At 40.4% G+C, this 106,687-nt stretch overlaps 5 protein-coding genes across 5 annotated transcripts; 4 read left to right on the forward strand and 1 right to left on the reverse strand.

Moving 5' to 3' along the window:
- The first annotated feature begins 3,282 nt into the window (after nt 1-3,282).
- On the forward strand, nt 3,283-10,703 carry LOC124114607 (kielin/chordin-like protein). Its single transcript, XM_046475275.2, has 4 exons — nt 3,283-3,847; nt 7,761-7,983; nt 9,015-9,151; nt 10,601-10,703. Exons 1-4 carry the CDS (start codon nt 3,581-3,583, stop codon nt 10,676-10,678), a joined length of 705 nt encoding a protein of 234 aa, XP_046331231.2. The 5' UTR covers nt 3,283-3,580; the 3' UTR covers nt 10,679-10,703.
- A 14,883-nt stretch (nt 10,704-25,586) lies between these two features.
- Nucleotides 25,587-49,774, forward strand: LOC124114591 (tetraspanin-8-like). The gene is made up of 8 exons (XM_046475232.2): nt 25,587-25,728; nt 43,004-43,092; nt 43,732-43,953; nt 44,429-44,503; nt 45,692-45,793; nt 46,093-46,275; nt 46,754-46,837; nt 47,162-49,774. The coding sequence occupies exons 2-8, from the start codon at nt 43,012-43,014 to the stop codon at nt 47,228-47,230; spliced, it is 816 nt and encodes a 271-aa protein (XP_046331188.1). The 5' UTR covers nt 25,587-25,728; nt 43,004-43,011; the 3' UTR covers nt 47,231-49,774.
- A 14,314-nt stretch (nt 49,775-64,088) lies between these two features.
- Nucleotides 64,089-66,719, forward strand: LOC125384479. The gene is made up of 3 exons (XM_048403889.1): nt 64,089-64,278; nt 65,584-66,171; nt 66,351-66,719. The coding sequence occupies exons 1-3, from the start codon at nt 64,089-64,091 to the stop codon at nt 66,644-66,646; spliced, it is 1,074 nt and encodes a 357-aa protein (XP_048259846.1). The 3' UTR covers nt 66,647-66,719.
- Nucleotides 66,720-74,580: 7,861 nt separating this feature from the next.
- Nucleotides 74,581-89,756, forward strand: LOC124114590 (endo-1,4-beta-xylanase 3-like). Its single transcript, XM_046475231.2, has 19 exons — nt 74,581-74,818; nt 75,165-75,382; nt 76,871-77,022; nt 77,389-77,484; nt 79,373-79,529; nt 80,039-80,084; nt 80,611-80,766; nt 80,938-80,993; nt 81,137-81,274; nt 81,436-81,607; nt 81,866-81,976; nt 82,515-82,730; nt 83,799-84,015; nt 85,122-85,351; nt 86,041-86,131; nt 87,227-87,355; nt 88,175-88,270; nt 88,576-88,755; nt 89,566-89,756. Exons 1-19 carry the CDS (start codon nt 74,804-74,806, stop codon nt 89,691-89,693), a joined length of 2,604 nt encoding a protein of 867 aa, XP_046331187.2. The 5' UTR covers nt 74,581-74,803; the 3' UTR covers nt 89,694-89,756.
- A 3,046-nt stretch (nt 89,757-92,802) lies between these two features.
- Nucleotides 92,803-103,092, reverse strand: LOC124114589 (myosin regulatory light chain 12A-like). Its single transcript, XM_046475230.2, has 4 exons — nt 102,947-103,092; nt 99,192-99,309; nt 97,128-97,368; nt 92,803-94,823 (listed from the first exon to the last, which is right to left on the reverse strand). Exons 2-4 carry the CDS (start codon nt 99,291-99,293, stop codon nt 94,600-94,602), a joined length of 567 nt encoding a protein of 188 aa, XP_046331186.1. The 5' UTR covers nt 99,294-99,309; nt 102,947-103,092; the 3' UTR covers nt 92,803-94,599.
- Between the last annotated feature and the right edge of the window lie 3,595 nt (nt 103,093-106,687).

Below are 106,687 nucleotides of genomic sequence, written 5' to 3' on the forward strand. Positions count from 1 at the left end.
ATACGACAGCGGATTTCCGGAGTTGTGCTGCAGGCAGCTGACTTATTGTACTCAATGACACAGCGCGTTAAACGCATTCCTTGAAAGTTATAGAAAAATGTTAAATGGGATTTAAATGTTAATGTGAGACAAAGGAGGTGTGGTTAACGGAACGAATAATAACAGACTGTACACGTTTCACAGACTTGTGAAAAACACCATGCCTACTGAACTATATATCATACCTCATATCCCATGACTGATATCCATGTACCCAGTATACCTGATATGGCTGTACCTCGTGTACCTGATATGGCTGTACTTAGCGTACCTGATATGGCTGTACTTAGTGTACCTGATATGGCTGTATGTAGTGGACTTGATATGGCTGTATGTAGTGGACGTGATATGGCTGTACTTAGTGTACCTGATATGGCTGTACCTCGTGTACCTGATATGGCTGTACTTAGCGTACCTGATATGGCTGTATGTAGTGAACGTGATATGGCTGTACTTAGTGTACCTGATATGGCTGTATGAAGTGGACGTGATATGGCTGTACTTAGCGTACCTGATATGGCTGTATGTAGTGAACGTGATATGGCTGTACTTAGTGTACCTGATATGGCTTTATGTAGTGAACGTGATATGGCTGTACTTGGTGTACCTGATATGGCTGTATGTAGTGAACGTGATATGGCTGTACTTAGTGTACCTGATATGGCTGTATGTAGTGGACGTGATATGGCTGTACTTAGCGTACCTGATATGGCTGTATGTAGTGAACGTGATATGGCTGTACTTAGTGTACCTGATATGGCTGCATGTAGTGAACGTGATATGGCTGTACTTAGTGTACCTGATATGGCTGTATGTAGTGGACGTGATATGGTTGTACTTAGCGTACCTGATATGGCTGTATGTAGTGAACGTGATATGGCTGTACTTAGTGTACCTGATATGGCTGTATGTAGTGGACGTGATATGGCTGTACTTAGCGTACCTGATATGGCTGTATGTAGTGGACGTGATATGGCTGTACTTAGTGTACCTGATATGGCTGTATGTAGTGGACGTGATATGGCTGTACTTAGCGTACCTGATATGGCTGTATGTAGTGGACGTGATATGGTTGTACCTAGAGTACCTGATATGGCTGTACCTCGTGTACCTGATATGGCTGTACTTAGCGTACCTGATATGGCTGTACTTACTGTACCTGATATGGCTGTACTTAGAGTACCTGATATGGCTGTACCTCGTGTACCTGATATGGCTGTACTTAGAGTACCTGATATGGTTGTACCTGATATGGCTGTACTTACTGTATCTGATATGGCTGTCCTTAGAGTACCTGATATGGCTGTACTTAGAGTACCTGATATGGCTGTACTTACTGTACCTGATATGGATGTACCCCGTGTACGTGATACGGCTGTACCTTGTGCATTATATGGCTGTACTTAGTGTGCCTGATATGGCTGTACTTAGTGTACCTGATATGGCTGTACTTACTGTACCTGATATGGCTGTACTTAGCGTACCTGATATGGCTGTATGTAGTGGACGTGATATGGCTGTACTTAGTGTACCTGATATGGCTGTACTTACTGTACCTGATATGGCTGTACTTAGCGTACCTGATATGGCTGTATGTAGTGGACGTGATATGGCTGTACTTAGCGTACCTGATATTGCTGTATGTAGTGGACTTGATATGGCTGTACTAAGTGTACCTGATATGGCTGTATGTAGTGGACGTGATATGGCTGTACTTAGCGTACCCCGTGTACGTGATACGGCTGTACCTTGTGCATTATATGGCTGTACTTAGTGTGCCTGATATGGCTGTACTTAGTGTACTTGATATGGCTGTACTTACTGTACCTGATATGGCTGTCGTTAGTGTACCTGATATGGCTGTACTTAGAGTACCTGATATGGCTGTACATACTGTACCTGATATGGCTGTCCTTAGAGTACCTGATATGGCTGTACTTAGAGTACCTGATATGGCTGTACTTACTGTACCTGATATGGATGTACCCCGTGTACGTGATACGGCTGTACCTTGTGCATTATATGGCTGTACTTAGTGTGCCTGATATGGCTGTACTTAGTGTACCTGATATGGCTGTACTTACTGTACCTGATATGGCTGTACTTAGCGTACCTGATATGGCTGTATGTAGTGGACGTGATATGGCTGTACTTAGTGTACCTGATATGGCTGTACTTACTGTACCTGATATGGCTGTACTTAGCGTACCTGATATGGCTGTATGTAGTGGACGTGATATGGCTGTACTTAGCGTACCTGATATGGCTGTATGTAGTGGACTTGATATGGCTGTACTAAGTGTACCTGATATGGCTGTATGTAGTGGACGTGATATGGCTGTACTTAGCGTACCCCGTGTACGTGATACGGCTGTACCTTGTGCATTATATGGCTGTACTTAGTGTGCCTGATATGGCTGTACTTAGTGTACTTGATATGGCTGTACTTACTGTACCTGATATGGCTGTCGTTAGTGTACCTGATATGGCTGTACTTAGAGTACCTGATATGGCTGTACATACTGTACCTGATATGGCTGTACTTAGTGTACCTGATATGGCTGTACTTAGTGTTCCTGATATGGCTGTACTTACTGTACCTGATATGGCTGTACTTACTGTACCTGATATGGATGTACCCCGTGTACATGATACGGCTGTACCTTGTGCATTATATGGCTGTACTTAAAGTACCTGAAATAATTGAATCAGAAAAAATCACAAATGTGTATAGACGGAAGAAATGTCTGAATGTTATTGGCTGCACAGCTCGCCTACATCACGTGACGTGTTCAGAGCTGATACACGACGAAATGTCGACAAGGTATATACTGGTACTAGCATGGCGTATACCGAGCGAGATAGATTCACACTGCTTGCACAAATGCATTAAAATCAAACCACACAAAAATCAACTGCTTATTGCAATCGTATATACTGATATTATTTTTGGCTTGTCAGTGGCTCATTGCAAAAATAGTGAAGGCCTACATAAAATATTTAAGAAATCAACATGGGTGAGAGGTGTGAATTTATTTTACGTCAGTGACAGACAGTGAACGAACAGCATGTGTAGGTCGGCGACATAAAGCTGATTCACATCAATCATCCCGTGACAGCTATCAACACCGCTTCCCACCACTACCGTAACTACAAGACGCGGCCTTACACCGACTGCAGGGCAAGTCACGTGGTTGCCGCGGGTGACGTCATTAAACTCGGTACTTTTATTTGAATCGAAACTGGATTTCAGATGCGTTTATGAATTTATGCGAATTGAGACTGCTACATTTCACGAGGTAATCGAAATTTCCGGATATCATGTGCAACGCGACTCGATTTAAGAAGAAAGAAAATTCATGGAGTATTGGATTTCAAGCTCCCTTTGGTGTGTTTGTTTGGGTGGTATTTAATTAGTTAAGCTGTGACTTGTGATGAAATAAAATGCATCCTGATTATTCAGATGCATGACCTAAAATACTACATGGTACCAGCAGGGGCTATTACATACAACTGATTTAAAAATATCATTTTCTTCATCATGAGAATTTGGTTAGATTCTTTCTCAAAGACATGTGTTCCGAGGAGTGGGATTTTACTGATGTCACTTGTGCACGTGGTGCTTTCCACTGTGTCCAACGAAACTGCAGTCACGTGCAAAAGATGGCCGAATGTTGAGGTGACTTCCGGGTCGACATGGACGGAGCGCTGTCGGCGATGTCGGTGCAAGAGTGATGGACAGACGGAGTGTGTGCAGCCAAAGTGTCCGCTTGCCTACCACCCTTACCAAGAAGACAGGTGTATAAAGGTGATGAAATACATTAGATATTTAAAAAAAATAATTATCTCTGGTTATTTCTCCGCGCGAATCCGTCGGCAATGAGCGGTAACCCGTCTGAGCCAGAAATGTGCACATGCTTTCAAAGTCAATTAATCCAGCAGCGTCCCAACTGATACTCTCGGATTAACTAATGTCCGGATTAACTAATGTCCGGATTAACGAGTTAAAGAGTAAACTGTGTGTAAACATGTAGCTGTTTGGAATTTGTCCGGACTAAAGCGGTCCGGATGGACGGCTTCACCATGAGAGATTTCGTTTGAGGTAAAAAATACCGATGTTTTTTTGTTTTTTTAAATTGATAGGATTATGAAGAGACCAAACGGTCTGCATAATCTGAAAAAATTACGTTCGGTGATAAAGCAATGCTGATTAGCCGTGTGCATTATCATATAATTGACAGTGTTGTCGATGCGAAAAACCTACATGTATCCGATGAACTTAGTATCGCAATCCGATTAATATGCAATGCCGCCACTTAGCAGGAACTACCTTTAGTGAGCTCTCGATATCGATACAATGCCTGCTTGGTCAACAAAGTTTTGTCTGATGTTCCCAATAACTTTATACATCATTTGGCACTACACTTATATTTTCGTTGAAATAACTGCTTCTTCTCAGAAAGACCGTACCATGTCAACCAATACGTATTTGTACGTCAAACTGTACTCTCATTGGAACACCTTAAATGGACAGACTGCCAGGTCAGCATTTTTTATGTGGCAAACTGGCCATAAAAAAACAACAACAATATCCAGCATTATTATACCTCTATAAAAATCTTGCAATTCCAGTGGTTAAGCCGTACCACTTGAAACAATGCCATACAAATAATTACTTTTGACGAGGTCAATATGCGAAAACAAGGACCAGAAGACCCGAGGACAGGATCCCTGAGGTGGTCGTACCGCCGAAGGGGTCGGGTCTGAGGGTATTGACCTGTCACGTGATCAATACTGACTCGTCTGCTAGAAAGCAAGATGGCGTCTGGTAGAAACATTTTACGGTTCGCATCTTGGTTACTGTAATAAAACAGAGGACGGTTTAAAGGTTTCAAAAACTTTAAAGTGAATTTCGGTAAAGGAAAAAGAATGATTAATCTTGACGAGGTCAATATGCGAAAACAATGACCCGAAGACTGGACCCCCTGGGGTTGTCTGAACGGACCGAAGGCCTCTGGCTGAGGTCTTGTCAGACTGCAGTACGTTCCTCGTTTTCGCATACTGACCTCGTCGCGAGTGATGATGTGTACATTATCAATGAAATCTTACCACCGTCCGGTTTTACGTACAATTCGTGAACGTGCAAGACAACTGGAAACGTTGACACGAGAAATTATAAATATGAATTCTACCAATTAAACCTGTTGGCCGTTCAGTTCTAATTTCAGTTTGTAGTCGCCAAGTTTAAAGGTAGCGAAACTCAACAGGGAAAGCATGGTGTGCTTCTCTACTAATAACTTATAAGAGGTATATTCCTGCCTACATGAGGATCCGTCTGTCATGGCAGAAACTATATTAAAATGATGTATTTCAAATAAGAGCAATACTATCGGAAATATTACACAATCACATCTACAGTCAGCAGTTCTCTGAATGAAACAGGGACCCGCGGTAGCCGAGTGGTTAAAGCCTTTGCCAATCATGCTGATCGATTCCCCACATGGGGTTAATGTGTAAATATTGCTGGAATAGTTACTAAAAGTGGCACTTAACGCCACTCATACTAAGTCAAACAAACCATGTTTGTCAGTTTATTTTCACTCGTTACTCAAGACAAGGGCCTAAATGAACAGGGGGATTGGCAGACGGATTCACTACAGTTACTTATAAATCAACCTATACAACAACGTCGTTTCAGTTCGTCATCAGTGTAGATGAACTGCCATGAAAAGACACATTTTAATTTTTTTGTTTTTTTGTTTTTTTAACGCCGCACTCGGATATATTCCAGCTATATGACGGTTGTCTGTAAATAATCGAGTATGGACCAGACAATCCAGTGATTGATGTCATAAGCATCGATCCACGCAATTGGGATAAGATAACATGCATGAACCAAGTCAGCGAGCCTGACCACCCCATCCCGTCAGTCGCCTCTGGGTTGCAGAAGACCTATTCTAACCCGGATCTTCACGGGTCTTTAAACATGAAGAAGATGTAGAATATACCTACGCAATTATGTATGTAACACACATTTTCTTGGCTTGAAAACATCGAGGCTCATGTTTTCATTTTTCATGTCCTGGAATGCGAACATCATGGTCCTATGATAGGGGTGTTATGTTAATAGTTCATACATATGTTATTCGCTCTGCAGGGATTCCGGGGGCATGGTAGGTCTTCACGACATCCATGCTTGCCGCATGACGAGACTATAACAAGCCAGGGGTGTCATGCTTACAACTTGTGGCCTGGGTAATTGTGTGTCATCTTGCCCCGACGGCATGGCTGGAATCTCTTGCTATCAGCCCCTGGCTTTCTTCGCCCAAATTCGACCGCCTCCGTGGTCTAGTGGTAGCGCGTCCGCCCAGAGAGCGGAAGGTCCGGGGTTCGATCCCCGGCCGCGTCATGCCAAAAGACGTTAAATGATGGTACTTGTTGTTACCCTGTCTGGCGCTCGGCATTAAGGGGCTAAAACAAGGACTGGTCGGCTCGGAGTCAGTATACTGTGTCTAAGTGGGGTATTCATGTTAAACTGCGGCATGGTATCTCAGTGAGCTAGCACTATAAATCGGCATCAGTCCGGACTAGTACAAGCAGCCACACACACACATACACGTGCATGCACGTCGCTATATAAGTGCAATAATCTTGGACGCGACGTTAAACCCCATTTCACCTCACCTCACCTCTTCGCCCAAATTCGATTGTTTGCAGTCCATCAAGACGTGTACTGCAATCGGATTGGTTGAAAAATATTTAATCCCGTACATTTTGCACTGTGAATGAAGACACCTTGCGAAGCTGGGACCCTTTTCAAATCACTAGTTGACGACGCACATAGAGAGCCAGGAACAAGCTTAACGTGGAGGGTTCAGATATTATGGAAGCATAGGACGACAGCAATTGCATCGTGACGTCATGCATGTGTCTCACCGTTGTTTGAGAACTCCTAGTGCTTCCGAATATTACCTAGAACTTTCTGTGTTGACGATGTCGAAACATTATGCGTTTTCAGGTTTGTTCAGTACTCGATGCCTGGAAATTTCACTTGGGACAAAAGCTAAATTGTAGTGTGTGTTATCAAAACCCACAAATCTTCTGCAAATCAGGCGATTCAGAGATCATGGGAACCGTGCTCTTATGAAGTTCAATCATTCCAGGGTGGCCTAACGCGTTCGTGTCTATACGTAGAAAGAGAATGCCACTAAAAAAGTACATCGATAACTATTTCATAATTAAAATATTATTTACAATGCCTGGTATCAAATACTCAATAAAATGCCGCAGATTTTGAAGACACGTAATATAGATAAAAACGATATTAACTTAACTCTAATGTCACGGACAAAAAGCTACCATTAAACTCTCATATTGATTGTTGCCGTAAAGGGGATTGATTGACATAAGAAAGTAGAAAGTTCGACTGACGCTCTTGAATCGATGCGCGGCTGAAGTTCCTTGCATAATTATATAACCTTGCCTGTCCCAACCACAGGCCCTTGTGTCGTTGCTTAAATATTTCTTGATCAATTAATATCACGAGTGTCAGAAATACACTGACACTCGTGTTATTAATTGATCTAGAAATATTTAGGCACGGACACAAAGGCCTGTGGTCCCAACCTGTGTAATCCATCTCACTGAGACAACTCAACTTCAAGTGAAACGTCTTGTTTAACCGTTCGGGAAAACATATTTTACGTACGCATCTTTTCCAGTGGTCACCCGATTCCTGTTGTTGTGAGAAGCTTGTTTGTCGACTTAACGGCCGAACGTACAACATTGGTGACAAGTTCCCGCTCAACGAGGATGACCCATGCATGTTGTGCACGTGCAAGGCAGACCCTGGAGTCACGAAGTGTGAGAAGATGGAGTGTTTCGCGGTTGGTTGCGTGAATCCGGCTTTTATGGCCGGGCGTTGCTGCCATCTGTGTCCAACTGGTACGACCCTTAACAACTACAGTAAACTACGGTTAATACGAACTTAAAGGGGCGGCTAATTTTAGTTCGTTATAACCGTAGTTCCCTACAAGCATAAATGCAGCAAATGGCCTGGACCAAAAAATAAATTCGTTATATCCGTCAGTTCGTTATAAGCGTGTTCGTAATAACCGTAGTTTACTGTATGTGCTTAATTGAGTGGTTCTCAAAACCATACTATAGATGGTGATTTTTGGTTGGAGTATATGTATATCAGGTTATATAAAGAAGGTGTTATTTAAATGGCAGTTTATTGTTACCGTGGCGTTGAGTTTGAAAGCATGAACGCGAAAAGAATGATTAAATGTGCCGTGTCTTACTTTTATAAGTTATGCCCCATAAGGTCCAATAGACCCACTTTTAATGATGTTTTCGTAGAAATACCGAAGGTGGTAAATATGTTCTAAAATATGTATAATCCATTTATTTACCCTTCTAAAAAGAGGGTGCACGGGCGGCCCAGGCGTCTAATTCGCTGTGCAGAGTTGCGTCCCTTAGACAGGCCAGATACCTGTGATTGTGGGTTCGATCACTGTTCGCCCCGATTATGTTTCTAGGTTTGTTAGCACCATACCCGTGCACGTGGGTTTCACCGAAGTGGTAAACGTCTGAGACCTGCATCACTTCGGGCTTTCCTCCCACATTAAACTCACGCGCCGTGATATAACTGGAATACTGTTCAAAGCGGCGTTAAACCCAACTCATTCACTCACTAACTAAACAGTCGGAATACACTCTCAAGCTGAAACATAGGTATGGTTTCATTCACGTTTACCTGGAAGTGCAGATATAGATGAGTGGTGTATTTACTTTTTCGTGTTCATGGTAACATTTGTCTTCAAAAGCGATCTCAAAATCCCTGCCGAAGATTACGTTACACAGTAATATTAATAAAACCCGTTTTCCCGTTGAATTGTTTTTTACAAAATTGCTTTTTATTTTTCCATTTATGCTCTTAATTCTAGTATGTCACATTGATTGTTTATCACCAGGGCTAAATTGCCGACTACCTCCCTTGGATTGGCCGGTGAATGGGAAGGTGGATACAACCGAGCCCGTCCCCTTCAATACAACTAGAATAATATTCAGTGAAGCAAACCCGCGATATGCTTGGAGCTGTACGTGTAAGGTATGTTTTGTGATACCATAAAAAACAATTCTTGTTGAAATATGTGGGGATGAGCATTGGAAACACTTATATCATAAACATCTATATCTGTTGGAAATTATTGTACAAATACAAATACGTTCACTTGTTATCCTCATCTGTATCGACTGCAGACATGTAGCCTAATAAGGTGATATAAACTGTGTCAATTATGTAAAGGGACAAGTGAGTGAATGCTGCTGTAAGCTGTATTCCGGCGGTCTGTACATCGTCGTGTGGGGAGCAGGCAGTATAGTTAATAGAAACATGAACATCGGGCACGATGACACGTAATCAATCACCGAATCTTACCAGCCAATCCTCGTTTGTCTGTTAGGGCGACAGTCAAGTGATATCTGGACCTGTTCTTCCCTGGAATCCCAACAGTATACTCCCCTTACAATCATGGGGTACTGGGGACCTGCTCTTTCTTGGAATCCCATTAGTATACTGCCCTTACAATCGTAGGGTACTGGGGACCTATTCTTCCCTGGAATCCCAACAGTATACTCCCCTTACAATCATGGGGTACTAGGGACCAATTCTTCCCTGGAATCCCAACAGTATACTCTCCTTACAATCATGGGGTACTGGGGACCTATTCTTCATATGTCCGGATTAACAAATATTTATTTGGGATAAATGTTCTTTGTATGTAAATGTGAGCGGCAAAATCTGCTAAAAGCAGAGTCCGTTGTGCGATCTCCGTTCCGAGTAATCAGTATGAACTTTCACTGTATACTAGTATTAGACTAAATGTATTGTTGCTAAACGTGAATCGTTGAACAAAGAGTTAAAATATCCCACCCACCGCCGCTCACCCAATCTGTTTTCAATATGAATTAAAACAGCCTCCCATGATTGTCTATAAATGGTGACCGCGTGGTCACGCTTGCTGTTTGTGTGTCGTCGTACCCTGATGCCCGCGCTTTCAGTTGCCGATCAACTGGTTCCGCCTTGATGCCTGCTACTCATGACTGACTGCGGAGTAAAAAATATTCACTTACTTCTGTTCGCTTGCACTCAACAAGTCAAACGGCCTCTGGTATATTGGCCAAGCCATGCGGGCGGATGTCCTAGTGTTAAATCGTCCAACCTCTAAGCAAGCACAGTGTTATGTACTCAGAATTCTGGCGAATAATAGAGACCACAAATATTTAAGATATACTATTTTAGTATATTACGCCAAACGCATGATAATTAGGTGCGGTAGGGTAGCCTTGTGGTTAAAGCGTTCGCTCGTCACGCCTAAGACCCTGGTTCAATTCCCAACATGGGTACAATATGTGAAGCCCATTTCTAGTGTCCCCCGCCGTGATATTGCTGGAATATTGCTAAAAGCGGCGTTAAGCCATACTCACTCACTCACTCATGAAAATTATAGATTGTTGCATACGTAATTAGCATCTAATAATCTTTCATGTTTTCCAGACGCCTGGTTCCGATGCGGAATGTTCCCGTCAAGCTAGATTGTCTCATATGAGGTTCTGGCACTACGGACACCCGTGAACTACTGCTGCAAAACTGAATTTAGTATTCCACATATTGTTGAGTACATACGACGACCTATCGTAAGAGGCGACTAACGGGATCAACAAACAAACAAACAGACAAACAAAGAAACATACGACGAATGGACGACAGTCCTGTGTACTGTGAACTGGTACCGTATTTGTTGGAGAAACATACTGAAGGCTAAAGATGACATTTACCGTTTAATCTCCTAAGTATCAGTTTGACTGGATTAAGCAGTGAACATGAAAATAAAACTCGTCTTCTATGTGTTTGACTGTACACTCTAGCGTCTAAGTCAACTATGCACGATTGACCGTGTATATATTTCCGGTATTTATGCTATTGATGTAATACTGACAGCCATCGTGTATCCTCTAAAACTGCCTTCCACAGGAGATATCACTTGGATGACCACTCATGACAACGTATACATATAGCAGAACAATGGATTGACAATTATTTCAGCATCACACTATACCCCAGCAGGTATAGCATAACACTGTTTAGGTATATCGTAACATTGTTAAGCAGCAGGTATAGTATAACACTGTTCAGGTATATCGTTACCTTGTTATCAGCAGGTATAGCATAACACTGTTCAGGTATATTATTATCTTGCTATCCAGCAGGTATATCACAACACTGTTCGGGTATATTGTTACCTTGTTACCCAGTAGGTATCACAACACTATTCGGGTATAGTGTTACCTTGTTACCCAGCAGGTTTATCATAACGCTGTTCCGGTATATCGTTACCTTTTTACCCTGCAGATAAGCATAACAGTGTTCAGGTATATCGTTACCTTGTCACCATGGAGGTATAGCATAACGCTGTTCAGGTAAATCGTTACCTTGTTACCCAGCAGGTATATCACAACACTGTTCAGGTATATCATTATCTTGTTACGCAGCAGGTATAGCATAACACTGTTCGGGTATATCGTTACCTTGTTACGCAGCAGGTATAGCATAACACTGTTCTGGTATACGGTTATCTTGTTACCAAGCAGGAATCACAACACTATTCGGATATAGTGTTACCTTGTTACCCAGCAGGTATAGCATAACACTGTCAAGTATATCGTTACCTTGATACCAAGCAGGTATATCACAACACTGTTCAGGTATATCGTGACCTTGTTACCCAGCAGGTATAGCATAACACTGTCCAGGTATATCGTTACCTTGTTACCCAGCAGGTACAGCATAACGCTACTCAGGTATATCGTTACCTTGTTTTACAGCAGGTATCTCACAACACTGTTCAGGTAAAGTGTTACCTTGTTACCAAGCAGGTTTATCATAACACTGTTCCGGTATATTTTTATCTTGTTACCCAGCAGGTATAGCATAACGCTGCTCGGGTATATCGTATCCTTGTTATCCAGCAGGTATATCACAACACTGTTCGGGTATAGTGTTACCTTGTTACCCAGCAGGTATAGCATAACACTGTCAGGTATATCGTCACCTTGTTACCAAGCAGGTATATCACAACACTGTTCAGGTATATCGTTACCTTGTTACCCAGCAGGTATAGCATAACACTGTTCAGGTATATCGTTACCTTGTTACCGCGCAGGTATATCACAACACCGTTCAGGTATATCGTTACCTTGTTACCAAGCAGGTATATCACAACGGTGTTCAGGTATATCGTTACCTTGTTACCATGGAGGTATAGCATAAAGCTGTTCAGGTATATCGTTACCTTGTTACCCAGCAGGTACAGCATAACGCTGCTCAGGTATATCGTTACCTTATTATCCAGCAGGTATCTTCCAACATTGTTCAGGTTACGTTACCTTGTTACCAAGCAGGTATCTCACAACAGTATTCGGGTATATCGTTACCTTGTTACCCTGTAGGTATATCACAACAGTATTCGGGTATATCGTTACCTTGTTACCCAGCAGGTACAGCATAACACTGTTCAGGTATATCGTTACCTTGTTACTCAGCAGGTATATCACAACACTGTTCAGGTATATCGTTACCTTGTTACCCAGCAGGTACAGCATAATACTGTTCAGGTATATCGTTACCTTGTTACCCAGCAGGTATATCACAACAGTGTTCAGGTATATCGTTACCTTATTACTAAGCAGGTATATCATAACACTGTTCAGGTATATCGTTACCTTGTTACCATGAAGGTATAGCTTAACTCTGTCCTGGAATATCGTTACTTTCTTACCCAGCAGGTATATCACAACACTGTTCAGGTATTAGTTACATGGAGGTATAGCATAAAGCTGTTCAGGTATATCGTTACATTGTTACCCAGCAGGTACACCATAACGCTGCTCAGATATATCGTTACCTTGTTACCCAGCAGGTTTATCATAACACTGATCAGGTATATTATTATCTTGTTACCCAACAGGTATAGCATAACGCTTCTTCGGGATATCGTAACCTTGTTATCCAGCAGGTATATCACTACACTGTTCGGGTATAGTGTAACCTTGTTACCCAGAAGGTATATCACAACACTGTTCAGGTATATCGTTACCTTGTTACCCAGCAGGTATATCACAACACTGTTCAGGTATATCGTTACCTTGTTACCCAGCAGGTATATCACAACACTGTTCAGGTATATCGTTACCTTGTACCCCGGCAGTTGAAGCATTACAATGGTCGCTAACAGTTGCATTATGACCTTGTTTACCAGCAAGTGTGGTATTTTATTACCTACGGGGAGAAGAACAGATGGTGAGATACTTAATTAAGCCGTAGGTCACAGATGCACGCGTGGTACATGGTTGACTTCGTCATTCGTTTCGATTGGACAACCGTGACCTCGTAAAGGTCATACTTAAGAGGTCAAGCAGGAGCTTTTCACACTTCTTCAACATTACGACCTCATTGAACCAAACAAGCACAGCACACGCTTCAAAATCGCATGGCATTATACACCAGTTATACATTGATCTGATATAGACATATTAACACCAGATTTGTCGGGATTTCTTGGTCATTGCGTGTGAGCGTGGTGCACCTGGCCGCTTCTGATTTCATGCAAAAACAGTTGATCGCGGCGAAATTAAGCCAGTATAAAATATTTGAAATTATATTGAATTAATTCAGTTTTTTATCTTATTTGTTCCGAAATCTCGTGACCTTTTGAATAACACTGTTCTCTAGCATGTATATTAATACACTGAGCTCAACCAGTTGTGTTCTCCCACTGGCCCCACGGCAAGTGATTTATCACAATTTCCCCCAAAATATGTTTTGTTACACTGTTCCCTGGAATATGTAAACTGTGTCCCAGCAGGCTGATTGACTGTCACACGAGTTTGCTCGCGTCTCCTTCGTATAGATGGTGTGCAAATATTAGCATTGGTGGATTCAAGTAGACTTTAACTGACATTTTGGTAAATAAATGCTGTGATTAAATGATTCAGATGGGTTTGTTTGTTGATCATATCAGTCGTGGTTTGTGTCTGCTATATATTTGAAGCTTACATGTTATTATAATTATAATAACATCTGTGCTTCGAATATTCGTATTCCATTAAATACGAAGGTGATTTGCATGTGCAACTCAGCAACACTTTTTGAGTATAATAGAATACCCGTGATGTGACAGATGCTACCGGTCATTGTAACTTCCCTTACCATATTATAATATTTAATAATTAGTTTACACTGCAATAAAAGGATCCCCAATGGCGGACACGGCACATTTCCGTTTGACAGCTTGATGGCAGTTGCTGACTGAAACATGCCATGTGAACGTCTAAAATCTCAATCATCAATTTGTTTGCACCTAGTAAAGTTTCAGCAGTGTGTGTGATTTCAGCTGATTGTACGGTAGCTGGCACAATGACAGTGCTAGAAGGTTTTATCACAATGGTAAACGTCTAAGATCGTCCCTGCCACACGAAGCTGAAACGCCGAAATATCTCATTGAAGTGTTCAAATCGGCGTTAAATCCAACTCACCCACTTGCCTAATACATTTAGTTTGAAATTGTATTTATAAACTTAAAAGGTGTTTGCGCCAAGTACATGTCTAATTGTGTCTTTGGGTATCGGCAGATAAGGATATGCAAGATACAAAATTAAAACCATCCCATTCAAATAAAGTGAGTGAATATGGTTTTACGCCGCATTTAGCAATATTCCAGCTATGTGACAGCGGGGAACACTAGGAATGGACTACACACATTGACGCCATGTAGGGAATCACAACCGGGCCTTTGAGGAGCAAACGCTTTAATCACTGGGCTACCCCACTGTCCGCAGTCAAATGAAAGAGTATAGACAGATGTGTGAGCCAAGGCCGTCAGGGATGTAGTTCACATTACCAGAGTATTGACAGTCAGATATGTCAAATAACAAGAATATCGACTCTTACAGATGAGTTAGCATGTATCTCTTCAAATAACAAGGGTATCACCACAGATAGATGTGTAAGTTAAAGTCCATATTACCAGCTCATAGCTAAAGACAATGGGTAATTAGAAAGCGCTCAAGTACGCAGAGTATCGACACAGACAGACGTATATGTTCCAGATGGAGTTCAAATAACTTGAATGTAGGCACACACATATATGCAACCTTTTAAATGTATAAGTTACAACTGAGATGAACACAATGTCAAGACATACACAGATGTGCCAGTTGCAGCAGAGATCAACACAATGCATGTCAAGAGAATACACAGATGTGCCAGTTACAGCAGAGATCAACACAATGTCAAGACATACACAGATGTGTTAGTTACAGCAGATATTTACACAGTGTCAAGACATAGACAAATGTGCCAGTTACAGCAGAGATCAACACAGTGTCAAGACATACACAGATGTGCCCGTTCAGGCAGAGATCAACACAATGTCAAGATAATACACAGATGTGCCAGTTGCAGCAGAGATCAACACAATGCATGTCAAGAGAATACACAGATGTGCCAGTTACAGCAGAGATCAACACAATGTCAAGACATACACAGATGTGTTAGTTACAGCAGATATTTACACAGTGTCAAGACATAGACAGATGTGTTAGTTACAGCAGAGATCAACACAATGTCAAGACATACACAGATGTGCCAGTTACAGCAGAGATCAACACAGTGTCAAGACATACACAGATGTACCAGTTACAGCAGAGATCAACACAATGTCAAGACATAGACAATTGTGCCAGTTACAGCAGAGATCAACACAATGTCAAGACATACACAGATGTGCCAGTTACAGCAGAGATCAACACAGTGTCAAGACATACACAGATGTGCCAGTTGCAGCAGAGATCAACACAATGTCAAGACATACACAGATGTGTTAGTTACAGCAGAGATCAACACAATGTCAAGACATACACAAATGTGCCAGTTACAGCAGAGATCAATACAATGTCAAGATAATACACAGATGTGCCAGTTACAGCAGAGATCAACACAATGTCAAGACATACACAGATGTGCCAGTTACAGCAGAGATCAACACAGTGTCAAGACATACACAGATGTGCCAGTTACAGCAGAGATCAACACAATGTCAAGATAATACACAGATGTGCCAGTTGCAGCAGAGATCAACACAATGCATGTCAAGAGATTACACAGATGTGCCAGTTACAGCAGAGATCAACACAATGTCAAGACATACACAGATGTGTTAGTTACAGCAGATATTTACACAGTGTCAAGACATAGACAAATGTGCCAGTTACAGCAGAGATCAACACAATGTCAAGACATACACAGATGTGTTAGTTACAGCAGATATTTACACAGTGTCAAGACATAGACAGATGTACCAGTTACAGCAGAGATCAACACAATGTCAAGACATACACAGATGTGCCAGTTACAGCAGAGATCAACACAGTGACAAGACATACACAGATGTGCCAGTTACAGCAGAGATCAACACAATGCATGTCAAGAGAATACACAGATGTGCCAGTTGCAGCAGAGATCAACACAATGTCAAGACATACACAGATGTGTTAGTTACAGCAGAGATCAACACAGTGTCAAGACATACACAGATGTACCAGTTACAGCAGAGATCAACACAATGTCAAGACATACACAGATGTGCCAGTTACAGCAGAGATCAACACAGTGTCAAGACATACACAGATGTACCAGTTACAGCAGAGATCAACACAATGTCAAGACATAGACAATTGTGCCAGTTACAGCAGATATTAACCCAGTGTCAAGACATACACAGATGTGCCAGTTACAGCAGAGATCAACACAGTGTCAAGACATACACAGATGTGCCAGTTACAGCAGAGATCAACACAGTGTCAAGACATACACAGATGTGCCAGTTACAGCAGAGATCAACACAGTGTCAAGACATAGACAATTGTGCCAGTTACAGCAGAGATCAACACAATGTCAAGACATACACAGATGTGTTAGTTACAGCAGATATTTACACAGTGTCAAGACATAGACAAATGTGCCAGTTACAGCAGAGATCAACACAATGTCAAGACATACACAGATGTGTTAGTTACAGCAGATATTTACACAGTGTCAAGACATAGACAGATGTACCAGTTACAGCAGAGATCAACACAATGTCAAGACATACACAGATGTGCCAGTTACAGCAGAGATCAACACAGTGACAAGACATACACAGATGTGCCAGTTACAGCAGAGATCAACACAATGCATGTCAAGAGAATACACAGATGTGCCAGTTGCAGCAGAGATCAACACAATGTCAAGACATACACAGATGTGTTAGTTACAGCAGAGATCAACACAGTGTCAAGACATACACAGATGTACCAGTTACAGCAGAGATCAACACAATGTCAAGACATACACAGATGTGCCAGTTACAGCAGAGATCAACACAGTGTCAAGACATACACAGATGTACCAGTTACAGCAGAGATCAACACAATGTCAAGACATAGACAATTGTGCCAGTTACAGCAGATATTAACCCAGTGTCAAGACATACACAGATGTGCCAGTTACAGCAGAGATCAACACAGTGTCAAGACATACACAGATGTGCCAGTTACAGCAGAGATCAACACAGTGTCAAGACATACACAGATGTGCCAGTTACAGCAGAGATCAACACAGTGTCAAGACATAGACAATTGTGCCAGTTACAGCAGAGATCAACACAATGTCAAGACATACACAGATGTGTTAGTTACAGCAGAGATCAACACAGTGTCAAGACATACACAGATGTGCCAGTTACAGCAGAGATCAACACAGTGTCAAGAGAATACACAGATGTGCCAGTTACAGCAGAGATCAACACAATGTCAAGACATACACAGATGTGTTAGTTACAGCAGAGATCAACACAGTGTCAAGACATACACAGATGTGCCAGTTACAGCAGAGATCAACACAGTGTCAAGAGAATACACAGATGTGCCAGTTACAGCAGAGATCAACACAGTGTCAAGACATACACAGATGTGCCAGTTACAGCAGAGATCAACACAATGTCAAGATAATACACAGATGTGCCAGTTGCAGCAGAGATCAACACAATGCATGTCAAGAGAATACACAGATGTGCCAGTTACAGCAGAGATCAACACAATGTCAAGACATACACAGATGTGCCAGTTACAGCAGAGATCAACACAGTGTCAAGACATACACAGATGTGCCAGTTACAGCAGAGATCAACACAATGTCAAGATAATACACAGATGTGCCAGTTGCAGCAGAGATCAACACAATGCATGTCAAGAGATTACACAGATGTGCCAGTTACAGCAGAGATCAACACAATGTCAAGACATACACAGATGTGTTAGTTACAGCAGATATTTACACAGTGTCAAGACATAGACAAATGTGCCAGTTACAGCAGAGATCAACACAATGTCAAGACATACACAGATGTGTTAGTTACAGCAGATATTTACACAGTGTCAAGACATAGACAGATGTACCAGTTACAGCAGAGATCAACACAATGTCAAGACATACACAGATGTGCCAGTTACAGCAGAGATCAACACAGTGTCAAGACATACACAGATGTGCCAGTTACAGCAGAGATCAACACAATGCATGTCAAGAGAATACACAGATGTGCCAGTTGCAGCAGAGATCAACACAATGTCAAGACATACACAGATGTGTTAGTTACAGCAGATATTTACACAGTGTCAAGACATAGACAGATGTACCAGTTACAGCAGAGATCAACACAATGTCAAGACATACACAGATGTGCCAGTTACAGCAGAGATCAACACAGTGTCAAGACATACACAGATGTGCCAGTTACAGCAGAGATCAACACAATGTCAAGACATAGACAATTGTGCCAGTTACAGCAGATATTAACCCAGTGTCAAGACATACACAGATGTGCCAGTTACAGCAGAGATCAACACAGTGTCAAGACATACACAGATGTGCCAGTTACAGCAGAGATCAACACAGTGTCAAGACATAGACAATTGTGCCAGTTACAGCAGAGATCAACACAATGTCAAGACATACACAGATGTGTTAGTTACAGCAGAGATCAACACAGTGTCAAGACATACACAGATGTGCCAGTTACAGCAGAGATCAACACAGTGTCAAGAGAATACACAGATGTGCCAGTTACAGCAGAGATCAACACAATGTCAAGACATACACAGATGTGTTAGTTACAGCAGAGATCAACACAGTGTCAAGACATACACAGATGTGCCAGTTACAGCAGAGATCAACACAGTGTCAAGAGAATACACAGATGTGCCAGTTACAGCAGAGATCAACACAATGTCAAGACATACACAGATGTGTTAGTTACAGCAGAGATCAACACAATGCATGTCAAGATAATACACAGATGTGCCAGTTGCAGCAGAGATCAACACAATGTCAAGACATACACAGATGTGTTAGTTACAGCAGATATTTACACAGTGTCAAGACATAGACAAATGTGCCAGTTACAGCAGAGATCAACACAGTGTCAAGACATACACAGATGTGCCAGTTACAGCAGAGATCAACACAGTGTCAAGACATACACAGATGTGCCAGTTACAGCAGAGATCAACACAATGTCAAGATAATACACAGATGTGCCAGTTGCAGCAGAGATCAACACAATGCATGTCAAGAGAATACACAGATGTGCCAGTTGCAGCAGAGATCAACACAATGCATGTCAAGAGAATACACAGATGTGCCAGTTACAGCAGAGATCAACACAATGTCAAGACATAGACAATTGTGCCAGTTACAACAGAGATTAACCCAGTGTCAAGACATACACAGATGTGTTAGTTACAGCAGATATTTACACAGTGTCAAGACATAGACAAATGTGCCAGTTACAGCAGAGATCAACACAGTGTCAAGACATACACAGATGTGCCAGTTACAGCAGAGATCAACACAGTGTCAAGACATACACAGATGTGCCAGTTACAGCAGAGATCAACACAATGTCAAGATAATACACAGATGTGCCAGTTGCAGCAGAGATCAACACAATGCATGTCAAGAGAATACACAGATGTGCCAGTTGCAGCAGAGATCAACACAATGCATGTCAAGAGAATACACAGATGTGCCAGTTGCAGCAGAGATCAACACAGTGTCAAGACATACACAGATGTGTTAGTTACAGCAGATATTTACACAGTGTCAAGACATAGACAAATGTGCCAGTTACAGCAGAGATCAACACAGTGTCAAGACATACACAGATGTGCCAGTTACAGCAGAGATCAACACAATGTCAAGACATACACAGATGTGCCAGTTACAGCAGAGATCAACACAGTGTGAAGACATACACAGATGTACCAGTTACAGCAGAGATCAACACAGTGTCAAGACATAGACAATTGTGCCAGTTACAGCAGATATTAACCCAGTGTCAAGACATACACAGATGTGCCAGTTACAGCAGAGATCAACACAATGTCAAGACATACACAGATGTGCCAGTTACAGCAGAGATCAACACAGTGTCAAGACATACACAGATGTGCCAGTTGCAGCAGAGATCAACACAATGTCAAGACATACACAGATGTGCCAGTTGCAGCAGGGATCAACACAATGTCAAGACATACACAGATGTGCAAGTTACAGCAGATATTAACCCAGTGTCAAGACATACACAGATGTGCCAGTTACAGCAGAGATCAACACAGTGTCAAGACATAGACAATTGTGCCAGTTACAGCAGAGATCAACACAATGTCAAGACATACACAGATGTGCCAGTTACAGCAGAGATCAACACAATGTCAAGACATAGACAATTGTGCCAGTTACAGCAGATATTAACCCAGTGTCAAGACATACACAGATGTGCCAGTTACAGCAGAGATCAACACAGTGTCAAGACATACACAGATGTGCCAGTTGCACCAGAGATCAACACAATGTCAAGACATACACAGATGTGCCAGTTACAGCAGAGATCAACACAATGTCAAGACATACACAGATGTACCAGTTACAGCAGAGATCAACACAATGTCAAGATAATACACAGATGTGCCAGTTGCAGCAGAGATCAACACAATGCATGTCAAGAGAATACACAGATGTGCCAGTTGCAGCAGAGATCAACACAATGTCAAGACATACACAGATGTGCCAGTTACAGCAGAGATCAACACAATGTCAAGAGAATACACAGATGTGCCAGTTACAGCAGAGATCAACACAGTGTCAAGACATACACAGATGTGCCAGTTGCAGCAGAGATCAACACAATGTCAAGACATACACAGATGTGCCAGTTGCAGCAGAGATCAACACAGTGTCAAGACATACACAGATGTACCAGTTACAGCAGAGATCAACACAATGTCAAGACATACACAGATGTGCCAGTTACAGCAGAGATCAACACAGTGTGAAGACATACACAGATGTACCAGTTACAGCAGAGATCAACACAATGTCAAGACATAGACAATTGTGCCAGTTACAGCAGATATTAACCCAGTGTCAAGACATACACAGATGTGCCAGTTACAGCAGAGATCAACACAGTGTCAAGACATACACAGATGTGCCAGTTGCAGCAGAGATCAACACAATGTCAAGACATACACAGATGTGCCAGTTGCAGCAGAGATCAACACAGTGTCAAGACATACACAGATGTACCAGTTACAGCAGAGATCAACACAATGTCAAGACATACACAGATGTGCCAGTTACAGCAGAGATCAACACAGTGTGAAGACATACACAGATGTACCAGTTACAGCAGAGATCAACACAATGTCAAGACATAGACAATTGTGCCAGTTACAGCAGATATTAACCCAGTGTCAAGACATACACAGATGTGCCAGTTACAGCAGAGATCAACACAGTGTCAAGACATACACAGATGTGCCAGTTGCAGCAGAGATCAACACAATGTCAAGACATACACAGATGTGCCAGTTGCAGCAGAGATCAACACAGTGTCAAGACATACACAGATGTACCAGTTACAGCAGAGATCAACACAATGTCAAGACATACACAGATGTGCCAGTTACAGCAGAGATCAACACAGTGTGAAGACATACACAGATGTACCAGTTACAGCAGAGATCAACACAATGTCAAGACATAGACAATTGTGCCAGTTACAGCAGATATTAACCCAGTGTCAAGACATACACAGATGTGCCAGTTACAGCAGAGATCAACACAGTGTCAAGACATACACAGATGTGCCAGTTGCAGCAGAGATCAACACAATGTCAAGACATACACAGATGTGCCAGTTGCAGCAGAGATCAACACAGTGTCAAGACATACACAGATGTACCAGTTACAGCAGAGATCAACACAATGTCAAGACATACACAGATGTGCCAGTTACAGCAGAGATCAACACAGTGTGAAGACATACACAGATGTACCAGTTACAGCAGAGATCAACACAATGTCAAGACATAGACAATTGTGCCAGTTACAGCAGATATTAACCCAGTGTCAAGACATACACAGATGTGCCAGTTACAGCAGAGATCAACACAGTGTCAAGACATACACAGATGTGTTAGTTACAGCAGAGATCAACACAATGTCAAGATAATACACAGATGTGCCAGTTGCAGCAGAGATCAACACAATGTCAAGACATACACAGATGTGCCAGTTACAGCAGAGATTAACCCAGTGTCAAGACATAGACAGATGTGCCAGTTACAACAGAGATCAACACAATGGCAAGATAATACACAGGTGTGCCAGTTACAGCAGAGATTAACCCAGGTTCAAGACATAGACAGATGTGCCAGTTACAACAGAGATCAACACAATGGCAAGACATACACAGATGTGCCAGTTACAGCAGAGATTAACCCAGTGTCAAGACATAGACAGATGTGCCAGTTACAACAGAGATCAACACAATGGCAAGATAATACACAGGTGTGCCAGTTACAGCAGAGATTAACCCAGTGTCAAGACATAGACAGATGTGCCAGTTACAACAGAGATCAACACAATGGCAAGACATACACAGATGTGCCAGTTACAGCAGAGATCAACACAATGTCAAGATAATACACAGATGTGCCAGTTAAAGCAGAGATCAACACAGTGTCAAGACATAGACAATTGTGCCAGTTACAGCAGAGATCAACACAGTGTCAAGACATACACAGATGTGCCAGTTACAGCAGAGATCAACACAGTGTCAAGACATACACAGATGTGCCAGTTACAGCAGATATTAACATTCATTCATTCCTTTAGTCATTTCTTTCTTCCTTCATTCAGTATCAAGACACAATGTCGAGTTTATAATATATGATGCCACCGACAAGTCAGGTGACAACTGAGAGATTGACAGTAGATATATGCAGTATCCATTGTCGCTGTTCATCCTGCCCACGCGACTCCTTTATCACAGCTGCTACAACAGGGAAGTATTTTGACTCCGGGACCATAGGTTGTAAACTGTAGACTGCGCAGAAACGTATGATACACTACCATAATTGTTGGAGTAAGTTAAAATAGAAAATTAATATTGGAAATCGAAACTGGGGATAGTGAGTGAGTATGGTTTTACGCCGCTTTTAGCAATATTCCAGCAATATTTCATGGCGGGGGACACCAGAAATGAGCTCCACACATTGTACCTATGTCGGGAATCGAACCCGGGTCTTCGGCGTGACGAACGAACGCTTTAACCACTAGGCTACCCTACCGCCCACGTAGGTATAGTGCTCCTTAAAGTTCAGTAAAAGAGAATATTATATTAACTATAAAGAATACAATACATGTTATTAACTGTGGACGCATTTTATTGCAATAAATAAAAGCGACAAAGCCATGTCAATAATCTTTGAGAAAAAGCAGTTTATTGTACGATTTCAACCGTATCATGAGCATGTGCCTGTGTTAATTACCTCTTATAAGAGGTTTTCGCGAAAAGGTTAGTGTATCCTGTCCCACCGGCGGCACCAGTCACAAACACATGCAAAACAAGCCAATTATTCACGTGAAAATACACGGAAACATATGGGAAATGAATGGGAAAATCGTCAAAATAGGTACTTGTCTCGGACACAGTTTTGATCACTGATGCGTCAAATTTGGAAAAGTCCGCCACATGTCTACCACAAAACGTTTTGAAAGCTTTACTGAGGCCTTGAATACTGTAACCTTCATCAAACGAAGCTCTGGAAAGGAGTTGCCATTGACCTTGATTTGAGAGTAATAGTTTTTGTAGACTAGGGTCAAAGTGCATTATCATTCCATGCCATATCAATTTGAAATCGGGGCGGTCGGGTAGCCTAGAGGTTAAAGCGTTAGCTCGTCACGCCGAAGACCCGGGTTCGATTCCCGCCATGGGTACAATGTGTGAAGCCCATTTCTGGTTTCCCCCGCCGTGATATTGCTGGAATATTGCTAAAAGCGGCGTAAAACCATAATCACTCACCCACTCACTCAATTTGAAATCCTATAACATATATTAACCCGTTTAGATACAATATGGACATTAAACCACGAAGAACATTTACAATGAAATCTAATTTCATCAAAGATTTGTCAAAACTGTCATACAGACGTTGAATAAACATCAATTACGAACATCAATGAGATGACAAACACAGCCTTCGCCTTATAGGACATTATAATTAGGTTTCCCATTGATATATATGCGTCAGCCTTGATTAAAACAAATTTGATCGTACAGTTCATCGTCAAAATGATGGTTGATTAATTGTGTGCTTCTTGATAAAGTCCCTGTTGTGAAAAAAAGATTGTTAACATTTCAGTGGTCAACAAAACAGTGATGAAAAACAGCAGGTTATTTGTCTTGCCCAAATGGAAGAGCTGGTGGCCTTATGTAATCCCGTCATTAAACCTTCACTATTGGATCTCAATACAAATAAATCTGTGTTGACCGCCCTGTCTATCCGCCGTGGGAAGGACAAAGGTATCTAACCAGTGTGAAAACAGCCGTGCTGGGTTTATTAACAGCAAACCAAATGCCCTGCATTTCGTATCCTCAACCTGGTGAGAAGCAATCAATAAACTGCCCGCCGCTACTCGGAAGCATGTACTGCGCAGCCGTAATAGTAGATGCTCAATTCGGTTGGATTGACGTTGACACTGACAAGAGGTTCATGTACATATCCGAAAATGAATTATAATCTGCGGTGTATAGTTTTCACTTGCTGTATACAAACTGTACTGGGGGTTAGTTTTGGCGTGGAAATGTCTGCAGTGGCAACCTAGGAACAGGTTGAATAATACCTGTTCTGGCCATAAGTCCAAGTAAATATTTCTCAGTTACGCGCAAATTGAACATTTTACAAAGACCAGCATTCCTTGGTACACTGTTTTGTCACATAAAATACACCTGTGAAAATTCATTAGCGCACGTAATACTTGATGTTGGTGTGAAACATGAATCACAAAGTTTTTTAACCGAGAGACCCTTCACTCTAATCGAAAGTGCGCGAGTAGCAGACGACATAATCTAAAAATAGCTCCACGAGCAGGTGTGTTTTAGCTGTGACTCCAGGTGAGGAGAGTGATTCACCATTGAGGGGAAGGATATACGGGGTTCAGGAGCTTTTGTGTTGAAGGTAAGATTGGCCATTTATTTGTTATAGTTACAATCTTTCAAAACCTGTATTAACATAAAACTAACATACATCAAGCCGCCGAATCCGATACGGTGTCTTACGTTTTCCAATTAGAACTTATATATAGAAAACTGTCTTGTAATTGTGTTTCGTTAGCCGTGTGTTCAGCGGAATACCGTTATAAGATTTACAATACTTACACCGGTTGCCAACGTAACTGACAAGAAACTATATTCATAACAGATGATTGAAACCATTCAGTTTTCTTGTTGTGTTTGCAGCCAGCAACAAAAGGCAATACTGGGCGCATCTATGTGATATTACTATTGTTTACGTTGCCTTTTTTGGATTTAGTTAGTTTCCAATTGTTAGAGAAATTCATATGACGTAAGAAAATAATAATATGATCAAGCTGTATGTACTGTCGTATCTGTGATGTTTCTTATTTGATAGCGGGAGAGACATATTCACGTTCACTGCACACAACACGTGTATGATTTATAAACCCAAATTGTTTCGGACCTTTAGAACGTGCGTAATATGATAAATAATCAGCGATACATTTGGTTGTATTTCTTTTCCGCGCATCAATAATATATTTCAACTATGCCAGATGTTCATCTATGACAAATATAAACACGAAAAGCACTTTGTGTTTTTGAACGTCAAACACAGAATCGTATTGCTATAAATACTCCAAACGCTTATTGCATATTATCACCTTAGAAAATGCACAAAGGCTCCAGTGACACTGTTACAGTTGCTCGTTACCCCACTGTGCATACATCCACGGTGGGTAAGGTTATTTGTAGTTTAAAGGCGTTATTAGATTCCTGTATGCAAATCTGGCCCTAATCTTCGGTAGCCAGTGTTGTAGAACAATGCAGAGGGGACTCGCCGGGATCACGTATCGATCTCAGAGCTGGCGATACATCGACAGGCCGCACTAATTTGTGGGTAACGAACTGTGGCACGCACACAACTGAATACTTAATTAGTGGCATTGTCTATATACCAATCCAACATAGTAGTTTTACAGGATACCGTAGTAACATTGATCTGGCCATATACCCACCGATGCATGGACATTTGCGGCACGTACTTTGTGTATATGTGTATCCACAAAGTGTGTTTTATGTACGTGACACGTGTGAAACTAATTGAAAAAACGGCTTGTATAGGTAAAACTGGAATATAGATGAATTATGTTTTTCTTCAGATGCTTGGGCATTAAAATTGGGTTCATTATGAATTATCTTTTATGTAAAAATAATATTTAATGTTTATATAATTTTCAGCTAGTTTGCCTTTTACGCCCAGTGAGAGTGCGGCGTTAAACAACAAACAAACAAACAAACAAAACGCCCAATGAAATCTGTTTCGGCGGATAATAGAGACTGTTTATTCTCTGGTGTTGACGTTAAATATTCATACGTATTATATATTTTGATTGCACAGTATTCTTCCGAGATATAAACTTATGCTCATGTGACCGTTTTATTTACAAATATAGGAATCAAATACGTTTATTTCAATGAATACTACATACAATTTAGTGACAACTTATTTTATTCTTTGTAACGGAATTTCAGGGCCACTCCTTTCCCCTTCATAACCTGTTCTTCCAACTCCAAAATGCCTATCAAACAGTCCGCTTATTTCCATCTTCAAATCAAGCAACATCAACATGTCTTGCACTGCTCATGGAGGTGTACTGCCTTGTGCAATCATGGTATCAGTGACGACCGTGGTGGGAGCTAATGTAAACAGGCAATAACCAACAGCACATGTATTTGTTTCCATGCAAAAGCTAAACTTCATAGCCGTAGTCAATCTTCATTCAAACTAATAGATGTGTTGAAGTTGCTGCTGCTGATTATATTGTTAACTGCATATATCGGGTGTTTCATTAACCGATCGACCTGATGGTGGCTTGGATGCACGGTCGTTATGGAAACGAAAATAGTTTTAATGTTAACAGTTGATAGGGCGTGGCAGTCACGTGCTATTTCACCTGACGGAGACTATTGAGCTGACGTGATATCACTGTTGTGACCACGCAATATCGGCCAATTGGCTGTCATATTGTGAAAGAGCGAGCAGTCAATCTGGCTTACGCAATTTTGGAGGACAATATCAGAAGGATATTAAGATGTATCAGATGTCACGTAGTTGTAAAGATGGCAATTTAAGTTTAGCCACTGTTTGTATTAAATAACTCCACTCATATAACCCTCTGCTGAAAATGAAGTCTTACCTCAACTGTTCACATAATAACCCCAACACCGAAAAAAATAGCATTTGCGCTGCACATTCTGATCACATAAATTGCCAATACTCATTGCGAAAGTGAACGATCATTTCAGACATATTTGTCCTCTATCTAAACCTCAAAATCTATGATCGTTTAAAACGATATGTTTAAAGTGCCAGCACATCTGAATAGCACATATTTGCACTGCTGTTAATAGCAATCGTAAAACGACGAATATTGTGAAATATGTATCCTAATACTTCTGTCTATTTATCTTAGTTCCGAAGAGAATGTTGTGTCAACACGTTAACGCTCACGAACTCCGCGAATGTTGCATAAACATACGACAATCCAATACCGCCTCAATCTTATTGAAATAACCTTTTCAAATTCGCAACTTAAGTATTGAAATGAGAGAATCAATCCTCTATGTTGCAGAACAGCTGGATGATGATAACTCATCATAAATGATGAACAATGTGTGAAGGATACTTCACAAAACCATTCCAAGAAGATGGGTGGGGTCCTTGATCAATTTATACGCAGAAGTCAATAAGAGTTATAGTTAGAATGCGAACAATGATCATCAACACAGACTGGCGGTTAGATGTTTCTTAAATTATAAAGTAAATTATGATAAATTTTCAGTTTTCGCTTCTGCATACATATTAACTGAGATTTGATGTATTTTCTAGTGTAAAAACGACCGGTAAATAATAATGTCAACCTATTGCAGCTGAATATTTCACGTGTTATGAATAAGTACACATACATGCCGTTTTAGTACTTATTTATTTTCTGCTTACAAATAAGGATAGAACGTTTGTAATGCCACTCATGATACTATGGTTTATGTATGTGTATCAAACGTCTATGCATAACGCACTCTCCCCTGGAATATTAACTGGTTATATACAAAACGTTTATGCACACGTAAAGCAATCTCCCCTGTGATATTAACTGGTTATATACCAAACGTTTATGCATAACGCACTCTCCCCTGGAATATTAACTGGTTATATACCAAACGTTTATGCATAACGCACTCTCCCCTGACATATTAACTGGTTATATACCAAACGTCTATGCATAACGCACTCTCCCCTGGAATATTAACTTGTTATTTAACGTCTATGCACAAGACACATACCCTTTGGATATTAACTGGTTATATACCAAACGTCTATGCATAACGCACTCTCCCCTGTGATATTAACTGGTTATATACAAAACGTATATGCATAACGCACTCTCTTTAGGATAATAACTGGTTATGTACCAAACGTTTATGCATAACGCAATCTCCTTTGGATAATAAATGGTCATATACAAAACGTTTATGCATAACGCATTGTCCCCTGGGATATTAACTGGTTATATACCAAACGTTAATGCATAACGCACTCTTCCCTGGAATATTAACTGGTTATATACAAAACGTTTATGCACACGTAAAGCAATCTCCCCTGTGATATTAACTGGTTATATACCAAACGTCTATGCATAATGCACTCTCCCCTTGAATATTAACTGGTAATATACCAAACGTTTATGCATAACGCACTCTCTTTAGGATAATAACTGGTTATGTACTAAACGTTAATGCATAACGCAATCTCCTTTGGATAATAACTGGTCATATACCAAACGTTTATGTATAACGCATTGTCCACTGGGATATTAACTGGTTATATACCAAACGTCTATGCACAACACACATACCCCTTGGATATTAACTGGTTATATACCAAACGTTTATGCATAACGCACTCTTCCCTGGGATATTAACTGGTTATATACAGAACATTTATGCACACATAACGCAATCTCCCCTGTGATATTAACTGGTTATATACCAAACGTCTATGATTAACGCATTGTCCCCTGGGATATTAACTGGTTATATACCAAACGTATATGCACAACACACATACCCCTTGGATATTAACTATTTATATACCAAACGTTTATGCATAACGCACTCTTCCCTTGGATATTAACTGGTTATATACAGAACGTTTATGCACACATAACGCAATCTCCCCTGTGATATTAACTGGTTATATACAAAACGTCTATGCATAACGCACTCTCCTCTGGAGTATTAACTGGTTATATACCAGACGTATATGCACAACACACATACCCCTTGGATATTAATTAGTTATATACCAAACGTTTATGCATAACGCACTCTTCCCTGGGATATTAACTGGTTATGTACAGAACGTCTATGCATAACGCAATCTCCCCTGGAATTTTAACTGGTTATATACCAAACGTTTATGCACACATAACGCAATCTCCCCTGTGATATTAACTGGTTATATACAAAACGTCTATGCATAATGCACTCTCCCCTGGAATTTTAACTGGTAATATACCAAACATTTATGTATAACACACATGCCCTTTGGATATTAACTGGTTATATACAAAACGTCTATGCATAACGCGCTCTCCCCTGTGATAACTGGTTATGTACCAAACGTTTATGCATAACACACATGCCCTTTGGATATTAATTAGTTATATACAAAACGTTAATGCATAACGCACTCTTCCCTGTGATATTAACTGGTTATATACAAAACGTGTGCATAATGCACTCTCCCCTTGAATATTAACTGGTAATATACCAAACGTTTATGCATAACGCACTCTCCTTCGGATAATAACTGGTTATGTACCAAATGTCTATGCATAACGCATTGTCCTCTGTGATATTAATTGGTTATATACCAAACGTCTATGCATAACGCACTCTCCCCTGGGGTTTTCACTGGTTATAGGCCATGCAATCAATACCAGTCGCTATTGCCTATGGTGCTGGCGCGTGTATAAAAGCAAAGCCATTAGTCGGTACAAATGGGAAGAAAGAACACTTCCAACGAGCAGCACTTTAGCGAACACTGAGCCTGTGTATTCATATTTATATTTTATTTGATTGCATTTGACAGATGTCATCAATTATTGGACTGTTGGATAACAAAGGTTGTTTTATTTGGGCTACTCAAAACATTTGTCAGAAAGATTGATTGGTGTTTGTCATGCTATTTTTGTCCCCGACATTTCAAAATTGTATCATATGACCATTCTTAGTTTAACAATACCAATGATAGAATGGCATGGATCATATATTTCTTTTTAATACTCACATCTTCGTTCACGAAAGCCAAGACAATCTCTTTCCTACGTTTTCATTACTTTCAAAACGACTTCTGAATGGTATTCACTTGAACAGCTATCAATCTATGTGCATACATGTATGTATATACCGCACTAACGTATGTATGTATGTATGCATTTATGTATGTGCGTGCGTGCGTGCTTGCGTGTGTGTGTGTGTGTGTGTGTGTGTGTGTGTGTGTGTGTGTGTGTGTGTGTGTGTGTGTGTGTGTGTGTGTGAAAGATATGATATGCACCATTATAACGTAAATGATAATACGTTTCTGCCATGTATCAACAAACAAGATATGATATGCACCATTATAACGTAAATGATAACATGTTTCTGCCATGTATCAACAAACAATATGAAATCTACGTTTAATTAAGGCATGCCAGTATCGACATGCTCACAAGAATATAAATTACAGCTTGCAGCTATATTGACGCATTTACATTCCAGCTCTGGCCTGCAAGGTTTACATCTGGGACATATGCTTACTTTGTGGTCTATTAATTAAATGAGATCTATTATATTAGCGGCCATGCGTAAAATTGATTAGTCAATGACACAATACTAACATTTGATAAAAATGATCAATACATTTTGTTAAATTAATAAATTAAGTGAAACATGTTATCAACGCCTTGCCATGTAGCTCTATAGTGGTGATACACATCTTTGATTTGCAAATATAAAGATATGAAATTATGAACAGATGTGTATGGCAACAAAGGCTTTGCCTTGATCTTAATAATAATATCCATGTCCTGTTCAGTAATATCCATGTCCTGTTCAGTAATATCCATGTCCTGTTCAGTATTATCCATGTCCTGTTCAGTAATATCCATGTCCTGTTCAGTAATATAATGCCCTGTTCAGTATTATCCATGGCGTGTTCAGTATTATACATGCCCTGTTCAGTAATATCCATGTCCTGATCAGTAATATCCAGGTCATGTTCAGTATTATACATGCCCCGTTTAGTCATATAATGTCCTATTCAGTAATATACAAGCCCTGTTCAGTAAATGCATAACAATTTTTCCAACATATCGACAATCAAAATCTGACGCATTGTTCATTGCTGAAACATCATTGGCTCAGAGTAAATCGGCGCAGTGTAACATGCACGTTATCATCACCAACAGCACGGCTTCGCTGTTGAATAAGGGGACACCTTAGTTTTGATCATGGGGAGTTACAGTAGCCCTGCTTCCTGCATCATTTCCCGGCAGGATGTACACCATTACTTCGGCCACCAGTGGTTGTTCGAAATGCTAACCAATATTTAAATCAAAGAACAATAGAAACAATAAAATACTATTGGATTATATTATATTCCTGGACAGAACTTTAACAAAATATTTCATATATTCAGAGTTCAGATAAGCCTCCGTCTCATTAAAAAACGAGCTATGTATACACTTAGCTAACCCTTAAAGGAGAGATGTTTTGGCTGCTTGGGGAACACTGTATAGAAGACACAAAACTAACTCCACAAACATTGAAGAAGTACTATCAGAACCTCTTTGGTGTAACCATCAGTTTTAAAAAACCGATTTCATTATAAGAAATTGGTTTTTAAACATTCCCTTTAAAGGGAATTTACACTATTAAAGATCTCTGTTATGAAGATGATATAATGCCCTTTAATGAACTTCAATGAACATATAAATAAGCATTGGCATTATTAAAAATCTCTTTTGAGATAGTAGAATGGTTGAATACTGAAAGTGCTTGATTAATTTTCTTGTCACAAAAATCATGTGCATTCAATATTTTTTATTGGTGTAACGACTGTAACCAATGCGACGTCGTCGCGAAACAAGCGGGTACAACCAAGACTTGGTTTTGTCTCATGACGTGTGTTTATCAAAGCTTGGGTGTTCCACTTTGTGTGCATTAAATGTCAGATATTATCCTTGATACAAGATTTATAATCAGAGTGGGGCCTCAGCAGCTAACGTTAAGCTATTGTCTCGGATTTTTGGAGATATATTGTGTATCCAATGACAGTGGCACTTGCAATTTTGCCACCGTCCTTGGATCGATCAGTGAAAATTAAACGATGGGAATAATATTTACTCTTAATTTAAATAATCCTGTTTTTAAATCATTTGTGTCAGATGGCAGAGGCAAGGGAGAGGACAACGTCTGGTCTGACTAATTGACAGGGAGGAGTAGACAGACAGACAAAAGCTGATGTGGAGAGATAATGTCTAAATTAATGATAGCAGCTGTATTATGAGGCTTGATCAGAATCTCAAGGGGCGGTACCAGCTTGGATTTGGTTTGAAACAAGTCTTGATAATGAGGATAAAACATACAATCTATTCCGGATTGGATGGATATGAATGCATTTTGTAAAGATGATTTAAACGACGTTGGTTGCAGATCATCAGCCTCCACATATAAGCTGTCTACTTGAAATGTTCTGAAGCCCGGGTAAATGTACAATATCTGAAATAAGAATTCGTGTGTTGTCTGGTTGTTGTTTAACGCCACAATCAGCTATATGTCGTCGGACTTGAATTCGTATAGGTAAAGGTTTCATCAATAGTTTACTAGTTTATATATACTAGTTTATATATATCGTTGAAAACGAAAACGATCGTTATGATCAATACTTTCTTGCGTACTTAGTAGATGTTGACGAACTGTATCACGATGTGACTCTGAGAGTATTCGACCGGTTCCGTGGTCAAGTGGTAGAGCGTCTTCCCGTAGAGCGAAAGGTCGATGGGTTGATACCCTGGCCGCGTCGTGTTAGAAGACGTTAGAAGATGGTACTTGTTGTTACCCTGCCTGACATTCGGCATTAAGGGGATAAAGCAAGGACTGGCGTAGTAGATGTTTATAGGTCTGATTATCAATGAAACGTGACACATTTTTATGAGGAAGATAATTTGTAATAAAAATGTGAATCAAAATACGCAAAATGAAATACCATTCTAAATGTAAATTTAACCTGGCACATATAAGTACTTGGAAGCCAGAGAAGGGTCCATCTTAGGCACAAAAATAAACAGCACTGCCCAAATCGAGGAATACGTTTACCTAGTGAAGCATAGCATGTAAGGGTGAAACGATACACCGATATTCCGATGCATCGCGATACTTGACCCAAGATACGATATACGATAAACGTGGGCCCAGTTATCGATTCGCCACGATACGGAACGCAAATCTCAAATACAGCGTTTCCTCGGTATTGTGCCTTTCAATAAACCGCTAACTTGGTTATAGCGCGCGCTAACGCATGGCTCCAAAAAACGTACTTACATTTTTAATGAGCTCAGGTTTTACACCGACAGATGTTTTTCCCCATCTCATAAAACATTATCAGCTGATCACCGCAAGCACGTAACACCGAACATACCAGTCAGCAAATCCGAACTGAAGTACGCAATTCAATACCATTATTATACTATCTTGTCATTAAAACGTGTTCATTGTATATCTGGATTTGTGTTTGTAATATATTTTATTAATTTTTTTTCAAAATTTCATTTAATATTGTTTTCATTAAGTTATGTGAAATCGTGTGTGAAGAGATACAGCAACCACGGTCAGATTACCGCTTTTGACGCATTGAAACGAACTTTAGTTGCTAGAGAATGGATAAATATATTAAAAATGACATACTTTGACTCGTTAAAAGTCATATTTTCTGGCAATTTGGCTAATATATGTCAACATAACGTTATCGCAATCGAAATACATGTAGCACGGGAAGTCCCGAGGGTGACTGGTCAAATTGTTCCATACGTATAAATATCCTGCAAAAGCGATCACCAGTACCAAAATGCTACACTTGTGGTTTTATAATTATAAATATATAATTATATAGTAAAAGCTGCAACTAAGGTAACACGATATTGGAATAAATTATTCCTGATAAAACAATAATTTCAGATACAATTTCTTCGACCATTGCATCAAAATTCTTTGAAGTTGGTTCACTGGTGGAGTACATTAATTTTTTTCTGGTGTATGAACTTTGAATTGTTTTGAAGGAAAGTTGAACAACTTCAGTAGTCTTGTTATTATAAAATAATTTTGACTGTTCCAAAATCATGAAAGGTTCAATCTTGACATGCTTCAAGTCTTGGTTTTTTTTTATCATTGCGTATCCAGATACGTATCGTATCGTGACCAGAATATCGAGATGCGTATCGTATCGTGACCTTCCTGTATCGTTGCAGCCCTAGCAACATGTCACACTGCAGCCGCCCTTGTTGACTCTGATGAGCAAGTCACACTATATGACAACGAGATATGTGGGCGTGGATTTGGGGCTGTGCAACAGATGTCACAGTTTACCAAGGGTGTGCTGCCTGGATGAAGCCACGCTGGCGGTCTGTGTACCGTGGCAGTGTGGTCTCACATGAATGATGGATGACATACGTGCATATAAACATTTCAAGGTAGATCGTAAATATCTTACACACATTCTCACCTTCTCGCCCCAGAGTGTAACATGGCTACATTGAGATAACTCTCATGAATATTTCAGTTATACACGCGACCAACTTGTGATTAGCTCTCAAGAAATAATTGACTTGATCACTTGATTTTTTATCAAATTAAAACATCAGCCACAATCGGTATTCATTCCTGTATCTCAGTCACGTGACCAGAAAGTCACACACTCAGGTAGATATACACTCGTGAATCATTATAACCTACAATGATAACACAAGGTGTTCGGGGACGAGGTAGAATCTCCAGGTCTACTTGTAACAGCTGTCTTGGTTGTAGACGAGACGATATTCATAATTTCTTGAAAGGTTAATTGTGTTTATCAAAACTGATACGTATATTTTCTCTTGGTATGTATAGATGAATACACACCTTTTAATAATACACTGTGTGTTGTAAGTATTTATATGTATCAGTATTCTGTTTGGAAGTTACGTACTTTTAGGTTTGGATAATTTTGTGTTGTCAACGTTTTCAATCGCAAATTATTTAATGTATTCGACTCTAACAATGATATCACAGATATTCGACACAAATACTGTATATTGGAGATTTGATCGACATAACCCAGAGTATGGGAGAAAATACGTATTGGGTATCAGAAACGACCAACGCAAACACTCAACAACTGTCATCTCAATTTACAAAAAGGGGAACGGGTGGCCCAGTCGTCTAAGGCGCCGTAATTCGCTGTGCAGAAATGCGTCACTTAGGTACACCAAAAACCTATGATTTTGAGTCCCAATCCGGGTGCGCCCCGATTATGGTTCTAGGTTAGACAGCACCATACCCGTGCTCTTAGGTTTCACCAATGTGGTGACCATCTGAAACCTGCATCACTTCAGACTTTTCTCTCAAATTACGCTGACACAGCTTGATATAACCAGAATACTGTTCAAAGCGGAGTTAAATCCAACCCACTCACTTTCAAGACATTTTCGATACAAGCGTGTGGAATAGAGATCTCTACATGTGTGGCACATCAAATGCATAATGATCGTTGTCTATGTTGCCGCCGCCGGATAGGAGACTATACGACCCGTGGTAGCATGGATTCAGGTGGAATCCGATCCGCGAAGACCCGGGTTAGAATTGATCTACAGCACCAAAGCTTGTTGTGCTAACGGGATCGGGTGGTCAGACTTGCAGACTTGGTTGATGATGTCATCGTATTCCATTTGGGTAGATCGATGCTCATGATGTCAATCATTGGATTGTCTGGCCCAGACTCGATTATTTACATACCGCATATAGCTGGTATATTTCTGAGTATGGCGTTAAACAACCACAAACATATATTTATAAACAATGCACATTCCACCGAGGTGAGAAGAAGTGCATTATATAATGATTGTTGTCCATGTTGCTTCAGCCTGACAGGGAACAATACGACCTGTGTAAATATGGGTTCAGATGGAATATAGGAACATTACACATTCCACCGAGTCGAGAACAACTACCGTTACACCCATCATGATTAGTATTCTCAGAGTGCGTAATGCCTAGGTCGAAGTTGAGCGTGGAATCCTACGGAGACGACATTCTAGGACCCTGTGTACATGAACATGCTGATTCGTTGGAGAGCAGTAGGTGGACAATGGCATGCCTCTGTATGTCACCATTAACTGTAAAGGTAACTATTACACACATGGAACAGACAATCGTCGGGCTACTGTAGATCCTATAATGCAGGTAATTGTTCCCCTGACGGATGTGATGACTGGTGGCGGGGTCGAGTTCACGCGAGGGTCGAGTTAATCACAGGTAACGATATTGCCATGTTATCATCAGCACGCCAGTCTACAAAGGCCTGACTGTTGAGGACAGGATATGAATGCCAGCACTAGACGGGAGTTACACTTTAAGTTGTACGTGCTTGTTGTCTGGTTATGTTATACTATACAATACGGAGCAGAGGTGTACGGGCTGAAATTTCTTATTTGACATTTCTTATTTGAAATTTCCATTTGACATTTCCAAATTTGACGCATCAGTGACAAAAATGATGTCCGATGCAATTCCCTATTTTGACTTGTACCATATGTTCCCGTGCTTTTTCAGGTGAACAATTGACATGCCTTTGCATGTGTTTCTGACGGTTGCCACCAGTGGGTCGGGATACACTCACCTTTTCGCGAACACCTGGTATCATTACTATTTGGTAGTGGTTCATAAACACATGCTCATGATAAAGTCGGAATTGTACATGCCGACAATTTATGATTTCTGCAGAGATTTCTATTGGATAAGGAAAGGATTTTGTCGCTTTATTATTATTATTATTTAGAAAAGGTACAATGTGTCATAGATTTGCATGCATGAGTAAAGATTTTTATACCTGGTATTGAAGTATATGTATCATGGATTTCATATGTATAGATGCTGGTACATGGGGGTTATTAAGTATCGGTTGAGACTGCTGTATATACCCCATATAGAGTCCCAGGAAATGTTGAAATATCATAATTGGGTAACTATTGTGTAAGGTTGGGTATGGCTATGTGTAGAATGATCAATACGTAGAATCCCACACATGTCACAAACACAAAGCCGGAAAGATTTATATTTACAAAACCGGTTAAATATTTAACAGTACCAAACAAGTGCATATCCTTGATAACACCGGTGGGGCAGGACATGCTAGCCTTTTCGCGAACCCTTGTTATCATCACATTATATGGAACATGTATATATACATTAAACATTACTCATCTCTTTAAAATGTAATGAAATTTCGAGAAACTAGATTAGATTTTCTTCGCAAAACGTTTTGTTGACAGAGCAGAACGAATATGTCTGTTATGTAAATTAAATGAAGTAGAGGATGACTGTCACTTTCTACTTGTGTGTCCAGCATGTGCATCAATAAGAAATTACTATGTACAATGTATCAGAATATTACTTTGTCCATCCCAACGTTGTTAAATGTGAATCTCTGTTAACTTCTTCTTGCAGTGTAACTTGTCAGCGTTTATTCATCATGCCTTTATGTACAGGACTCTTTTATAGGCTCCCTACGCTGAAGTTATATATATGTAGTGTAGGCCTGTGATATCTTCAGTGCAGAAACAAAGCTTAAAGATTGAATAATGTTCCATACTAATGGCACAAGGAGATTATGCACATTTTCTTTGATAACGAAGATACTGATTATGTGGTATTTGGTCATTTATTTCATAATGGAGAAAACGAGCATGTTACAACTAGGATATCATTTCAAAAATGTCTTGATTATCCGACGAAACAGATACTTTTCCCCCGTAAAGGCAAAACTAGCTGTAGTACCTATATGAATGGACCACTGAAAATCAGTGATGGCACGAGGTTTTCGCCAAAAGGGTCAGCATGTCCTGCCCTACCGGTAGCCTCCGCCATTCGCACAATGTGGATAAAATTAATATTTATTGCCTGACGGCGCACAGCAATAATCCTGCCACGCGACGGCGGACTGTGAAAAAACAGGCAATTAAATGATCTCTGGACCAGACAACCCATCGACATGATAGTGCATTTATTGATTTTGTTGAAGTTAATAACAACTATTAGTTAAGGTGGAAATGCGTCTGCTGTGTGCAAGTTTCGAGATTCTGCTGCTCATAAGTAAAGAAAAACGTTCAAGAACTACATTTGATTTGCAACACAGGGGGCAGTTTTAATGTCTCGGCCCCAAAAATTTTGATTGTAGTTGACTCAGACAGATAAATGTCATTGAGCCTGTTATGAAATGCTTATGTAGTATTGGGTCTTTTCTTTCATTATGGAGAAAATGATTATGTGGCAAATTCTATATTCTTTGATGAGGAATCGAATGATAACTATGTAGCATTTGGTATATTCTTTTATCAGGAAAATAGTTGTTTATGTTTCCATACTGGTTATATGTGGTATGTATAATAACACACACATATCTACAGCATTCAAACATTGTATGTATTTACTACACAGCAGATGCTGAACCGCAACTTAAACAGTCATCTATATGTAACTAACTATATGTAACTTATACATGACACAAATCAAACTAATACATAGTCAAGACAACACAGCGTCGTGAGATGCGCATCACTGTTGAAGGCGAACCGTGATGAGGCAGTCGCCCCTGAAATTAGATTACATGATAATTCTTCCACGCAAAGGAAAGTCATGCACAAACGATGAGACTCGACTTATTACGAGTGTGCCCCATATGTGAAGCAGAGATGCGTGATTCGTGGCGTATCAAAGTTGTATGTTGACAAGACAATGTTTGTGTTCCAAATGCAGAAATAGAGTTCAATATACCCCAACGAAAAGCTCTTGTAATCAAGTATCGCCCAGTCCTGCCGCATGTGCGAATCATGTCTCCGGTCTTCGGGTTAAGTGCGGCATTGTATAATTCGTCATCCTATTAGTGTGGCGAAAGATCCGGGGTAGTATAGATCTACAGCAACTCATGCTTGCCGTAAAAGGCGACTGTGCGACTAACGGGATCAGGTGGTCAGGGTCGCTGACTTGGTTTATGAATGTCATCTTATCCCAGTTGCGTGGATCAATGCTCATGATATCAATCACTGGATGGTCTGGTCCAGACTCGATTATTTACAGACCACAGTCATATACATGTAGCTGAAATATTGCTGAGTGCAGCGGTAAACAACAAACAAACAAACAAAAAATATTAGTGGTGCGAAATTCCGAAGTAAACACCACTTCCAACGCGCCCTAAAATACGCTTTATATCGTTTATAAATAGACTCCATGATATATTTTGCTTTAAACCCAAAAATAAAAACACACGTAAGATACAAACACTTTGTAAGATGACAACGCGCATTGTAAGATAAAAACACACTTTGAATAAATCGACAATGTATGTATTTCCCTTTCACATACCCACAAGCCCGGATGGACTTTTAAAAAAAGAATGCACAATGAATGAAATACATGTGTATGACTCAGCCCGAGGAAGCATAATTAATGATCGACACAGTCAGGTCACGATGACACATAATCAACCAGGTCACATTACGCACCCGTTCCTCCATGTCGGCACTTTACAAGAAGTATGGGTGTGGGGGGACCTATCCCACCCGGAATACATACAGGGGTGGCAATAATGTATTCGGGTATACACGATATTTGACACCCACTCTGATGGTCAATATACGAGAAACTTGCCTTGATTGAGGGGCGCGTCACGCCCACACACGAGCTACTTGAGTTGCCTGGCTGCCTCAAGTATTTCTTCTTTCATTCGTGATGTGCACCTTGAAAGATCAACTCATGGAACGTCAGTTATTTACCCCGACTGATCTCTGTCTGGGGAAGATGCTGGTAACTGAATTATGCTTGTACAATTAAGACAATCAGGAACATGTTCCTTCCCTGTACAGTGTGTGGTACATGACTGTGTGGGCACGACCTGGGAACAAATCACACCATGTGACAATCCTGTGTCTTGGACCCCGGCTTTAAATACATCTTCATGTCAATCAAAAGTGAAAATATAACTGACAAAACCACCACCACCACCACTTATACTACTACTACTACTACTACTACTACTACTACTACTACTACTACTACTAGATCCAAGCGAATGAGACCGCCTCCGTGGTCTAGTGGTAGAGCGTCCACCTGAGCAGTCGCCTTGCGGAAGATAGAAGTTACCGAGTGACACATATTGACTCCTACCCCTTTGTAACAGGAATCCCTTAGGTATAATTTGAACAGGTGGTCTGAAGTTTATGATCAACGGGTTGTGCATATTTTCGTTCAATGGTCTTGAATTAATCGCCATTTTCAAACTTATTTTCTAAGGATGTATTCAATTACATTTTCGTCATCTCCAGTTTGCAGACGTCGAAAACCATTCATATGTATACCATCTCTCTCTCTAGAGCTTCACAGTGTCGCAATGTGTGGAGTTTAATGCTGTCTCAGCAATCAATATGATTGTTGAGACATTAATTAACAGTCCAGTGTCCCTTCACAGATGATATGTACATATGGTCACATCGAAGGTCACGTTCGAGTTCCGAAGAGTACGTGACCTGATGCCTGCGCTGTTATTAAGATGGATTCAGTCAAAACCTATGTGAAGCAAATGGCAAAAAGCGCGATGGAATAGATCCCATTAACTCTACTGGAAGCACATGGGTCATCATTCTGCGCCTAGGATGTACCTGATGTGTATCAGCAGCCACTTGAAGCTTCTGCTTCCGCAACAGCTGTCATTACACAAAGATATAACGGCATTCGAATTCACACTTTACAATGAAATGACCCACAGTACACACTGCATAGATGATCAGTGGACTATCGCAATTAGAGAATTAGAGTCATTAAGTCATCTAACCAGCTAATGAATACGAACGCACCATGTAGCGGTTTAGGTGTGTGCAACCGTGCGTCCAATATATTTCACTCCAACACAGCTGGCTGTTCACTGATGCAGTGACAGCTTCAACTAGTTAAGCATGACCTGCTAAGCAAAACTGGTAATATAACATGAATGTTTTTCACATTTCAGTTTGTATAAAATTACTCTTTGTGAAAAGCGCGTGTCTGTAGAATACGGTAGTTGGTGATGATACATATATTCAGTGTATGGTAATGATGTATTTGTAGAGAATTCAGCTGGTAAGATGTCCTGGTATTTTATGTTCATAAAGTGTATAGTGCGTGTGATCTGTGTTTGTGGTGTGTGTACAGATGGAGTATATGAGCTGTAATATGTGAGCGTTTGTTTGCTGCAGTGGTGTACGAGAGTACGTGCATTTGTACGCGTGTGTTGTGTGATGTACATTGAAGATATTCGATGTTATGTAAAGTGTACGAGTGTTATGTGTGTTGTGTGATGTACATTGGAGATATTCGATGTTATGTAAAGTGTACGAGTGTTATGTGTGTTGTGTGATGTACATTGAAGATATTCGATGTATTGTAAAGTGTACGATTGTTATGTGTGTTGTGTGATGTACATTGAAGATATTCGATTTTATATAAAGTGTACGAGTGTTATGTGTGTTGTGTGATGTACATTGAAGATATTCGATGTTATGTAAAGTGTACGAGTGTTATGTGTGTTGTGTGATGTACATTAAAGATATTCGATGTAATGTAAAGTGTACGAGTGTTATGTGTGTTGTGTGATGTACATTGAAGATATTCGATGTAATGTAAAGTGTACGAGTGTTATGTGTGTTGTGTGATGTACATTGAAGATATTCGATGTTATTTAAAGTGTTCGAGTGGTGCGTGTGTTGTGTGATCTACAATTTGTATTGTGGAAAGCACGTTTGGAATGTGATGTGTGAGATATTGATTCTATGTGGGCGTCGTTCACATGCGCGTGTGTACTAACCACCTACACCATTTCTTTACAGGTTACCCAATGGTGGACACGACCAGCATGTGCAGCTCAATCAAATCTTGTCTCAAATTCTGCATCGTCTTCATCAACGTTATCATCCTTGTGAGTACCACCACCTTCAACTACCCGTGAAGGTGTCCGTACGGATCATGAGCGTAATAAAACCTTGTAGTCTACAACCTTCTGTCCACTATCAGATCGGTCAGATCATACCACCTTGTATGTTGACGTCACTATCGTAAAGTATTATTGCAAGAGTTACACCCACAGTACGCATTAACTATAGTACGTTTTAATCGTCAATGTATTACCTATGATCTAAAACAGGTGGTACTTGGATAAAATTGCTTCGAGCCTGTTTTTTCACACTGCGAGGGCGCGGGTAGCCTAGCCATTTATAAGGCCGCAATTCCCTGTACAGAGTTGCGTCCATTGGTCGCGCCAGGATGCTGTGATCACTTGGTTCGAATTAAGGATTCGCCCTGATCATGGTCCTTGGTTTGTTAGCTCCATGCACGAACTCGATGATAACCATCCAAGACCTGCATCACTTTGGGCTTTCAGTCCACATTAAGCTGACACGTTGTGATAATACTGGAGAATTGATCTTGGCTGGGTTAAACCCAACTCACTCGATTCATACCCTGCCAACCCCTGGCTTCATCACTGTTGTTGCCTGACACGATGTTGGTGACCTCTGGATATATCTGTAACATATGTAATGTCTCATCTTTTGACCAGTTGGCTGGCGGTGCAGCTCTAGGTGTTGGCATCTGGATTGTGATCGATGAAGACAGTTTCTTCAACACCCTGTACCCGCACCTCCTGGATGTGAGCACCATAGACAAGGAGTTCCTTCGCCATGCCGCCATCGTGCTTGCGACAGGTGGGGCTGGAACAGTCTTCTTTGCCTTGCTGGGAATAGCCGCGGCTGTGACATCAAGCACCTGCTTACTGGGTTTGGTACGTGTTATAAGAGACCATATGATCTGTTATATGGTCTCTGGTGTTATTAAGCTTTGGATTCTTGGCTTAAAGGATCCACAGATTACAGCCGTTCAGACAGATTTTATCAGTTCGTGATTGGAAAAAGTAGTGCGACTTAGATTAGGAAGTAAATTAATTTAGTTTTTGAGTAGAAAGCAATATTTTAGCTATTCCATTGTAGCTTGTGGTAGAGTAAGGCACGACCGGGTAAACGTGTGAATGCGATGTCACATATTGACTGTTATACCCGAGATTGTGTCTACCCGATGTGTCACTAAAAGCACCAGTCTTACTCAGCAGCCGCTTCGTCAACACGGCCCTCATCTTGATCAATGATATGACATGCACGAGGCACTCAGAACCTGCTCAGCTTACTCTTGGGTTTTGCCAACATGAATGAACATATTTTTAATGTTTAAATTGTTTTTATTGATATCTCTTCTCTTTGTAGTATATAACGGTTATCACTCTGGTTATTGCTGTGGAAGTAGCGGCTGTTATACTCGGGATCGTGTTCAAGAAAGCGGTGAGTTGTCGCCTTGTGGTGCGCTGATTTTACAAAACTGGCATAATGCAAGGGAGATAACTCCAGACGTATGTTTAATTATTGAAATTATAAATAGTTCATGATAATATGAATGCATAATTTATTTACTTAATATTTCAACCATTTCCTTTCGGCATACAAACTTGATACGACATCAACAACTATCATTATAATTCGGGTATCGGGTTTCGAACAAGTATGACAAGGAAGCGTACGTACAATATCTCATCTCCAAAGTGAAGCTGTGCCATTAATGTGGGTATTACATTTCACGAAGTGTGTCAATAATTAGAAGCCAGGACATCACTAATAACCTTTCTTTTGAAACACCAAACTGAAAGATCAATTTGGTATCAAGTCATGCATGTGAAGGTAAAGACTTAGCTGGTATACTGAGAACCAGTTGATCGCCTCTGCGGGTAAAGCGTGTAACGTCTTCAGCAACGCGTAACCCGTGAAGATCCGGGTTACGATAGGTCTTCAGCTACCCATGCTTGCCGTAAAAGACGACTATGCTTGTCGTAAGATTAACGGGATCAGGCTCACTGACTTGGTTTATGCATGTCATCGTATCCCAATTGCGTACATCGATGCTCGTGATGTCAATCACTGGCTTGTCTCGTCCAGACTCGATTATTTATAGACCGTTGCCACATAGCTGGAATATTGCTGAGTGCGGCGTTAAACAACGAAACAAAACAAAACAGCAACACGTGCTTGTCGTTAGAGGCGATTAACGGGATTACGTGGTCAGGCTTCCTGACTTGGTTGATGCATGTCATCGTATCCCAATTGCGTACATCGATGCTCTTGATGTCAATCACTGGCTTGTCTCGTCCAGACTCGATTATTTTTATGGACCGTTGCCATATAGCTGGAATATTGCTGAGTGCGGCGTTAAACAACGAAACAAAACAAAACAACAACACGTGCCTGTCGTTAGAGGCGATTAACGGGATTACGTGGTCAGGCTTCCTGACTTGGTGATGCATGTCATCGTATCCCATTTGCGTAGATCGATGCTCATGGTGTCAATCACTGGTTTGTTTACTCCAGACTGGAATATAGCTGAAATTTTTGTGCAGGGTTACACAACAAACAAACAAGCAACTACTCACTCAGAGATATACTTGATGTGATATTACACATTACCTGGATTTGTTACAGTGGGAAAGGGAACTGGAAAATGAGTTAAACAACAGCATGAAAATGAAATATGGTCCGCCTTCAGATGGGTTCACGACAGCCATGAACCTGCTCCAAGCTAAGGTTCGTATCCTCAAAGTCACCATTCCTCTATGTTTCTTGCCCAGATATTCAAGTGCGAAAGACATTTACAAATAACTTGCTTACTAAGTCAAAGACGCTACGTTTCATGACGCACATCACGAGGTCGAATTTCAGTTTCGCCCTGATTATGGTGCTTGGTTTTCAAGCACGATACCTGTGCTTGTTGGTTTCACCATAATGCATTAGGCCTGCACAACGTCAGGATGAAGCTGAAATGGTCTGATATAACTGGAATACTGTTAAAGCATTCTTAAACCCACTCACTCACTCTTTTGTAGAAAATGTGCTGCGGCTGGACAAATGGAAGTGACTACGTCATGACCGGAAGTCAGTGGAACAGAACCCTTGGGGACGGAAGTTCAGCAACTATCCCTGATTCTTGTTGTAAGATGGAGAATGCTACTCTCGTGATGGCGAACTGTACAACTGAACCCACCGCAGATAACTCGTACTTCAATCAGGTTAGTGATACAATCGACGGCGGTCTGTAAATAATCGAGTCTGGACCAGGCAATCCAGTGATTGATATCATGTGAATCGATCCACGCAATTGAGATACGATGACATGCGTGAACCAAGTCAGCAAGTCTGACCACCCGATCCCGTTAGTCGCCTCTTACGACAAGCATAGTCGCCTTTTACGGCAAGCATGGGTTGCTGAAAACCTATTTCACCCCGGATCTTCACGAGTCCAATTGTTAATAAGAGCGATTTAATGAGAATATACTAAGGGCGATTTAATGAGAATGGTACCCTCCGGATAAACGACATTTCACTTATAGGATAAATTTTTAAATAGTGAAAAGTCCATCACCCTAAATTCACCAGGGGCGCCATCCGTATTATTATTTAGATCGTGAGGGTGGAAATGTGCTTATATGTACCTGATAAAGCGATCCAATGCCATGATAATAAAATGTTTCCTTAAATTCATCGCAGGGCTGCAAGTCATCTTTATCTGACCTCTTTGTGAACTACCAAGCTTGTATCATTGGCTTCGGAGCAGGGATTGCAGGGTTGGAGGTAAGTTGAAACTACCGAGAGGCTTCAAAAATCTAAAACCACATCAGGACAATCCCGTCAAACCTGTAAATTGGGACAGAAATGAAACGGCATCATAGTATAAAAGAAAACAAATAACGGATTCCTTCACATATGGAAGATATTCCACAAAGTCACCCACTTATCATCAAATTGTATTTCATCCAAGATAGCTATTTACCAATCACTGATTCCTATAGCTACCAATCCCATAAAACGAGAAAAATTAATAATCTGTGATGAACACATATTCATGTTTTAGCTGTGAATGTGTTTTCTGACATTTTACGATTTCTTTTCTTTCAGTTTTTCATGTTGCTTTTAGCCATTGTTCTGATCGCAAACAACGATTCCAACAAATACAATATGAGCTGATAACAGTTGGATCCCGTGATTTGGTACCACCCGAGAAGAAGAGTGCAGCATCTGGCACTTACCTTGTACATTTATTACTGTCTGGCCAGGCTTGGCATGACGACATGCCAATAATACCCTTGCGTGCAAATATTGTATTCGCTTTTTCAATTACGCCTTGGTAAAGCAGTGGTTTATATTAGATCCTAACTTTCGATGTACATTGGTCTATTAAGAAGATTCAACGCTGACAATAATCCTGCAAAGGTCATCTAACGAATCAACCAAAACATGTCTACAAACTGGAGGTGGTATGTCTATTGATTACAAAAGTCATTATCAAGGCACAATGGAACATGTTCTACCTTTTGCTTCGCCTAACCATGCTTTTCCGGTAATAACAACTAAAACGATTTCTAAGATACTCTAATATGTGTAAGGTAAGATGTGATTAGTTTTGGAGCATATTTATTTGTATGTTCTTATACATTTATATGTATACGTTGGGTGTTATTTCTATGTAAAGATAGCACATGCATATACTGTGCGTATTGTGATATATGAAATGCTCATTTAGTTATGGCATTTTCTATTTACTGTTGTGTTGTTCACATCCTGCATTTGGAGATGGAGAATATATCGATGTCATCGACTAATGTATTCATATGGCAGTTACAGAATCAAAAATGAAGTCCATGATAGGCATTTAGAAGTTGGCCGAAGGTGAATACATGAATACATCAGGTCAATGCTGAAGGAGCAAGAAGTAGCTCTTAAACGTCGTGACAAAGATTAAAAGAAGCTGCTATCAATAAACAGTATCATGTATTCAGAATCAACATTCACTTGATAATACATTTTGTATGCTCACGTAAATTCTTTAACGGAACGCGTTGTCAAGTAATGGAAGATCCTAATGGAGGGAGTATTGTCATGGTGTTATTAAATCCAACTGTTTTATCGGCCAGTCATATTCTTGTTTTAACACTTAGTCTTCGGGGTGTTTGTATATTCAATTAGTGACACCCCGTATATCAAGATAATGTCACATGTAAGTCAGGGGCCTGTAGGTAACTTCATATTAGATCAATTAATGTTAAAATACTAAGGGACAATCCAGACAACGTTAAAACGTTGAGATAAACTGATACGAGTCTGAAGATTTCTCAAGTAAATATGTACTGATACCATTACTTGACTTTCTACATATGTCGTGATACTATGCAACCTCTTGTACATTTTTTTGCAACGTCCCTGGAGTGAGTTGAATTTACAAGGCCACTTTCAACAGTATGTTATTTACAAATGTAAGCCGAAGTGTGTCATCTTAATAAGGACAGAACTCTCAAGGCATTCATCGTATGGTGAGAAGATTCCCATCGTGATGGACGAGCACGGATTGGTCTTAAAATATTGAGGATCAGTTTGGAAGAATTCTTGCAACGGAATCCTGACTGCTTTGGTAACCTCTTTATGAACGCTCCCTGCAGCTGTCAAATCAAGGTTGGATTTGCAATTAAGGCGTATGTGGGAATGACATCGTGCTGGGGAAATGCAAAGCCGTGATGGAACCTGAATTCCCTTTTTGCTATAACTACCAACATGTTTTGCGTTGGGCCATCTAGGATCTACACATTGTTGCTCTCTTAACTATAGTTGAGGATGACACTACCCAAATTTGTTGATGTTTGTTTGTTCTCTAAAGCCACACGCATGCAATTTCACGGCGAAGCTGTACATGTTGAAACAAATTTGAATGTGTCGCAATCGGATTTTATAAAACACACACGATGAACATCCAGAAATCTTCAGGTAAACTCGTGTTTTATTCTAAATATCTAGTTTACAAAGTCGTAATATGGTAAAAAACTTGCCGTCATGTATATCATGCACACTTCTGTTTTATCAGTTACATTACTGTTTTAGGGATCGTCTTTACTAAAGTGATTTTATTTCATGCTTTGAACCCGCGTTTAAGCATTGATAGTTGCTTCGTATATTTCTGTATCTGTTGGAGTAGAGCTAAAAATAGTACTAAATAGTATCTAAAGCTAATGATTACTTTGTAATGAAAATGTAGATAAAAAAATGTGTGTTAACATGTTTAAGGTTTGGAAATCCTGTATGTTAAGGAATGTGTTTTCATTGCTTAACCAATTGTATGATAAGTATCATTTAGCATATATTTCACTCGGGTGTTCTTTTTTAAGCAATCCTACTTACATACATATAACATTTATTAACTTATTAAAAGCATAATACAGCTAATGACATCGTGTTTCATACGTCTATCATTATTAAGTTTTGCTTAATCATATTTATCAAAATGTTAAAGCTATACCTGGTTTTATACATATATGATTAATTCCATCACTACTATTTGCGGTTATTTTAGTATATATAAGGATTAATGGGTGTTGATGTATATACTGCTTATCGCGCAGAGCAGTCGTTTTACACCTGAACCCAAGAGGCAGAAACATTCAAAGTCTGCCACTTTAAAACTACATTTATATATCGCACTGGATGGCATGAATTTACTTGCAATAAATATTTCTGTATCGATCTTATGTTTTGTGGTGATATCCTAAGACGTTTTCACATGTAGACAAATAGCTTTGTGTACCAGGGCCCTTCAATCTGACCTTAGGTAGCAAAAAAACACAGCTATCACATGTAACCACCCATACCATAACAATCCTTTATTATCTTAGATAGCGAACCAACACATCTGTCATAATTATGTAGTACTCCATAGTATAACAATGTAATCTGACCTTAGAGAGACAACCAACACTGCTGTCACTGAGTACGGTGACATGTAATCACCCATACCATAACAATCCTTTATTATCTTAGATAGCGAACCAACACATCTGTCATAATTATGTAGTACCCCATAGTATAACAATGTAATCTGACCTTAGACAGACAACCAACACTGCTGTCACTGAGTACGGTGACATGTAATCACCCATACCATGACAATCCTTTATTATCTTAGATAGCGAACCAACACATCTGTCATAATTATGTAGTACTCCATAGTATAACAATGTAATCTGACCTTAGACAGACAACCAACACTGCTGTCACTGAGTGCGGTGACATGTAATCACCCATACCATGACAATCCTTTATTATCTTAGATAGCGAACCAACACATCTGTCATAATTATGTAGTACTCCATAGTATAACAATCCAATCTGACCTTAGACAGACAACCAACACTACTTTCACATGTAACCACCCATACCATAACAATCCTTTATTATCTTAGATAGCGAGCCAACACATCTGTCATAATTATGTAGTACTCCATAGTATAACAATCCAATCTGACCTTAGACAGACAATCAACACTGCTGTCACTGAGTACGGTGACATGTAATCACCCATACCATGACAATCCTTTATTATCTTAGATAGCGAACCAACACATCTGTCATAATTATGTAGTACTCCATAGTATAACAATGTAATCTGACCTTAGACAGACAACCAACACTGCTGTCACTGAGTGCGGTGACATGTAATCACCCATACCATGACAATCCTTTATTATCTTAGATTGTGAAGCAACACATCTGTCATAATTATGTAGTACTCCATAGTATTACAATCCAATCTGACCTTAGACAGACAACCAACACTACTTTCACATGTAACCACCCATACCATAACAATCCTTTATTATCTTAGATAGCGAGCCAACACATCTGTCATAATTATGTAGTACTCCATAGTATAACAATCCAATCTGACCTTAGACAGACAACCAACACAGCTCTCACATGCAACCACCCACAGCATAACAATCCAACATGATCTTAGATAATGAACCAACACAGCGGTCATATGTGACAATCCTAGCATAGCAAACCCCCCCAACATAGCGTCGTATATCACGCGGATCAATTCATAGAATTACAGTCTAATCTGATCTCTGACAACGCCGCTAAAACGTCCAAAGCTAATGATCCAAGTATCTTTCATACTCTTTTCTGACATGTGCATGATGTGATCACGAGTCCCTATGATCTGGTGCTTTTGACACAAGTGAGTTTGGGTAAACGCCGCATAGAGGTGATGTGGGTGGAAAGCCCGAAGTGACACAGGGTCTCAAGAATATCGATATGATGCTGAAAAAAACTGCCTGACGCAATATTCACATACGCGCCGACCACAAGTTTGTCTCATGTAGGCTTTTGAAATGATCTAAAACTTTAATATAAGGATATTTGTTTGTTCAGAATATAATCCACGCCAGGAAACATCAATTCATAGTCACCAGTGATATAGCTAAATCTCAGGGAGGAATATCAATCTGTGGTCAGCAGTGTTACAGCAGTATTAGCCATATAACAGCTAAAGATCATGATTTATCTGTGGTCAGCAGTGTAACAGCAGTATTACAGCAATATCAGCCATATAACAGCTAAAGCTCATGGTCAATCTGTGGTCAGCAGCGTTACAGCAGTATTTGCCATATAACAGCTAAAGCTCATGGTCAATCTTTGGTCAGCAGTGTTACAGCAGTATTAGCCATATAACAGCTAAAGCTCATGATCCATCTATGGGCAGCAGTGTTACAGCAGTATAAGCCATATAACAGTTGAAACTCATGATCAATCTGTGGTCAGCAGTGTTACAGCAGTATTAGCCATATAACAGCTAAAGCTCATGATCAATCTATGGCCAACAGTGTTACAGCAGTATTAGTCATATAACAGCTAAAGATCATGATCAATCTGTGGTCAGCAGTGTTACAGCAGTATTAGCCATATAACAGCTAAAGCTCATGATCAATCTATGGCCAACAGTGTTACAGCAGTATTAGCCATATAACAGCTAAAGCTCATGATCAATCTGTGGTTAGCAGTGTTACAGCAGTATTAGCCATATAACAGCTTAAGATCATGATCAATCTGTGGTTAGCAGTGTTACAGCAGTATTAGCCATATAACAGCTAAAGATCATGATCAATCTGTGGTTAGCAGTGTTACAGCAGTATTAGCCATATAACAGCTAAAGCTCATGATCAGTCTGTGGTTAGCAGTGTTACAGCAGTATTAGCCTTATAACAGCTAAAGCTCATGATCAATCTGTGGCCAGCAGTGTTACAGCAGTATTAGCCATATAACACCTAAAGCTCATGATCAATCTGTGGTCAGCAGTGTTACAGCAGTATTAGCCATATAACAGCTAAAGTTCATGATCAATCTGTGGTTAGCAGTGTTACAGCAGTATTAGCCTTATAACAGCTAAAGCTCATGATCAAATCTGTGGTTAGCAGTGTTACAGCTGTATTAGCAATATAACAGCTAAAGCTCATGATCAATCTGTGGCCAGCTGTGTTACAGCAGAATTAGCCATATAACAGCTAAAGCTCATGATCCATCTATGGGCAGCAGTGTTACAGCAGTATAAGCCATATAACAGCTGAAACTCATGGTCAATCTGTGGTCAGCAGTGTTACAGCAGTATTAGCTATATTACAGCTAAAGCTCATGATCAATTTGTGGGGAGCAGTGTTACGGCAGTATTAGCCATATAACAGGTAAAGATCATGGTCAATCTGTTGTCAGCAGTGTTACAGCAGTATTAGCCATATAACAGCTAAAGATCATGGTCAATCTGTGGTCAGCAGTGTTGCAGCAGTATTTGCCATATAACAGCTAAAGCTCATGATCAATCTGTGGTTAGCAGTGGTACAGCAGTATTAGCCATATAACACCTAAAGATCATGGTCAATCTTTGGTCAGCAGTGTTACAGCAGTATTAGCCATATAACAGCTAAAGCTCATGATCAATCTATGGCCAACATTGTTACAGCAATATTAGCCTTATAACAGCTAAAGCTCGTGATCCATCTATGGGCAGCAGTGTTACAGCAGTATAAGCCATACAACAGCTGATACTCATGATCAATCTGTGGCCAACAGTGTTACAGCAGTATTAGCTATATAACAGCTAAAGCTCATGATCCATCTATGGGCAGCAGTGTTACAGCAGTATAAGCCATATAACAGCTGAAACTCATGGTCAATCTGTGGTCAGCAGTGTTGCAGCAGTATTTGCCATATATAACAGCTAAAGCTCATGATCAGTCTGTGGTCAGCAGTGTTACAGCAGTATTAGCCATATAACACCTAAAGCTTATGGTCAATCTGTGGCCAACAGTGTTACAGCAGTATTAGCCATATAACAGCTAAAGCTCACGATCCATCTGTGGGCAGCAGTGTTATATCAGTATTAGCCATATAACAGCTGAAGCTCATGGTCAATCTGTGGTCAGCAGTGTTACAGCAGTATTAGCCATATAACACCTAAAGCTCATGGTCAATCTGTGGCCAGCAGTGTTACAGCATTATTAGCTATAAAACAGCTGAAACTCTATATTCTTATTCTTATTCCATAAGACGACTCTGCTTTTGAACTTGAAAAGGGTTTTGTCGCTGTTATTATTGTCATAATAATCATCGTGATCGTCCACTTTTGAACTGCTACGAAGGTTAAAAGAGGAGAAAGACAAATGCCCTATGTGGTATAGTGGTGTACATGTAAATAAACCGATAAACCCTTTCCATACCCAATAGAAATCTCTGCATAAATCAGAGTTGATTGTACGTTTCCGACAATATAATGAGCATGTGTTAATGAATCACTATCAAATAGTAATGATACCAGGTGTTCGCGAAAAGTCAAGTCAATTGTTCACCTGAAAAAGCACGGGAACACATGGTACAAGTCAAAATAAGGCATTGCATCGGCATCATTTTTGTCACTGATACGTAAATTTGAAAGAGTCCTCCACATGTCTACCATAAAACGTTTTGAAAGCTTTACTGAGGCCTTGAATGTTGTAACCTTGATCATACAACTTCTGAGCAAGAGTCGCGGATCGTATGACGCTCTTTGAAATCTTGGTAGAAAGAGCATGCTCAGTTGTATCTCAAAAGTTGTGATATGTAAACACCAAAGGCAGGAATGTTGATCGACATGAAGGGAAAGTTGACTTTAGGAAAGAGTGTTTTGTCACCCTGAATTTTTATGCAGAGTTCTTTCTATGAAACAGATGAGGCGGCCTCATTGGTCTCCTTTATTTCAAGTACAGGTGGAGAAATCAGTGGAAGGGAATTTGCTATTTGATTGATATCAGATCCTCGATATACCTGAAGTTCTTGGCCAAAATGCCTTGTTTTGACTTTGCCAATCCGAACAGAAATTCCGATTCATATGCATAAAGAAACAGATCCGCAAGAAGGAGCACAATTTGTGCCCATGGGGATGCCTGCTTCTTGCCTAAATGTCTTACCCCCAAATTTTACGTAGATGTTATCAATTAGGAAGTCCAACATTTCACATGTTTTCTCAGGAAACTTCAGATGGCATTTGCTTTCAGTTTTTGACTAATTGTCCTGAGCCTCTGAATATAGATACGTAACTGTATCTGTAGGAAATCAATTGTTGCGACATAATTGAACTTGGTTCGTCTCTGAGAATGCCGAAATTCAAGCAAATCTTTTGCGCTTTTGAGAATTCAGATGGTATTAATTCCTCGTGTCTCAAATACTTTCTGTGAAATTAAAGAATGTCCTTCCTTGATTGTATTAATAATTGTGGTAAATCTATGCGATAGGGTTTGTTTGGTTGGTTTGTTTATTGTTTAACGCCAGACTATCCAGTGTCATGGTGTGGGGCGGCATCAGTCATAACCATCGAACAGAGCTCCATGTTTGTCGTGGAAGAGTTAATGCCCTTTACTACAGGAATAACATATTGGCAAATCACGTCATCCCATTCTTTCATCAGCACCAGGATATGCAAAACCTTCCAGCAAGAGCGCACACAGCACGTGTTTCAACACAGTACCTAGCGAACAATATTGTGCCTCTGCTTCCATGGCCAGGCCTGTCACCCGATCTATCGCCAATTGAACATCTATGGGATTACCTTGGTCAACGCCTCTCACGTCGTCCGCAAGTACAGAACCTGAGAGAACTTGAAGATACACTACGTCAAGAGTGGAATGCCCCAGAACACTCTTCGCAGACTTATTCGATCAATGAGAAGACGTTGCATGGCCTGTGTTGCTGTCAATGGCGGACATACCAGATATTGACTTTTCATTTTAACCCTATGTGTCTTCCTTACACTGATGACGTAATTGTAATTACTGTGTGGTATTACTGTTTCCTTTGTCGTCTTTTTTAATAATCCGTCTGTCTGTTCTAATCAAAATCGGTCATTGCTCAAGTTGTTTTTGTAATATTTCAAGATTTATTGCTGGTGCGTTTTCATGCTGTTCAGTATAATATATCTTGTACTGGTTCTAATGTTTGTAAACACGCAGGTTATCAGGGCCTGGTTTAAAGAAAGCAACAGATGTACGAGTTTTAGGTTTGGCAACATCGGATAAATAATGCAAGCTACTTCTTCTTGTTAGTGTAATTGAGTTATCTATTTCTGTGTTCAGCAGAGACAGAGTAACGATCGCTTCTTCATTTGCATTCAGCGTTATTCACAGTTAATCAATTACAATCATAACACATTATTAAGTATAGATTACCATCTTAAGTACAAACAACTTGTTTTAACACCATTTGGAAGCGATTCATAAACACATACTCATGATATAGTCGGAATCGTACAATAGACTCTTATGAATGCGGAAAGGGTTTTGTCGCTTTTATTTACAGAACATTCTATTCAAGAGATTGACAATTAATTACCCTAGAGTTTTTGTCCAAATAAACATTAATAGACAGGCCACATTATATACTGAACCGCAAAAAAACGTCACCATGGCTAGATATATGAGATTGGTTGGTTTGTTGTTTAACGCCGCACTCAGCAATATTCCAGCTATATGACGGCGGTCTGTAAATAATCGAGTCTGGACCAGACAATCCAGTGATTAATAACATGAGCATCGATCCACACAATTGGGACCGATGACATGTATAAACCAAGTCAGCGAGCCTGACCAACCAATCCTGTTAGTCGCCTTTTACGACAAGCATAGTCGCCTTTTTACGGCAAGCATGGCCCAGAATATGTGGAGGGCGTCATGGAACATGATAAATACAAACTTCTTTGGAATAGGCCCGTATACAGTCTCAGACGTATCAAGGCCAACAAACCTGACCTTGTCTTTTTATAATATATCCAATGAAATAATTTACATTATTGTATTTTCTGTCCCTTTTGACACTTAAGTGATTGTCAAGATTCAGGAAAAAACATGGCAAATATTCGGACATGGCTTTCGAAATGTCACGCTTGCATCACAAGTAACAAGTTGTCCGACTCCCCATTGTTCTCGGTGCCTTAGGTTTGGTACCTCCCAATCTGGTGACTGACATTAGGAGAGTACCCGGGTTTGCTTCCAGGAATACAGCCCTTCTGTCAATCTGGGTAATGCAGAGGGCTGTAGTGTTGGGGAGTCTTCACATTCTCCGAAAAGTTCTGGGTGAGTTTGACTTGGCAGCGCTTCCTGGGAGAAGTCCCATTCGCTGTCTGGCGTAACAGGCGTGACTTTGCCAGGATCACCCAAACCGTCTTTGCTGCATTTTTTATTTCAATCTGTACATAAGGATAAAACACTGAACGCTAAAAACAATAGGGCTTCCAGGAGCATCAATTATGAAAACATCCCAATTCTCTCATTACTTAACGAAAAGAAAACTTGCAGAAATAGTCCTGAGTCCTAGGCTATTCATCCCATCTGCCTCTTATGAACTCACCAAACAATAGTTTCCCTCTGTTGTTTTTTGTTAACCTACGCATGTTTACCCCTCTGATTAATGATAATTGTTGTCAGTTTAGGTTGTACGGTTTAGGAAATATGCTCCGGACAAACAATGATGACAGACGGACGGGCAGACAGACAGACAGACAGACGGACGGACAGAGGGACATACTGATGGCTATATCCCCCCGTCATTATATTTTGGGGGGATAAAAAAGTCCTAAAACATGTAGCTTCAAGAGGGCTGTCACAGGAAGAACATATGAAGCGATTCATAGTTGTTGAGCCCATTGAAGGAATTAAATATGTGACAGTCTGTCCCTGCACAGAAGAATACAACTGTTCAAAATCTACAGTTTTTACTGTTCAGCGAGGGGATGGTAGTTACTCCCTTCCGGTTGGGCATTGACAGTGCTGACCCCCTGTGTCTTACCCTTCACTTGCATTGCAGCAGGCACAGGGACTACAACAGAATGTCAGCATGTCCGGGCATTGTTCGAGTATTTTGGGTGAACAATGCAGGCCACTGCTTCTTGTTGGTGTCATTGGCGTTGCTATTTAGGTGTACATTAGAGGCTTAGTAACGACCGCTTCTTAATTGGTGTTTAGGATCACAGTTAATGAATTATAATCATTACACATTATTAAGTATAAATTACTTCAAAAGATTGAAAGCTGATAATCCTTTCGAGTATTGTCACACTTGTCGACAAAATATAATATATTTGAATTAAAGAGAAGAAGCTTCATTAAACATCTTAATTACGCACCCTGGAAACGTTCACGGCTGATCGCGGCCAATGGTTAACTTGGTGGTGTTATGAATAAAAGATGTTGGTCGATGTTAGAAAGATTCTAACAGTTATTTACCAAACTGACTTTTCATTCCAGAAGACACGAAGGTAAGATGCACATATCCTTCTGCTTTGTTTGTTTATTGTTTAACGCAGCACTCAGCAATATTCCAGCTATTGAGAACCCGTGAAGATTCGGGGTAGAATAGGTCTTCAGCAACCCATGCTTGCCGTAACAGGTGACTATGCTTGTCGTAAAAGGCGACTAACGGGATCGGGTGGTAAGGCCCGCTGATTTGGTTGATGCATGTTATCGATCCCAATTGCGAGGATCGATGTTCATGATGTCAATCACTGGATTGTCTGGTCCAGACTCGGTTATTTACAGACAGCCGTCATATAGCTGGAATATTGCTGAATGCGGCGTAAAACAACAAACCAAACGAAACCAAAAATAATTGAGACTTACACTGGCTGGTTGGTTGGTTGGTTTGTTGTTTAACGCCAATGCTTGTCGTAAAAGGCGACTATGCTTGTCGTAAGAGGCGACTAACGGGATCGGGTGGTCAGGCTCGCTGACTTGGTTGATGCATGTCATCGATCCCAATTGCGTGGATCGATACTCATGATATTAATCGCTGGATTGTCTGGTCGAGACTCGATTATTTACAGACTGCCGTCATTAGCTGGAATATTGCTGGATGCGGCGTTAAACAATAAACCAACCAATCAATTATATTGATATGTATGTTCCTTATGATTACAGATGACGTTGCAATTTCAAACTAAAGGTGTCTTCATCGCTTTTCTGACAGCTGCTGTGGTATATACTACGGGTAATACAACCATTGTGACTGTCAGTCATTGTAACAATGCAAATACAATGCCATACATTATGGAATGCACGTGATGGAATCTTCCAGTTAATCTATAAAGTTAATGATTAAAGAGATAATCATTGAAAATTCGATTTCACGAAAGTAATGTCTGCCTTCTTGATCACTGATGCATATCGAATGTTATGCATTATATTTGTAAAATGTTCATGCGAATAACATGAATGTAGGGCAGGGATAAGCATGGCAACAAAAAACCTCTCTCTGTTTTAAATACTAGTAAGCCAGAAAGTAATATATAAATATGTATGTTTTGCAAATTTTAGCCCGCGTCCCGCGGTGTAAGTTTGCCTATACCTTCCATACAACTCCGGGTTCTTGGAACGAGGCTTTGGCAGAATGTGAAGGAAGAAATGAAACTCTGCTACAACTCAACAGCCTACAGAAACTGGAAGACTTCCGTTACATACCACTCTCCTGGGGATCGTGAGTATATGTACTTCTTCCGCGCAATTCTTCTCAAAGACCGACTGTCATCTCTTTAAAGGTGTGGTTTGATAGTTGCGCATCACAACGTCACATACAATGTGAGATACCATTTCGTTGGTATCAAGGCTGGAATAGTGCTTGAAAATGACGGAAGCCGCCATAAAACTAAAAAGTACTCAACCACTCACTTATATTTTGTTTAATGTTTGTTTGTTTGTTGTTTCACGCCGCATTCCGCAATATTCCAGCTATATGACGGCGGTCTGTAAAATAATCTAGTCTGGCACTAGATTCCGGGATAGAATAGGTCTTCAGGAACCCATACTTGCCGTAAAAGGTGACTATGCTTGTCGTAAAATGCGACTAACGGGGTCAGATGGTCAGGCTTGCTGACTTGGTTGATGCATGTGATCAATCCCAATTGCGTGGATCGGTGCTCATGATGTCAATCACTGGATTGTCTGTTCAAGACTCGATTATTTTACAGACCGCCGTCATATAGCTGGAATATTGCTGAGTGCGGCGTTAAACAACAAACAAACAAACAACAAATCTGGACCGTATTAAATGTTGATACGAGTTTTTGCATGCACTGAAGCCTGATGGTGTTATCAATATTTTTGGTTGCATTTTGGAAGCCCCGAGTAAAAACGCAACATAAAAAACGAATCGCCAAAACGCGCCATTTCATTAAATATGTGGGTATCATGCACCACAGGAGTCCGTCTCTAAAAATAGAAGCCCTCATGCATATTCATGGTCATGAATATGCATGAGGGCGTCTATTTTCAGATACGGACTCCTGTGCATGCACCCATTTCTCGCGAAATCGAAAATGCACGAACTCTCACCAACTGTAGTGGGTATAAACCCGGTAGCCAATTCTTGGACCTACGTAGGTCTTCAGCAACCCATGCTTGCCGTAGCAGGTGACTATGCTTGTCGTAAAAGGCGACGTTCGGGTGGTCAGGCTCGCTGACTTTGTTGATGCATGTCATCGATCCCAATTGCGTGGATCGATTATTTACAGACCGCCGTCATATAGCTGGAATATTGCTGAGTGCGGCGTAAAACAACCAACCAACCAACCAAACCAATCTTGGACCTACCACTCCTTGGTCAACAATGCCACGCCTAACTCAAATTCAGAGAAACCAGGGTATCGGACGTTTGGAAGCTGGAGAGTCTGTCCAAGATGTTGCCCGTCATTTCAACGTTAACATAACCACAATTTACCATCTCCTGCATCGATACAGACCACAGATGACCTTCATCGGAGCGGTCGTCCTTAGGTCACCACACCTCGACAAAATCGGCAGATTACCCGTCAACAACAGCGACATCCGTTCCTAATTGCAATTGAAAGTGCTCGACAGACCATAGGAACACATAATCGACACTGTGATCCGACGTCTCCGTTCCAACAACCTCAGATGTTGCCGACCAGCACGTCGTCCTGTTCTCCAACCACGGCATCGACAAGCACGACTTCAGTGGTCACAGGGTCATCACAATTGGCGTCATCGTGAGTGGAGGCGTGTCATCTTCTCTGATGAAAGTCGCTTTTGTGTCTCCCATGCAGACGGTAGAGTCAGAACTTGGCGGCGTCGAGGTGATCGTATCGCTGACAGAAACGTTGTGGAAAGGGATCCATGGGGTGGACCTAGCGTCATGATATGGGCAGGGATTGGACTTAATGCGAGACTTGGACCCATGTGCTTTCTGAATGTTGGTCAAGGTCGGGGACACGGCGTCACTGCTCAGCGGTATATCGACCAAGTGATCAGACCCCACGTTGTTCCATTTTTTGCACAACATCAACAACACATTTTCCAGCAGGACAACGCTCGTCCCCATGTTGCCAGAGCTACCATGGCCTTTCTGCAACAACACAACATCCGTGTTCTACCGTGGCCAGCCCTCAGCCCTGATGTGAACCCCATCGAACACTTGTGGGATGAGGATCAAAGGCGTCTGCACAATGTGCGCCCAGTCCCCACAACTGCCGATGAACTACGCAAAGCTGCTCTAGATGTGTGCAGGAGGATCCCTAGGGCCTTCACAAATCGTCTGATCCACTCAATGTACAGGAGATGTGTGGCAGTGATCAATGCAAATGATGGTCACACCAGGTATTGACTGACATTTTGGGTATTGACCCGAAACTGTGTAAGCCCTTAACATTTATAAAAAACAATTATGTCATCTGCCTTTTAATCCATTAAACTGTCTTCAGTCAATTTTTTGTCAATCTTGCCCAATAAGTATTTCTTGTCTTTACTGTTGAAAATAGATAACATGATTACTGCATACTCGACTTGAGTTTCTTTAGCGTGTGAGTATATTTCAAATTTGGTAATAATACGAAAGAATGTCCCTCAAAAATCATGAAAACTTTCCATGGCCAGTTGAAATACTTTACGTTTTATCCAAATTAATAAAACGTTGAAATCGGTAACACAAAATAGTAACAATATATATGCGATATGTATTGAGAGGTTTTTTTAGCGTATTTTGGACCTAACCTTATCTCAGTCTGTAGTGTACAGTCACATAGCCTACCGTTTTAAGTAAAACAATGAAAAGTTTAACCTGGAGAATAAGACCGATGGAAATGTCAAAATTTATAATTTGTTACAAGGTCATTCTACGTACCTACTTTCCAAAGGTCCTTTATTGAATGGTGACACTCAGGATACAAAAAAGCAGAAGTTACCGACGTGAACCGGAGTCGCTATTTGTATTTACGAATATCACGTGATTTTGAAACGCGTTTTGATTGGCTGCGTGCGTAAAACGTATTGCATGAAAATAGAGCATGTCCTGTTTCGTCCATCAAGATGAACACGTTAAAAGTTAGTCCGACCAGTCTGTTCACGCGATGCCATGTGTTGCATGCAAAAATGTATAACACTGGTTGTACCGTGTGAATACCCCGTCAGACGCCAAACATCTATTATTGATTTGTAACATGACGTGTATAGTACTCCAGCATGTACATTTAGTTATATATCCCATCCTGTTTTAGTTTTTGTTTGTTTGTTTGTTTGTTGTTTAACGCCGCACTCCCCGCGTCTGCCGAGATGCCTGTCACATCACACATATTTCACACCCAGCTACGATACTAACATCTCTTAATTCACCATACCATTAACAATCATTAGACAAATTGTCTAAGTCACTTATATAAACGGTCCAACCGATATATTCATGTGTGAAACCCAACCCTGTGCTAGGAAACCTACCAGTAGGCCTACTCGTTTGAAAATATAAACAAAATAATTTTACATGTTAACGTTTTCTGCTATTTCGATGGATTCAGTCGTCAATTTGTTGCATCCATCAGCTTAGAGTATTGCAAATATGTTTGTTTGTTTGTTGTTTAACGCTGGTCTCAGCAATATTCCAGCTATATGACGGCGGTCTGTAAATAATCGAGTCTCGACCAGACAATCCAGTGATTAATATCATGAGCATCGATCCACGCAATTGGGATCGATGACATGCATCAACCAAGTCAGCAGACTGACCACCCGATCCCGTTAGTCGCCTTTTACGACCAGCATAGTCGCCTGTTTTAGTGGCTCAGAACAGAATAAATTATGTCTGTCTGCTAAACGTGTGCTCGCTTTGGCTTTCCAGCTACATTAAGCTGACAAGCCGTGATACACTTGAAACCCCAAAGCAACGATGTAACTAAATCACTCAATTATTGAAAGTGCTTCTTAACACGTTATCATTTTAAGAAAACCTGTTTGGATTGGTGTGTATGACTGGTCTCCGCCCGAAATGAAGTACACGTGGACCGGATGTACTTCTGCTGACCAGTCAGCTAGTTGGCCTTGGCACCCAGTCGAACCGGATGATCTACTTAACAGTCATTGCCTGCGTGTGCACAAATGGTTATGGTGGACCACACCTTGCACGAGGAGGATTAGTTTCATCTGTGAGAAATGTGAAGGCAAGTGAATCCAAATGGAATAGCTATTTACGATTTTATTTATTTATAGCTACGGATTGGCAATGTTGTTGTTTTTGTTTGTTTCTTGTTTAACGCCGCACACAGCAATATTCCAGCTATATGACGGCGGTCTGTAAATAATCGAGTCTGGACCAGACAATCCAGTGATTGGCATCATGAGAATCGATCCACGCAATTGGGATCGATGACATGCATCAACCAAGTCAGCAAGCCTGACCACCCGATCCCGTTAGTCGCCTCTTACGGTGGATTGGCAATACGATTATAGATTCCATATACTGGATTCCAGAAAAGATATACAAAGGAGGATATATATGCCCAGTGGATATATATAGATATCTCCAGTATGGGATATATTTTGTTTCATGTTTGTTTTTTTAAACGCCGCACTCAGCAATATTCCAACTGTGTGACGTCTGTAAATAATCGAGTCTGGACCATACGGGTGTCCCAGTCGTCTACGGCGCCGCAATTCGCTGTGCAGAATTGAGTTCTCCAGGAAGCCTGGTATGCATGGCTTGTGTAAGGAGATTTGTTTCCAGCAAAACTGGCCTGCATAGCTACAAAGTGGTTCATGCACATTCAGTTAATCGCAATGTAAACGTCAAGTTACATGTTAAAATATATGCACACCATTAATTATAGAAATTTGGGAGCAACCCAGATGTTACATTGATGTCATGTTGAACCATTTGATGGATATATGAGTTGTTTGATGGTAAACCTGTGTTCACATATTACCACTTGTCAAGAGAGAAGAGAGATAAGTTGAGCCCATATATATTTCTGTAAAAAAGTTTCTCTCCCTTTTAAACTATTGTATTCTCAAATAATCGACGATAACCATACATTTGTTCTCAATTTACCAGGCAGAAATTAAATTGTGAATTCTAAAGGTTCATTTTTAGTAACGCCCCCAGCTTAATATGTACTTTTTTGTTCTTTTTGAAAGGAAGTTGTACCTTTATGGTGCTAAATAACGTTACACTGAAAGGCAATGCCAATGTGACGTCAGCTAGATCTATGACCCAAACTGAGTGCCGTGATTTCTGTCTCACCTACCATGCTGAGGAGAAGGAATGTGCAGCCTTCTCCCACGACAAAAGGACTGACACGTGTTTGCTGCTCCAGCAGACATGTATCTACATTTCTGATTCTCCAACAACCAGTTCTGACCGGAACTCCATCACTGCCGTCAAGAAATGTTACGACTGTAGGTCAAATATAAGCTACCAAACCATTTCCATAATTATAAGAAATCTCAACAAAAAGTCCATTGTACGATTCCGACTACATCATAATTATCCCCCGCCCCAACGAAGTGCGTCCGTGTGTGCGTGTGTGTGCGCGTCCCGAAATCGTTTCCGGAGCATAACACAGAAACCGTTAAATATATCTCTACGAATCTTTGCATGTCTATCAGACTGATGCTGAACTGGTGCCTTTTGCTATTTGGGAATTTTAGGAATTTTTATTTTGTACGTTTCCCTGGCAACAAGTTGGACTTAGGTTCTATAAGGGTGGTGTTCATGTCCGGAGCGTAACTCCAAAACTGTTAAATACTTTCTTACAAATCTTTGCATGTCTACCAGGCACATACTGTTCGTTTCCGGAGCGTAACTCAAAAACCGTTAAATACTTTCTTACAAAACCTTTTTTACTTAGTGATAAGTGTCTTCAATAAGTGTCTTCTCAAAAACTACTGATGTTACATGTATGAAACTTTGCAGCTTATCTATACATATCAAGACTGAGTTCTAAAATTGGTGCCATAATTTATTTATTCCAGCGAAGGGACCTTTCGTTAGAATTAATTTCTAACCTGAACAGATTTTCTCAAATTTTCAGATAACATCTAAAGCCATCCTAGTGCTTATCACTTCTTAAGGCTTTATGGGATGCCGAGTTCTGTCCCTTGAGCACACCTGAAATCTATGCTCGTGGGGTCCAAACCCAGTTCACTCTGATTTTGTTTCTTGGTTTCTCAGCACCATACCCGTGTCCAAGGATTGCACCACATTAAGGTTACCCGCCGTGGTATAACGGGAATATTGTTAAAAAAAGGTGTTAAACCAAACTCACTCACTCATCGTGGGGGATAATGATAACGCTGTTTTCTTGTTACATGTATATGTGTTTATGAATCACAAGCAAATAGATATAATACCAAGTGTTCCCGTAAAGGGGAACATATCCTGCCTTACCGCTGGCACAACTCACAAAGGCCAAGTCAGTCGTTCACCTCGATAAAACACGGGAACATATGGTACAAGTCAAAATCGGGAGTTGCATCGGACATAACCCTAATCAAACATCATGTTTAACATTCATTATCCAAAGACGCCTGTATTGATATTAGTCCTTTGTTCAACAACGGTTGCAAAACCAGATGTGAGACTAAATTTTGTATTTAAAAAAACATCTTGCAACAATGTATTTTTGTGAATAATGTGAATCATTATAGTTTTTCCGAGTAATTTCTGGGACAGTTTTACAACTCACCGTGTTTATGTTCTAGTCCACACCTCTGATGAGCCTCTTCGGTATTCCGACAATGTTAAACAGCTCAACAGCATCTGTACCACGCTGAACTCTCAGAATGAATGTATGGATGCACAAGGCGCACCAGATGCATCAAGTAGCAGTCATGTCGGGTTAGCATCTTCTCTTGCTCCCACGCAGTCATCGGACTGGCGGCTGTTGTCGCCGTCCCTGTCTGACGTCAATGAAGTGGCATCCGTAGTGGCTGTGGATACAAAAACAACATCTGGTCTTCACACGAGGAGCATAAAGTCGCCAGAGACATCGCCTTCGGAATTACAACCATCTTTGCCGATATTGCACCAAACTGACACAGCGGGACCTGCATTGCCGTCGCCGACACAGATTCAAGACAGCGCCAGTACCTTGCATTACGATGGTTCAGCGGGACCTGCATTGCCGTCGCAGACACAGGTTCAAGACAGCGCAACTACCTTGCATTACGATGCTTCAGCGGGACCTGCATTGCCGTCGCAGACACAGATTCAAGACAGCGCAAGTACTTCGCATCGAGATGAAACAGCAGATGTATTACAGACACAGGTTCCAGACATGACCAGAACATGTGAGAGATAGGGATGTATTTCTTCTTATGTGCTAGTCCTTTGTTATGAAAAATGACATAACGATATTATACTAACTCGACCCTCTACTCTTGAGTCACACTGCTCACAAGACGTATCTGACATGTTTTAGATTATACAACCAATGATAATAATCTAATAATGTTATCTTTCATTGTAGGCCTCTGCCGGTGTTCTGCTTTTCACATTGCCAATAACGCTCAAGCACCTGCCATTAATCAGTCAAAACTGCGAGTTGATCGACATAACCTTTCGAGCTACAGACGTCGCCTTACCTCGGCTGTTGATGATCGCCCGTCCGCCCGTGTTGTTGGGTCTGTGTTGGGAGTAGCCTTGCTTGTTACAGTTGGTGTGGTCATCGTGCTGATGGATGTCACTGCGGTCCTGAAGACGTTGCTGACACACAAGACCCCACCGGTTAAAACTCTGATTGCGGTGAGGGAGATTCGGACTTAGATATCGTTGATTTGGAACATGGACACTATAAAGTCCACATAATAACTGTAGTGCATAACGTAGATGATTATCTGGGAGGGGAACGATGTTCTGAAACATTCACATGATTACAATACATTTGTCCTGACACGTAACTCGATTAATGTTTAGGGGAACATTGTACTCAAACTTGTTATTTTAAATCAACTACTTTGTTGTTGTAATAGTGTGAATTAATTCATTTTATATTCATATACTATATCATGAAATACATTAGACAGTATTTCAGTAATGTCACAGTGGGTAAACTTGATGACAGAGGAAAGCCTGTAGTGATACACATCTTGTAGTGAGTGAGTTTGATTTATCGCCGCTTTTAACAGTATTCCAGTTACATCGCGGCGTGTCAGCTTAGACGACTGGGTACAAGCCTTGGACGTTTACAAAGAACAAATATAGGCTGGAGTTAATAAACACAAACTGGACGTTAAGTAGTATCTCCTTTCATCCTGATCTGGAAGGTCACAGAGAGAAAAACAACAACTTCAGATCCACAAGTCAGCCCGAATCCCATGTTCGGGAACTTTTTTGTGAAAAGTAATTTGTGGTATGACAGGATCTTTTCATAATGGAGTTGCATGGTTTGTAAAGCCTTACCAGAGAACAGGTGAAAATAATGTTTGAACATACCTATATCGGTAGAGGTTAATATGCACGAGTGTGTGTGTGTGTTTGTGGGGTGGGGGGGTGGGTGGGGTGGGGTGGGGGGGGGGGGGGGGGGTGGGGGGGGGGGGGGCTGCTTGTACTATTCCGGACTGATGCCTATTTATAGTGCTAACCCACTGAGATACCATGCCGCAGTTTAACATGAATAACCCACTTAGACACAGAATACTGACTCGGAGCCGACCAGTCCTTGTTTCAACCCCTTAATGCCGAGCGCCAGACAGGGTGTAACAACAAGTTCCACCTTTTAACGTCTTTTGGTGTGACGCGGCCGGGGATCGAACACCGGACCTTCCGCTCTCCGGGGGACGCTCTACCACTTGTCCACGGAGGCGGTCCAATCGTAACAGAAAAACAGACATTCTACCTATGACACTGTACTGTTTCTTGATCAACTTGCAAATAGCGTAATGAGTTATGAGTTGTCATATACGTTGCTAGACATTCGTCTAGATATGCTAATTTCGTTGGTTTGTGTTTGTAATGTGTGGACTGAGTGAAAAGTAGATTTTAATCAAAATACAAAACACAATCCATAAACATAGTATATAAGTATCAAGGTTTGATTCGCAAATGGCTCCCTGAACTGCTAACATGTTGGTTGGTTGGTTTGTTGTTTAACGCCGCACTCAGCAATATTTCAGCTATATGACGGCGGTCGGTAAATAATCGAGTCTGGACCAGACAATTCAGTGATTGATATCATGAGCATCGATCAACGCAATTGGGATCGATGATGCTTACATGTACAGTGTATGCCATGTGATCGAAATATGACCATTTTGAATACGTAAAGTTGTAATTTTACCGGAAAGGTACAGTGTCAACGCTGAGTGGTATATAGAAAGGCGTGTAGTTGAGACAATAACGCAGCCTAGTCTTTGAAATAAATAACGTTGATTTTGTCATATGCTGACATTTAACAAGCTAAAATTGCAAGTGATGACTGTCCCAACTGTTCATTATGAACGTAACGGTTTAAACATTATAGATGTCCTCCACAGCTCTGAAACGTCTTTCGCGATGCTATCCCATGCTATGCCCGTTACAGATAGTTTACACACCGCTTTGCTCATTGATACTTATTTTAATGTATAAGGGCGGTCGGGTAGCCTAGTGGTTAAAAAGTTCGCTCGTCACGCCCAAGACCCGGGTTCGATTCCCGACATGGGTACAATGTGTGAAGCCCACTTCTGGTGTCCCCCGCCTTGATATTGCTGGAATATTGCTAAAAGCGGCGTAAAACTATACTCTCACTCACTCACTTTAATGTATATGGTGATCATGCTTGCTGACCTGGTTGACAGCGTGGCACCGTATCCCAACGAGGTAGATCATTGCTCACGATACGAGACTATCTGATCCAGATTCGATTGACTGGTGTGGTGGGAGTATTGCTCGTCGCGGTGTTAGGCATCAAACAAGTACTGACTTGTTTGTGAATATTGTATGAGTGGCGATTGACTGGTGTGGTGGGAGTATTGCTCGTCGCGGTGTTAGGCATCAAACAAATACTGACTTGTTTGTGAATATTGTATGAGTGGCGGGTGCTTACGCTTTTCGCGAACACCGGTTTTATCACTGATTTTCAATGATCAATTCATGTAATTTTCATTACTGTTTTGCCTTTTACGCACTGTGGAATATGTTTCGGCAGATAATCGAGACTGTTTATTTTATGTCGTTGACAATTTTAACTATGATCGTTTTTTAATGTAATGTAAGGGAACTGTCGCTTTTGCACTATAGTGATAGTACAAATCATACCAGATTGTGTTTTTTTTCAAATAACAAGCTGGAAAAGAAAACTTTTAGATTGCTCGCTACCGCACAGTGCCTTATGTTTATTACTTGTTCACTGTATGCAAACTTGGATTCTTTGGCGGTACTGAACCTTCGTCTTTGATATCAACCCGTAACCTTTCTGTAGGCGACTATTGTATGAATGTTCAGATGATTCTGGGGTAGAATAGGTCTTCAGCAACCCATGCTTGCCGTAAAAGGTGACTATGCTTGTCGTAAAAGGCGACTAACGGGATTGGGTGGTCAGGCTCGCTGACTTGGTTGATGCATGCCATCGATCCCAATTGCGTGGATCGATGCTCATGACATTAATCACTGGATTGTCTGGTCCAAACTCGATTATTTACAGACCGCCGTCGTATAGCTGGAATATTGCTGTGTGCGGCGTTAAACAACAAACCAAGAATGTTCAAATGACGTATTTTCTCGTGTATCTGACACTCTGTGTGCACGTTATATTTTGATGTCATAAAGCTTAGAAGTACAGGAACACATCTATATTCCTAATTCTTGTAGTTATAATTGTTGTATTTTAGAGAATTTGTGAACAATCATTACTACATAACCACTGTTTGAATATGTGTATCTATCAATTAAGAATACATCAGAATTACATAACTGAATGCGATTTGAAATTATTTCAGGCATCCATATGCATTTGAGGATATTAATTTATAATATTTTTCATATTTAGTGCCCGACGATTGAGGGACCGGGACTGTTTGTTTAAAAAGTTGTTATACGTTCCCGAAATACTAGGACGCATATACTGTTGCATCAGTTTTGAAAAAGCAACATAATATCGTTCACTGGATGTCGTCTCTATGATGTAGTTAAGGAGAAACAATATTAAGTCGTCGATGCCTTACGTCATATTTTAATAGCGTTCTACTTTTCTTACAAATGTTCCCATGTTATCAATATAAGAATATGTCCTGAATAAAGAATGTTCGCAAAACTTTTGTTGTCTTCATCGTCAATACGTTCCTTCTTACACGCAGACTGCCATTGATAATTTCAAGTACAAAACACCCAAAACTTTCCATATTTTTAAACATGATAATAAATGCGACAAAACACTTTCCATATTCATAAGAAATCTCTGCTAAAAGCAGAGCCAATTGTACGATTCCGACTACATCATGAACGTGTGTTTGTGACCACTAACGAAAGGGGATGATGCCAGATGTTCGCGACAAGGTGAGGGTATCCTGATCTCACCAGTGGCAAGGCGACTATGCTCGTCGTAAGAGGCGACTAACGGGATCGGGTGGTCAGGCTCGCTGAGTTGGTTGATGCATGTCATCGATCCTAATTGCGTGGATCGATGCTTATGATGTCAATGACTGGATTGTCTGGTCCAGACTCGATTTTTCACAGAACGCCGTCATATAGCTGGAATATTGCCGAGTGCGGCGTTTAACAACAAACAAACAACAATGGTGGCACTTGTCACAAACACTGTCACTGATGTGCTCCACGTGTCTACCATACAACCTTTTGGAAGTTTTCTGAGGCCTTCAATGTTTTTAACGTGATCAAACAACTTTTGAGCGAGAGTCATACGACGCTCTTTGAAATCATGGTGGAAAGCGCGTGTTTTACCTCAAAAGTTGTGAAATGTAGGCACCAAAGTCTTGAGTTGCTGGAATATTGCTCGCTATAAAAGGAAAGTTGACTATTGAAAAGTTTTACTCATACCTCGTCATACAGTCTTGTCTCGTTGATCACCTTACTTCTAGTTCAGGTGGGTAAAAAGGGAATTGGCGATTGGTGGTTATTGAACGATATCAGATCATCGATTTACCTGAAGCTTTAGTTAAACTTCTAGGCCAAATTCCTTTGTTTTGACTTTGACAATCCGACCAGAAATTCCGATTCACTGTCAAAAGGAAACAGTTCCGCGAGAAGGGGATCACAGTTGGTGCTAAAAGCAGAGTCGATTGGACGATTCCGATAATATCATGAGCATATGAATCTCTATTAAATAATGATTATACCAAGACTTTGGTGTTCGCGAAAAGATGTGCGCATCCTGCCTCATTAATGGCACCTGTCACAAACATACAAAAATGATACGAAAAGTTTCATTGACAAAAACGTATTGTTTCTTTATCGACTTTAGGTAGTGACCATTTGCTATTCTAGGGCTGCCTGGGATTTTATCGAAAAATCATATTGTCCCAGAAAATACTTGTAAAAAATAATTATGCTTCAGACTGGCGATGACTGGAATTCAGCAGGGTTTATTCTCGCTTTGCCGGCAGGCAGGGGGTTAAAACAATTGGTCTGATGAATTCAAAGGTTATAAGTCTGTTTCACTCCAGATCGGTGAGATTAACTCAGGCTGAGAGGTATGATACAGCCAAGCCTCGTAAATGACCAGAACGTGAACTACTTTCACCTTCAAATAGTGTGTCATGAAGTGGTCATATGTCGGTAATCTATGTATTTTACTAAATAAACAGATAAAGTGAGTACGATAATTCAATCTTATATAATTTCTGTCTTGATGGATGTAAAATGGCAAAAATGCACAGGTCAACGTAAGATTTATTCCTATTTCTCCTGATGTACAGAGTGTTTGCGAACTTTTGTGCATATTTCATTTGTGAAAATGTATTCATTTCTGAACGTGCAGATTTCGCTCGATTGCAGGATTTGCATTGCATTTTTATCGCCAATTGGGCGTTGACATATTTTCCAATCTTTTCACGTTTTTAATCAAAGTGTTCAAGTGATTTAATGCACTTCGTGAGGTAGGCCCATTTTATTACAATATAGATTTTAATTATCAATGAGATTGGCTAGACTGGGAGCCGCCATTTGAAGCAAATGTAAATGTAAAGTGTTTGCTTCCATTGTCTATTGCTAATCACCTATCAGCGCCAATCATCTGTTGGCTTTCCTTGTTAGTTTCCACCCCTTGTTAGTTATTGTCCACCTTTTCTTATGTTATCAATTTCGTTTTCCTTACATGTACATATATATGCTCTCTGCCTCATGGCATTCATTCACCTGAAGAAGGAGTAAGCATATACTCCGAAACTTTGTGTTCCTCATAATAAATAAGTTGTCATCCATATATTCTCTTCCTTATGTTTATCACTTCTAAATGCCTTTCAAAGACCTGATATGAGAGGTTGAATTTGATTGGTCAATAGGAGGGACAAAGAAGGGACACAAACTCATAGTAGCCACTGGTGGCGCTTTGATCGAACCACGAAATTCCAACCTCGTCCGGATGGACAAGGGTAGAAAGTGGACTTTTATAGTCAGTGAACTCCCGTGCCTCGGGAAGATGTATTGTTATTGGGTATTTATTTTATGCAGTGTTAGTTGGTCCCTGGTCCATGTTCAAATCAGTACAATACACATTATATAATACGACAGAGACAATCGTATACTATGAACAGTGCAGATTATTGTTTATGGCAAGTTACACATTCTTCGCATCCAATGTTCAAGTTAATAGGAGCGCGGGTGAGCAGTCGTCTAAGGCGCCGCAATTCCCTCTGCAGAGTTGCGTCCCTTGGATATGCCAGAAACCAATTATCGAATCCTGCTTTGTCCCTCATGTTTCTAAGTTTGGCAGCACCTTACCCGTGCTCGTGGGTTTCATCAAAGTGGTAAACGTCAAAGACCCGCATCACTTCGGGATTTCCTCCAATATCAATTTACGATATTCGAAGTAGGGTTGATTCGGTTGACAATAATAAATGTCCGGCGAGTGTCCGCTTGGTCAAAGGGAGGGTACTCTATTCTCATTTGAAACAGAAAGTTCAAGTGCGTAAACACTGCGGCGATACTGTTGTCAGGATGCTACGACATAATTCTTCGTATTTGTATTGTTGATCTTAACTTTCATAATGCCGAAATGTTTGCATTACTTAGATAAAGTCAGTATTCAACTAAATATATAAGTTAATGTAAGTACATGTAGTATACTCTCACGATGTCAAACGTTAGTCCTGCATGAGATCAATCATTGAAGGCTACTGCACATTCTACCAAGAATTTGGAATTAACTCGATTCTGATTGGTCAATCAGAGGCTATTAAATCATAATAAACCCCCTCTGATTGAAACAGCTGGTTTGACGGCCGCATCAACGCGGAAGCTAATATTCATAGAATAGTACTTTTTCAGTCATTGTCGGTAGACATATTTGAATAATTATATCTACAATATTATTACAGGTTACAAAATGTACAGTTTCTGCAATATTCAGCGCGGTTAAATCTACAGGAAACCTAGCTCTACATTGAAAACACAGTATGTTTATCTCCTAAATATCACGGACAAACACCAAGTATACTGAACAAAGGGATCGTGAATATCGTGATATTTTTGTAGTGAAGACTGAGAACACAATTTCATGAACCAAATATGCATGATCCCTAACTTATTTTTTTCAGTATGTTTGCTTGTCACGTCATAGTTGACACTATTCATATTGTGAGCAACTATACTATTCCATTGGCTGTCACAAGATATATCTATAAATACTGTCACACAAATATGTTTCACCGAAAATACTTCTTTGAAATTTAATTATGAACACGTCCAGCTAATAAATTCGTTACATTGATCAAAACGTGATCTGTATGATTATTAAAACAGTGATACATGCAACTCCAAGTGATGAGAAGTGTGCACTTACATACTGATACTGGTTCAACGTTGAGCGGAATGTAAAGCTATACAGCCTTGGCGTGTCCCCATCATACTATGCTCCTAGGTTCCACTGACGTGGCTGAGGACCTTAGTAGGACTTCACGTTAAACTTCCACGCCGTGGTTTGTAACTGAAATAATATACAGTTAAATCAAACTCACTCCTCAAAATATGCAAGATATATGAAATGTTTCTCTAAATATAATCTTATTTTGTTTATTATAGTTCCCATGGAAGAGAGTTCCATTTTAATGCTGAACGTTTTCAGTTCCCATTTGGGTACAACCGACTGTTGTTGTTGACTATGGGAGTGACCTTGACTGTTGAGTTCAGTCAAATCTGAGAGATATTTCGGAGCTGTATTGTTGACATGATTTTAACAACCACTCTTATTTAGTCAAAGCCAGTGATGTGATTTCAGCACGGAAGGTACGTGAGCTGAATTAGGTGACCGAGTAGCAGTATTAGCTGCAGTGTTTTGCAGTGGCCGTTGTTTTTGCATGTTCGTCTTTGATACCTGATACCGCTGAGTAAGCTATTACAATACTCAAGGCTGATGCTGCTTCATTTGTTAAACGATGGTGGAATTTACCAATGTTCCCAAGGAAAAAGTCAAAGATCAGTGTCACGGGAACTCCGTATCTCGTGTATCCACACGAAATAAGTATGCATCACACGTTGGGGCATGTTGACCAGCTCGCCATGTCGAGCATATGCTGCTGTTTCATTATCTGTGTCGTACTCGGCGATCCCACTCGCTCCATACATGTAGGTGCTCTACTGGGTTTAGATCTGGCGATTAAAGGTGCCACGGGAGGCCCTGTACATTGTGGTGCCACGGGAATGCTATTTATACACGTGGTGAATGCTTCTTGCATTGTCGTGTTGAAGGATGACGCTTACATAGTGCATAATGTGAACAACGTGCGGCTGGATGATTTTCTTGCAATGGCGTTGTGCTGTTAATGTGACATGTACTGCCTCAAGGTTTGTGTTACCAGTGTGGCCTATTTACGCCTCTATTACAGCTTGAAATCCCTTCGAAAATGACATCCATAGTACAGTATAACTCCTGTATAGATACATTATTAGTCTTGTTTTCTTTTCTTGGTTATAAACGAAGTATTATGACATGTTATATCATTGGCCATACCAAAATACGTTCCATAGCCCATGAATTCAAATAGCGCACCAAACATTTACAAACACGAAGACCTCAAAAGTCTATTTTCCACCTTAGATACTCGAACCTCTACTGCAGGTCATCGAATAGGACGTGTGTTTATATGTCTTGAAAATGTCAGATAAGATAAGACATATTCGTCTCATTTAGGTCCAGTCAGCTTGTCACACTTGTTGGGCTGCAGCCATGGTTCGAGGCAGTGTCCTTGTTCTACTTATTGCCCAGCGTGCATTTGGACTCGAGCTGCTGGAAAATCCAGGATTCGAGAGTCCAGATCTGTCGGGCAACTGGGGAGGATGGGGCTTCAACCTTGTTAGTATCACTGATGACGTCCACGGAGGAACTCATGCTGTCAAAGTATCTGGAAGGTAAATTAACACAGAAGAAATCTGTTTTATCTGGACGTCACATGATCTTTGTATCTTATCACATACATACACGTATTAAAGATAAAAATAATGGGATATAATAAACATTATAACCATACGATGTAAGAGTAGTCCAAATGCCCTGTTTTACGTTGTCCTTATCTACTATAATTACCAGTAGTCCTTGAAGTCTTCTCTGAAGGGGACAGCTATATGAATACTTTTGGGAAGAGGCTTCATTGAATGCTCATTGTTGGTTACCCGAGCAGGGTTGTTCACCCTATTTCATTTCTTGTTAGGAGAGGATAAGGTACAGGACAGGGACCCGGATATGCATAAATTCAGAAATGATGAAAACTTTTCCAAATCATTTTGAAAGTAAAGTTAGCTAATATTCACCCATTCATGTTTAGGACTTCATTAGGTAAGGTGTCAAAAGGGCTGTTTTAGAGGTTGAATATGAGCAACTCTTCGACCTCAGTCGATATTCATAGCAGTTGTAGATAAAAAGATTTCTCTTTTAGGTTTAAAACGTTCATAAACATCAGTCATTGTGATATAGCATGCTCGATGTCAATAAATTGCAAGTACAGTAAACTACGGTTATAACGAACTCGATGGGACCACTAATTGTAGTTCGTAATAACCGTAGTTCGTTATAAGCATATAAACAGCATTTATACACCAAATAGTCGGGACTGAAAATAAGTTCGTTATATCGGTCAGTTCGTTATAAGCGTGTTCGTTATAAAAGTAGTTTACTGTAGGTGAAAGAAAGAAAAGCTCGTCTTACATTTGAACATGTTTGATAATTTTCAAGATAGTATTTCAATGTTTACTGCAACTTCAAAATTGTACATGTCCAGTGGAAAAAAAACGTGTCCTTACTCCCCCTCATTATTTAAAATACCCTTTTCTTTTTCCGCCTTAACATGGTTGTAAATGAATACAAAAAGCAAACCAGTTGGGCTAAAATGTGATCATTGTTTGAAACCACCATCACAATATAATGGAAATCTCTCCTCAAGTTAAAGGCCCTGAACCAGTGCATTATATTAAAACACAAAGATAAAATATAGAAGGTCAACATAGCAACGAAAGCCACGTAAAGATACAAAGGATCTGGACTCTCTACTGATCTCACATGACACTCCATAAGCATTACATCAACATATGGACAGATGATCAACTATTAGGTGTGAGTCCTATTTAGTTTTTTAATCAGGTTGTAAATGTTACTGATCGAAAACTACAACCGTTGTTTCATGCTGGTCTAGAAGTGGAATTACCTAAACAGGTCACAGCTTGATGTAAATGTATGTCGATGTAGTTCTATTTATTGTTAACCAAACTATCTTATTATGTACGAAATAGTGATAATAGTTTTCAAGAGCATACATATGCAAGAAATGCCTGCTGGGATCGTTGTTTGGCATCGATATCAACACATATATAAAGTATATAGCAAATAAGTAATATTCGTTTCAGAACACAGTCCTACCAAGGCCCTGGGCAGGATGTTCCCATACAGCCTGGTGGCCGCTATGCCTATACTTCCAGTGTTAAACAGCTGAATGATCACCCAGGGACGTTGTTCCAGACCATCAAGATCACCATTGCATATACATGGGCTGATGACGGTGTGTACTATAATAAGGTTTAACTGTCTCTGTCCTCACTATTTTACCACGAGTGTTTTTATTTGTCTAACATACCGCAATTAGCTGTGTAGTGTTGATTCCCCGTGGGCATACCGGAAACATATTATCTTGGGTTCTAATCCCGGATTCGCCCGGATTATATTCCTGGGTTCGTCAACACCATACCTGTGCTCGAAGGTTTCACAAAACAGATATATGACTGGTTCACGGAAATCACTGGTAACACCACGTTTTCGCGATTTTTATGAACAACTTGAATTTATATTCTGTAAATATTAATAGTTTTATGCGACGAGATACTGTACATGTATGCCCTAACCCAATGAGGATTGTTGTCACACACAGGTAAAACAGAATATTACAGCATCGCCCGACATCCATTTGTTCAGTCTGCCAATGGATGGTTCAATCTAGACGGGGATTTCACCGCTCCAGTTAGAAGTAAGCCAAATCAATACAAATATTTAACAGTGACATTCTCTTTGCGTTGTTGGGAAGCCTGGTGATTTACATATGAGCACGTCAAACCAAAGACACTTTTTGAATGCCTACAATAATTCTTTAGTCACTATACATTATGTGCTGAACTGACAGAATCATTTGCGCCATATTTGGTGTTTCTTATCGTGTCATATTTTCAGGTTTAGTCTTTATCCTATTTTGATCGCTATCAAACTATAATGAGATGTTATAAGATTACTGAAGAGGCTGTCCATTCTGTATCCAGTAGTTCAAGGGATATGTCCATTTCTTCGGCTTCCATGTCAACATACTTAACATTCTGTATCCATTCTGTATCAAGTAGTTCAAGGGATATGTTCATTTCTTTAGCTTCCACGTCAACACACTTAACATTCTGTATCCATTCTGTATCCAGTAGTTCAAGAGATATGTCCATTTCTTTAGCTTCCATCTCAACACACTTAACATTCTGTATCCAGTAGTTCAAGGGATATGTCCATTTCTTCGGCTTCCATGTCAACACACTTAACATTCTGTATCCATTCTGTATCATGTTGTTCAAGGGATATGTCCATTTCTTTAGCTTCCATGTCAACAAACTTAACATTCTGTATCCATTCTGTATCCAGTAGTTCAAGAGATATGTCCATTTCTTTAGCTTCCATGTCAACACACTTAACATTCTGTATCCAGTAGTTCAAGGGATATGTCCATTTCTTCGGCTTCCATGTCAACACACTTAACATTCTGTATCCATTCTGTATCCAGTTGTTCAAGGGATATGTCCCTTTCTTTAGCTTCCATGTCAACACACTTAACATTCTGTATCGATTCTGTATCCATTAGTTCAAGCGATATGTTCATTTTTTAAGCTTCCATGTCAACACACTAAACATTCTGTATCCATTCTGTATCCATTTGTTCAAGCGATATGTCCATTTCTTCAGCATACATATTGGTTTTATTAACGCAATCCAATCAAATATAGTAATGGACCAATATCCTAAAAATATTATGACCATACGATTTGAAAGTGGTCCAAATGACCTGTTTTACATGTCCTAAATACAATAATTATAAGTTGTCCTTGATTTCTTCACTGAAGTGGAAGCTGTATGAATACTTTGGGGAAGAGGCTTCATTGAATGTCCCTTGTGGGTTAACGGGGCAGGGTTGTAATCCCTATTTCTTTTCATGTTGAGAAAGGACAGGGTATTACAGCTGTTTATTGTGACAACATTTTTGTGCTGTTACCGTTATAACATTAGATAAAAGCGACAAAACCCTTTCCATCTCTGCATAAAACAGAGTTGATTGTCCTATTCCGACTATATCACGAGCATGTGTTTATGAAACGGTGATGATACTAGGTGTTCACGAAAAGGTAAGCGTATCCTGCCACACAGGTGGCACCCGTCACAAACACATGCAATGTCAGTTGTTCACCTTAAACAACACGGTAACATATGGTACAAGTCAAAATAGGGATTTGCATTGGACATAATGTTTGTCACTGATGCGTCAGATTTGTATTTGGAAATGCTTTACTGAGGCCTTGAATGTTGTAACCTTGATCAAACCACTTGTGAACAAGAGTTGTATTTGAAGTCTTGGGTGAAAGAGCATGTTCGATTGTACCTCAAAAGTTGAGAATTGCAGACACCGAGGGCTGGAGCTGCTTGAATATTGCTCGACATATTGGGAAAGTTGACTACTGGACGTTGAAGTCACCCCTCCTGTCTTGTGGAGAGAGTGTTTTGTCACTCTGAATCTTTATGAATAGATCTGCCCATTGATAAAGCTATTCATTCTGATGTATACATGTACTTGAATATATTTTGTATATTTATACGTCATACACCACCAGACACCAGCAAGGCCCACCTGTACTTCCAAGGCCCAGATCCAGGAATCGACTTCATCGTTGACGACGCTTCTCTCCAGACGGTGGACGAGGACATGAGCTGGAAGGCCGAGGTAGATGCCAGAATACAGAAGATTAGGAAAAATAATATCAATGTTCAGTAGGGCTGCCTTTTATTGCCTATGAATTATTATATGTGGACTACGTTTCGAACCGGACATGCACAAAGTAGGCAGACCTTTGTAATAATCCATGTAATACTTACCCTATTCTCTCCATGTATAACTTATTTGATGATGCGTTATAACGAGAAACTCCTTGTAGTCATGTAGGCACGTTATGTGACTTTTAAAGGTTTTCGAATTTTAGCATACGGTAATTAAACTTAAATGTCAGTTCAAATAAATAGGCCAAATTTCACCAAGTGGCCTGAAGCAAAAGATGTGTTTCACGAAGTGCATGTTGTCAGAAAACTATGAAATATATATATAACGTAACGATTAATCAAGATCCAGCAACCTATTAGTATTTTTGATATTATGTGTACGTTAAGACAAAACTTTAATTCATACTGTGTGTTACAATATAACTCATTCCTCTTTTTCCTAATTCGTTAGTGCCATACACGAAGATATATCTGTAATATATGTGGATCGTCGTGTTTTACAGAGTTACGCATTCATCTTCATTCAACCCTGCTGATATTGAAATTAAGGTGAGACATAAAAATGATAATTCTGCTCATAATGGATAATAGGAATGACATCCATACAGAATACACTTAGACTACATATGTTTTAAATATAATATAAATATATAGCCTCTTTGTATATAACTATGGGACACTTGTCATGGTCGTTAGCACATACGATATCCCACAAGACTGAGTGAGTTGGGATTAACGCCGCTTTAAACAGTATTCCAGTTATTTCGCGGCGTGTCAGCTTAATGTGGGAGGGAGGCCCTAAGTGATGCGGGTCCCAGACGTTTACCACTTCGGTGAAACCCACGAGCACGGGTATGGTGCTGACAAACCTAGAAACATAATCGGGATTCCGGGATTCGAACCCACAATCATAGGTTTCTGGCGTGCACAGCGAATCGCGGCGACTAAGACGCCTGGGCCACCCGTGCCCCCTATATCCCAAAAGAGAAAAATTCAATTGTACTTTCCTGAGTGTTGAATTTGTGAAGTGGCATACGTACTTTAAGACATTTTTAAGAACTTCTCTGATTTACAGATTGACAACAAAAGACATCTGTTTGGATTTGGGTCAGTAATAAATGAGGACTATATTACAAGCGACGACTACAAAGAGTATCAAAACTTTGTCTATACAATGTTCAACTGGGTGACAGCAGGATCCTTCAAGTGGAAGTACAACAGAGGTACCAAGGTATATACTGTTTGTATCTTAATTTGCGTATTCAGCAAAAGAAATCGAAACTTTTGCAATTATTGATTTTACACCACGCGAAGTAACTACCATAACAAAACAATATTAATGCAAAACACAATGTGACTTTATGTCTAATAGGACATGATTGTTGTCAAACATCTTTTGCAGGATAAACCTGACTACAAATTTGCTACAGATGCTGTAAAGGTGCTTAAGCAACGTGGGTACGTATCTTACAAATGCCGACCAGTGTTTGTAGACAAACATTAGATACATTTAACGGAATACAAAAAAACTGTTATTACACCATAACTCAAATGCATTACATAACTTGTTTAGGAAATGTATAACAGTTCATTCATTACAGCATGAAAGTTCGAGGACACAACATGTTCTGGGGAGTTCCAGGTCACTCTCCCAGTTGGGTGGAAGCCTTGAACGGGACAATGTTGAAAACAGCCATTGCAGAGAGAGTCAAATATATGACCGGCATCACAAAGGGACAGTAAGTGAACTGTACCTATCGCCATGGACGTGTTTAGAATAGCCATGGTGAAAAAAGTAATTCCAATTATACTCAAATGTTTATTTAGATTTGATAAATGGACGGATATAAGATTCAAATAACAATATATTTGAAAGTACATATCTTATATTTTGCGTTAGACTTGGTCACTGGGACGTGAACAACGAACTTCTCCATGGTCAGTTATATGAAGAGAAAACAGGTGATGCCCAGTACTCGGAGAAGATCTACGATATGGTCCATAAGGCTGATCCCGTGCCCAAGCTCTTCCTCAATGACTACGAAGTTGTTGCCGTGGGAGCCGTCACTGATGTATGTTGATAATACATTTCGTAGACTTCACATAAGGATGGTGGCCTACTATGTACCTGTTCACTGAACATCATTTATGCAATTTATGTCATATAATAATCACCATAACCAAAACACCATTACGAAAATATTCAGTATCTACCACATAGTCGTGCAATACCAACTATCGCCATTCTCAACAAAATTGGCCGACCAACAATCTGTAGTTGAAGCAATTAAAGTTTTGCTGTTGCTTATATATGTTATATCTATTTCCAGGCTTACGTTGCCCAGGCTAAAGAGTTCAAAAAGGCTAATGTTGGACTGGGAGGCCTGGGTCTTCAGAGTCACTTCAGAGACTACACACCACCAGATCCCACACTTCTGAAAGTAGGCCTTGCCTCCCTTATGTTTAAGTTATTTTCAATATTCAGTCCCACTCAACAGTCAAATGGCAAACATAACTTCCACGTTTCAAAGGGCCGGTTGGTTGTTGGCTTTTTAACGCCGCACTCAGCAATATTCCAGCTATGCGACGGCGGTCTGTAAATCATCTAGTCTGGACCAGACAATCCAGTGATTGACATCTGAGCATCGATCCACGCAATTGGGATACGATAACATGCATCGACCAAGTCAGCGAGCCTGACCATCCTATCCCGCTTGTCGATTCTTACGACAAGTATAGTCGCAGTTTACGGCAACCATGGGTTGCTGAAGACATATTCTACGCCGGATCGCCACTGGTCTTCAAAAGGACCACTACTTCATGGACATCCAGTTATGCTTCCATAAACTCTATGTACACAAACCAATACATAGGAATGCGATTGAGCAAACGCATTGCTGTTGATGTTTATATTACTGTAGTTGTTGATGTTAAACTCTGAAGCACTGATATAAAAATATTGGCAACATGATATTGCAGAGACGTTTGGACAACCTGGGATCTGTTGGACTGCCTCTGTGGATCACCGAGATGGACCTGGTGCACCATGACGAGAATGTCCGGGCGGACTGGTACGACTGGGCTCTCAGAACCTACTTCAGTCATCCAGCAGTGGAGGGCGTTATATTCTGGGGATTCTGGGATCATCAAATGAAAAGCCCTTACGCCGCACTCATCAATGGATATAACTTCTTTGTAAGCTTAATTAGCATGAGCTTTTAGTATATTCTTAAATAATATAACTACTAAGCATAGTACTTTATTACAATAACTGATTGTCCAGATACTGAGGTAAATATTAGATGCACATAAGTTGCATGTAAAGTGTGAATGAAATAATATCAAACATAACATGAAGCATAGGTGGCAATATATGGCCGCAGATGTATTACTTACAATTACAAGCGAAAGTCGCGACAAGCAGTATCAGACAGTACACAGATGTGCAGTTACCTTGTTTGGCGTCTGAGGTTTAGAAACACCAAGAGAAAAAGGGCACGAATGACATTCTTACATTTTCTTTTAAACATTTACTAACATTGCTAATGGCTGCGTGAATATTGTTTTAAGCCGCTTTTAGTAATATTCCAGCAATATCACGGCGAGGGACATCAGTAATGTACCCATGGGGGGAATTGAACCCTTCGGTGTGACGAGCTGAGGCTTTAACCACTAGGCTAACCCATTGCTTATAAACAGTTATTAGTTCTTATAGTATAATGTGAATAAATGACGAAACAATTATTGATTGACCAAATTTCAGACAACAGCTTACAATAAAATGTCAGTATAGAAACATTGAAACACAGGGGCAAAGGCAAAATTGGGATAAATAAAATACACTGATTAATGAACAGGCCTTCTGATAACGTATCTAACGACGACACATCACCGCCCAGTGCAGATAACTCTACGAAACAGCCGGTGATTCATACATTGTACCAATGCGAAAACCATAACGACTGCCAGGGTAGCCAAGCAGTTAACCCGTCATGCGGAAGACCAACGTTCGATTGGATGTATACAATGTAACTGTGAAGCCTGTGTCCAGACCAATAATGCTGGAATATTGCTAAAAACGATGTAAAACCTTACTCACTCAAAAACTAAAATCTATAAAACCAAATTATAATTCCTTTGTTGAAATACTTCATAACATCATACAAAGCGGAGTCAAACCCAACTCACTCACTCATAATATCATACAACTGACACTGGACAGAAAGAAGATTCAAACTGAAATAAAGTTGTATATGATTGCAGGTGAACGCTGCTGGTCAACGTTACTTTGATCTGGTCAAGAAGGAATGGTCAACACATGTAGCTAAGAATCTCTCAGATGGATCGACCTTCTCCGTGAATGGCTTCCATGGAGACTATGACATTGTAGTAAACTACAAGGGGAAGCCCGTTATGTACCAGGAATTCCACCTGGGGAAGGCAGATGCCACACTCAACCTGGACATCAGTGGCGATGGCCGTAAGAGACTATTGCTACATTTGGGTGTATAAAATCATAATTAACAGGTCCTATACGAGGGCTGGTCAAAAAGTTCTAAAAATGACTAATTTTTAACATTTAGGCCATAACAAAGTGAACGTAATAGGGGTCCAAATAGACACAGCGATGGAAAAGAACACGTACCGAGCTGTCATCAGGTGAAAAGTACTCCCCAAGAACCTCTTGACCACATGTCACAAGTGTATGGGGATAGGTGCCCTAGCTATTCCACTGTTAAACATTTGGCAGCTATGTTTAAGGCTGGCACCATTCCACTTCTCCGGCACCAGAGAAATTCAAGTCTTCAAGATCAGTGAAGAAAGTTATTCTAGGGTGCAAAAGGTGTGATCCTTGTTGATCCTTGCTGATTACTTAGGAAGACAAAAGACGATAACCGGTGCATAACGATGTGCGTCATCGCATGAGTGAGTCTATCACAGAAAAGTGTCGAGGAATGCTGACTGCATGAGTTCTACTCTTTCACGGCAATGCCTCCTCCACACCTCTCGACTTGCTTCTGTGCGACAAAGTGGGTTCGAAGAATTCCCCACCCTCCATTCCTAGAACACCCTCGTGGAAAGCGCTAGGACGAAAACGATGACCTCAAAACTGCCGTGAATGTGTATTTAAAAAAAACCGTCTTCCTGACTGGCATTGAAAACGTTCAGGATCGATATGAGAAATTTATATAAAAAAGAAGGAAGATTATGTTGAAAAATAAAATTAAAAAGACTTTCATAATTGTTGGTTTTGTTCGTTAGGCTTAGAACTTTTTGACCAGACCCAATATCATGATTTAAATATAATTATTTTGATGACAAAGCATCAACATTTTTCATTTCAGGAAGATGGGATGGGAAGGAGTGGATATGCTCATTCATTTTCATGGAGTACAAAAAAAAAAATTCGTCATTTTTGAAGGTTCATGCAATCTCAATTTCTTTAATCCCCAGCTGACAGGCATCAAAAGTCTGAGCTTTTGTCTGGAAATTACTGTCATAAATCCAAAACTAATGCCAGACGAAGGGCAACATGTTTAGGGTGACCATCGTCATATAGCTTGACATAATTCCTGAACGTTTCAGATCAAGTGACACTCCCAACAACCATTGATCCATTCGTGCACGTGACACATGCTATTCAAGTCTCCCATAACAACGAGCATATTGTTGGTCACATGTCATCAGATGCTAACAACACCGACATCCAGTGCGTCACCCGCTGGTCCGCAGTCTCTGACGTCGGAGATGACAAGCCTACTTATGCTTACTGCGAGCGTGATGAAGTGATGACCGGCTGTTCAGGTTATCATCAGGTACTTATTATCAATATGTTTAGGCCTTGATATAATTACACCACTGATCCAAGCAGCATTAAACCCAACTCACTTACAAATATGTACGATTGATGGATTGAATGGTGTTTTTTTTCTGATTATGCCGACGATATTTTCTCTGAATATGATATACTAGCCCCCTATCCTGTACTTTAGTTTTACAAAGGAGGTCTTCTAAGCGTAATTTAACCCTTTCTTCCCACATTTGGATTGTAAGGTGTGATACATTATACAAAATTCAAGGTTGGGTTGTGTCAAAATTATATTTTTTAGATCCCGATTATTGTTTGTTTGTTTATTTGTTTGTTTATTTGTTGTTTAACGCCACACTCAGCAATATTCCCGCTCTGTGACGGCGGTCTGTAAATAAGTATGGACCAGACAATCCTGTGATTGACATCATCATCATCGAGCCACGTAATTTCGGATACGATTACATGCATCAACCAAGTCAGCGAACCTAACCACCCGATCCCGTTAGTCGCCTTTCTTCTTTCAATTGAAAAACAATGCGCACCATTATCAAACTTGTGTTATATGTTATTTCTTCGTTTTACAAAATTCAACCAAGAAACCCAAATAATGTTGTTTCAGGTTTACTCGTGTACTCATTGTTTGAGAAATTGAAAACAGTAGTAAACCACAAGAATAATATAAGTTTTCTTCAGGATGGAGAGTGGTATCGTGATGGCGAGGAAATTGAGGTTAAAAATGGTCGGGTGGCTTGTAAAGCGGTAAATGGTTGGCGATCAAAGGAAGGTGAGCATGATATTCAAAGAACGCCACATGACTTGCTCAAAAGGTCTTTGATCAGGGTTACAACATTCAAGACCACAGTAAAGCTTTCAAAAAGAGGCTATTTTCGAAATGAAATTGCATGTATTTGTGACGAGTGCCAACGGTAGTTCAGGAAACGCTCACCTTTTCGCGAACACCGGGTGTTATCACTATTTGTTACTAGTTTATAAACGTATGCTTATAATATAGTCGGAATTATGCATTGGGCGTCATATGAGTATGGAAAGGGTTTTGTCGCGCTTCCAATTTTAATATAAACTTATACTTGTAAATTCTTTATGGCTGACATGGCGATAGGATAGCAACTAAGGTATTGGGCTGACTTAAAGGAATCGATGGTATGAAGAAAGAAAACTGAAACTATATCTTCGTGATAGTTCCTTAAGGAAATATGTTTGTGTGTGCGGTAACATTCTCGTTTCATGACTATTAAATTTTCAGTCCATCTTTAATATAGAGACACCTCAGTAATATACGCCCGTTGTATATTAACTTACTTTACAAATTATGGACACTCAATTTGTTCAGATCTTCGGATTTATCACATAATAAAATTAAAAAGACACAATCCAAGGAAGCTTAATGACACCATGACGATTGTCGACTACCCCTTAGATAGCCTTGCTTTCACAACAGCGGGCGAAGTTCACATTTCAGAGTAGTTCTGGTTCTATGGTAATAAAAAAGTCAATTAAATTAAATACCCTAAGTACATGCTTTGAAACGACCTAGAGGTGGATTTATATTCAAGTTGCGTAACTTATATTCAACCTCAGCATATCCGTTATCGCCGTTGCCCGATGTTGTAGGAACAAGCACATAAAGTGACCTACAAAAGTGCAGGTCCATCCGCTAAGTCAATAAGTCAATGTAATTAATATGGAGAGGGTTTGGGTTTGTCGCTTTTATTTACAATATTATCATGATAAATCCAAAACTTTATGGATATAAAATAATACTACAAATGAGTAGGAACGTTTTTTTAACCTTAAGCGACTGTATGTTTTGAAGAAAAGCTGTCAGGTTCATTCTTCATAAATATTTAATCGTGAACAGGTCTCCAGGCTGTTGCACGATGCTGTAAGACGAAGAACATCAAGTGTACCTACAGGGGAGCAGGACCATCTGCCAAGTCTGTGGATGCAAGAGTGGAAACAACTTGTTTGAACTCCGAAATTGCCACAGGTGAGTTGACAGTCTTACTTGAGTTAGTCAATGAAAGGGCACAGCAGTCAGCACTATTTTTGCAGATTACATCTTATAATGGCAGAGATAATACAACACTGCTCCCACGGTGCACGTGTGACCACTTAACAACTAACACTTCACAACTAACATTTGGTTTGGTTTGGTTTGTTGTTTTACGCCGCACTCAGCAATATTCCAGCTATATGACGGCGGTCTGTAAATAATCGAGTCTGGACCACACAATCCAGTGATTTACATGATGAACATCGATCCACGCAATTGGAATCGATGACATGCATCAACCAAGTCAGCGAGCCTGACCACCCGATCCCGTTAGTCGCCTTTTACGACAAGCATAGTCGCCTTTTACGGCAAGCATGGGTTGCTGAAGACCTATTCTACCCCGGAATCACAACTAACAAAACACACTAGGTACTTGTGACATATTATACCACTGAATCCCCACAGAGTAAAATACGTGAAGTTTAAGTTACAGGAAAGACCGATTCGTATTTGAATAGCCCACTGAGAAAAGTGTGAATAAGGATTATGTGTGTTAATGTGTTGTAACTACGCCATGTATTTACATAATTAGTTCGTGTTCAAGTAGACGTCCTTAGTCGTGGTGTGTAGACGGGAGAAGCCGAGGTTACGCAAGGACCCAGCTGAGTCAGAATAAGGTTGAATCGGACGTTTCTAACCCCGGATAAGTCCCCAGGAGTTCGAGACAAGGGGGTTCGACTGAATTGCTTATGTAAATTGTCAATGGTATATTATCTGTTAACAGCATTGATTTGATTACTCTCTCTCGTTTAGGCTGTACGGCCTGGACATGGGACTCTGAGATGATAGGATCCTTCCCATCGGACAATCAAAAGGGATGCGTTGCCTCAAATGAAGGCACTACTGTAGGTCAGTGTAATAGTATGGTACCAGTTACTGTAAATTTGTAAGTAACTTTAATGCCCTTTAAAATATCAAGAAACGAAACGCTTAACAATGTTATCTTCAACGTATTTACGTTTGAGAAAGAAAACCTGAACATATCTGAAAGTGTTTTACACAACATCATTTCAACTAACATAATCAGGATAATCATATTTATTTAAATAATTTTGGCCGGTTTAAAGCACGCACGTTTTATGTCAGACATCACTACAAGACCTGTATCTAGCCAAACAATAGCAAAATCTAACTGAAGATAACTTGAAATGAAGGTACCTGGTCTTATGCTGCCTGTTGTGCTGCCCCCAAACTGTCCTGTAAGACGCTGGTTTCCACACCGAGCAGTCTCCAGAAGGGAGGGAAGGCATCTGTAGCCTGTGATGCGGGAACTGTGCTGTTTGGCTGTAGCGTCCGAGCCGACTTTGGAAAGTCAGCGGGCGCATATATTGGGGGTAATTTTTCTATTAGAAACTTGAGTATCATATAATATTAACCATACTACTCATATTAATCATCCTATTTACAAAGCCATGAAGATTCACCGCCATGATACCGCACTGTATGTGATTTCTTATGAATCAAATCCTGAAATCATCGAAACACAAATTTCAATATCATTATTATGAATATTATCATTTACATTCCGTGGCTTTTGAAATAAACCTCGATTTTGAATTGTCAGCGAGAGTTTTCAAATTACAATGCTATCTCTTATTGAAACAGCTGACTTCCCTTCCGTCTCCGTTGCCATGTAGGTTACAAAATGCCGAGTTTCGTCAATGCTGAAAGTATTATGGTAGTGCACAAGTTCACTTATGGAGTATATTTCAAGTATTAGATATATAACTGAAATGGGCGCTTCACTATCGCACACAGTAACGTGGTATTGGCTGCGATTCCTTCAATTCGGCAACCCACTCAAAACACCATTATCAACCTACGCTACTTGATTCACAATCATACTTAAAAGCAAAGATTTTGGCGTTGTATTTTGTCCGGGTAGAATGGAAATATAAATCATACTATGTTTTCAATGTATATCTCATATTGCATCTGTAAAATCAACTGCCCTAGATTTAACATTGGAAGCATACACATGGCGTTTGGTTCCACATTCTATGTTTGCATCTACACATAACATAGCTCCACATTGAAAATAACAGAATGAGTATCTCTTCATACAACTGCTAATTAAACATGACCAATCTGTCATGTTAAGGTATTCCATACATCCTAGCCCTGTCTGTTCATCTGTTTTCTAGGGACGCAGGCTAAGGGGGAATGGTGCACTGCCATGAATGGTGAAGATAAGTTTACTGGCGAACAAGGGGTGTTGGCCGTGGCCACGTGTTGTTCCCTTGATGGTCATGGTGGGACTATCATCGGTTAGAGTCGGTGCTTTTTATGTTTCAGAAACGCTTTTATAACAGCAATTAACGCAATTTTTATCTTCTCACTTTATGTTCTTATCATGTTAAGCAATATCCTTTCCCTCATATAAATAAGACCATATTCAGTGAGGTCTTTACTTGTATATGATGTGAATGAGATCGTGTTATAGAATATAACCATTTTTCACAATCTGAGGATCTGTGTCACTAGTGATCTGTGAATATTTCGATATTACAAAGGTCGCATGGTAATTAATTTCTTCAACCTAAACAAACTGACAACAAGAACGATGGAAGCTCATCGGATGTCGATGGTTTTTTATACCAAGGTTCCGTCCGTCCGTCCGTCCGTCCGTCCGTCCGAAAACTTTGTCCGCGCGATTTCTCTTAAACTATTCAGTGCATTCATCTCAAACTTAGTAATATAATCTGTGTCATATGGAGGGGTGCAGTCAAAAGAAAAAAAATGTTTTTATTAATTTACCATTTTTGTTTGATTTTTTCAAACCCTAACCCAATCCATTAATTAATTTGAAACTACTGACACACTAGGCGGGTCGGGGGTATTAGTGTGCCACGCTCACTTTTGCCCTTGTTTTAAATACCCTTGATCGTCATAGTTTGATAAAAAAAATGTTCCGGCAGTGAAAGCACTTTCGGATTTCAGAATGCGTGGATGATAGGATGACTGAGATTGATTTGTTTCCCATTTTTGTGTTTCCTACCTTTCTATTTTTAATCATGAAATAATGCCATCTCAATAGACCTATAAAATTAAAAAAATACCTTTGATTAACTGGGGCCGTAAATGAAACCCCATTTTGCCATTGCATTGTTATGGTAATACTATCAACTATCGGATGTAAACTGGAGTCGTCAATATCCCCCGCCCTTTTAAATATGTACATAAATCAAACAATGCATATTGAGTACAACTGACATGACAGATGATTAAACTGCAAAATGGAATCCTCATTTTAGCCTCAGTCCAACTTTTAAACACAAAATATAAAAACGCCATCTCAATGGCAAAACCAACCATTTCTGCATTGGCCTAATATAAAGTTAGTGAGTGAGTGAGTTGGGTTTAATGCCGCTTGGAACAGTATTCCAGTTATATCAGGGTGTGTCAGCTTAATGTGGGAGGAAAGCTCGAAGTGATGCAGGTCTCAGACGTTTACCACGTCGTTGAAACCCGCGAGCACGGGTATGGTGCTGACAAACCTAGAAACATATTCGGGGCGATCCGGGATTCGAACCCACAATCATAAGTTTCCGGCGCCACCCATTCCCCCCCCCCCCCCCCCCCCCCCCCCCCTTAACATAAAGAAATGGGAAACATTTGTCTGGAAACAATCCCTACCCTCGTTTGAGTTATTGCAATGATACGCAAAAGAAGATCCTGAAAAGAACAACGCACCAGTTGAGTGTGTGCCTGAAGTGGATACATGGTTGCATGAAGCTATATTGAATCGTTTATGTGCTGTGCGCCGGACACGAAACGTGACGGACAACGATTCTACAAAAGTTCGGTGGGAAGGGCATAAAAATACAAACCACTGAAGAAAATGTGTATGTAGACTTATTTACTTTTGTGAATAACAAATACGTGTTGGTATTATATTTGCACCAATGAAGTTCAGTTCATGAACTCAAAACAGGAACGACCCTTATTTTTCAGGCAACTACATTTTACCTATAATAAGGCAATTACAACTCCTTGTTGTCGAACCCGTGAAGAAACATGTTTATTGCTCATTGCTGACAGTGCTTAATTTGACATAATCCACCACCGAAGTTCAGTGTAGCTTAATTCAGGACCATCTTAATCTGTTCGTGAGCAACGTTAGTCAAGCCCCTTAGTCAAAAACGTCCTCAGAATTGTAAGTATTTAGCAACTGAAATATAAATTCCCAGTATAAGAAAGCCGTTGAACAAACACTTGCCTCTCAGTTATCCAAACAGTGTGTGAGATACATACACGCTGAACTCCTCGCGGCGAGGGTTAAGAAATATGAGTGATGAGACAAGAGGAGTTGAGTGTCCTTCTGTTTACGGCTGACTGCAAATACTTCTCAGTGAAGCGGCCTTTCAGTGAATGAGACAGACAGTTGGACATGTATTCAGTGTGAGTGAGTGAGTTGTGTTTAACGCCGTTTTTAACAGTATTCCAGTTATATCACGGCGTGTCAGCTTAATGTGGGAGGATAGCCCGAAGTGATGCAGGTCCGGAACGTTTACCACTTCGGTGAAACCCACGAGCACGGGTATGGTGCTGGCAAACCTAGAAACATAAACCCACAACCATAGATTTCTGGCGTGTCCAAAGGACGCAACTCTGCACAGCGAATCGCGGCGCCTTAGACGACTGGGCCACCCGTGCCCCCGGACATGTATTCAGAATTGTACAACGAACTCTGCATTTTGCAGAGATTTCTTTTTCTTAATATGGAATTGAAATAATTGATTTCATGTAGTGAAATAAAAAGAATCGGATCTTGACCATGCGTGGTGTACGTGTTTGGCATCATCAGCTTGTGAAACCTTTCTGACATGTCAGAAAATGTATACCAAGTTGCAATCATTACCCCTGCTAGAAACAGTACTCACACATGGTATAACTGCCACTGGCAACGAGAAGCCAGAAAGGTACTAAACAGACAACACAGACAGCTCTGGATGGTGTATGACAGCTGGTGCACCTACTCTAGCTTCAGATATCACAAGACCCGCGAAGATCCGGCGCAGAATAGGTCTTCAGCAACCCATGCTTGCCGAAAAAAGCGTCTGTGCTTGTCGTAAGACGCGACTAACGGGATCGGGTGGTCGGGCTCGCTGACTTGGTTGACGCATGTCATCGTATCCCAATCGAGTGGATCGTTGCTCATGATGTCAACCACTAGATTGTCTGGTCCAGTCGATTATTTACAAACCGTCGTTACATAGCCGTAATTACATGAGTGCGGCGTTAAAAAAACCAAAAAGGTTATACCATATACCCGATTGTTAAAACGCATTTGGATCTGCACAGAATTCGCTTACGTCCGACAACCAACCACCTGCCGCTACTTCTCATGCACACATTAACACATAACACAAACTCAGGCGTTTCGAGGTTTCTGTACTTTATTTGGAGATGTTCGTCATGGCCAGGTGGCGTACACAAGAACGATGCACGTGTAAAGGTGTGTGGGTGACGGATCAGAAAAATGGGAGGACCGGGAACATCTCCACTGACTATTAATTTACAAATTACCCTCAGAATTCATGAGACATGTCAATCTCGTTGAAATCAGATCTTAGTTCTCGCTGCCGCTAAACAAAGATCTGAGGACATCCCATTACCGGTCACGTCAGTCAGACCTTTCGCGAACTCTGACCGACCAATGGAATTACTGACAAGAAGTCGACATTAGCCAATCAGAAGGCAGCTTTCTCGTGCTTTCCGGCACTAATTTCAAATTGGCGAAACATATTTTAACAAATTCTCGATTAAAAGTTTGAAACGTGAACAAAAAACCATCCTCGAATGGCTCATATATGGTCTAGATTGTATAGATTCAGTCGTTAAGCCCGTAACTATCGTTCGGAATATCCCGTTTAAAAGTTTTCGAGGCTGCATGATTAGAAATCACATTGCGACTGTCATTTTCATGATCTGGTAAGCGACGCTCTGATTGGTCGGATGAAAGGTCGTTCTGACGTGACCCCTAATGGGATGTCCTCAGATCTTTGTTTAGCGGTAGAGAGAACTAAGATCTGATTTTAATGAGATTGTGAGACCTTTTTTTCCCACATTTCATTATCAAGCGAGCGTTTCATTGTTTCATTGTACATCACATTTAAGTAACTTTCACACACAGAAACAATGTAGGAATACTGAAATAAAAGGCTTCACACCAAGGACTATTATTGAGTAAACTAAATTGCAAATGATATAAGTCTAGTTCAATGTAAAAACTGAAACTGATTTAAACGGCTTAAAAACAATAAAATAACACTGTTACAACGTATGGTGAATGAATTGGTCACCATTGGGTCGTGAATGCGGTGCAAAACATAAACATAATCTTATTCGTAAAAAATGAAACCAATACATAATGACAAATATGAAAACCTATAATCAAAACATATCGACAAAACGCAACCAATAGCATGGTGCAGTGAGGTATAGCAAGGTAATCTTGTGCGAAAGGGGATATCACAACAGATATAGCTACAGAACACACGGGTGATATGATATCCTAACTACTAATATGCATTAAGAAAACGAAGGGCATACTTGTCTCGACTGGCCTGTATATGTTGACATCTGGCACAACCACGAGTAAAAATTACAAATGTCACAGGTCACAGACGAGATACCCATGATATTTATCCCTTAAAAAGACAAAAGTTACATGTACTTTCTTACCGATTTTCGTACTCTGACTATAGTGTCATTTAAGCAGACTAAAAGTACTTCCAGCATTAAGCGATATATATAATTTTGTCAAGAAGACATAATTTTCAGAACTAGAAAAACAATAAAATATGGAATAAAATTGCAAGCAAATGTATACATAATGCATGTACAGATATCACTCTCGTTACCCTGTTATCAAAACGCGACATCACAACCAAATAATGTCTGTCCTAGATTTTGCCTCTCGGAAGTGACATTGTAAAGGGAAAGTTGTAAGCATAATTTGAAGCAGGTGTCGGATATACTCAAACCCTGAAAAATGTTCACTCTCCTAAACAAAGAATGCACTAAACACATTACGCTACTGATAAATATTAATTCGTGGCACAGTGGAATCACGCTAATAGAACGAGGACCTCATAGAACATGGACCATGTTTAAAAGTCTCACAAACATGGAACATACGCTCAAACACACCCGCGCACAGAGAATCACAGTCATCATGCTTTAGCTTTGGTGAGGGCTGAGGATTCGATTGGTTCGTCCGCAACCTCATCTTCATCTTTCTCCTTGGCACCATGTTTGAGCATTCGGGTGAACTCAGCGTAGTCGAATCTGCCGTCGGTGATCGGGGCGCCGTGCAGGAGATCGTCCACCATGTCGTCGGTCCATCTGTCGCCCATTGTTGTCAGGCATTCGCGCAGATACTCCTCCGGAATGTAGCCTAGGGGAGACAACTCGTGTAATAATTTGTTTTAAGTTATGACATCGAGCAGCCTTGTGTGCAGTTACTCTTCATTTTTCTTTGGTTTGTTGGTTTGTTGTTTAACACCGCACTCAGCAATATTCCAGCTATATGACGGCGGTCTGTAAATAATCAAGTCTGGACCAGACAATCCAGTGATTAATTTCATGAGCATCGATCCACGCAATTGGGATCGATGACATGCATCAACCAAGTCAGCGAGCCTGACCACCCGATCCCGTTAGTCGCCTTTTTCCGACAAGCATAATCGCCTTTTACGGCAAGCATGGGTTGCTGAAGACCTATTCTACCCCGGAATCTTCACGGGTCCTTCATTTTTCATATGAGTATGAAGATAATATCGGATTCGTATGATTACAAGGGTATATAGTCTTACAAATCGAAGAGTTAACAAATAAAGTTTCAATTGGGCCGTTATCAATATTATTAAAAGTTATAATGGTTAATCTATGATGGACAGTCCGCGTTACCCAGATTTGAATGTTGAAGAAGCAAACAAGGATTCATTCATATCAAATATGTGTATCGAATAATCGACGGTACCAGTTTATGTTTCAACAAACTTTATCATTACATGTAAAAATAAACTTTTCCATTTCATGTAAGAACATACTTAACCATTTCATGTAAACATTTACTTTACCATTTCATATAAAGAATAAACTTTACCAATTCATGTAACAATAAGCTTTATTATTTCATGTAACAACAAACTTTACCATTTCATGAATATTAACTTTACCGTTTCATATAAAAATAAACTTTACCAATTCATGTAAAATTAAACTTTATCATTTCATGTAACAACAAACGTTACCATTTCCTGTACATTAATAGCTCGTAGATCTAGAGGGCGGTGGGGTGGTCTAGTGGTTAAAGCGTTCGCTCGTCACGCTGAAGACCCGGGTTCGATTCCCGACATGGGTACAATGTGTGAAGCCCATTTCTGGTGTCCCCCGTCGTGATATTGCTGTAATATTGCTAAAAGCGGCGTAAAACCATACCCACTCACTCACTTATAGCTCGTAGTGTTGCTGTTGAAATTGCAGATGAACAAATGTCACGAATGATGGCCATAGATTAATGTCCTGATATCATTTTCATATATAGACATTTTCAGCAATAATCACCTGGAATCCAAGGTTTCCTGACTAGCAGGGTCTTGATTAACAGGGTTTCATTGTATATCTGGGGTTGTGGTTCGAGTATTTCGATAGTTATATATAAGATATTGAATGTCGACATACAAGCGTTTGTTTCTACGGATGTAATGCGCGTGCATGAAGTGATGATAAACGGAGAAATGAACTAAGTCTTGAAGATATAATTGAAGGTCCATTGTGTGAACCTCAAGGGGATTCCGGGTTGGGATAGATATATCCCGCATCCTACTGTTGTCATGAGAGGCGACTGCAAGTACATGGATTGGGTGGTCAGACTCGTTGACTTGGTTGATTACGTCATATCGCATCCCGACGGCGTGTGGCATTGCACGTACGTAATATCAATCACTACTTTGCCAGGTCTTATTTCCAGGCCGCAGTCCGTCATATAGTTGGGTTCACACTCCGGCGCAGTGGTGACTCAGCATAACACCACTGCCACAGGCTAATTTGCATATCACGTGACCGGACTTTTCTCTTGTTTGTAAACAAACGCGCGCTTTCAGAAATCAGTATAAAACGGACTAATGCAAGTATTTGGGGGCACTTAACATATTGTTTTGCATAATTACATAAATATGCAACTACAACTGCGACAGTGAATTTCACGACAATATATATTTATATATCAAAGTGACCGTATTGCTAGCTCTCCGTTGGGCTTCGATGACAGCACGTGGATTCGAACAACGAATGTAAACAAGTAGATTTTCACGTATTAGGATACTTTCTTAATGAACCGTAACCATTCTTTGACATTTGTTTATGAAAATGTGTAGACTTGTCAAACATGAAACAGATGAAAAGCATATTCAATATTTTGGCAGAGGCACTGTGCTGGCTGGCTGCCGGCCGCATGGAACTGTGGGTAGGAGAGTGAGTTGGGTTGTTGCACAAACATGTGAGACTGACAGCCAAGTGCACAAGGGGAATGGATCTCTTTGATATCAATTACTGTTTCATATACAACTATCTCTATTACTAGACAATACTAGAGGTGTTGTTCAAATCTTACCAATCAGAACCAATATCAAGTTACACGCTGGAAAATGTTCAACATTAGTCATATATAATATGCATCCTCCGCATAGATCCTCACCTGCATTCTTTTCATCAAAGCAAGCGAATGCGTTTTTAATGACGTCTTCAGGATCTGTACCGTTCAGCCTCTCTCCGAACAGCGTGAGGAACATGGTAAAGTTGATGGGCCCCGGCGCCATGTTGATCATGACGTCAAGGTCATTATCGGAGGGGTCCTTCCCGAGGGACGTGAGCATCTCCAGAAGGTCGTCCTTGTCAATGTAACCATCCCGGTTCTGGTCGATCATGTTGAAGGCCTCCTACACGTGGAATGAACACAACAGTTAACAGGGGATGGCGTGAGTGAGAAACAGGGAGACACCAGCAATGGGCTACGAACATTGTATTCATGTGAATCGATCCCGAGACTCTAGGGTAAAAAAATGAACGTCTTGACCTATGAACTACCTCGCCGTCCCACTGAGCATCAGACATAATATAGTTTACAGATACACAATTTATGTTTTGAGACGTTATTACATAGTAAGGTTAAATGTGGCTTCAGCATTACAAGATGGATTAGTAGTATAAGATAAACTGAAATTGGGTATGGTATGAGGAGGATTATTCCTTCTGCTGATAACAACAGGTGTTCGCGCTATTTTCCCTCAAACTATAGTGTCTCACTGGACAAATGTCACACTATGCTAGTACTGTCCGACCGAGTGAGCGGGTTTAACGCCTCTTTGAATAGTATTCTAGTTTTATCACGGTATGTCGGCTTAATAGGGAAGGAAAGCCCTAAGTGATGCAGGTCTTAGATGTTTACCACGGTCATTGGTGTCGTTCTGAGAAACCTTGAAGCATAATCGGGGCAAACGGGATTCGAACACACAATCAAAAGTTTCTGGCGTGCCCAGTGGGCGCAAATCTGCACAGCAAAATGTGGCGCCTAAGACGACGGTGCCACCCGTTCCCCCAGAACTGTATGAAAATAATTATTTATTACATATTTGTTGAGTGCTGGGATCGTCGCTTCCATATCTATGATCATAACAAACCATTTATTGTCATGATGTTATTGAACTTCATATAAGCTTACATGACTACAAAGCCTCTGAACTAAGGTTGAGAAGACAATAACGCTTAGGAACCTTTCATTTCTGAAGTAGGGGAGAGTTGAATGAGGAGCCGGCACTTTTCATTCGAGAGGTCTCCGTGTGTGTGCATTGAATTTTACGTGCGCTTCAATGTAGTGTTATTTGTTTGTTTACTGTCCACCATACAACCTCTCTATTGGGGAAAGGCGTGATGGGCGATTTGCTGAGACAGAAGGTTTTCAATGAGCATTTTAAGACATACAGTAAACTACGTTTATAACGAACACGCTTATAACGAACTGACCGATATAACGAACACATTTTTTTAGTCCAGGCCATTTGTTGTATATATGCTGTATATATGTTTATAAAGAACTACGGTTATTACGAACTGAAATTAGTAGTCCCTTTGAGTTCGTTATAACCGTAGTTTACTGTACAATTTTATTCAAGCAATATATTTTTGTCAAGTGAATTTTAATTGTTGTTTTCAGGACTAGATTCATTTGAACAAGGGGGCTAGTTCTTATGGTGATAGCACTTGCTTGATGACGTTGTTAGTATCTACGCCGAAACGTCGCACTTGAAATTGCAAAAAAGAAGTGCATCCATAGAACTATCTTCTGTGTTCATCATACCGACTCCTCAATGCTACTTAAAGAGTGAGTGAGTGAGTAGGGTTTAACGCCGCTTTTAACAGTATTCCAGTTATATCGCGGCGTGTCAGCTAAATGTGAGAGGAAAGCCCGAAGTGATGCAGGTCTCAGACGTTTACCACTTCGGTGAAACCTAGAAACATAATCGGGCGAACCGGGATTCGAACCACAATCATAGGTTTCTGGCGTGCTCAAGGGACGCAACTCTGCACAGCGAATCGCGGCGCCTTAGACGATTCGAACCACAATCATAGGTTTCTGGCGTGCTCAAGGGACGCAACTCTGCACAGCGAATCGCGGCGCCTTAGACGATTGGGCCCCCGCCACTTAAAGAAGTTACTAGATTCTTTGATCAACAAAATCCCAACTGCCTGGCCCCTTGCCTACCTTGAACTCCTGGATCTGTGCTTGGTCGAACATGGCGAACACATTGGACGTGTAGCGCTGGGTTCGAGTCCGTTTGGACTTCTTGGTGCGTGTGCTGGACATCTTGGTGGGTTTAGAGCTGTGGAGGAATCAAAGTCAATATCTCGTATTAACACTCTCCAGAACAGGTTTTAGATTGGTTTTATCATATCTGCCGGTTTATCCATTAAGGACATTTCTAAATATAAGTATATGCCCTTTCTGTTTCATGTTTCACGGTATTTGGTGTTCGAAGATATAATAAACATGTACATACTCCCTTCCAGTATCAACTATGAAACCGGCTATGAAACCTTTCATCCATAAAATACTAAACGTTAACGTGGCGTATCACTTAAAACAAGAGCTATAAATTCTAAGAAATGGCGTCCTCAAAAGTTATGGATGTCGAATGTACTGTTGTGTAACTCTGTATTGAACCGAAGTTCTTACACAATAATGTTTCTTTTATGTAATTTATAACGGAGTCGAATCGTGATGATCCGGGTTAGAATTGGTCTTCAGCAACCCACGAATGCCGTAAGATGCGGGGGCGGTCGGGAAGCCCAGTGGTTAAGGCGTTCGCTCGTCACGCCGAAGACCCGGGTTCGAATCCCGACATGGGTACAATGCGTGAAGCCCATTTCTGGTGTCCCCCGCCGTGATAATGCTGGAATATTGCTAAAAGCGGCGTAAAACCAATCTCACTCACTCACTCACGTAAGAGGCGACTGACGCGGTCGGGTGATCAGGCTCGCTGACCTGGCTGATGAATGTCACCGTAACTCATGAGTAGATCGACGCTCATGATGTCAATCACCAGACTCGATTATTTACAGACCGCCGTCATGTAGCTGGAATATTGCTGTATGTGGCGTTAACAAACAAATAAACAAAATGTTAAGGAGTTGGTTTAAACAGTAAAACTATGTTTTCTGCAGGTAACGCATTGGGCTATACACATTAGTTAAATACAACTCATCATAAGTGTATTTGTACAATTGTATCTGACAATGTATAATAAATGTCGTTTTGCGCCGCAGATTAGTGTTTTGTCATTAGCATTAATTGGCGTATTGTTTCTCTTCCGTGTATGTTTCTGTACGAGGACGGTCGACCTGCGTTAAGTTGAGCGGGTTGCCACATGTAGCGACTAGGGAGAGATCCAAAAAGGCGTTGTTTTTATTTTTCAGACTGTATATGTTAATGATTTCAAGCAATCAGATATGTCTGGTGTGTGTGTGTATTATCTGTGATTGCAAGCAGTCAGATATGTCTGGTGTGTGTGTGTATTATCTGTAATTGCAAGCAGTCATATGTCTGGTGTGTGTGTGTGTATTATCTGTGATTTCAAGCAATCAGATATGTCTGGTGTGTGTGTATTATCTGTGATTTCAAGCAGTCAGATATGTCTGGTGTGTGTGTGTATTATCTGTGATTCCAAGTAGTCAGATATGTCTGGTGTGTATATATTATCTGTAATTTCAAACAGTCAGCTATGTCTGGTGTGTGTATATATTATTGGTAATTCCAAGCAGTCAGATATGTCTGGTGTGTGTATATATTATCTGTAATTTCAAACAGTCACATATGCTTGGTGTGTGTATATATTATCTGTAATTTCAAACAGTCACATATGTCTGGTGTGTGTATATATTATCTGTAATTTCAAGCAGTCAGATATGTTTGGTGTGTGTATATACTATCTGTGATTCCAAGCAGTCAGATATGTCTGGTGTGTATATATATTATCTGTAATTTCAAGCAGTCAGATATGTCTGGTGTGAGTGTGTGGGTGTATATATTATCTGAGATTTCAAGCAGTCAGATATGTCTGGTGTGTGTATATGTTATCTGTAATTTCAAACAGTCACATATGTCTGGTGTGTGTATATATTATCTGTGATTCCAAGCAGTCAGATATGTCTGGTGTGTGTATATATTATCTGTGATTCCAAGCAGTCAGATATGTCTGGTGTGTGTATATATTATCTGTAATTTCAAACAGTCAGATATGTCTGGTGTGTGTATATATTATCTGTAATTTCAAGCAATCACATATGTCTGGTGTGTGTATATATTATCTGTGATTCCAAGCAGTCAGATATGTCTGGTGTATATGTGTATTATCTGTAATTGCAAGCAGTCAGATATGTCTGGTGTGTGTGTGTGTGTGTGTGTGTGTGTGTGTGTGTGTGTGTGTGTGTGTGTGTGTGTGTGTGTGTGTGTGTGTGTGTGTGTGTGTGTGTGTGTGTGTGTGTATATTATCTGAGATTTCAAGCAGTCAGATATGTCTGGTGTGTGTATATATTATCTGTAATTTCAAAGAGTCATATATGTCTGGTGTGTGTATATATTATCTGTAATTTCAAGCATTCACATATGTCTGGTGTGTATATATATTATTGGTAATTCCAAGCAGTCACATATGTCTGGTGTGTGTATATGTTATCTGTGATTTCAAACAGTCACATATGTCTGGTGTGTATATATTATCTGTAATTTCAAACAGTCACATATGTCTGGTGTGTGTATATATTATCTGTAATTTCAAGCAGTCAGATATGTCTGGTGTGTATATATTATCTGTAATTTCAAGCAGTCAGATATGTCTGATGTGTATATATTATCTGTAATTTCAAGCTGTCAGATATGCCTGGTGTGTGCATATATTATCACTGATTTCAAGCAGACGTTAATGTGTGACATATCAGTGATCTCAATCAGTCAGATAAATACGTCGAATTAATGATCTCCACTTCAACACAGACCGAACACCTGAACGCTTTATTGATAACAGGCCATGTTTCTGGTGTAATTCTTCTGTTCAATTGATTCTATGAAACAGAGTAATCAGTATCCATATTTTTCGGATCAAAAATAAATAGCGTCAAACTTTGTCGACAAGATTTTTAGATGTGTAAATAACATTACTTCATACACTTAACATTTTACATAAAATACATTTGAAATGATGTCTGTCGCTTCTAGGGTTGAATGAATGTGAACAGAGCACTTAATGAGATTTAGAGTCCCATTACAACACATAGACATTATCTATATGTGATTGCAACCATTCACGTGTTCTTCGGATTATTCCTTACTCAATGTGGAAAGAAAAAGTCCGTTAAAAGGTAGCCTTGAAAACATAACACGGTTCTATTTAGTGCAAATAAAAAAGTTATTCTGGGACTGATAATTTATTTTCGGGAGGGTTACGGGATAATGCTACATGTATATGGGGGGTGCGGGGTGCGGGGGGGGGGGGGGGGGGTCGGTGGCATGTAAACTTGTTACATAAAAGAGAGGGGGGGGGGGGGGGGGGGCAGCAAAATATCATAAAGTCCCAAGACTAAATCCCCAACTCTTCTAGGATAAATAACCGGTCCCTTGCAGATAATATCACCTGTAGGCATAGGTACAGCTGCAGATTGAATGCATAGGATTGTTCCAGTATCGGTATCACGTCTGTGGATAGACTTTAAGCAAAGTAATATATTTACTTACGTCAACCCTAAATAATTCATATTGCTAGATGCAACGACAAACGCAATTCCTTTGTCAAATACAGAATGATGTAATTGCAACAATAAACTCCGCGCCTACAGCATCTTGACAGTGAATCACCGCCTGCACCTGTCACAGAACAGCTTATGAAAGGGAAATATTCCCACACACAGATATGCAGAAGCTATACATGTACAACACACTGTTCTTATCGAGGGAGAAATACTCACAGTCCTGATTAAGTGTGTCCCAATTTAACCGTCTTTACCAACTTCGCAAACTTTCGGGAAAATAATACGATGCTTCAAAATGGCCGACGATTTTCCGAAAATATCTTCCAAACTGAATTCTTGTTTGAGAACCATTCCAGAATGCTATCGCTCTCCCTAGCAGATGTTGATATCTTCCGTTATTCCGGAATGGGTTTGCTTCGTGCACCAAGACGGCGGCGAGATAAGTGCCATATGTGTGAAACTGGATTCCTCCGATTGCCGCGCCCTCTAGGATGCCGCGTTTCCATGGTAACACTGAATATTGAGATTACAAAATCCTCTGTCTTGTATCACTAACGTCCATGATTTAAATGTGCTGTATATATATATATATTAGTAGACCGAATTTAACAAAGGGGCTATTCGGAGTATTCGAAGATTGCAAATGCCATTTCGGTTAAACAAAATACATGTATAAGTATTTGTCAATTTACATTCATATATTCTCAATAGCATTTTACACACATTATGTCAGTGAGATTTTAAATGAAGCTCCGGTTAGGATAGGTGCGTAAGCTTAGAAGGGCGTGGTGGGAGTAATAATAAAGAGTGTCCAACTTTATCCTACCCAGGGAAAAATCATAAGCCTGCTTAATGATAACAATAACGTAGCCTGGATGCAAGGCTGTGCTGAATGATGTACAGTATTTCTATCCTTCTATCCAGGTAATTCAAGATGAGCCGACAGTCTAAGGACACCGGGGGCGGTCGGGTAGCCTAGTGGTTAAAGCGTTCGCCCGTCACGCCGAATACCCGGGTTCGATTCCCGACATGGGTACAATTCGTGAAGCCCAATTCTTGTGTCCCCCGCCGTGATATTGCTGGAATATTGCTAAAAGCGGCGTAAAACCATACTCACTCACACTGAGGACACCAGTCTTTAACTGGGAGAGCTTGAGTGTTCTGATTATATATATTAATAAGAAAATCTGCATCTCCTCTCCAGACCTTAATCATAGCAATATTCGTATTCCATTGTGTATGTCAATGTCATAACTTTTCATTATAACTAGTCATGGTCATGTTTTGTACTCTGCCCCCAGTGGGTGTTTATGTACATTAAATGTTCTTCTTCTTCTTATATATATAATCTAGGAATTAGGATTTAAACTGATAATCATGGCATTTAAAATAACCCAACGGGGTTTGCAATATCAAGCGTTCATCACATTCGCGTGTCTGTAAAAATCAGCACGTTGAAGTTTTCTGCATATGCATTATAACGTATTTCCAGAGATTTGGAGACACTTTAATGTAAGTACCAGTGGATCGCAGCATCCGAGTATCACATTAACCTGACGTGCTTCATACAGAGGTATATTTCTCACAACTGCGATTTAATGTGTCTAATATGCTGAATAATGGGCTGTCTCGCCTCGCGTACAAAACAATTGAGTGAGTACCACATCCAATTCATGTGAAAAGCGACACGGGGCCGTCAGCGTGACACATGGAATCACAGAGAAACAAATACATTTACAGATATTACAATCGGGACTGTGGCCGTGTCTTTTGATGCAGCTTGGTCGTGTGGTTGTGTGAGGGTAGTATAATGTGCATAATTTTACAATAATTGAAGACAGTTTCGATAAACAAGTGCTACACTGGAACGTCTCAATTCGGTTACTATTGTTTGTCTTCTATTTGTCGACAGTTAGTTCACGAAGACATATTCTAATATTTCGTACAGACGATGTTCATAATATATACTTATAGTACAAACAGCTGTTGAAAATGAAGTTTCCAAGAATTAGGCTTGAGACACATTACTGTTGAAGTATATGGTCCTGTTGTTACATGTTCAGAGACACATTGCTGTTGAAGTATATGGTTCTGTTGTTACAACATGTTCAGAGACACATTGCTGTTGAAGTATATGGTCCTGTTGTTACAACATGTTCAGAGACACATTACTGTTGAAGTATATGGTCCTGTTGTTACAACATGTTCAGAGACACATTGCTGTTGAAGTATATGGTTCTGTTGTTACAACATGTTCAGAGACACATTGCTGTTGAAGTATATGGTTCTGTTGTTACAACATGTTCAGAGACACATTGCTGTTGAAGTATATGGTCCTGTTGTTACAACATGTTCAGAGACACATTACTGTTGAAGTATATGGTCCTGTTGTTACAACATGTTCAGAGACACATTGCTGTTGAAGTATATGGTCCTGTTGTTACAACATGTTCAGAGACACATTACTGTTGAAGTATATGGTCCTGTTGTTACAACATGTTCAGAGACACATTACTGTTGAAGTATATGATACTGTTGTTACAACATGTTCAGAGACACATTACTGTTGAAGTATATGGTCCTGTTGTTACAACATGTTCAGAACCTATACCGGTAGTGTCACCCTCATTGACACAAACGGCGTCCTGTCCCCATTGTCAGGGTGTTCTGGTCTCCACGTTGACACTTTAACAAGTGTCCCGGACCATCTTGTAGGGTATTCCCCTGATTGCCACAACACATAGAATTTCGTTCTCCCGATTGCCACAACACATAGAATTCAGTTCTCCCGATTGCCACAACACACAGAATTCAGTTCCCTGATTGCCACAACACATAGAATTCCGTTCCCTGATTGCCGCAATACATAGAATTCAGTTCCGATGCACGTCGCCATATAAGTGCAATAATCTTGAATGCGACATTAAACCCCATTTCACCTCACCTACACCTGATTGCCACAATACATTGTATTCCGTTCCCCTAATTGCCACAATACCTGATGTTCCGGAACCTGAGTGCCACAATACATAGTATTCCCTTTCCCTGGTTGCCACAATACCTGATGTTCCGTATCCTGGTTGCCTCAATACCTAGTATTCCCTTTCCCTGGTTGCCACAATGCCTGATGTTCCGTATCCTGGTTGCCTCAATACCTGATGTTCCGGAACCTGATTGCCACAATACCTAATAATTCCTTCCCCTAGTTGCCACAATCCCCGATGTTCCGTATCCTGGTTGCCACAATGCCTGATGTTCCGTAATCTGATTGCCACAATACATAATAATCCCTTTCCCTAGTTGCCACAAAACTTGATGTTCCGTAACCTGATTGCCACAATACATAGTATCCCCTTCCCCTAGTTGCCACAAAACCTGATGTTTCGGAACCTGTTTGCCACAATACCTAGTATTCCCTTCCCCTAGTTGCCACAATACCTGATGTTCCGGAACCTGATTGCCACAATACTTAGTATTCCCTTCCCCTAGTTGCCAAAAAACCTGATGTTCCGTAACCTGATTGCCACAATACATAGTATTCCCTTCCCCTAGTTGCCACAATACCTGATGTTCCGTAACCTGATTGCCACAATACATAGTATCCCCTTTTCCTGGTTGCCACAATGCCTGATGTTCCGTAACCTGATTGCCACAATACATAGTATTCCCTTTCCCTGGTTGCCACAATGCCTGATGTTCCGTAACCTGATTGCCACAATACCTAGTATTCCCCTTCCCTGGTTGCCACAATGCCTGATGTTCCGTAACCTGAGCGCCACAATACATAGTATCCCCTTTCCCTGGTTGCCACAATGCCTGATGTTCCGTAACCTGATTGCCACAATACCTAGTATTTCCTTTCCCTGGTTGCCACAATGCCTGATGTTCCGTAACCTGATTGCCACAATACATAGTATTCCCTTTCCCTGGTTGCCACAATGCCTGATGTTCCGTAAC

This window comes from Haliotis rufescens, unplaced genomic scaffold (assembly GCF_023055435.1).
Source record: "Haliotis rufescens isolate VD_foot unplaced genomic scaffold, xgHalRufe1.0.p SCAF_1, whole genome shotgun sequence".
Lineage (NCBI taxonomy): Eukaryota > Metazoa > Mollusca > Gastropoda > Lepetellida > Haliotidae > Haliotis > Haliotis rufescens.

What these genes read in the sequence shown, in the direction of transcription:
- LOC124114591 (XM_046475232.2), top strand. Translation starts at nt 43,012, where the DNA reads ATGGTGGACACGACCAGCATGTGCAGCTCAATCAAATCTTGTCTCAAA. An exon ending in TCATCAACGTTATCATCCTT is followed by an intron (nt 43,093 to 43,731) that starts GTGAGTACCACC and finishes TCTTTTGACCAG; the next exon opens with TTGGCTGGCGGTGCAGCTCT. An exon ending in CAGGGATTGCAGGGTTGGAG is followed by an intron (nt 46,838 to 47,161) that starts GTAAGTTGAAAC and finishes CTTTTCTTTCAG; the next exon opens with TTTTTCATGTTGCTTTTAGC.
- LOC125384479 (XM_048403889.1), top strand. Translation starts at nt 64,089, where the DNA reads ATGACCCAAACTGAGTGCCGTGATTTCTGTCTCACCTACCATGCTGAG. An exon ending in CGTCAAGAAATGTTACGACT is followed by an intron (nt 64,279 to 65,583) that starts GTAGGTCAAATA and finishes TTTATGTTCTAG; the next exon opens with TCCACACCTCTGATGAGCCT. An exon ending in TCCAGACATGACCAGAACAT is followed by an intron (nt 66,172 to 66,350) that starts GTGAGAGATAGG and finishes CTTTCATTGTAG; the next exon opens with GCCTCTGCCGGTGTTCTGCT.
- LOC124114607 (XM_046475275.2), top strand. Translation starts at nt 3,581, where the DNA reads ATGAGAATTTGGTTAGATTCTTTCTCAAAGACATGTGTTCCGAGGAGT. An exon ending in AAGAAGACAGGTGTATAAAG is followed by an intron (nt 3,848 to 7,760) that starts GTGATGAAATAC and finishes CATCTTTTCCAG; the next exon opens with TGGTCACCCGATTCCTGTTG. An exon ending in CTGCCATCTGTGTCCAACTG is followed by an intron (nt 7,984 to 9,014) that starts GTACGACCCTTA and finishes GTTTATCACCAG; the next exon opens with GGCTAAATTGCCGACTACCT.
- LOC124114590 (XM_046475231.2), top strand. An exon ending in TTTCACCGCTCCAGTTAGAA is followed by an intron (nt 77,485 to 79,372) that starts GTAAGCCAAATC and finishes ATACACCACCAG; the next exon opens with ACACCAGCAAGGCCCACCTG. An exon ending in AAGGTGCTTAAGCAACGTGG is followed by an intron (nt 80,994 to 81,136) that starts GTACGTATCTTA and finishes CATTCATTACAG; the next exon opens with CATGAAAGTTCGAGGACACA.
- LOC124114589 (XM_046475230.2), bottom strand. Translation starts at nt 99,293, where the DNA reads ATGTCCAGCACACGCACCAAGAAGTCCAAACGGACTCGAACCCAGCGC. An exon ending in CACAGATCCAGGAGTTCAAG is followed by an intron (nt 97,369 to 99,191) that starts GTAGGCAAGGGG and finishes TTCCACGTGTAG; the next exon opens with GAGGCCTTCAACATGATCGA. An exon ending in CTTTGATGAAAAGAATGCAG is followed by an intron (nt 94,824 to 97,127) that starts GTGAGGATCTAT and finishes TGTCTCCCCTAG; the next exon opens with GCTACATTCCGGAGGAGTAT.